This window comes from Cyprinodon tularosa, unplaced genomic scaffold, assembly GCF_016077235.1.
Source record: "Cyprinodon tularosa strain WSP-4 unplaced genomic scaffold, ASM1607723v1 ctg2, whole genome shotgun sequence".
NCBI lineage: Eukaryota > Metazoa > Chordata > Actinopteri > Cyprinodontiformes > Cyprinodontidae > Cyprinodon > Cyprinodon tularosa.
Genome location: NW_024038733.1, coordinates 251487 through 360904, shown reverse-complemented (window position 1 = coordinate 360904; position 109418 = coordinate 251487). Strand labels below are relative to the sequence as shown.

At 36.1% G+C, this 109418-nt stretch overlaps 4 protein-coding genes, 1 long non-coding RNA gene and 1 pseudogene across 5 annotated transcripts; all 6 read right to left on the bottom strand.

Annotated features, from left to right (window-relative positions):
- Positions 1 to 3289: 3289 nt before the first annotated feature.
- On the bottom strand, positions 3290 to 12844 carry LOC119782998 (myelin protein zero-like protein 3). The gene is made up of 7 exons (XM_038284232.1): positions 12586 to 12844; positions 12442 to 12511; positions 11925 to 12263; positions 11671 to 11794; positions 6114 to 6148; positions 5962 to 6017; positions 3290 to 5825 (listed from the first exon to the last, which is right to left on the bottom strand). Exons 1-7 carry the CDS (start codon positions 12589 to 12591, stop codon positions 5664 to 5666), a joined length of 792 nt encoding a protein of 263 aa, XP_038140160.1. The 5' UTR covers positions 12592 to 12844; the 3' UTR covers positions 3290 to 5663.
- A 2220-nt stretch (positions 12845 to 15064) lies between these two features.
- LOC119782978 (carcinoembryonic antigen-related cell adhesion molecule 20-like) lies at positions 15065 to 19492 on the bottom strand. The gene is made up of 6 exons (XM_038284208.1): positions 19359 to 19492; positions 18935 to 19255; positions 17298 to 17570; positions 16947 to 17195; positions 16152 to 16852; positions 15065 to 16048 (listed from the first exon to the last, which is right to left on the bottom strand). Exons 1-5 carry the CDS (start codon positions 19402 to 19404, stop codon positions 16779 to 16781), a joined length of 963 nt encoding a protein of 320 aa, XP_038140136.1. The 5' UTR covers positions 19405 to 19492; the 3' UTR covers positions 15065 to 16048; positions 16152 to 16778.
- A 7523-nt stretch (positions 19493 to 27015) lies between these two features.
- Positions 27016 to 51762, bottom strand: LOC119783152 (annotated as a pseudogene).
- Positions 51763 to 52645: 883 nt separating this feature from the next.
- On the bottom strand, positions 52646 to 72974 carry LOC119783151 (carcinoembryonic antigen-related cell adhesion molecule 5-like). The gene is made up of 14 exons (XM_038284513.1): positions 72895 to 72974; positions 72689 to 72769; positions 68209 to 68487; positions 67789 to 68055; positions 67259 to 67543; positions 66129 to 66395; positions 61053 to 61331; positions 60633 to 60899; positions 59895 to 60179; positions 57587 to 57675; positions 55946 to 56123; positions 54177 to 54455; positions 53793 to 54059; positions 52646 to 52837 (listed from the first exon to the last, which is right to left on the bottom strand). The coding sequence occupies exons 1-14, from the start codon at positions 72938 to 72940 to the stop codon at positions 52725 to 52727; spliced, it is 2982 nt and encodes a 993-aa protein (XP_038140441.1). The 5' UTR covers positions 72941 to 72974; the 3' UTR covers positions 52646 to 52724.
- Positions 72975 to 83176: 10202 nt separating this feature from the next.
- LOC119782983 lies at positions 83177 to 84766 on the bottom strand. Its single transcript, XR_005280737.1, has 3 exons — positions 84629 to 84766; positions 83383 to 83488; positions 83177 to 83207 (listed from the first exon to the last, which is right to left on the bottom strand). It is a non-coding gene; the product is annotated as an uncharacterized LOC119782983 (long non-coding RNA).
- Positions 84767 to 97038: 12272 nt separating this feature from the next.
- LOC119783150 (carcinoembryonic antigen-related cell adhesion molecule 5-like) lies at positions 97039 to 99291 on the bottom strand. The gene is made up of 4 exons (XM_038284512.1): positions 99276 to 99291; positions 98617 to 98898; positions 97901 to 98130; positions 97039 to 97122 (listed from the first exon to the last, which is right to left on the bottom strand). The coding sequence occupies exons 1-4, from the start codon at positions 99289 to 99291 to the stop codon at positions 97039 to 97041; spliced, it is 612 nt and encodes a 203-aa protein (XP_038140440.1).
- Positions 99292 to 109418: the final 10127 nt, after the last annotated feature.

The window sequence follows — 109418 nt, the reverse complement described above, 5'->3', positions numbered from 1 at the left end:
ATTGCTTTGCTATGATCTTGAGTCATTAATGAGGCATTTTTGATTAAAGATTCACAATCAAGTAAATTTTTCCTAATGCATTAGTGTAGATCTCAATGCTGATCAGACAACACTGTCACATTTACAGACATTTTCTTTTTCAATCTGTTGCCTGGTTTGAAATTTACTTCAGCAGGTCTTGATACCTTATGTATTTAGCTATTGCAATGTGATTGGCTTTTTCAGTTTCTGTCAACAAGCATTACAGTGTCTAATAAATGCACGTGTATAGTAAAAGGTGTATGCAATATTGTAGCTATTCATAGGCAGAAAACTAACCCTTTTTACCTTAAAATAGCTCAGTTGTAGGCAAATAAAAACAGTTATGTTACTTTAAGAGGTGATATGGAATAGGCCTTTTTGGATGGACCTGAACCTATATACAAAATGTTTATGAAGTCTTGCTCAAGGGTATTTACTTTTTTCAGAATTACAGCACAAACTTTATGTAGAGGCTTAGCTTTTATCATCAATTGAGACTTTTCTAATTTACTCCATTCAAAGAGCGTTTTTCTTATCTTCCCCATCTACTTCCTGTCACGCCAAAACCCTTTATGTAAGAAAAAAAAAAACAAAACCAAAAGGAGTTTGCAGAACTAAAGAATAGTTCCTTTTTTATAAGTTAAACAGATATACTGAAGTTACAGCAACATTCCTCTTTCAAACAAAGGTGAGGATAAAGAAAAGTACATGTTTTGACATTTAAGACAAAGACAAAAAAAAAAAAAAGATTTTTGTTCCAACACCTCAGAGCGAGGGTTTGGGCAGAGGACATCAAACATGTGTATGTTGGCTCCTACTTAAACGTTCACACCCACAGATTCACACAGTCAGGAAATGCTGACTGTAAAGAGCAGGTGATGGTGACTACTGGTGCACATAGTCAGCGAACAGAACTTCAGATCTACTGCAGGCCTGTAAACCAAACTTTGTCACCTTAGTTTAACATGATATAAGGCATAGTTTAACATAAGGCATTCTCAGGCTGAGACACCTGCATTCTGAATGAATGTCAAGATAAAGCAGCAGCTGCAGTGAAATAAAGCACTATCCATTGCTATAGGCTATGACTAACATTTAAATCTTACTAAATGATACTGAGATATTAATTTTAGGTCAGATTTACAATTTTTAGCTTTGGCCTAGTTTACGATTTATTTATTATTATTCTTTTACTTTCTGTTACTGGTCATGTGTGTGCATGGTGGCAAGTCAGCCAAAGGGACATTCCAATGCTTGACCTATGATGACCTGAGAGTGTCTAACATCACCTTATATAATAATGATGTGGTCTGGGGGAGAATGTATGATGCTGCAGCTTTAGAGTTTGGATGAGGCACCTTCTAGCTGGGTGTGGCATTTTTATGATAAATTGGAAAAACATTTATTAGATCTTGACTATTTTCTGTTCTGAGCTATGGCCAAGAGGGTAGGCCCAAGATAAAGAAGATAAAGACTTCCTCTGTAATCTGTACTTATATCAATGATATTGTGCAACATCATATGAGTAAATTCTGTTAAAACTTAAAGAAGTTTCTTTTTGTACACTTTTTGCGAAACATTTCTCCTCGGATTAGAACAGGGTGATCAAACAGCCTACAGCCAGTGTGGTTTTTATGAAGCTGTTCACTTCTCCATTTATGGCATAATTTTATTCTTTTTTTGCATCCTATTTTACCTTCTTCCTCTTACACTTGGTGAATGCGGAACAACAACTTCCTGAAAATTGTCTGAATGTCATACTAAAAAAAAAAACAACTACTTGCAGCATAAATCTGTGTAAATATTAAGAATAATTATGAAATACTTCATTATAAAGTATTTTTTTTTAACATAGAAAGCATATTGGATCAATTCAATTCAATTCAATTCAATTCAGTTTATTTATATAGCGCCAAATTCACAACACATGTCATCTCAAGGCACTTTACAGTTCAACCAGATCATACAGTCAAATTGATACAAAGTTTTCTATCTAAGGAAAACCAGTTGATTGCATTGACTCATTGACTCAAATACAATCCCCCACACTAAGCATGCTTGTAGCGACAGTGGAGAGGAAAAACTCCCTTTTAACAGGAAGAAACCTCCAGCAGAACCAGGCTCAGTGTGAGCGGCCATCTGCCGAGGCCGACTGGGGTTCAAGGAGACAGAAGCAGAGATACAAAAAGCAGCTGTAAAAGGCGGCCCCGTCCAGGAAACACACAGCCAGGCAGACGAGCTCCAAGGCAGCTCCCATGCCAGAGGACGAAGAGAGCACATCCACTCAGTCACGGTCAGAGAAACAGGACCACACTGGAAAACAGGCCGATCTCCAACATCTATTAACAAGGGTGTTGATAGAAGCAGCACAGCTGATGTTTTTTTCCAGGATGACGTCACAGCCAAACAGGAACAGACGAGGCAAAGCTACTCTGAGGAAAAGCAGAGAGAGCAGAAGGTTAGAGATTGAACTAACAGATTCTGCAGAATAGGAGAACAGAGAGAGAATGAAGCAGAATGATGAAATGGGGGTCCCTATGTCCTCCAAAAGTCTAAGCCTATAGCAGCATAACTATAGAGATAGCTCAGGATAACCTGAGCCACCCTAACTATAAGCTTTATCAAAAATGAAAGTTTTAAGCCTAGCCTTAAAAGTAGACAGGGTGTCTGCCTCACGGACTAAAACTGGTAGTTGGTTCCACAGGAGAGGAGCCTGATAACTAAAAGATCTGCCTCCCATTCTACTTTTAGAAATTCTAGGAACCACTAGTAAACCTGCAGATTGAGAGCGAAGTGCTCTGTTAGGAACATAAGGAACAATCAGATCTCTGATATAAGATGGAGCTTGGCCATTTAAGGCTTTATATGTGAGAAGGAGGATTTTAAATTCTATTCTTGATTTAACAGGAAGCCAATGAAGAGAAGCCAGGATAGGAGAGATATGATCTCTCTTTTTCATTTTCATTAGAACCAGGATCAGGACCTCAATGTTCACTTTGTGTGTTCAAGTGACTCAAATATCATATCAGTTGTGGACACCGAGTGTAGGTCTGGTGGAAGTTTCTTCCTGTTTAAGATCAACATTAATTTTTTTCTGTCACATGTTCATCCAGAAGTGAATGCTGCACGTCAATGGCTTGATGCAATCAGCCGGGTTTCCTTGAATAGAAAACTTTTTTAACACATATGAATTATAGATTCCATTTGACTCAAATTCTAAAATAAAACCAGGGTTGTCAGGGTTAGATTGAAAGGCTATGAGGATATGTGCAGATCTCAGAGGATTTAATTGAAACAACGTGGCAAAATGTGGAATTTCTATAGCACTGTAAATGTTACTGGATAACAATAAGTGATCTGTAGTTATGTGGAAACATTTCAAACAATCAAAATTTCAAAACAATCCTTTATATGAACTTTTTTTTTAACTGGAAAATGTGATGTTATTAACAATCCACCTGTTTGAATGAATGTTCCAGTTGTTAAGAACAGAAATACTGTTGTGCAAACATCAATTCCAACTTACTGCACTTCTTTAGGGTAACTTTAATTAACTTTTACAGAGTGGATCTATCAATGTTTCGCTCCTTCTACACGGCTATAATAGATTTTCCGTCCTTTATATCAGAGATGCATTTTCCTATCTCTTTCAAGAAGTTTGAGCCCAAATTTTTACTACTACAACACATTCCTGAGATGATGTAACTGACAATTACATGTATATTGGATTAGGTAGAGGTAAGTTAAACCAATGATTCAGTGTAGCTAAGAACACGAATGTTCGCAATAGTGTTTAGGTGGTTTTATACTGTGAAAGACAATACATGAAAATATATGTAACATTCATTACACATCAAATGCAACAAAATAAAAATCCCTTTGACAAGAAATAAAGGTAAAAATGAAACATCTAAGCACTTTTCACATGTACTATCTCCCTTTTCAGTCTGGCTGAAACAGGAATTTCCACCTGAAGATAAGGTTGCATGATCACAAAAGGGCATGGTTTATATGATATAGCTGGGAGCTAAACTTTTCACCAAACCTCGGAGTGAGATGTTGAAATAGTTTGGAAAGATACATAGATGCAGCTATAGGTTGTAGGTTTTCAAAAGATTTAACTGAAACAAAGTGTCAACATGGGGAATTTTTGATAGGACAGTAAATGTAACCGAGTAACAATAAGTGATCTGTAGTAATGTGGAACATTTTTCTCACAATATACATTATTTTCTATATTCTGGTGATTTTCAGAGAACTGAAGTAGACTGAAGAAGAGTGGACCCTACTAAAATAGTTGCATCTTAATTATACTGTAAACTAAGGATTTTACAACTTGTTTATTAATTATATTGAACAGTTCAAGTAAAATAAACAATGGGAAACTAATAAGTTATTACTGGATTGATTGTCCCTAATACAGAAACCACTGAAATCAAATCCTGTGCAAACTACACTGTGTATGAATATTTGTCAATATGCGAAGGATAAAAAAGCTTCACTCATTATGTTATTAGTTTTTTTTTATTGGAAAATGTGATGGAAATTATGTTTTTAAGCATGTTCAATGGACCAAAATAAGGCAAAATGAATAAGATAAGTAATAATAAAATGAGAGCATCCCTGTGGTTCCTCCTCTGTGAATCCTGGAAAACTGAGTTGTTCTGACCATCCTCTCTGTATGAGGCAGGTCTTTTCTTGGATGGCTGATCTTTTGAAAAATAAAATGCAATGGTTCTTTCTCTTTTTGTGAACCTCATATGGATTGTTGACGCAAACCTGAAAGCTTTAAGTATTTAGATATTTGCGTTGGTTTAATTAGTCCTAAATTCCAATGGGAGATTATTACACTAGACTGAGCAATAATTATTTTACTTGTGAGAAAAACATGGACTAAAACTGGGAATTAAAAAAAAGCACTAGGTAAAGAGCAAATAAACCATTTAATGTGATCCTACATATCTAAACATTGATTGCGAACTGCTTTATATTTAACTCATATTTACTTAAGTACTAGATTGCTTGAAATCTCCAATAATTTAATAAGAAAATTAACTTAGTCCAGGTGAGATAAGATAAAAATTAAAATGACATACCTCAAAATAACTTCTCAGAAATCCCAGTCTAAGCTGCTTTCAGTGAATAGGTGGATTAGTGCAAAAATAAGGACTGGATTACACTTGGCATGTCCTTGTGTGTTAACACTAAGGGTGTATTAAAAATGCGGACTGGATTCTCATAACCATGCTATTTTTATGTATAAATAAGTGGAATGAAGTTGATTTTAAATGTCTGTAATTTTAAAGCGTAAAAAATTGGGAATATGGAGTGAGAGTGTGTGAAGACACTGAGATGCATGAGTCTCATACCCAACAGGTGAAGGTTGACATTCCTGTATAGGGGTGAGTCTTCTTACCCACAGGTTCATTTCAATATATACGTAACTATAGTACGGTATGTTTGCAGGAAGCAACAACAAGCTTGGTAAATGCAGACATGATGATATTATCATTTAGCTAGAGATAAGGTGCAGAAAGACTGCAGAACAGCTACAGGATGTGGACAGTTAATAAAGGTGGAGATAAGATATTTTTATGAAAGTATTACTGGTACAGTATTTATTTTTCTCTTTTTGCAAAAAATCAAAGACTAAACATTGTTTCTAAGTTAGGTCTTTGATGATAAACCTTGACCTCAGAATAAGTGACCTCTTCAGCCTGAGCAGCGGTGTGGGATTTCTTATTAAGTGAGGATTCTGATTCTCTCATTCGTTTAGGCGTCACATCCGCATACACCACTTCATCCTACAGCAAGAGTTAAAAAATAGAGTTCATTTAACACCATGTTTCCCCCATCACAACCGTAATAAAAATAACCAGAATGCAAATCATTTGCGTATCACCAATCCAAAGTAATGCTTTAAATTCAGATTGACCTTACCTGCTCCTTAAAAATATAAGATGGTCTGGTCACACTGGCTAAACGCCTCGATGTATCTAGAAAACATATAAGCCTCATTAGAGGGACATTTAGGAGGCTAAAGAGGATTAACACATTATTTTTTAGAAACAGTTATGACAGACTGGTTTTACCAATGTGGACTTGAAGCCTGCGTGCCGCATTTTGTCTGTGGGAAGGAACATAACAAACTTAGATTAGCTGTCAGGAAACATTGGGTTTCACATTTGTAGGAGAAAAGAAAGACATTGTTGGTTTATTCAACTTTATCACTATTAGCACTTTATATAAAACAGAGTATAGTCAGTTATAGTTCCTAAAATACTACTTTGTTGCAGTAGCATAATTTCAATTTTCATTTTTTATTCACACCTTATCACACCGGCTGTCAGTACTTTGAACAATCCCCTTTTGCTGGTAAGACAGTACTTATTCTTCTCCTATAAAGCCAATCACACCATGGCGATTTAGCCAGCATTGCCCTGAGTCTTCTAAAACGCTGCCATACTCTGAAGTTCATCTGTATTTTTTCAATTTTGGGCGTATACAGAGAGTATTTATAACGAGTCCACAACTTATGTCCAACAACAGCCTAACTTATGCATAACACATGGCAGCGTAATGCCCATGAAATGTCACCAGCCAGTGTCCTGAGAGGGGCAGCCGGAGGTTCCTGGTCTGCATAAAAAGATAGCTTTGATCGCAGTATTAACCTAGCTGCTGTTTACCACCCATCAAAGAAAAAATAAATAAAAAGAAAAAAGAAAGAAGGAAGGATTGCAATCTCAGCAGATTCAGTGTCATGTCTGTTAGGAAGTTTTTTGGTCATGGCAATGAACTTAGGGAGGATCCATCACACTCACCTTCTGGCTCATCCTATGATTGGGATGAAGTCTGGAGGATAATTGACAGTTTGCTCCTGTGAACCCCCTTTTATACCAAAATGCTGCCAATACGGCATTATACGGTAATTGTACATTAGAAACATGTACAGCGGTCGTCTGAAACATGTCAAATACATTGATATGCATTGGAGATAAGTTCTTGATAAGTTAGGCATATTGTAAGTTATGCACAAGTTTTCATAGGTTTTGGTGAGCTAGATATCATGACTTATGAGTAACTTACACTTAAATTATGTCAACTATCAGATAATTTACCTGTAACTTATATCCCATGTATTAGCATATGCTGGCATACAGTATGCTGGGAAATTTTGAGCATGCTACTTGCTGTACGTCGACATGTGCCAGTGAGCTTCAACATGCTCATACTTTATACAAACCTGAACGTATGCCAGCGTTTTTGCCAAATTTTGTGTACATCAGGCATATGCTGTCTAAATTGTCAAGGCATATGCTGTCTAAATTTCTCAAGCCTTAAAGGAGAATTCCGGTTTTTAACACTTTTAGCCCATTTTCTGTAGTGTCCAGGATGAAATCGAATGATCGACACCAAAATTTTGACAATTGGTCCTGTCTCTGCTTTTTGGCTCATTTAGAATCACCCCCTGGCTGCTTTAGAATGGCTAGCATAGAGCATGTCCGATAATGTCCTTAAAACAACCTTAAACGTTCTTTTTTTAAAATATGCTACTCACCGGGTCGTCAGCGCTGTTCAATGACGTTCCAAAAAACGTTTCGTAAAGAAAAAACGTTCCTGTAGTGTTTTATTTAGCATTTTGTAAATCCCATTGAGTTCTGTTGGAATAGTCAATATTCCCCTGCCACCGGAAACGGAAATGGGGCCTGTTTACACTTAGTTGTAGTCTTTTCGCTTCACTCTGTGTACTCCGACGTCGAGAATCAAGAATCCACCTTTCGTATTCCATTTTCAGAGTTTTTTAAAGTGTTTAACAGAGACGTTAGCACCTCGACGTCGGAGTACACAGAGTGAAGCGAAAAGACTACAACTGTGTAAACAGGCCCCATTTCCGTTTCCGGTGGCAGGGGAATATTGACTATTCCAACAGAACTCAATGGGATTTACAAAATGCTAAATAAAACACTACAGGAACGTTTTTTCTTTACGAAACTTTTTTTGGAACGTCATTGAACAGCGCTGACGACCCGGTGAGTAGCATATTTTAAAAAAAGAACGTTTAAGGTTGTTTTAAGGACATTATCGGACATGCACTATGAAAGCCATTCTGAAGCAGCCAGGGGGTGATCCTGCATGAGCCAAAAAGCAGAGACAGGACCAATTGTCAAAATTTTGGAGTCGATCATTCGATTTCATCCTGGACACTACAGAAAATGGGCTAAAAGTGTTAAAAACCGGAATTCTCCTTTAACAAACAGAGAGAGGGACCTTTGAACATTCCTATTTGGACAGGGTAAAGATTCAGTAGCATGAACTATTGACAAGCCATTTACTTTTTACAGGCAAAAGCCTTCAGCTTTTATTTTAATTCATATAATACTTTTCTAAATGCATTAATCCATCTTCATTAACAAGGTTTGCTGCACCTTTTTTTAAATTGATACACCTTTGATGTACTCTTCAGTTTTCTCAGAGCTGTCTGATCTTTAAATAAAAACATCCCACGGCTTAATCACAACAATTTTTGATCAAAGCTGTCATCTTGGTTTAAATGTATAGTTTAGCCTTGTGTGATTCCTTGTCTTATCCATTTTTCATCAGGAGCTGAGGAACATGAATCTCAGCATTTACCAAAGGAAAACTAAAGACAAACCACATAAAAGAAATTTCAGTTTAAAAAAAGAAAGCATATATTAGATTCAATTTAAGAGTTGTTAGGAGTCAAAGAATAAAATTGCTTTTTTTTGTTTTTAATTTTTTTAAAAATTTTTTTTAATTTTTTTACATTTTTTTAATTTGATTTTTTTCTTCAAATTAGCACAGGTAAGTGAACTATATTTGGGATTATCAATGGTGGAGTTGGAGACCTCAGTCTTGGTCTCATTTCGTCCAACTCCTACAAATTGTAAAGGCAGGTTTGAGACTATAGATTTGTAATAATGTTAACTCAAAAACAAAGATCCATTTGATCTTCAGCTGCAGAAGCACATCACATTGAATGTGAACTAAAAGAAGCATCTATGATCAGAGCATTGCTGGATTATGCCAGGTCAGACAAAATATAAAGTTGTTATGCCTAATGATGACCATGAAATCTTGCTGAGAGAATGTCTTTTTTGATCCATTGCTTTAAAAAGCAAACAATCCCTTAGCGGTGCTAGTCTGATACTATCCCATTAACAACACAAGCAACCTTTAAAATAAAAACCGAAACTTTGGACTTCCAATTCATAACAGAATTAGTGTTGCACCGATACCGATACCAGTATCAGGTGGGGCCCCAATACTGCACTAAAATGGTGGTATCGGTATCGGCGTGTACCAACAATTAGGGCAGCAATACAATTTTGAGAGCCAAAACTTTATTCAACTATTGTCACCCATTCCAGGTTGGCAATAAAAAGTTCTACTGGATTCACTTTGTATGAGTCTTTTTCCTGCTTAACAAAGGTAGGCAGCACCTTGACAAAGCTATGATGGCAATTATTTTACATCCAAGTATGCAGTTCTTCATATACTATATACACACACATCAATTTAAAATAGATAGTATCGTTATCGGCCAATACTGCACAGCCAGGTATCGGGTATCGGTATTGGAGCCAAAAAATGGCATTGGCGCAACACTAAACAGAATCACTGTGCATAAAACAAAAAACGTGCCAACAATGAGAAAAAAAATTGGCTAGTTTTAATGAAGCCAAAAACCACAAATCCAGTTTCACCTTAGTTGCTTTTTTTCTCCACCTTAGCTGTTTTAAAGTCATAATCCATATAAGATAAAATATTTCTATATGGCTCTGAGAATCCATTTTCCCAGCATTATATTAGCCTGGGTGCCATTCCGAACTTAGTCCCGCCCACAAGGTTTGACGTTGGGAAGTTCGGTCTGGCATTGTTCAATATTAGCGCGAGTATGATCGCCCACTGTCAGGCGATCCAATCAAATTGTCAGGGCGGGCTTATACGATGATGGACAGATGATCAACAGTAACGTAATCAACCACGTGACCAAAGCGCGCTTGGGTGACAACAACAATGGCTGCCGCCGGAGAGCTGAGGTGAGTAGATTCTGCTATTAGGTCTGTTCTAGAAGATATCGACAGCAAATTAATTTTAAAAGAGGAACAGAGAAACGCAATCAAGGCTCATCTTCTTATTCTAGGCGTGAAACTGCACGCTTTGATTTTTGTTGACAACAACTATGCGTCGCTTAACATACATCACGCACTCCGTTGCTCTTATTGGTTGTAGGTCTATCCAATTGAGTGCAGAGGCATTTTTTTTCCTGGTTCGTTCGAAACACGCCCCATAATCACAGCTCTATGGAGCAGTATCAGACTCATATTCTGACTAGAATTGAGTAGGACTACGTCAGGCTAGCATTATATGTGACTTTTTTGTCTTCTTACGTCTCCTATTGGCTTTGTGATTTTTAAAAATGGACACGGATTGTATTAGCTCTGATGGTTCGTTGGACGCGTCAAAATGTATAAATATTTTGAGCAGCCTGACTTCATATGATCTGAAACAATTGAAAACTCTACCTAATTATTATAAATATATATGTATATTAATACATACATATGTATTTTTAAGAGCAGTAACCTTTGTGGTGTCCATGCTTTTTAGGGTAAAAATTAAAATACTAGTTGGTACTTTTATTTGTGTAAGGCTTATTAAAAGGATAGAAGAGGACGAAAAAAAATCCAGAAATAAGTTTGAACTCTCACAGCTGGCTCTAGGTCATCATTAACTGGTTGAAACAATCTTTAAGGGTTTGTAATCGTATAAAAAAAAAAAAAAAAACACTTCTTTTAACAGCCAATTTTAACAGTCTCTTACACAAAGTGTCTATTTTTAAATATGACAACTTATATGACTCTTACTGTTTTCCAAAACTGAGCAACAACTATTTCACAACGCAGGCTTATGAATAAAGTTTAGACAATACGTGTCAACATTTGGCTGCATTTATCAATTTAAATATTAGTTTATTAGGATAATTATTAATTTAGTAGTAAGAGGTAATTTCAATTAATATTGCTAAAATAAATTTGCTTTTTGACCTAAAATGTTTGTCTAAATCCCTTACATTCAGCCTTGGCCTCGGAATGTCTGATCTAGGCCTTTTTTTTCCCTTTTTATTATACCTTTATTTAACTGTTTGAGAACCACTTTCCTTTTGCAAACAGTCTTGACTTCCTCCCTGCCAGCAACTAACAACTCTTTTTGCTAATCTAGTGCTTAGTGATTATTTTTAGAATGAAACAATTAATAATCAGAAAAATAACTTAAAGAAAAATAAAACTGATTTTAAATCAGGTGAAGCTAAATGTATGCCGCTTTAGAAATTTAGGATAGAGCATATGTGAGGACAAAAAAGAGTTTTCATCATAAATGCAAATGACTTACTTCTTATATATTGATACTATTTCTGCATAATAACTGCTCCGAGTAGGTTGCTCTTTTAGCTAATGTAATGTATTAGAGTCTCCATACTCCAGTTAGCAATTAATCAATGACGAAATTGTTTGTTTTAATAATTGATTCATACAATCATCTGTTTCAAAAGTATATTTAATGTAAAAGCATGTCTTTAAGGTTATATAAACCACCACAATATGAATACTAATAAAAAAGGCCTACCTTTTGATATAGGTAAGGTAAGCTGCGGCGGTGAGGATCACTAGAAGAAGTAAGACTGAGATAATGATTGCAGAGAGTATCCCTGGGGATGTCTGCACCTGCTTTTGTTCAGGGACAGGCTCATCTGAAAGAAGACACAAGATATTAATCTGTGCTGAAATGTTGGTATTAGAGCACAGAAAGGCAATAAAATGAAGAAGTTGTTAAAGCTGATCGGTAAAATGTACGCATCTCAGAGTGTAATGTTTACTTACCATAAACAATAAGTGTAGTGGATTTTTTGAATGATCCACTGGGATAAACAGAAATGCTGCAGGTGTAGGAGCCTGTATCAGTCAATTTCAAATCTGTTATTTTCAGTGAGTGTTCTGTAAGATTCACTCTGTCCTTCAGGGAAGATTCTCGAATAGTCATTCCATGATCTGAGTTGAAAACCAGAATTGTGGAGTTTTCGCTCTCTGACTTTATATCCCACTGAACCTGTGAAACTATGGAATCTTTAGAGCTTGTGATGAACCTGCATCTTAAAACGACTTCATGGCCCAGGTATCCTGGAACTTCTGGCAGTACCTCCAGTTTTTGTGCCTGCAGATCTGAGGGACAATAAATGTTTAAATAGGAGAGACAGATGGAGGATAATTTAACTGAGGCTGCATTTCTAAGCTGGTAATTAAGCTATAATTTTGTTTTACCAAATAAATCCCTCCCTGCCTCAAAAACAAAGCATTAGGAAACAAACTTTAATATAATAAGATAAGGCAAATATCTCACCTGGAAATGATGTGATGAATATAATGTTCACAATAAGGAGATATAGTCTGTAGGTTCTCATTTCTTTAAACTGCATTTAATTTGAAGAAAAATAGTTATTAATCATCTGACTGTCATCTTTAAATCAACTTCAGACAAACTTACCGTCATTCCGTGGAAAAGCTGAAAGTCAGTTAAAAAATGCAAATCATTTGAAGGCGAGGCGGTGTATAGAGTAAGAAAGCGGAACAAGAGCTAAACGACGCAACCAAACCAATTTTTATTCCAACAATAACTGCAGAACCTGCTGAACCGCTGCCTCAGAGTGACACATTTAAATCTGAATACATACGTGCGATGGAGAGGCGCTGCTCAAAAATAGTATTTACCTAAAAAAGTTAAGTAAAAAAAAGTGCTAATACGCCAGTAAGGATATTATCATACAAGTTCCAAAGGTTTAAAGTAAAAAAACCTTTCAATAAATATTGAAAAGATCCCTCACAAACTTTACTGGTTGCCTCCTGATTGCCGATGTCAGGTGTGACTTCTACCCTGCTCAGCACTGACCTCTAGTGGTAGATCTAATATCAAAACTTTTTATTTCTTTTAAAAATGGTATACATGCTGCAAACTTTTTATAGACGTTTAAACCACATGTACTAAAAGGAGAATTTTTGTTAGAAAGAGACTCCTTACAATACAGTATATATGTCTATGAATGTATCTTAAAAGTGATAGATTTGGTCAAAGCATGGCAGAGTTGATTTTCTGACTTTTTGTCCAGTCTCACAATATAGAGAAGGGAGAAATACAGTTCAGTAGGGATATTAGACTTAGTGATTGTGAAAGACATGGCATAATTCTCTCAGATGTTTATTGGAGAAAATGTTGCTGAATGAAAAAAACAAACAAGTAAAATAGGAGATAAACAAAAGTAGTTTAAAATGCACTACATGTAACATGTTTTTTTCTTGACATTCAAATCTTTTACCACTGTTTTTCTTTCTTCACACTGATTATCATGTACTTCACACTGGTTTCATGCACAGCTGAGGTGAACTTAACACTTTTTGGTGGTCTTAGTGGTTGCCACACTCTGTGTTTTTTTTTCTCTGCTCTTTTTTTCTGTTCTGAATGACTTTAGTCCTAACGCTTGAGTAATTAAAGTCATTTATCATTTGAAAAAAACAATAAAACATTCTCAGTCCCTAAACTATCCATTACTATGAACCCTGATATTTGAAAACAAAACCAACCAACCATGTATTTCTTGTTATTCACAAGAGCGTTCATTATGCAACACGTACTGTATCTCACCTCTACAATTGTCACCGAATAGAAGACACTTTTTTTTTTGTCAATAAAAAAAACATAAAACCATGCATCATCCCATGATATCTCGAGGAAAAAAATAGGTATGAGGAATTCTCTGGTACAGCATAAAGTGACTGCATATCTATAGGTGAGGGCACAGATTTTACTGTACTTTTAAAGAGATATAAGGAAATCAGTACTTTTTACTTAATGTTGAGAGGCGACACATTGATATGTGTATCAAAGTGCATCCAAAAAGGAAGAAATTCACATTCTTTTGTTTTTCTTGGTAAATATACTTATATATCAATGAGCTTTTTACGAAAATGACCTGACTGCTGTACTTAGTGATTAAGGAGTCATTTTTGTAAACAACAGATACACTGACTTCAGATGTTCTAACAGGAGACACAAAGAAATGCAAAAGAAGAATTTGCTACAAAACATGAGATAGATTTTAGTTCGATGTGTATTGACTGTCAGGAGGTTAATGATCATTTTGTGTTTTTTTATTTAGTTTGTATCCTGCATTTTAGAAGAAGGTATAAAAAATATAAAGAAATAAAGCTATTGCAGTCAAAGCTCTGCATTCTTTTTCTGTTGAACAAAGCATTAGACCTTGTCAAGTAATCTCAGACTGGCACATCTTGATACACTTTTAAAATTAATGTGTGATTTTATTTTTTACACTGTCATTTTTGAAATGACAGTGTAAGAAATAACATTGAAGAAAAAACAAACAAACCCTTTATCTGAAAATAAAGTGGAGAAAGTAGAAAAAAAACAGAGAGACTGCGCACCTTTACATAATCAGAAAGGAAACATAAACACAGTGGTGACGACAAAAAATGGAAAGAAAATCAAACAATAGCCCTGCTAAACCGCTTCCCTCGAGTGACCCAGATAAACGTGAATATAAATAAATACAAATCTAAAAAAACTCAGCTAAACAACTATGTTGTGGCAGTTATGGTAGCCAAACTGTAATGCAATGTTCTGAATAAAAATGATATAACGACATTTAAATATTTTACATATTCTAAGCATTTTGTAGCACTTCATGAATCTGTGGGAATATTTATTATTAACAAAGAAACTAATCTTTCCATCAGTGACGATCATTGGAATATTTACACCCACAGTGAATCATGAAGGTAAGAGTGGAAACAGGGTAGGCAGGATTTTAATCTAATCAAGTTAAACGATTTTACAGAGTTAGAACAGTGCTTACAGTGATTTTCAGCACATTTAGTAATAAACCAGGTATTAACAGCTGGTGCATCAATATATTACATCTGTGTGCAAACAGAAAACAATGTTTTGGAGCTCATTTCTTAAGGATCATTTTTATTTATGCCAAGTTTTCATCAATGAAGCAGTTTGGGACATATGCCACCAGGGCAAAAATGGAAAATACTTCTAATAAGTATAATACGCTTTAGAAATGTGACCATTATAATATTATAGATAACATCATACCAAATAGAACTCAACTCAAATGTCTTCTACTGTATTTTTGCAGCATATCTATTTGATCGCTGCTGGGCTTAATAAACGGAAATGTTATTTTCCACTGCTAAGCTGCTCGTTTACTGTCGGAAAGCTGTATAAACAGATTTTTGTAAATACAAAATTACAATAAAGTTTGTCTAAGTCTAGGTCATTATGATCTTTGCTTCTCTGGGTTACAGTCTAACATATATTTAATGCAGGCAGTTTCATAGGACATTCAAAGTTGGTATAAACAGCTTAAACCTGAAAAAGAGTAGAGAGTTAATGAGATCTCATTTGATCTCTTCATACAAACTTTAGCCAAAATGTTTCATACTGCTTGCAGATACAGTTTTAAAGTTTTTATTCAACTTAGAAGTTTGTTTTAAATAAGACATGTCATGTAAATCTTCTTTGCATTGCAGCAGTCAGAACATTTCTATGCTTCCACTGGTATTGAGGTGAGCTTCAGGTCTTAAAGGTTCCTAGCTGGAGTCTAACAGAGCTACACCAAAACATTTAAAAAACATCCAATAAGAAATAAAACATGTTGGCAAATTGAATGATTAGAGTAAACATACATTTCCCATTATATGAATATTCTGTGATTACCTGCTAAACTATAATTATACTATGGCAATGCTATAGCTGTAATGGAAATATAATATCAAGTGTCTGTCTATTCAATAACTTTCACAATATTTCTTGGCAGTGCAAATATTTCTCTTTTACTTCAGGTTGTTTTTAGTTTCCTGCAGGATACAAAGTTTCTTGAAATGCACATTCTTGCCAGCTTTTCATTGGGGATGTTCTTCAGTAGTTGCTGAGGGTTGAATATGAAGAAAACAGATAAATCAATGTACAATCATTATTGATTAGAGATATAACAATAGCTCTTTTAGGCTGTTGACTAATGACTCACTCACCAGTTTTTTTTAGATCCGTGGTCTCCAACTCAAATCCTTGAAGGATGGTGTTCTGCATCATTTAGATCTGTGCCTTACTCTACAAACCTTAATCAAATTATTAAACAGAGCTCCTCTTGAGAGCTCTGTTCTGAAGACCTGCTTTGACTGGTGTGGTATGTGGGAGCAACAAGAAGGTAATTTTATGAGAATTAGGAATTATGCCCTAGCATGCCCTTTAGATATTTTGTGTTGTGCTTTTGCTGTATAGTTTATTTGACTTTTAAATAATTTAAAAAAATATATAAAATGTAGTTGTTTGTGTACCTGGAAGCTAACTCCTAGATTCCTAGATGCTCTTTTTGACACTGAATCAGCCGAATTACCCCACTGTGGGAGAATAATGACATTTCTATTCTATTCTATTCTATTCTATTCTATTCTATTCTATTCTATTCTATTCTATTCTATTCTATTCTATTCTATTCTATTCTATTCTATTCTATTCTATTCTATTCTATTCTACTGATATGGGGTGAAGCTCCCCAGATATCTCCTAATGAACTAATATTTGAGTGTGTTATGCAGAGAGGGATCTAAAAGTTGCAGGACGCCGGCCCACAAGGACTGGAGTTCGAGACCGTTGTCTTACACAAACCCTTTCAGAAGAATTGCACAGATGAATAACGATGAGAAAGTCCAAAAAGGGGCAATACAGGATGCTGTAGGTAAAGAAGAGGAGCTTCAGTCAAATTGTCTGCATCCTTTTAATTCTTTAACAGAAACAACATGCATGCCCAATAAATATCATCTTACCTCTCAGGTCCAGGATGGTTGAATTTTCCTTCATTGTCACCATGTTTCTGGCAGTGCAGGTGTAGTTCCCAATGCTTTTAGGCCCTAACTTCTCTATAACAAACGTGGAGGTTTTGACATTTGTGTTGTTGCCGTTAAATGACCAGCTAAAGTTTGCTGGAGGGACAGAATCTGCAATGCACTGCATTGTCACTTTATGGCCAGGCCAGGCTGCTGATGGTCCGATGATTGAAACGTTATATGGTCCATCTGCACAGAAAGGTATTAGATGTCAAGTCTAAGCAATAAAAATCTGACCCGTGGTCAAACCTCTTAAAGAGGATAAATAAATCTTGACTTTACAGTACTTACAGTTGACAGTGAGATGAAGGGACGCAGTCTGGCTGCTGACTGGGTTGCTGACTCGACACTGGTAGGTGCCGTGGTTTGAACTGACAGGTTGTATGAACACAGTCCTGTTGTCCATCCCTAAGTTGAGGCTGTCAGTGAGATGAAGATGGTGGCCATCTTTTATCCATTCTCTGGTGATGATGGAGCCGGAGCCTTCACAGGTGAGGGTGGTGGAGCTTTGACCTTCTATGAGGACTGCTGCAGGGCTGCTGATGGTGGCTGCAGTTATCGGCACTGGTGGGCAGAAGGGGTCCAATGTGAAAACTTTAAACAAGAACTACTCAGTTTTTAATAAATAGATCTTGCTTTTTTTGTATATCAGGTTGATTCCTTCAAACCATTGTTATTGTAGTTATTATATGTATTCTATTTTAATGTTTTTGCTTTACTTGTCTGGCTAAAAACACTGATGTAACCTGATCACTCTTTAATTTTTTGTAGATCTTTAAGCCGGAAAAAGGATTTATCTAAATTTTATAGCACTATTAACTTATGCACGTAGACATAGCGTATCTGTACTTTCTGTTTCAAGACGAAGCTGAAAATATGAAGAAAAAATAAATAAATGTATATATATATATATATATATATATATATATATATATATATATATATATATATATATATATATATATATATATATATATATATATATATATATATATATATATATATATATATCAGTTGATGGAAAGTAGAGCTTTAGCAATCCATAAATGAATGATAATTCAGTGGGTAAAATGTTTACATGGCAATCAGTGGTTATATTAATGTGAGATTTATTTATAGCTTGATATCAGATAAGCGTTTGTTATTGATAGAAGCCTACAAATAAAAACGCTACTTCACAACAAAGTACCTCATTTACAATTCTGTTCATACTGGTATGTGGATGTTTAAAAGAGCAGTCAAACAGAAACAAAAATTCCGTTTTGCAGATCAACAGCATTTAAAGGTATAGTAGAGTATGCTTTTTTTCTGGGTGGATCATCGAAATAACTGGTCCTCCTAATTGTCAATCATTCTAGTGATATGTTTACGCAAGGCCCTCCTATGTGCTTCTCCCCATTTTCACTTACCGGCGATGAGTCTGACATAGTGGAAAAATGGAAAATGTTCTTTATGAAAGTAAGCTTGTATGAGCGATGCTAACAGCAACTTTTAAACAGAGTGTGCACGAGGAGAAATGGGCCTTTGCACCTTCATGCACATATCTAATAGGCGATCCCTCTCAGGAGCAGGTACAGGGTTGTGCAGGTGCATTTTTTTGATAAAAAAAAAAAAAAAACGGGTTTAAAAATAAAGCAATGAGGTTGAAGGCTTTGGCTTACCCTCTGGTGCTATTTTCCTTATTCTAGATAGAAACATTGAAATACAAAGCTATTGCAGCATCAGAGGAGAGTTTGTAATCTTAGGCTGATTTCATAAATCATTTTTTCAGATCGTAGGTTATGATTGTTTAAAAATAAATGTACTGTCAACGTTTTCCAGTTGGATTTGTCCTAGTGAATATGTCCCATTCTTCTTATTCTATATTAACCTGTGCTCAGTTTAATTGCAAAAACAAAAATTCTCTCAAAAGATGTTCACAGACGTACCATACACATTGAGGGTGATCCTCCCCATTCTCTGCAGCCCCCGATCTGGTATGATGGTTAGCCTGTACTCGCCACTGTCCTCCAGCACCAGGTTCCGGAGCTCCAGGGTTCCTGTGGCTCGATCTAATGAGATTCTGTTGGTGTGACCCGGTTCAGTGATGTTGGTGCTGGTGGAAGTGATAATGTTTACTCCTTTAAAGTCCCAGCTGACAGACAGAAATGGTCTCTCTGGTGGGCTGAGCGTGGTGGCAAACTTCACTCTGCCCCCTACGGCTCCACTCAGGGGTCCTGGAGGTAAAATATTCTCACCTGCACAAACAACTTTTTAAAAACAAAAGAACAGAAAAAGAATCAAACCTTTAACCAAAATCCTACTTCTGTAAGAGTAATCATCTATTTCTATGAGAAAACCTGTTAAATATACCTGATAACAGAAGGACTAATGCAGCTAATGCAGTGTTTCTGTCCATGCTTTGAATTGAGTTTTGGAATCTTGTTTCAGATTCGCCCAGAGTCTGAAATGCAGTGACAGTCAGGGATGCTCCTTGTCTTTTATTGTCCCGCACTCACAATAATGGGGCCAACTCCAGCCTCCCCATTCAGCAAGGCAAAGAGCAAATATTGTTTGCTCTGTTTGTGTACATACCTCTAACTGCTTTGAGCATGCCATCAAAACTTAGATGCTCTCTGGCTAAGGGGGATTTCACAGAAAAGTACTCCACTTACCTTTGGAAAGAAACATCTTAAAGGATCTCGGTCAGCTAGATTGTGATATTTGTCATTTTGTGCCCCTGCAAGTTTTCTAGTCATATCTCAAACTCAAAACATCAAAGAACAAGAACAAATAAGTTTGATTTAAAAAAGATTTTGAAAATGTTTAGAGACCGTTAATACACCTAAGTCTGGACTAAAAAGAATAAATATTTGTTCTATGCTGGTTTGAAACAAAAAGTAATCCAAAGTAAAACTAATATTGCAGATTTTCTTTTAAATATCCACTAGGTATTCAAACTTTTGGTTTAATGATGTATTTGTATGGACCAAATTGCTTTCATGCTGCATAAATAGATAACCTGAAGTGGAAAAAGCACTTCAGATGTTTGACATGTTGTTGATGGGGAGACCATCAGTTTTTATGAGCTACTGAAACGTTTTAAGTCTTATTGAAAGTCCCTGTTTAAGAAACTGCAGTGAACCGTGGCATTCCTTCAGAAGGAGATCAAAGACAACCAGGAGACACCAAGCCTCCATCAGACAACTTACCAAACATAGGGATCCTTTCAACAGCCTCAAGAAGACTTGAAAAGAGACGTATGCAGGTGAAGACTCTCAGTTATCCAGTTTGTAGTGATTCCAAAAAAGTTTAAAAAACAATCCAATTAACTTTGTTTTCCAAGTTTGAAGATGTTTCATTTCCCATTAAGGAAGCTTTTACAATTCAACAGAGAGACAGAGATGTGTATACAGTATGTATACATACTTACACAGTATACAGAATGAATATTAGATCAGTTTTCACTGATGTTTGTTAAGGTTTTTCTATTTAAAATAAGATGATGGAGCTCAGCAGACATCGGCTGAAACACAGAGGTTTTTACAACCATATTACTCATATAGAGTCCAACATAGATGCACAGAGCAGGAGAGGAGATGCCTGGAGTATATTCTTAGTCCTCTAGTAACACTTTGATATGTAATTACTGGTATACCGCATCAGGTCAGTCATACTGGAACTGTTTAAGTAAAAGTGGAGCTTCCACTTAAATTTGACTGTGACTAAAAAGAATTATGTTTGTGTTTAAGACAAATTAGTTAAAGATAAAGGAAAACAAAAGAATGTAACAGTATTAATGGTATACATTTTTTTTTTGCTAGACATACTGGATACTGGATACACTGAATTGAATTATCAAGTTAGGCAAAGACCAGTTAACAAGCCATTCATTTGATTCAGCTGTGAAGAAACAGGGATGTATATAAAACTTGCGAGACAGAAGATCTCAGGGACCAGGGTTAGAGTCCCTTGTTCTAAACCCTAAGTTGCCAGAATCAGGGTTTAGAGTTTTAAGTTTTCTTCTTTTATTTGAATCTTGCAAAAAAATAAAAAAGTCTACTCAACACCGTGTTTCTACAATATAAGCATTTATTTTTCACATGTGGGTATACCAGTGATACCAACAGGCAGTCAACATTTATTATTGTTTTATTTAATATATTTACACATATTTAGAAGCATAATTATTTACAATAATTTAACAAATTCATTTCCAAAATGTTCCCATTATTCTAAGCCACACTGGTTTTGTGGTTCATGAAGTTAAATTTTTTGAGTTTATTTTTTAAACCATGAGACAACTAAGTCAGACAAAATCCAAAAACACCACTTAAAAGGAAAGACTTACAAAAATACATATAAATTAATTAAACAATGTTTGGCCATTTATTTCTTCAACATCCTATTAAGGAAAGTGGCGTCTTCAAGAGGTTCTCCAGTTTAGAGTTTCTGTTGAAGAGAAAAGGTCAAACAATAATTAAGCTGATTCACAATTCCACGTAAATTTTTTTACTCTAAAAAATCCTAAACTCACAGTTTCATGTGGATAAAACAAATCTTTCTCCACAGTTTCACTGCAACTGCTATACGTCTCTTTATGGGTTTCTTTTCTGATCATCTTTTCTGAAGGGCAAAAAACAACACAAGGGACACATTTTAATTTATGTATTACTTTTATGATGGTAATTAGTCATTTCCATTGTAAAAAGATAAGCCAAGAACCAATCAATCCTTATTGACAAGGTTGATAGTTACTGCTGAATCTTGAAAAGTTATAAATCATTCTGAAAAATAGACAAACAAAAATGAATGAACACCCTCTATGGAAAGACTAAAAATATTCAATTTAATTGAAAAGTAAAAAGTCTCATTAAATATATAAAGAAAGATTGTGTCATTAGCTAGTTTTCTGTTTTCTACCAGAACTGATTTTTACCAAACCTTTAAAATCTTTACTGCTGAATATGAAAACTATATTGAACCAAATAGATTTTTTTTCCTGTAATATTTATTTTTAATCTTTTGACTTTTCCTTTATTTTAAAATATTTGAAGTGGTGCAAATCTGTAGTCCCTTTTCTGGCTGCATATTTTCACTGCTCAACCACAATTTTCTAAAAATAATTAATATTAATACATAAAGTTCATTGTTTTTAGTGATTGAGCATAAAAAGCAACAGAAAAAAATAGTTTTGCATGTATTTTGCAGAGAAAGCAGAGCTCGTACTGCATAGTGAATCATTATCAGGTAAGAGCAGCCTAGCTGGGACAAATTTTTATTCTCCAAACTATGTTTCTCTTGTTTTTCCAGGAAACACATTAAAAGGTAAAAGCAAACAGGTCTCCGCCTTCTTCTTTACAGGAATTTTAATTGGTTTGTAAAGTAATAGTGGTGTTTTTCCCCCCTAAGGTTTGTGAGTGTCAAAACAGCAGGTCATCGTCCTGCTTTCAAAGATTGCTACAGGGACAGATTACCTAATACTCTTTTTATTATATTATTTAATCATGACATTCCACAAACATATCTTAACCAAAATTTGCTTGCCTTTATAAACCCTATCCTATATTTTGTCATGTGGTAATATTCGTAAATTTCCATTATAAACTTACCTTTTCTTTCTAAAAACAAAAAAAACACCACAGTTCCACTCAGAGCTGCAATAATGACACAGCATCCAGCTGTAATGATGGACGTTATTCCAATAGCTTTTTGCAAGCACAGCCTTGGAAGTCAGAAGGAGAAAGATATTTTTATTATTCAAAGTTTTTCTTTTTTTTTCAAACCTACCTCTACAAAAGAGGCAATTTTAGGTTTTTCTCAGATGTTTCGGCCCCATATTGACTCTTTTCTGTAGCTACATTCATGGCAGTGCAGGAGTACGTCCTGCTGCGAGAGCTTTGGCTTGACTGGATGACATCCACTGCTTCCTGACAGTTGGTTGGTTCTCCATTAAAAAGACAGGTGAACCTTAAGGCACAGACATTGTGAAACAATAGAGCATTGTGACATCTCCACTGTGCACTGAGGCAGGTCCTTTAATGGATGAGTTATCGGGTCCAGATGATGTCAGAAGAATCAGTGGTGCAAATAATGTGGTTTGGCTTCAGTTTTTATAGAGGCTTTTCAGTTGTTTTGGAACTAACACCATTCAGTTTGGGGTGCATGGGTGATTAAAACAGGAGCCTTTACGACTGGTGCAGGAAGAAAAAAACCCAACCTGATTTGTTAAAAGAAACCAATTATATTTATTAAACAACTAGTTCCCAGGTATTATGTTCAGTAAAAAATCTGCTAATTTAGAGCATGCATAAACTAAAACCTATGTTCTCAAAATGTGGAATATGTTGTACATTTGAATTAACAACCATGGGGAAATAAACCACTGACTACGCTGCTTGTTTTTAACGGAAAAGACTTTATGACACAATACAAGTTGTATCTTTGTGCTTATTAAATTTTAAATAAGGATCCAACAAGGAAACCCTTGTGTTAATTGACTGATCTTACAGGTATAAAGTCTATGATTAAGGGACTTTATGCTGCAAAACTCAGTATTTTTTTTGCAACAGAAGTAAAGATAAATAGTTAGATAGTAGATCAAACCTATATTAAATCCCTCACGTATATTTGATATAGCAAAACAACAACAAGTAAGATTTGTACAACACATTGAATGAATCGATTCACTGGCTGGTTGATTTCGTCTCCAAGAACACTGGACACATAGCATTTGTACATTGAATATTGTCAGAGTGGATGCTACACCACCCTAAGTGATCTGAACTCTATCACTTCCTGTAACCTCTGAGCTGCTGCTGATCCAGAGGAAGCTGGGGGATGATCCAGAGGAGAAACAGGAGAGACTGACAGAACCCCTGAGCTCAACCAAGTCTTTGTTGTTTGAAACAACAATTACACTGGAGACAGAAGCTGCAAAGAAGAGTAAAAAACAGAATGTAATCCAAAGTTTTCATGTTACCAATAGTTAAAAATACTCAATCCAACTTGTTCTGAACAAATACAGGTGAAGCTCTAAATGTTTGGTATCTCAGGTTTTGTTATTAAAGGATTGCCAGCTGTAGTTTCCACGCTGACTAATCATAACAATAATCAGTCTGAGATCATCTCCAATATGAGAGAACCTGTCCCAGAAGCCACATAAATTCAGCCAAAGGTTGAGACGCAGCGAAACACATAAAGGTGATGTTAGATGCTTGCTCAAAAGTATTCCTGAGGTGGAGACACCTTCAAGTAAATTTTTTTCTGGGCCATCTGAAGACATAAGACACAACAGTTACATAAAAGCAGTTTTGGAAAAGCTCCAATTGAATCTGTCTCGGTGATTGGTGCTGGTGATTGATAGGTGGAGTGGCAGAAGTCCCTTAAAGCAAACTTACCAAGAGAAACTGGAGGTGAAACTGTTTGGACCCGATCAACAGAACATCAAAATTAATCAGCAGTCACTACACTACACTATACTACGCAATACACTGTTGCAAAACTAACTTTGAAACAAAACTGTCTTAAAAGTGTGCTCCTAAAAACTCACTGAAACTAGGTTTTTAACATAAATCAATGGCTATCCTCTAATAGCATAATATGAATAATCAGAATATCAAAAATCAATGAAATGTAAAATTTGATATATATATATATATATATATATATATATATATATATATATATATATATATATATATATATATATATATATATATATATATGGCCACTGTGCCTCAATCACTCCTAGGTAATGGAATAAGCTCAAAGCTTTCTGCCCTTTCTGAAAAGAAAATGAGTTTTGTATTTCTCATCTGTAATTTTAGTTTATTGATCTGAACAATTGATAACTGTGTTTTTGTCACTTTATGGTTAATATTCACAGAAAAAAATGTCTAAATTAGTTCAGACATTCAACTTGAAAGCATCATTGCTGCCACCCACTGGTTTAGAGGGGCCACTGCTTTATCTAAAAGTGGTGAATTGTGTCTACACGAAAAAATTTTATACAAATTGTTATGTTATAATTTGGATACAAGTTATAACAATCTTTTTTATACTGCTCTTTATTAACAAATTTATTTGGTTTGGACCAGTTAATGCAGTTTGGTGCCTAAATCTGCCTGTATGGAATTTGTATTATGTTATTTTTATGTTATTATAATCCAGTTTGATCATTTCAACAAGACTCAATGCTAGGCTCTTTTTGAGCCAGCCTAGGCACACAAAAAAAAAAAAAAAAAAAAAAAACATTCAATAGCTGCAACATTGGATATTTGGGATTTTTTATTATTTTTCATCTTTAAAAAAAATAGTGTAAGGGTCTTAGTGTTTTCATCTTTCAAGAATTGTTAATTTTGAATTTCTACTGCAAAGGCATACACAGACATTGTGAGATGTGGCTAATTTGACATTTTGTATGTGCTTAAATCTTGAGTGAATAAACTTTTTGAATAACTCAAGCCCCGGCAGAACACTTTGATGCTGTGAATTGACATAAAAGCTTGTCTGGCGTGCAAGAGGGAAGCTTTTCTAGAAGCTAAATGAAGGGGCTCCTTAGCTCAGAGGAGGTGTGGTCTGATGTTGACTGGCTAAAGCTTGAATGTGGGACATCAGCAGGTGCTCCAGGTGATGCTGATAAGTGTCTTCCAGATTTAATTTTAGCTTAACCTTCATGTCATATTTCTTACCCACCAAAAAAACCCCAAAACACAATTGGGGCCCAAATTGAGTGAAAAAATATTTTTGATTACTCTGCCATTTTTACGGCAAATCATTGGGCTTAACACTGAAATTAATCATTTTTTTAATAACGTGAAAAGATTGTTTTCAACAAGACATTGAGATTGGAGTAGTTTATTCAATACAAGTTGCATCATGAAACGTGCATGTTAAAATATGAATACCTAAAAGGTTAGGCAACAAATATAATGAATCTGGCCTTGTCGTTAAAATAATGTTGAATATTTACAGTAACATTAAATAAACTAGAATATTATTAAATTGTTCATTTATTTCACTGTTTTTCCCTATGTGAATCAAAACATATAGAATATAGACTCTTTATGCCTGTTAAATATGATGATTTTACTACCTATAGTTAATGGAAATTGAAAGATTAGATAGTTTATAAGCCAGTAAAAACATGTTTAATACAAAAATGGGGGTTTAAAAACAAGTGCAATTTATTGAATGTAATCATATTATTCTTTGTAGTAAATATAACTTATATTATATGATAAAAAAAATTATATATATAAAAAATATATATATATATGTTTATATAAAATCATTTAATGAATTTAATGATTTAATCTAGTGTGGTGAATATGGCCTTGTCTTTAAAAGCAACTCAATTTCTTCTCAGTATTCTAGTCCAAAGTGGTCTGCTATTAGATTCCACTATATAGGGAGACTGTTCAATTCTGGAACAGTGCAGTGTTGCTAGTGGCCTCCAGGGACATAAAATACTAACCAGAATATAACAATGGGGCTTAATTCCTAGTGGCTAATTTTTACACAGTGCTGCTTTATTATAAATATTAAGTAATACATTTTTTTTTTTCAAAATCAAATATATGTTGACAAGACATTGAGATTACAGATGATGCAAATCACAGCAATGTGTTAACTGTGTTATTTCTTGAAAATATATAAATTATATTTGGTTTTCTTGCTTATCAATATGACATCCTTTAAGAAAACATTTATCTGGGCAGTCTTTTTAAATTTGGAAACCAAACAAAAATAAGAAAGAAAAAAATGACTTTGTTTTGCAAAAAGAAAACAATAAAACAGACCCTTGTAAATTTAGCTTCAACACCAAAATTGCATTCTTCTTTTCCGTGATTATGGAGCTTGTTAAAGAATTGCTCTATGTAATAACACTTCACAACTTATATGTATTAAATAACCATGAGACCTGACAACAGATTTTAATAGAAATTGTAATCTTACTTAGATCAGAGAAATTGCTTAGAGTTTACAGAAGGCAGCTGCTACCCTCACCTCTCAGGAAGTTGCGCCAGATTAAAAGTTAAAAAGGCATTTTATACATCTCCAGTCTGCCACAACATCACATCATTACATCATACACGTTAGCAGATAGACATGAGTGGACACAATATTACACCTTGTTCTTAGCTAAAGAACACCACTCTAGTTTCATTCCCAAATATTTGCCACCTACAGAATGAAGATTATAAGTGTATATCCGGACAAAGGATCTGTCTTAATTAGATTAACTATTGTGGAAAACATCAGTTCTGACACGCAACAGGCAGCTACTATTAAGGTGTAATAAACTCACACATAATCAATGATAATTATCCTGAAAAGCTCCGTAGTTCTTCTTCTCTGATCATCTGCAGATTAAGGACAGATCAACAACTGATTACAATAAAGAATAACTTTATAATGTATTTAGAATTAAAGTTCAAACTCACCTTGAAGGTACAGGAAGGTGCTGGTTTTGTGTTCTGCCATTATGATCTACTATTTCATACTCATTTTCATGTCCTAGTAAAAAATATAAAAAAAATATATACTTTAAACAGCTTTTAATTTCTTTTGTTTATGAAGACAGATAGTGTAAAAAGAAATATTTTAAAGGCAATTAATTCTGATCATGTAAAACATTTCATTTTAAATTATGAATCATATGGACTGACAAATTAACACTGAAATATCACTCCTAATAACTAGGAGGATATGATTTTGAAAGTTATAGAATTAATAGTGGTTTTATTTCAATCTTCTAGGAAATGGTGAATAAAAATAATTACTGTTACTGCTCTTCAATCAAGTGATAGACAACATATTTATACTCACTTGTATTCACCGAATCTTGCTTTGGTTGGACCTTTTTCCTAAAAATTGGAAACAAATAAAACAACAGTTAAAAAAGTCAGACACCAAGCTTGATAGTTTTAATGGCCTTTTGCTAAAATATGGTCTAACAATATTAGAAAATGTATACATTATATTGTCAAGAGGCTCACATTCGTTGAGCAATCAGAAAAGCTCCAGTTGCTACAACAGCAACAAATATTACACAACCCAATACTATCCCAGTAATGGCTCCACTTGAGAGACCTCTATAGGGATTCTCTGAAATCAAATAAAGAAAATAAAGACAGTTTACAAAAAAATATTAGTTTTTTCTGTAAAATCTACATTTTGAAAGGAAATGCATCTCTACACATCTAAGATTCCTGTGAAAGCATGGTCAAAGAAAACAAAATAATAAAAACTTTGAGTTAAAGTTCGTTAAACTTTATATCCAAATGAAAAACACATTTTAATGTCTAATGGTACTTTTCATTCTTACCTTCTACATTTATATACATGGGTGGAGATGTTTGATATCTTGAAGTTTTGTTATTAAAGGCCCTGCAACTGTATTCTCCTTCATCATTCATCCCAGCATTTACAATGTTCAGTTCTGATCCAAAATGAAGGATCTGGTTTTCATTAAAAAACCACTCAAAGCTGGCAGCAGGTCTAGAGTCTGCTGAGCAGGACAACAGAATATCTGAACCTTCAATTACATTCCCATACGATGGTGATGTCTTCACTAATACTTCTTCTGGGCCATCTGTATTGTGCAGAATTTAAAACATAAATCTTTCTGTTTCAAATGTGCATAAGCTAAAGGAGAATTTTTTCCAATCAAAATTGACAGAACTTACAATTAATGGCGATATTCACTCGCTCACTAAAGGCTTCACTGAAGTAATTGTAAACATAGCACCTCAGAAGGTCCAGATCGGAACGAGATACATTGAGGATAGTCAGAGTAGATCCTCCATCAGTGATCTCAACTCTGTCACCGACTGTGACCTCAGAGCTGCTGTTCATCCAGAGGAAATAAGGAGAAAACCCAGATGCAGAGCAGAAGAGACTGATGGAGCTGGTGAATTCAACACAGTCTTCACAGTTTGATTCCACAGAAACATTTGAAACACCTGCTGTGGGTTAAAAAAATGAGGCAAATGTACATGTCAGTAAAAAACAAAAAACAAAACAATAGTGTCTGTCTACCTGTCGATATCTATAAATAAATGTGTGCATGTATGTATGTATGTATGTATGTATGTATGTATGTATGTATGTATGTATGTATGTATGTATGTATGTATGTATGTATGTATGTATGTATGTATGTATGTATGTATGTATGTATGTATGTATGTATGTATGTATGTATGTATGTATGTATGTATGGATAGAGATAGAGATATATTAAATGAAAATATTAACATTTTGATACCATGTTTCAGTCTTCTGTCCTTATTTAATTGTTAACTAAGTCGATATATTGTTTTAAATACACAAACATCTTTAGGTTGTCAATCAAATATCCATGTTCAAATTCGGTGTAAACTTTTCATTAATTTTTTATTTAAATTAAAACATTTCTATAATCTGTTTTATTTGATGAAGCATAAATCTTTTTGCCATGTTGCCGATTTACTCAAGCAGATTGTTATTACATGTAGTTCATTAGAAATAAGTCCTTTGTTATTAATCTTTTTTACAGCTTTCAAATGCTTTAGAGAAATTGTAATTGCAAGTTGGTTTAAGCTTATCTGCACTAACAGTATTACCTTTAAATGATAAGATGGGCAGGAAGCAAACCAGAAAATTACATAGATTTAATACATCCCAACATTCACGTTGACTTCATAACAGCATCAGTTTTCCTTTTACACCCGATTGGCCCTGATTTTCTGTATGTATCTGTTTATTTAGGGGTTTATTCTTATAAATAACACAGTCAGTAAACTAAAAAAATCTTAAAAATGTTTTTTACACCAAGTTATTTTCTAGACTTACCAAGTACTGGCACAGCCAAAGCGCATGTTTGAATTTTCAAAGTGTTGCTGTTAAAGACATGACAGCTGTAGTTTCCACTCTGATTCACCTGAATGTTCATCAGTCTGAGCTCTGATCCAGTTTCATTCAGTGGATCTCCATTCAGAAACCACTGGATTTTGGCCAAAGGTCTCGACTCAGCCAAACAGGTCAGATGGACATTTAAACCTTCTTCATAGTATTCTCTCGATGGAGAAGCCTTCAGTTGAAGGTTTTCTGGGCCATCTGTCATGACAGCAGACCACACATTAAAAAATGTTTTTCAATCTCTTTATTTCAAGCCATTCTTCAGTTTTAGCATGTCTCTTTGGAGGTTTTCAAAGCTGCACTTGTAAATGTAATTCCATTTGCAACTCTTTTAGTATATTTGTCTATGCAACTTTGCACTTTAAAAATTGATGCATATTTCTTTTTTAAGTTCTCAAGTCTTTGTTTCGCATTTGGATTTAGATCTGACCATCAACTCTATTTTTAATGTAAAGTTAAAAACAAAAACAAAAACTTTTTTTGTAAGTTGTCCAAGTTTGAAGACTTTTTGCTTCAAAACTTCATCAAACGTCATCAAACTTGGAATAAAAGAATAGTGGTTTTTGTTTTTCACTTTTTGTTAGAATGACTGACAATCGTCATCAGCATTTTGAATGTATTTCGTGTGTATTTGTTAATCGTTATACTCACAGCTGATGAAGACACTGACTGGATCACTGATCTCTTCCGACACTGGATTAGAAACATGGCACCAATATGTTCCATGGTCATAGCGGGACACATTGAGAAAAGTCAGAGTACAGTAGATCCTCCATCAGTGATAAGAACGCTGTCACTGGCTGTAACCTCAGAGGTCCCATTCATCCAGACAAAGGACAGAGAGGATCCAGAGGAGGAGCAAGACAGATTGACAGGACTGTTGAACTCAATTAAATTCAAACTCTCTGGCACCACTGTTACCCTCGATATTGGCTCTGTGGGTGAAAAGACGTAGAATTACTGTAAATATTCTATAAAATTCTGCATTAAGCTAACAGTATAGAATATTTACTTTAAACTGGATTATTTCAATATTAAAATTTTAAGGGATTCTAAACATTAGTATTTTTAGCTATCTGTTTCAAATTAAATGTTATAAAACCTATAGTGAGACATTAAAGGTACACATCTGATACTTTGAAAATAATCACTTTGATGAGGTTGTTACCTCATGTTTTTTGTTATCCCATTGTAGGGTCTATTTACCAGACAAGGAAACTGAAAAAAAAGTTTGCAAGTAAAACAACCAGCTTACATTTCCATGGTTCTGAAATTGTTTGTCCTTACAAACATTCCTAAGTTTGCAAAGACTGTACCACAGCATGGTATCGATATGATAGTTTGTAACAAATTTGGCAAACATGATGACAGTGGCAAAGCAGACAAAAAATGGTTAAAGTTTGATGAGCAAAGCTTTCAAAAACTGAAACATTATAATTCATTTATAATGAAGTTATTAATAAGATACCTACCATATATGTCCAGTTTGGTAGATCCTTGTAGTTGTTCTCCAGCTATAGAAATGGTAACTCTGTACTCTCCACTGTCGCTGTGTTCCAGGTTCCTTAGCTCCAGAGATCCAGTATTTCTGAAGAGTGAGATCCTGCCTTCATATTCTGGTCCAGTAATGTTTGCCGTAGGTAGGGAGGATATTATTTGCCTTATACCATTAAAATTCTAGACCACAGAAAGAAATGGTTCTTCTGTTGTAATCAGATTTGTTTTGAACATCACAGTCCCTCCAACTGATGCATTAAGAGGGCCATCTACAAGCAAACCAGCTCCTTCAGATAAACCTTGAGGAGACAGTTTTAAAACTGTTTAGTTAAAGCACAGAAAATGATCTCCTAGGTTACATGACCACTGAAAGCCACTTTGAATTATCACATATTGCACATGTAACTTTTAGTTCATGATAAACTGTGACAATAGTCAGTAAACTGTGAGAATGTTTGGAACATTTGATAATTGCTTAATGTTTTCTCTTTAGAGATGCTATCAAAGAACTTCATGCTATTTGTTTTTTTTTAACAATTACAGTAAAACATTTTTCACAAATTCAATTCAATTCAATTTAATTCAGTTTATTTATATAGCGCCAATTCACAACACAAGTCATCTCAAGGCACTTTACAATTCAACCAGATCATACAGTCAAATTGATTCAAATTTTTCAATCTAATAACCACTGAATAACACTGAAATATATATAATGTAGTCTTAAAAGTCTTATTTTTTATAAGCCATAATCCCCAAACTCTTGACAAAATAAATAGATCATTGTAACCAATCTATAGATTACTTTTTTCATATACTTAGATCTTAGATTTTTAAGAACATACACAAGAACGGATTTCCTTCATCCAAAAAAGTAAAGAAATATGCCTGCTTCTGTTTAGCATCATACATGCTCTGGAAATAGGTTAAAGAGGTAAAATCTCACCTGCAATGGTTCCAACTAGAACTAAGACTTTAAAGACTGTCTTCATTTTTGTCCTTCTCTCAATGACTGCCGTTGGCCTAAATGAGGTCGTAAAGAACAGAAGTATAAGGAAGATGAATGTCATATCTCAAACAGGTTCAGTGATATTCATATAGTAATCATTAACATTTGCTTGCTTTGTGGGATTTTAAGATGCTTCAGGAATCAGGTATCATAAATGTCATTAATCTACCCATATCTAAATATTCATATGTAATAAAATATATTAGCTAAAGCTGAAATTAGCAGACAAAGATCATAATTAGCTCAAAATTTACATGGAAAGCTTGCATCAGTCTAGACATCATCTGTTAGTTTTCTATTCTATTTGTGAATAATCAAAGTTATTTAATCATTCATTTAAATGCAGAACTTAAAAGTTACAGTCACTAAAGAGAAAATTATCTAACATATCTACAGCACAGTAGCTGTTTCCCAGTTTGAATGAAATTTGAAACTTTAGTGTGAGTCATGAGCTCTTCCAGTACTAAGACACAATAAAGTCATAAACAGTCGGCCAGGAAGCCATAATAGCTGAATTATTATAAGACTGAATAATGTGTTCCTGTAATTTATACATAAGGAAGTGCAGAAAAAAATAAATAAATCCATAGTTATTTCTAGTTTTAATTTCTAGTTTTTATTTATAGTTATAAAAAAAGAGTGAAATTAACATAACCATTCAAAGTGCAGCAGCACTTTATTTATATTGGTGCAAAATGGCATTTATATGGAAAGGTTCAGGGCAGTGAAAAATAAATATGGTGCCAAATGCATTATAACATTGAGGTGTGTCTTATTTAAAAGGATTATAAATCTTAAAAATCTGTCTATGTTTAACAAATATGATTTTTGTGCACATATAAATGATAAATTAACTATTTTCTTGACAGTGATTTACACCTTGTTACCAGGTTAGGCAGCCTTTTGTCTCCAGGGCACAGATTTAACAGTATGTTTACATTATTCCTTACACATTTTGATCCATATTGACATTATCATGATAACTATGATGGCAATCTTTTGTTGTCCCAAATCCTATTGTGTCTCTCTTGTCTTGTTAATAAATAGGCCACTGGAATCTATGTTTTAATATAAAAGAAACCAATTTAAGATGATCTAAACCCTGAAATATGATTAACCTGTTTGGAAGTGCTATCAGAGGGAATTTAAGCTGTTGTCATAAAGGAAAGAGCTTTGTCAGCAGCTACACTCAACACATGTCATGTTTGGTGTTTTTAGTGTGGAAAGAAAATATCCCACAGTTTTTTCCATCAGTATAGGTCTGAATCATCACTAGCAGTAAAACAGAACACTGATGTTAAATTGCCATGCAAGCTATCAACATATCATCAGAATGTCACAAACAAAATAAACACTTATCAGACCAGGAAAGGATTTTTAAAATGTTTTATCATTTACTGTAACTGTGCAGAACCTGTTTGAATCATACCTTGTTATTATGGTAGACGTTCTCTTTAAAGTGATACCGTGATACCGAAGTTCAGCTGCTTTATGATTTGATGTGTTGTTTCTGATTAGACTGATTAGACTTTTTATATCAGAGATCTGATTGTTCCTTATGTTCCAAACAGAGCACTTCGCTCTCAATCTGCAGGTTTACTAGTGGTTCCTAGAATTTCTAAAAGTAGAATGGGAGGCAGATCTTTTAGTTATCAGGCTCCTCTCCTGTGAAACCAACTACCAGTTTTAGTCCGTGAGGCAGACACCCTGTCTACTTTTAAGGCTAGGCTTAAAACTTTCCTTTTTGATAAAGCTTATAGTTAGAGTGGCTCAGGTTATCCTGAGCTATCTCTATAGTTATGCTGCTATAGGCTTAGACTTCTGGAGGACATAGGGACCCCCATTTCATCATTCTGCTTCATTCTCTCTCTATTCTCCTATTCTGCAGAATCTGTTAGTTCAATCTCTAACGTTGTGCTCTATCTGCTTTTCCTCAGAGTAGCTTTGCATCGTCTGTTCCTGTTTGGCTGTGACGCCATCCTGGAAAGAAACATCAGCTGTGCTGCTTCCATCAACACCCTTGTTTATAGATGCTGGAGATCGGCCTGTTTTCCAGTGTGGTCCTGTTTCTCTGACCGTGACTGAGTGGATGTGCTCTCTTCGTCCTCTGGCATGGGAGCTGCCTTGGAGCTCGTCTGCCTGGCTGTGTGTTTCCTGGACAGGCCGCCTTTTACAGCTGCTTTTTGTATCTCTGCTTCTGTCTCCTTGGACCCCAGTCGGCCTCGGCAGATGGCCGCTCACACTGAGCCTGGTTCTGCTGGAGGTTTCTTCCTGTTAAAAGGGAGTTTTTCCTCTCCACTGTCGCTACAAGCATGCTTAGTGTGAGGGATTGTATTTGAGTCAATGAGTCGATGCAATCAACTGGTTTTCCTTAGATAGAAAACTTTGAATCAATTTGACTGTATGATCTGGTTGAACTGTAAAGTGCCTTGAGATGACATGTGTTGTGAATTTGGTGCTATATAAATAAACTGAATGAATTTAATTGAAATACCTTGTTACAATCACAGTCTCTGACCTAACTGGTAAGGTTCATCTTCCCTTTAATTGTGACCTTTTTATCATCTCAAAACAGTTCCTTATTCTGCTGCTCAGCATGACTGGATGTCTTCTCTTTTTTCTTGCAGACATCTCATCTTATATGCAAAATTATTCTGCTATGATTGATTAGATAAAGGTTTATTATTACTATTGCTACTTAATACTACAAAACGTAACTCAACACAAACTATGACAAACAACAATTCATTATATCTCTTAGTCAGGAAGACTTCTATTAAAGCTGAGTTTAACCAAATCATGGACTTGAATACAACTAATGTTTTAGAAAACATATCTTCTACAATAGATGGCAGTGCAGACTAAAGTTAAACACTGCAAAGAGGTCAGCTGGCAGCTTTGCATAGATGAGTTATAGATGAGTCATTGATGACACATAACTGTGGTTAGACTTTGTCTCCAAATGCCACACGGTGGACTTTTTTGTGGTAAAGTCATTTATGATGTCTTTAAAGGGGTTATAAAATGCAAAACCCAGTTTACCTTGTCATTGTCAAGGTTTGGTTGTGGTATGGAGGACCCAAATGCAGAAGCAGAGAGGCTGAAGTGATTTCTTGAAGTTTAATTAATAAACACAAACAATTGAGGCAAAAATCCAACTTAAAATGTAACACAAACCGGAACCAAGGAGACATGAGGGGAAAATAATCACGAGGAGCCAAGGTGAGACGAGGTAGGACAGAGTAAGACGAGGAACCAGCACTGAGGAACTGCACGTGTGTATTTATGGGAGACTGAACAAAGAGAGGAGAGCAGATTGGGGGAAAGTGTGAACAATGTAGTCTGGGAAGGAGCTAGGGAAAAGAAGGCCAAGACAAGAGGGCAACAGAGGGCAAAAATATAAAAACCTTAGAACTCAAATATATCCAGAAAATACAACAAAATAGGAATTAAACCAATAAAACTAGAAAACATAGAGCAAAGTAAAACTTAACAGAACCAGACCGTGATGGTGATAGATGAATAATGATAGTTCTGTGGATGAAATGGACGTACAGAAAAGTTTGGGGCGGGGGGTGGGGGGATATGAAGTGTTGACTGCTGGGCCGCTAACTGGACCCGTCCTCAGCATACGTAGTGCCATGAGCCGCCCGTCCTCTGCCGGAGGAGGGGTGCTGAGGGCCGGTAAGGCAGGTGGGGGGAAGCACAGCGCCGCCTGTGTCCAGGTTACCATCAGCGGGTCAGGTTCAGTCGGTCTGAGATTACAGTCAGAATTGTGAGAAAAAAAGTCAGAATTCTGAAATTAAAGTGGGATTTTAGCACTTCTAAATAGTGAAAATTCAAACAATATGTTGTGAAAGCAAATAGTCAAATATGCTTTAACTATTGTCCTTTGTAATTACAATGTGGTCTAGAGAATATGTTAAATTCAATAATATTTTAGGACTGATTCCAACTAGTAAATTATTTTACAAAATATTTTGTGTATGAGACCAAAAGAGTAAACAGTGCTTCAAATCCTTCACTATTATTCCTGTTCCCAAGAAGCAAAGGTCCACAGGACTCAAAGCCCATCGCCCTGACCTCTGTGGTTATGAAAACTTTTGAATGCATTATGCTTTCACACCTGCAAGAGATCACTGACCCCCTCCTGGAACTTCTACAGTTTACCTACAGAGCCAACAGGTCTGCAGATGACACTGTCCACTTATCCGTCTGTTACATCCATCAGCACCATGATTCTGCAGGTATCTACTCCAGGATCCTGTTTTTGGATTTCAGCTCTGCTTTCAACACCTCATCCCAGCTCTGCTTCAGGAGAAACTCTCCAAGCTAAGTGTGTGTGACTCCACCTGCAGGTGGATTACACACTTCCTGTCTGACAGGAAACTGCATGTGAAGCTGGGATAACATGTTTCCAACTCACAGCTCATCAGCAATGGTTCCCTCCTGGGCTGTGTTCTTTCTCCTCTGCTTTTCTCTCCCTTTACAACAACAGCTGCATCCAGTCAGGCTTCTGAAGTTCCAGGTCAACACCACTGTCATCGGACTTATCTCTGATGGTGACGAGTCCGCCTAGAACTTGGAGGTTTACCATCCGGTGACCTGGTGCAGGGAGAACAACCTGGAGCTCAACGTTCTAAAAACACTGGAGATTGTTATGGACTTCAGGAAGTACTCAACCCCAGCTATCGCCATCACCCTCTGTGAATCCGTAGTTGACATTGTTGAGTCTTCCCGCTTCCTGGGAACTATCATCTAACCGGACATAAAATGGGAGCTGAACATCAACTCTCTCACCAAGAAACCCAGCAGAGGATGTTCTTCCTGCGGCAGCTGAAAATTTTCAACCTGCCAAGGACAATTATGGTGCACTTCTACTCTTCCTTTATTGAGTCAATCCTCACCTCCTCCATCAGCAACTGGTGCCACAGCCAAGGACAAGGGCAGACTGCAGCTTGTCATCCAGTCTGCAGAGAAGGTGATTGGCAGCAATCTTCCATATCTCCAGGATCTGTATGCCTCCAGGACTCTGAGGCCTACAGGGAAGATGGCGGCTGATCCCTCTCACCTTTCCCTCTCATCTATGCTGTTCGCAGCTAGTGTGACTGGTTCTGTGGATGTTTAAAAGTAAATCAATAACAAAAGCTTTGCCAATACAAACACTGCTTCCTTAAACTATTGGTATGTTGGTTTATGTAGGCAAATTGTGTTTCTGCACTCTCATATTTTGTAAAAATATGAGTCCAGAAATAGTCAAATCCTGGCTCATACCTGTTTGTAGTTTGCATTTCTCAGTTGAACATGCAAACTTTTCACATGGTTCGTGGCAAAAGCAGTGGATTTGCATAGTATCCACTATTGACACTGCGTTAGCAAGAGCAGTGAAGCAGCCAGTTGTGAATTCCATTCGATAAACCAATCACATCAATATACTAATATTAAAGATAATAAATAAATAGAGAGTTCATCCTCTTTCAGAACTAGTCTTTGTGTTTTGTGGGGTAGAAGAGAAAGTTATTTGTATCATGCTGAAACCATATATTTCATTTAGAGAGCATGGATGTGTGAATATATGCATTTATTTAACAGAAAGGGCTTTAGGAGAATCACATTTTTTTGTATTTGAAAATTAAGACAATAAATCCTCTTAAAACCCACATAATTTTCCGTAACCCTCACCTATTTTGCATACCCAAATGGAAAAGCAAATAACCAAGGAACTGTAAGCCCAAATTATGTGTACGATACATAATTTGAAAGCTAACACCTTCTTTTTTCTGAAAATATAAATGAAATAGTGTGACTAAAACACAGCCTACACTTCAACAGTGCAAACATGACTCAAAGTGTTTTTTTCTTCTTGAAAATAATAGGTCTTTTTGAACAGCAGTAATAAAGAGATGCTTGAGAATATACATGTCTCATTGTATTACATTTGTTATTTCTAAGGATGTCTAACATGTCTATATTAATAAAAAATTTACCATTATAATTTTAATGCATCTGAGTTGTTAGTTGTAAACCATTGGCGACCAGGTGGGTTTTAAGAGTTAAGAGTAACACTTTTGGCTTGAAATTTCACATTATTTAACTGAGTGCCCTATAAAGTTTGACACAGTGCCATAAATTTGAAGAAAGAAGCATGGTTACTATATGGCAAACCAGTAGGAGTACTTCAAGTCACAGAAAAATAAAAATGAACCTGTGCTTGCCTATGGTTGGTTTTTAGCATTACCATCACAGGTACAGATACATTTAGATAACCAATTGTAACACATAAGCTCTGTCAAATAAACCAGAAAGGCAGATTAAAATTTGATTGATTGACTTTATTGATCTCACAGTGGAGAAATTTACTTGTTACATCAGATCAAATAGTCAAAGAAGAGGAATGTGCCAAAGGAAGTAAAAGGTGCATGGGATATATACAGTATATACAGTGCGTCCACATATGAAAGCTTTTTTTTTTTCTTTTAAAGTAGGATCATCATACAGGGTTATTGAACAGGGTGTTTACATGGGTATTTATATATATATATATATATATATAGCAATTGAAAGTTATACATTGCTCAAGTTATTGCTGTTGTAGTGTTGCATTACAGAGTCTAGTTGCAGCAGGGATGAATGATCTGCGGTAGCGCTCCTTTTTTACAAACAGGGTGTAAAAGTCTTTCACTAAGAGAAACTGCTCAGCTCCTCTAAAGTCTGGTGCAGAGGGTGGTAGGTGTTGTCCATGATGGATGTAAGCTTACACAGCACCCTCCTCTCAGCCACTTCCTCCACTGAGTCCAGAGTGCAGCCTATCTCACCAGCTTGTTCAGTCTCATTCTGTCCTGCTTTGCGATGCCAGGGGCCCAGCAGACAAAAGCGTAAAGGAGGGCTGATGCCACCACAGAGTTATAGAAGGTTTTAAGCAGGGGCCTGCTCACTCCAAAGAACCTCAGCCTCCTCAGGAGGTGGAGGTCAGTTATATTATTTGGGTTATTTTCTGTACATCAAAAAGGGCCTGATGACCACTGATCAAACCTGAAACTAAGACTTTCTAAAAGTGCCACACATCTTTTTGTTCACTGATTTTATTTCTGAGCTTTTTATATTTATATATGCAACTCAATCAAAATGGAGAAATAAATGACATGTGCAATATCACAGAGCCATAACAAGAAGCCTCATACCTCCTACATGTGACTTCATCTTTTTTAAACATAAAACATTCATTTACATCCACATCACTGAGGTATGGGTTCAGTCAGATTAGATTATTTTTCATAATTATGGCACCAGTCATTTAGTTTAGTAAACTTTGGACTCAGCATTTGGTTTCTACAGTGCTTAAATACCATCAAGTCATAAAGAACCAGACATTAAAGTTATTAAAGTTATAATGACTGTATATGGAATACTCTGATAAACAGGTTGATATGATTGATGATTCAGATGTCAAATCATCAGCTTTGTTTTTACCTAGGTGACAACGACAGTAAAATGTCAGTTTTAAGCTGCTGTAACAGCATTTCACCACTGAAAGGGGATATTTGACAGATAATGAACACAGGCTCCCTGTTTGTTCTGTTTGTTGTTTTAATTATTGAATAATTAGCAAAGGCGTAGTTCAGTCATAAGTTACATGAGCTAGAAAAAAGGAGGAAAAAGACTTAATCCTCATAAATAGTTGTAATAATAAAGATTTTTGTTTATTTTGTAAAAGAAAAGCAAAAAAATGATCTTACAACTGCAGTGACACACTGTCTTTACCAAGAAATGGTTTAACTGGAGTACAATACTGTGAACAGGAAATATTCTTATCAAAAGTGATTGTTCGAACTAATATATCATGTATTCAGTTCAGTAAGACTTTACAAAATATTAATGTTTTCAAATTTGGACTGAGAGGTAATTTTCTCTAACACGGAAGGTCAATCATATCACGAAGAGCAACAAAATAATAAAACTTAATATATGAGGCACCAGGGAGAAGTTCAGTGGAGCAATAAGGAAACTGTTTTGCATTTACTGTAGGGCAAAAAGTCACATGATAAAAATAAACCAACAGGTCATGTACATTTGTTGTAGGATAGAATTAGAAATAAAAATTATTTGATCACGCAATTATTTTGATTACGCAGTCAAATCAAATATCTTAAAAACAATTTTAGTCAGATATGTTAAACCAATTTATAAGAGTGTAAACATGCTTAACCAAAATACAACAGATAGTTTTACAGCTTTGGCAAAAATATTTACGACACAATATTTATGTTCTTTTCCAGAAGGTAGCTTCCTCTGTGGTGTAGTGGTTTACTGTAAGTCTTTGACCTTAAAGAGCAGGCTGAGTCAGGATGGGTTTGTATTAGTAAACTGCCTTGGCTTGTTAATTTCTGATAACCTGAAAGATAATAAGAAAAAAGGAAAAAAATAATAATAATGAAAATAGCATCGGAGGAATGATCAGGGTGTAACTATTCTACTAATAATTTGGACCAAGACATTGGAACTGACCTTTTTAGGTAAAGAAAACTTGAAGATTTCATATCATCTTACAGTTGTGGTAGATCCTTATCATAAATTTGCTCTGGTTCTGGAAAACAGTGCAGACACTTTTCATACAGCGATGATTGAAAGTATAAATTGAGCTGAAACTTTTAAAGAGCTTTCAAGCTACAGCCACAAACATTTTTTATTTAAAGTTTTTGTTTTGAGCAAAATGGTATATTGCATCCTTGTGAATTTAAAGGAAGAAAAGGAAAGGTTATCAAATATTGCTTGATAAAAGTCGGAAAAGTGTTGATTGTACCTTTGATGAAGGGTTTTGTCGAAGGGTTAAAGAGTACAACATACTGCTTATGTTATGCATTTTTTAATCATTACTATTATTTATTATTATTTGTAAATTTATTCTGAACTGTGTTGCCCATAAGTATGAACTATGTTGACTTTTCTAAAACAACAAAAGTCCCAATACAATAATTCAAACTTGGGGATGCTGCTTCGTCTAATATAAAAATGATATACCATGATATTTTTTGTCAATTACACAATACATTTTAATAAAGACTTTAGCAAAGTAGAAAAAGTAGCCTGGATTTTACTTGAGGCTATTACTCAAGACTACTTAACATTCTATTAGGGGTGAAACGGTTCACAAAATCCACGGTTCGGTTCGGTTCACGGTTTCGTGGTCACGGTTTTCGGTTTGGTTCGGTATATGTTTATTGTTACACCAAAAAATAAAAAGTTAATAAAATTATAAAAATTAATGAAATTAATGAAAAAAAAAAAAATAATGAATTGTAATTATTTTTAATGATCCGCGGAAACCCTAGATCATTTCCGCATGTTTTGCTGCTTTGAATTTAATCATCTCACGCATGCCCTCTACGATCTACAAGGAACTCAGAGCGGAGTGGGGCAGAGCGCAGCGGAGCGGAGCGCTGACGGAGTATGTGGGATTTCGGGGTTAGGATGACATGTTCGTCATGTTGCTGTTAGCATAAACAAAACGTGTTGCACAATGCTCGCACACTGTTGTACTTTTATCCACAACTTTCTTTCCGCCGTCATTGTAGGTCACTCTAAATGCAAAGTGGTCCCATACAGCAGAACTATAAAGTGCTGCTGGTGCGTCTTCCAACTCCTGTTCTTTCCCACTCGCCATTCCGACACAATTCTCCACAACAACTGATTTTTTTCTGCTACACTGAGTCAGACACTGTCCTATGTCAAAATTAAACTGTGTCATAGTTACTTGTAAAAACAAGGCCACATGCATGCCTGACCTGAACAATCGTCTCATATCTCGCAAGTCAGACTAATACTTTGGTTAAAACACTGGTATATTTCCAAAATTTAGACAAATTTTAACTTACTGGAATAAGTCTTAATTGTATATCCATCCTGTAAATAACTGCTTATTTTATCTCGTCATGTTGCATTAAACCCTAAAACTGAAAGAAAGTATACTTTTCTTATATACATTAGGATCTTGAAATTAAAAACAACTTTTTGGCTGCAGAAAATGCTGGAGAGGCGTTAGAGCAGCATTTCTATAGATATATGATACAAAAGGACAGACAACAGGAATATCAAATCCGAGCAAGACGTTCTCTTTAGTAGACAGTAAATATATACGTACCTGAATGAGTGCTGATTTGGAAATATAGAAAAAGAAAAATTTAAGTTAATATACAATGAATCAGTAGATATACTTTGTAAGAGATAAAAAATATTTGAACAAGTAAAAACTAAAAGGTATGTTCACATTTACTAGAAGAAAAACAAACTAAGGGAGGAGAGTAAATTCCCAAAACATTTTTTTTTTTTTTTTGTTGAAGACAAAATTTTGGACACCTATGCAGTAAATTTATTCCAAATCAATTGAAAACCAGGCATATCACATGAGAGGTCATGTGATATGTCTGGTTTCATTATCGAGATATCCTCAAGCTAAACACGAGATATCATTATCAATATCTTGTGTTTAGCTTGAGGTAGCTTTTACCCCATTTAAACCTTAATTATGGTGTATTTCTGACTATTAAGAATGAAAACCATGTTAAGATTAGAACAGCCAACAAACCCAGACTTTAAGCATCTGTCTGGTAAGGGATTTAAAGAGCTCATAAAGATATTAGACGTCAGACTTTCCAGTAAACAAAAATAGTCTCTAAATACTGCACATTAGAAAATAGCTACTATATTATCATAGGCTGACCATAAGCAGCAGATCAAAAGAATAGCAAACAGTGAGATGCCAGTAGAAGACACTAAAAATAATCTTTGGTATGATTGCTGGACCTTAAACTGGTTCCTGATATTGATATAAATGTGCATTGCAGAACCTGATTGCAAAAGTTAAACTTTCACATGATGCATACATGGAGGAAATCTTTGACCTCTAAGAAAAACATAAAGTTTGACAGAGAAAGGATAAAGACAAAGACTTTTGAAATAATGATCTTTGGGCAGATTAGTCTATTTATCCATAAACTTGTCCCATGTGTTACTCGTGTTGATTGAAAAAAAATGTCTAAATCTTATTTAACAAGAATTTGAGATCTGGTGTTTCTCATTCATGCCAGTATTTATTTCATATCTGCCCTTGCAAAGGAGAAAATAGACAGTGGCCAATATTCATGCATAGTCTGGTCACACAGGATTTCACTACTTAAGAATTACAGGGACAAAACAGACAGTGTCTCACAAACTGAAGCATTTGATGAAATAACCTTGAGTTCAAAAGAGTCTGGCCTCTTACCAAATATTTAAAACTGGAAAATAGCTTCTGAGGCATCAGTAAGATAAGAGGAAGTTCTCTGCTAGAAAGAACATTTTTAAAGGTAAATAATTAAAAATCGGCACTAATAATTAACTAGAAAGGGGATGTGATAGTAAATTGATTTTTTTTACCACACAAGTAACAGTCTAGGTTTTGGGACATTAATTTTTTTTCAGAGGATCATGGAAGAATTTAACAACAGTGCTGTATTATTTAACTGCTGTCCATAACATTAAAAAATAGGGACACATATTTGGTTTATTTGGTTTTAAAAAGAATATGAAAAAATAAAGAAAATAAGGACAAGTTGAAATTCAACGCCTTTTACACATATGCATAAATTGGTTGCTGTTGGTGAAAAACAAAAACACATATTTTAGGGTAAATGTAAAAACCCATAAAAAAAGTAAATGTTTTTCGTCTTCCATCCCCTTCTACATATTTTTTATTACTGAAAAGAAAAAAAATGTAACCTGACAAAAAAAGTGTCCCCCTGTTAAACCTAATGGGTAGCACTGCACCTGCTTATGTTTAGTGCAAAAGTGCTCAGTGAACTCATGATAAAAATAATAGAAAAAAAGGGGTAAAAAGATGCAAGAAATGGAAAAAAACACTGCCTCCAGATTATAACATGTATTGATATCCTAATTAGCTAACTTGACCTTGTCTTCTACTAAAAGACAATATGAAACTTACATTTTCTTGTGAAGGAAGAACCCTCCAGCAGTTCCAAGAACAACACTTATCAAGCATGCAAGTACTATTCCAGCAATTGCACCATTTGACAGACCTCCAGCATCTTAAGAAAAACAATGAGACAGAAAACCAAAATAAGAAATGTGTTTAAAATATTTCTTATCCTCAAAATTAAATAGCAAAAGGTTGCTCTGAGGGTACTTGTCAGCAAGCATTGAAGAGAAAACAGAGCTATAATAAAATGAATAATAACCAAGAAAACATAATTTATTGTCAAGAATATTTAGATATAAATACACAAATTTAAAATGTAGCCCCTAGAAACCAATATTCTGATTGGGATTTAATTTACAATAAGTGCAAACCAACAATGTATGCATATAGTAAATACAAAATGAGGGTACACCTAAAATGGGCACCAGAAGAAATAAGTGGCATAAACATTGCTTTAAGATGAGTGCTTTTAATTTGGAAAACAAACAAATGATTCACCATTTAGACTGCAGTTCCTAATATTTTCCTTCTCAAGTCAGAAATTTGATAATACTATTTATCCTATTAATCTAATTTAAGTATGCTTTCTTTAACGATACAGTAATGCTACTGCTGTGTAGAACATTTTACTTTTGGTGATCAAATCAACTGGAATAACAAAAACATCCAGATAACTGTAATCTTTATATTCCATTTTCGTATCTCTTTTCTCAGCTTTCTTTGTCTTGTTATGATGTGATTGGAATATTTTTGGCTCCCAATTTTTAAAAACTGGTAATAACACAGAGATGCCAGCGTCTGTTATGAGCTGCTTAAACAGTGCACTGCTGTCTGACATCCACTCTGTCCTTCTGATCATTGTCACATTGGGGCTTTGAAATGTTAAGACTGAAATCTGATGGTACCCCATATAAGTATTCGGAACTATCACTCAGAAAATATGTATTACAGCAAAAAATCTAAATTGGGCATCAATACTTGCAGTGTGAAAACAACCTAAGGTAACCTATGGTACAAGTTTTTTTTTTCTTTTTGACATTTTTTGTTGTCATTACACTGTCACAAGTACAGAGCAACGAAATTCACTCTCTGCATTTAACCCATCCCCTTGGGGAGCAGTGGGCTGCCATTTACATCGCCAGGGGAGCAGTGTGGGGTTAAGGGTCCTGCTCAGACACCCAGAGTGGCAGTATGTGGGAGTGGGTTTCAAACTCACAACCTCATGGTTCCCTATTACCCAACCATTAGGTCGCCACTCCTGACTTCAAGTAGGGATGTACTTAAAGGCAATACCTAAAAAATGTGGCTTTTTTGTGTGACGTCAGAAAAAAATCAACAGAAATGAGCTCAGATATCAAACGTCAACATCTTTAAAAATCCTAAAGTCTGGTTGAAGGACTTCTTTCATATCCAACAATCACTGTTCAGGAACAAGTGTCTCTGTGTCCTAGAGATAAATGTGTTTTGAATAACTGCTTTGGTTAACAACAGAACTTAAATAAGAGCATTAATGGTTCAAGGGGCAGATGTGTTTATATGTATATTTTTTAATATTTAAGATGACATGAAAGCTCCTGTGTTTTGTGTTTTTAGTGTGGACAACCAAACACAAATAAATCATTAAATTTCATTGATTTATTGATTTATACACCTATTTTGCTGTCAGTTTTTTTTATCTTCTTTTTGTCAATAGACCAACAGAAACCCATAATTAGCTAGCCATATTTTACCAGCTCAAAATCTTAAATGTATCTAAACTTGTTAAAGATAGAATCATTTTAAAGACTTCTGTTCCTTTGTATGTTATGTTTTGATGTTACATCTTTTTTTTTTTTTTTACTTACCCACTATAGAGATAATAGAAAGTTGAGATGTCTGATATACTGAAGTTCTGCTGTTAAAAGCCTGACAGCTATAGTTTCCACTCTGATTCTTCTGAACATTGATGAATTTGAGCTCAGAACCAGAATCAGGCAGAAAGTTTCCATTCAGAAGCCAATAAAACGTTGCAGGAGGTCTGGAGTCAGCCGAACAGGACAAGGAGATGTCGGAACCTTCCTCATAATGTTTTTGAGATGCTGGATCAACCTTTAATGTTACGTTTTCTGGTCCATCTGCAATTACAGAGAACGTTTAGCTTTATGTATATTACACATAACCTCATAAGTAGTTGCCTCAAAGTCAAGCAAAACTTTAAAGGATCACAGTGTAAACTTTGACATAAGTATTACATTAAGTTCAGATGTGTGAAATAATCTTTCAGGTCAATAAACAGCACTTGGTGCATGTTAATGCTCTGTGTGGGCTGGTCTTGAGGGGATAGGATTAATTATTGAATAAGTCATTATTATTGAATAAGTGACCAAGAGTTTACGATAGTCTGAGTTCCTTATAAGCAGGAGAGGTAACTTAGCTTAAAGTTATTAGGCAGCAAAACGGATAGGAAACTCACCTGATCAGACATATATTAGGTTCTCAGATTTAACCTAAGAGAGGTAAAATGTAGTCTTGTCTTATGTCATTATGCCTTATGTCTTATGTATTTTGCCACAGTGCCTTGTTGCCAGTTGCTTTCAGGGGAAATAAACCTTGATCCAGTGCCTCTAGAGGCTTAAAGTCCCATTGTTGTTTTAACAGTAACTTCATCCGTTAAAGCTAAAGCTCTGAAGTATCATGGATGCAGTAGTAGATGATTTTTTTTAAACATACAGGATAGAAGTATATATTCAGTGGAGAACTTAATAAGTATAATCAGATATGGTTGACAGCAGAGCCAAATAGTTACACACTAACTGCAATGTATACATAATACATTTATTACCAAGAAAATATAAACTTTTTGTAGCATATATTTTTTAAAACTAGGTAGAAATAGCATCAAAAGTTTATTTTGCCAAATCATTATGTGTATAAAAAACTTACAACTGACAGAGAGGTATGCTGGATCACTGCTGGCATTACTGACAGGATTGAACACATGACAGCGATATGATCCCTCATCATATCTGGTCACATTGACTATAGTCAGAGTGGATCCTCCATCAGTAATCTGAACTCTGTTATTGGCTGTAACCTGAGAGCTGTCTTTCTTCCAGAGGAAGGAGAGGGATGATCCAGATGATGAGCAGAAGAAGCTGACAGAGTCATTGTACTCAATCAGGTGGGCATTCTCTTGAGTAACTTTGACATTAAAGACAGGCTCTGTGGGTAGAAAAAGAATGACGTCTTCCTAAATCACATAACACATCGCAAAACTGAAGAATCCCCAAAGACATACATCATGTATATCTATAAAAATGCTAGTTTAAAAAATTTTTTTAAGATTAGTGGTTCAAACTATCTTATCACATTTTTTCTCCTTAAAAGCAAGTTAAAAGTGATAGGGCTCATTTATATCCATTTGCAATTCATACTGTTTTCTACCGATTCTAAAAATATCACAAACATTGCAGTAATTAAACTAAAGCATACAATTGGTTGTTCTGTCATGCTTATACTTTTTAAAGAGCATATACTCAGATTGAAGCAATTGTTCTGACATATGAAATAGGAAAGGATTTAAAACATAAAGCTTCTAAATGAATGTTTAAACCTACCATGCACAAAAATAGGGAAAGGTATTGATTTTTGAGACCTCCCAGTTTTGCTGTTAAAGGCTTCGCAGCTATAGTTCCCGCTCTGACTCATCTGAATGTTTATGAATTGGAGAAATTGATCACTACTGGGCAGCTGCTTCCCATCCAGAAACCACAAAACATCAGGAGGGGGTTGAGACTCAGTGAGGCAGATCAGACTGATGTCTGACCCTTGTTTATGATGTTGCTTTGATGGATACACTTTTGTTTGTACATTGTCTGGTCCATCTGAGGGTAAACATAAACAAACAAACATAATGTGTGGTTATTAAGAAACTATGCAACAATATACTCATGTTATTCATATGCATTCATGCAGTGTTTATTTACAAAATCTACAAAGGACTACTGGATAACGTATGTAAAGTAACTAAAAGAACCAATAGAGAACTTACTGGAAAAAAGCTGACAAAATGGTGACATGATGTAATTATAATGTTGTTATAGTGTTGTTATTATATACTTCACTCTGGGATAAAGTGAACAAATGTCTGGTGTTCTTATGCATATTTCATTAGCCCGGCTCTCTGGAGCTGCATTTCACCCCCTGTTATTAATAGTCTCTAGATAATAGATTACTTTTTTCATTATTGGGGGAATAATAATTAACACAGTCAGATAAACACAAATCAAGTGAACATTTTGCTAAATGAAACAAAAAATTGGCATTAGAGTCAGCTGTACTTCACAGGAAGGTTCGAGTTTGGGGATGCCTGCTTTAAAGTATAATATTCTCAAATGATCTTAAAATGTACTTTTATTGGAAAACAGCAACAGAAAAGAGAACTTTTAACTTTCAACGGAGCGCTCCATTGAAAGCTGCTGCTGCCGCAGTGCATGCCGGGACAGCTGTCAATTTTGAGAAAAAACAGCCTGTCGATAAAATGGCGAATACGTCCTTCTTAAAAATGAATGAGCGTAGAGCCTCTTCCTCCTCATATTTCAACCAAAACCCCAAGTCTAAACCTTCCAAAACTGATTCTAAAGCTGAGTCAAACAAGAACTGTTCAATATCTGTTGCCATCTTCCTTGTTGTGCTTTCTCCAGCGTCGCGCAGCTTTGTCATCACGCCCTCAAAACCCTGCCCACTTTGCATCCAGAGTTCAAAACACATCTCTGCGTTGTGATTGGCCCGCCTGTTCTAGGGCATGGGGCATTGATCGAGGCTAGACCAAACTGTCGGGCAGGGCTAGTTTACTAGGCTACTAGGCTATATTTTCATAGATAGCAAGCAAAAATAATAACTTACAGCTGACAAACACATTTATTGGATCACTGATGTTAGAACTGGCAGGATTAAACACAAAACAAGTGTATGGTCCTTCTTCATATCGAGTCACATTGATTATAGTCAGTGTTGATCCTTCGTTAGTAATCTGTACTCTGTCACTCGGGGTAAACTCAGTGCTGCTGTTCATCCAGACAAAGGAGAGTGAAGTTCCAGAGGACAAGCAGGATAGATGGACTGAGTTTTTGAATTCAATCAAGTCTGTACTTAGTGGAAGTACTCTGACATCAGAGACTGGTTCTGCAGGTAGAAACAGAAAAACATTCCAATTTAAAGTGACCATCAAAGTGAAAATAATCACCAAAATCTATCAACAGGACTGATGACAACATAGAACACAGGATTTAAGCTATTTATATGCTATTATTATTATGCACCAGACCTACCTGTACCTAACATCATAGTGAGAAGGGTCTGGCTGGAGACCTACACTGTCGGGACGCTTTGTTGCAGACATTTATAATTGGCGTCTCCTGTATTGTCAGGACCTTAAGTTTATTCCGGATGTTGTATCCAGAGCTCTTAGGAATAGCACGTAGCGTATATGTGCTGCCTGATTTTATTAGTAGAAGAAGTCCTATTTTTTCACCTTTTCCATACATTTACAAGGTCTTGATAAAGACCAAGAAAACTGTGTTTTATCATATAATATTTGGGTGGTTTTCTTTTACTTATTACAACATTATCTGTCTCTCATAGACCCATGTTTCAATTGTGACTACCGCTGACACTTCGCAGAAAGTTAAATGCTGCAGGTGATGATGTGAAATCTGCTGTTTAGACAATAAAAACACTTTCACTAAAGTATAATAAACAGATTTTTAAAAGTTAATTTTGTGTCTACTGGTGTTGTAGGAAAAAAGACCAGAAGTTATTGGGTATTTTGGCCATGTATCTAGGTATTCAGAAATTCCCTGGGAGAAAATAAACATATGAATAGACAAATATATTTTTTATTACGAAGAGCCAGAGAATAAACGCAGGAATGTAAAATATTTACAGTATACTAGCTTTCATTTTACTTCACTTCGAAAGGCTTTGAATATGCTTCCGGTTCTAACAGCACAGAAGACCTCACTGGCAGGTCTGCAATGATGGGTCCTGACAGTGCAGGTCTGCAGCTAGGCTCTTGATCTTGGTGCAAACAGAAGACACAAGGACATTTAAAAATATAGATGTAAATATTCAGTTAATATTTACACACCATACATTTCCAGTGTGGTCTCTCCCATCTTTGAGAGCCCTTCAGCAGGTTGAATGGTGACTCTGTATTTTCCACTGTCACTAAGCATGAGGTTCCTAAGCTGCAGAGATCCAGTAGATCTGAAAATGGTGATCCTTCCATCGTATTCTGGCGCAGTTATGTTTGCATCAAGCAGTGAGGTTATTATGGGCTTAGATGCTGGATTACCAACAAATTCCCAGCTGACCGCAAGAAAAGGTGTTTCAGTTGGATTCAAGCTTGTTGTGAACATTACTGTCCCTCCAACAGAGCCGTTCAGAGGACCATCTGGTAGTACACCAATTCCCTCTGTTGAGCCTGCAGGAAATTTTTTTTAAATTTATATAAAGATATTCAGCATAGGGTCAATGCTAATTTCTCTACACCTCCAAAATACACACAGAATTGAAAAGAAAAAGAAAATCCATTCTATTTAGCATGACTCTATTGGTGCATTGATAGTTTTATAGGCTTTTGCTTATTTACAACATGTTGTCCTGTCCTTACCCTACAATATTCGGTTTCATTATTCTACTCTTTTTTTTCCCAGCATTTTCTAATATTAATATCTGATAATTATAGTTGTCTATCTGTTTCCCCCTTCTGATTAGTGTCTGTTTTTTTTCATACCCACCACCCACCCGCCCAGTTTTGATTATTTTGTTTTGGGATTTTGTTTTTGTTTAAGGCTTTAAGAGTCCAGGAGAGCATCTGGAATCTGTATATAATATATGTATATAATACAATATAATAAAGTTACACAGCATTCTTTGGTTTTACAAATTATCTGGGTTATCTTTGTTAAGTTCCCATCATGGTTTTCTTAATCTGTTACATTGCCTCTAGTATATTTGCTTAATTCCAGTCATGCTTGTGTTTCACTAGCCCCATTCTAAGGAAGACAAAGTTTTAACTTTAGTTTTTTTATGTATATATTGTTGCAGTTAATATGATGCTATGAAATTGTTTTACAATTACTTTCTTTCCCTAAAAAATTATGAAATATCTCAAGTAGTGCCTGTGTCAATATATCATTAAAAAGTTAGAAAAAAAACAAAAAAACATTTCATAGATGAAAAAATCTCACCTGAGATGGCTCCAATGATGATGAAGTATAAAAAAATCATTTTCTTCTAGTTTCATCAGACATAAAGAAGGAAAAACTGGACCACTTTTCCTTCGTGTATACTGTTTAATCATATGACATCAATTGCTGTACAGGAAGTTAGGCTTTATATTCTGAAATCTGTTTTGGCAGTATGTTGTTCTGATATAGAGATAAGAAAATCAGAATGTCCAAAGGGCAGCGTGAGGACTGTCCTATGTTTAGTGTGACCTAAGTAGGAAAAATATGCAAGACAAACACTTGGGCTGAACTTTGACACAGAAAGCACCTCTTCGATTATTTCCAAATAAAAAAATAAAAAAAACAATCCTAAACACCTTTACCTTTTTGAAATAAACATGAATGAGAAACTGTTCCTTAAAAGCTGCAGTAAAAAATACAGATGTTTAAAAATGCTAGCAAATCCAAAATGTCCAGGTTTTTTAAGAGTTTAAATGTTTACAGTCTCTAATATTACAGTATAATCACAATAATTTGTATCTATGTATTTAAACAGTCCTGTCCAATTTTATCTGTAAAGTTTGTACAATCCTGCTTTGTCAGCTGAGCAGAGACTTTTTTCACATCTAATACCTACCTTTTCATTGTTGTTTTTATATCTCACCTCAAAACACTTTTTCTTCAAGCTCTTCATCCTACAGTTTTTTTTCTATAGTTGCATTTTTTATAGTTGCATTCTATAGTTGCATTTGTTTTATTTCTTTTTTCATATCACGCTTTCATTTTTTTTTAAAACCTTTTGTTCATCTCCTTAATTACAATTAATTGTAACACATTGAACCAGTTTGACCTTGAGCTCATCCACTAGCTGTTCTACTTTTCTGCATTATGGTGGTTAACTAGTACCGTATGGTGCATTAATGCCAACAACAGAAATTTACTGTTGAATTGCTGTATTGAATGTCTGATATCCGTCACCAAATACATCACACTTTTTAGTGATCAAGCAACACAGGAAGTGAGTTTTTACATTTTAATTTTTTTAATCAACATTATAATGGTTGTACAATGTTTTCAGTGCAATTTTACAAGTTAAAAATATTTGTATTTAAATCATGTTAGCTTAAAAACACTTCATCTCACACTTACAGGCTATTAATAATAAAGATGCTTCCAGCCACTCCTGAAACAAAAACTATTCGACAAGACATTCCTATTCCAGCAATGGCGCTCCCTGAGAGACCTTCATGTTCATATTCTGAAAATAAAAGATGTTCAACAAAAAATATTAGTTTTCTGGAAAATAATCCTTGTCAAAATACTTAAGAGTATTACAACAAAACACAACTTGTTTTTTTGCCAGATGAGAGTTAAAGATCAGAGTTAAACTTTAAATAATGGGCAAGAATATTTGATATGCAAATATGAAAGAAAACCTTGGGTCATTTAAAGATGGCAAACTTAATGCAGTTTTACCCAAATGTTTAATTGCCCTGTTTGAATTGTAGAGTTTGGGGGGCATGTTTCATAAAATATAACAAACATTTTTATTGTATATTGATTAATTGTTTCTTAAAGCTCATTATTTTCAAAATAATGTTTAAGTAATAATGACAAATGAAATTCAAATTATCCTGATCAAACGTTGAAATACACCACTTCTCCATATTGTGTATTGTCCCCTTCAGTGTTAATGGCAGCTTGTATTATTGTTAATTGTAGATGAGGCTTATTGTTATTCCTTTTCACGGTAAAGCTGCATATTCTTTTTCACAAGAAGTCTATAAATTCTGTGAATTCCTTTGTTGTCTTGCATGGACTGCATGGTAGAGATCTCCCAAGACAGAAATGGCCATTCCAGAACATTCATTTCAGCCAGTCAGACGCATCCGTATCAACTTATGTGCATGTAATGTTAAAATCACCAAGGTACCATATGTTAATGTAATACTTCTAATCAGAGTATTTTTTTTAAATTTCCATAATCTTTATGGTTCTAAAGAGTATACACAGTTGTATTAGAGTAAATTCATTTAATCACTAATCATGTCATCAGTAAAAAAATGTTTTGAAAAATAGCCCAAAAACTGTATTTAATTTTGAGAGCAACTGTATATGAAATACCTCCTTTGCTGTTTTCACTCCACAAGTTAAATGCATACAACATTTTTTAACATACTCATAACAGTACCAATCCTATTATCCAGACTTACCTACTACAGAGATGGCAACAGGCTGAGATTTTTGATATCTCAAAGTTTTACTGTTAAAGACCTGGCAGCTGTAGCTTCCACTATCACTCATTTTAACATCTGTAAGTCTGAGTTCTGATCCAAAATGAGACAAGAGATTTGTATTCAGAAACCACTGAAACTCGGCAGCAGGTCTGGAGTCTGCTGAGCAGGACAAGTGTATATCAGAACCCTCCTTGAAATATTTTTCAGTTGGTGAAATCGTCAGTGACACTTTTTCTGGGCCATCTGTAATTTGTAGAGTGAAAAAAAATAGTCCAACATAGTAAATAAATATATATTGATTTCTTATATAAATATTTACTAGATGACAATATGCATTAAATCAAATTACAAAAAACTCACAATACATTGAGAGGTTTACTGGATCACTAAAGACTTCACTGAAGTAATTGAACACGTGACACCTCAGTAGCTCTAAATCAAAGCGGGTCACATTCAGGATGGTCAGAGTGGATCCTCCTTCAGTGATCTCAACTCTGTCATCAGCTATGACCTTAGAGCTGCTGTTCATCCACTGGAAATTAGGAGAATATCCAGATGCAGAGCAGAACACACTGACAGTACTGTTGAATTCAATGCAGTCTTTGCTGTTTGATTTCACCATAACATTGGAAACACGTGCTGTTGGTAAGAACATGGATTCAGGTTTACTTAGCAAATCTCAATTAAATCATATTTGGATTAAATCACTTACAAAAAGCAGTTCAGACATCATTCACAATGCGTTCACTGCTTATTAACAGTTTATTATAGTAAGTTTTAAAAGCTTTAACAGGGTTTTAAAATCAAATTCTTGAGGGCCATTCTCATACAGCTTTTACATATGTCAATTCCCTACCCTTCCTGAATCAAACTATCTCACTAACATTAAGTTAAGGTCTGAAAGCTCTCTTAGTGAGCTCACATTAGAATCAGGTCTGTTTTAGCAGGGACAAATCTATAAGGTGCCGAACATTTGCCCTTAAGCAATGGAGTTTGAAACCATTGGTTAAAAAAAAATATTTCTGAACTGTTCAAAACAACATCAAACTAGTCTGTGTTGAAGAAAAATGATTATTTTTAGTTTTTAATACAGTTAATCTTATACCATGTGTAAAAGGTATGTTGAACACTCTCATTTTGACCATATTTCTTAATTTTGAACAAGGTTGTTTTAATGATTTAAAACTAAACTATTGATGGGTAAGTATTTAAAGCACCAGGCCATAAATGAGTATCTCCTGGGGGCGAACATTATTTGAGCCTGGAGGAGAGATTTCTCCCTGGTTTACAGAAGGTCAAAAGTCTTCCAGAATAAACATCTGGGATGGTGTGAAACTGAATCAGGAAAGAGGCCCCCCGCATTCCACACCGATTCTGTGAAAGCTTATCTTGTGTTTTATGACTTTAAGAATTCTAGATGCCAAGACAGGCTTTCCGCTTTTTCTTGTTAAAACAAAGAAGCAAATGACCCCAGATGTTTGCAGTAAATTAGGTGAAGCTCCAAATTTTTCTGAGTGTCAGAGAGAGCTCCCGGTTGGAGGAGCAAAGGTACGCCTTATGTGAATAAATTAAATACAAGAGGATAAAGCTTTCTACACAGAAGTAACAAATCAGATTTGCTCTTGCAACTCTCCAAAGATGTCTTTGTACGTCTTTGCTTTCTTTCTTCTCTCCATTTATGTCAGGTAATTGAATGTATGTCTCTGTTGTTCTGCAGTTTCTGGTGTAAGTTTGTGCATTGTCTTATTTCTAAGTTTATGCATTGTCTTATATTGGATTAAACTCTGTAATTCTGTGACGTCCACACGCCTTGCTGGTTTTCCTTGGGGGCCACACGCAGCTCGCCGAGCAGACCTGGGAAAGGAAGAGAGAAAGCCAACCTTTTTCCAAAGTTAACTATTTTAGAATAATTTCTTCCTTAACATCTGTTTCATATACTGTATATACTGATACGGGTGACATTTTGTTACAAGATAAACCCTTGAAATATCTTTTCGTAGGTAAAGAGGCCTTCCGTCCTGAGGTGTTATCATTTCACATATGATTAAAAATAACTTTATTTTACAAATAAGAGACCTGAAGACTTGAGGAAACCCACCTTTATATGTAAAAATGTTATCTAGACTTACCGAGTACAGACACAGCTGAGGGCTCAGAAGTTTGATATCTCAAAGTTTTGCTGTTAAATGCCTGACAGCTGTAGTTTCCACTCTGACTTGCCTGAATGTCCATCAATCTGAGCTCTGATCCAGTATTAGGCAGCAAAGCTCCATTCAGAAACCAGTGAAACTGAGCAGAAGGTCTAGACTCCGATGAACAGTGTTGGGCAAGCTACTTGTCCATTGTAGTGAGCTAAGCTATCAGTTACTCAACAATAAATTAAGCTTCACTACGCCAAAGCTACCACCTAAAGAATAATAGCAAGCTAAGTTACACTAATGTGTTAAAAGTAGCTTAACTACATCAGAAGCTACTTAACGTTGTACCAACCTAATATTAATTCAAAATGAGTCTGATACACTGGTTAAAATATTTATTAAAGATCAGCCAATGGCATAACACAGTGTAAACATTGCTTTATGATCAGCATATTAAAATAAAAACTGAATTAATTACTAGTAGACAAACTAGTAAACAATCTGCTGTTATTAGAACCAAATTAAAGGTACCGTGTAGTGTTCTACACATCGAGACATGGCTATGAGTTTGCATTCAATGGACATCTCTAGGGAAAACAAAACCCTACAAAAGACCTCAATTAAACAGTTGATTCAAGTAACAAACAAAACTGTTTACAAAAGAAGGTGAAAAAATAAAGAAGCTAATTAAGAGATACATATATATATGACTCACCATATAATTTAATTTCTACCTACATATTTATTCATTGTATTTTTGGAGGCAATTAATTGAATGCTTATTTATTTATTTATTGAGCATTTATTTATTTATTTTATATACGGTAGAGCTGTTCCTCCATAAAAAATGTTATCTGTGCACAGCCTAAAAACAGATTTATGTAAACATCCTGTCAGGTAAACTAGGCCATGAAAATACAATATCGAAGTTTCATTACTGCTCTCTAATTAGAGTATCTTAGTGGCACATAGATATGGGAGAATTATCCTGCCATAATGCAAGAGCACATAACTTCAATTAGAGAAAAGAATTTCATCTTCTTGCACTCAAAACTTATAATGCTCACACTCAAAACATGCGCTCTCTCTCAAATATTTTCTCTTCTCTCAAAAATCTTTGTTTCTTCTCTCAGATTTAAACAGATATTTTCTATATTATCACAGATATTTTTTCCTCTCGCTTGCCTCCATCTCTTCGCGCACAAACCGCGCTCTGCACGGGTCTCAGTTACGCTCTGCTTGCGGATTTGTTTTGCTCTCTCAGACTGCAGTTGGATCGTTGCCTAGCAACCTTTCCAGCCAATAGAACGACAGCCTCGGAAAAGGTGCGCTTGTTTAACCCTACGGAGTGTGCCTGTGCTACTACGCCACTTATAAAGCGTCAGCTGAAACTGCTATTTACAGTAGTTTTGTGGCTGATTGTTGTTTAGAAATAGAAAACCTGGTTTCATTTCTTAGTTTTGCCCTGGATTTTGTAGCGTTTGTGGACGCTACGTCGCTACTTGATCAAAACAATAACGTCGCTACAGGAAAGTTACTTGATAAATAAAGCAGCGACGCTACGGTCAAGCTACTTGAAAATGTAGTTAAACTAATAGCTTCGCTACATGTAGCGGCGCTACTGCCCATCACTGCCGATGAACAGACAAGCTGAATGTTTACACCTTCTTCATGGTGTTCATTTGATGGAGAGATCTCCAACTGTGTGTTTTCTGGGCCATCTGAGAGGACAAAATCCACAAAGTACTTTTATTTATGTGAGAACTAAAGGGTAAAATATCTTCTCTCATGTGCTGCTATCCTTAAAGCAAAGTCTCATCAACAGGTGATAAACATTGTCTTCCACCCTTGCAGCCTATCTGTTCATTCAGGTTTAGAAAAAAAAAAATCGAACAATTTTAGTTTGTAGAAAAACAATGTTGTCTTCTACATTTTTCAACCTTTGATCTTTGATCCAATTAATCTCAAACTTTTATATCCAAATACAATTTAGATAAAGATCATTTTTAATAGCAGCGAGATAAAATTATGTTAAAAAAAGTCTATATAAAATGGCATAAAACAAGACGAAAAACAAATAAATATAAAGAGGGTATTGACTTAAACAGGGCCAAGTGCTATTGAATATGACAGTTTTAAAAGAGTAACAGGAATCTATGATCTCTAATTTAAAAATGAAATTCAGGAGATTTCCCAGTTTGGAAGTCACAATGGAATAGCAATATATTTTCAAATTGTTTCCAATTTCAGGGATCTTGGCCTCACTTCTTATCATATACAGTGGGGCAAAAAAGTATTTAGTCAGCCACCAATAGTGCAAGTTCTCCCACTCAAAAAGATGAGAGAGGCCGGTAATTTTCATCATGGATATACCTCAACTATGAGAGACAAAATGAGAAAAAAAAAAATCCACAAAATCACATTGTCTGATTTTTAATGAATTTATTTGCAAAATATGGTGGAAAATAAGTATTTGGTCAGTTACAAACAAGCAAGATTTCTGGCTCTCACAGACCTGTAACTTCTTCTGTAAGAGGCTCCTCTGTCCTCCACTCGTTACCTTCATTAATGGCACCTGTTTGAACCCGTTATCAGTATAAAAGACACCTGTCCACAACCTCAAACAGTCACACTCTAAACTCCACCATGGCCAAAACTAGAGAGCTGTCAAAGGACACCCGAAACAAAATTATATACCTGCACCAGGCTGGGAAGTCTGAATCTGCAATAGGTAAACAGCTTGGTGTGAAGAAATCAACTGTGGGATCAATTATTAGAAAATGGAAAATATACAAGACCACTGATAATCTTCCTCGACTTGGGGCTCCACGCAAGATCTCACCCCGTGGGGTCAAAATGATCACAAGAACGGTGAGTAAAAATCCCAGAACCACACGGACGGACCTAGTGAATGACCTGCAGAGAGCTGGGACCAAAGTAACAAAGGCTACCATCAGTACCACACTACGCCGCCAGGGACTCAAATCCTGCAGTGCCAGACATGTCCCCCTGCTTAAGCCAGTACATGTCAAGGCCCGTCTCAAGTTTGCTAGAGAGCATTTGGATGATCCAGACGATGACTGGGAGAATATCATATGGTCAGATGAAACCAAAATAGAACTTTTTGGTAAAAACTCTACTCATCGTGTTTGGAGGAGAGAGAATGCTGAGTTGCATCCAAAGAACACCATACCTACAGTGAAGCATGGGGGTGGAAACATCATGCTTTGGGGCTGTTTTTCTGCTAAGGGACCAGGACGACTGATCTGTGTGAAGGAAAGAATGAATGGGGCCATGCATCGTCAAATTTTGAGTGAAAACCTCCTTCCATCAGCAAGGGCATTGAAGATGAAACATGGCTGGGTTTTTCAGCATGACAATAATCCCAAACACACCACCCGGGTAACGAAGGAGTGGCTTCGTAAGAAGCATTTCAAGGTCCTGGAGTGGCCTAGCCAGTCTCCAGATCTCAACCCCATAGAAAATCTTTGGAGGGAGTTGAAAGTCCGTGTTGCCCAGCGACAGCCCCAGAACATCACTGCTCTAGAGGAGATCTGCATGGAGGAATGGGCCAAAATACCAGCAACAGTGTGTGAAAACCTTGTGAAGACTTACAGAAAATGTTTGATCTCTGTCATTGCCAAAAAAGGGTATATAACAAAGTATTGAGATGAACTTTTGTTATTGACCAAATACTTATTTTCCACCATATTTTGCAAATAAATTCTTTAAAAATCAGACAATGTGATTTTCTGGATTTTTTTTCTCATTTTGTCTCTCATAGTTGAGGTAAATCTATAAGAAAATTACCGGCCTCTCTCATCTTTTTAAGTGAGAGAACTTGCACTATTGGTGGCTGACTAAATACTTTTTTGCCCCACTGTATCTGATTTAAAATGTTAATTTTCACTGAAGAAAAGCATTTCGATTAATTACTCACAGCTGATGAAGACATTCACAGGCTCACTTCTGTCATCACTGATGTAATTAATCACTTTACACCAGTATGATCCATGGTCATAGCGGCTCACATTTGCCATAGTCAGAGTGGATACCCCATCAGATATGCTGATCTGAACTCTGTCGTTCCTTGTAACCTCAGAGCTGCCATTCATCCAGTATATCGCCTTATGAAATCCAGCAAAAGAGCAGGAAAGGTGAACAGAACTGCTAAACTCAACCAAGTCCACACTCTCTGGGCTTACTGTGACATTAGAGATTCGCTCTGTGGGTGAAACATTAGAATAGACAGAATGGTAAGTACAAATAAGAGCAAAGTTGTAATAAAATTATCAAAATAATTTCTAACAGTTTGAATATTGCTGTCGGTTTGAGAAATAGCGATAGATAACTTGATTTATACCAATAACAAAAAAAAAAGGAAAAGAAGCCATAAAACATGACATCTTCCAAAACATCTGCTTTTATCTTGGCTTTTAAAAACCTGCCTGCATTTTCAGTCAATAATAAATGGTCGATGGTCTTGAACCTTATAAAATCATTTATTTATTTCTCTCTTTTGTTTTTTAAGCCAGTTTTAACCATAATTTTCTGGCTTCAGAAAGAAGCTATACCAAGAAGTTATAAAATCCTCATCTTAAACAAATTTAACCCTTTTTTTGATTATTGATTTATTATTTTAAAAAATCTATATTAAAGGACACTTTTTCAGACTTACCATACACAAAAATAGGCAATCGAAAAGAGTTTATAAAGTTGGAGGTTTTGCTGTTTCTGGCCTGGCAGATGTAGATCCCACTCTGATTTGTCTGAATGTTTGTCAGGTTAAGCTTCGGTTCACGATGGGACGGGGGAACCCCAAGCCCATACCACGTATATTCTGGGGGAGGCTGAGACTCAGCCGAGCAGGAGAGGTAAATATCTGTTCCTTTTTCATAGAATTCTTCTTCAGGTGAAAATTTCAGTCTCATCTTCTCTGGACCATCTAATTGTATAGGAAACAGAAAGTAAGGTTAGTTTGTTGAGTTATTGCAATATGTTTATCTCTAAATCAAAGCAAACAGTAAACTGTTATTTACTATAGAACTATTTTTGTAGTATTTTGAATTGATCATGTGTCCATTTTTCAACTACTCACAGCTCACAAAGACGCTAACTGGATCGCTGATACCAGAACTCACAGGATTGGAAACACGGCACCTATATGTACCATGGTGATAGCGGGAGATACCGGAGAAAGTCAGAGTGGATCCTCCATCAGTGATCTGAAGTCCACCACCCGCTGTAATCTGAGAGCTGCCATTCATCCAGGCGAAGGTGAGAGATGATCCAGAGGAGGAGCAAGACAGACTACCAGGTCTGTGGAATTCAATCAACTCCAAACTCTGTGGAGTTACTACTACATTGGAGACTGGTTCTGTTGGTTTAAGAAAATGTTCATGTTGTTTGTTTTAAGCTCCCAAAGAGGACAACAAAGACGAGAAAAAAATAATTCAGCTCCATTTATATGCATGCTTACAACTGAATTTTAAAAAGATTCTAAAAGTTCCTGAGCTATGATTTCAAAGGTCTCAAATTATGGCAGTGAATGAAATTATAAAAATAAACCACCAGGTATTTACAACATTGATGGCAAGCTAATACAAATGGTAGAATATAATGTGTCTTGCATCCGTCATATTATAAATATGTGATTTTCAAACTGTCTATATACAAGACAATGGAAGTGATTATTGCAGTGAGCCAGTCACTCTTTGCCGAAGTCTTACACACATGGCAACTCTCAGCCTCTTTGAGCAGTTGGAAATACTTCATGTCTCTATTAATCTTTGTGTTATTTTCTGTTCCCTGTTCTGAGAACCCCTCTGCAGAACTACTCTCCTGATTCAACCCAAAGAAGTTAACTGGATTCATCTACTGAACTGGAACTGCTCCATCTTCATGGCCTGCCTGCCCAGGTATCTTGATCTGCTCTGATAGCTGGCCCTAATTGCTCATTTTACTCACCTGCCTAGTTCTGTCCAGCTCCTAATCACTCCTTTCATCCACCTGCCAGTTTCCCTTATATTGGCGTCAGTTACAGCTTGTTGGGATCCTCAGGCTTGCCCACCAGAGGGCGCCGAGGATCCCCTTCTGCTCTTTGCTATTTTCCCTTAGGGCTGGAGTTACTGTGGGGATCTGGAGATTACCCCCTGTCTCCAGCAGAGTGCGCCGTGGGTCTTCTGGAGCTGGGACCTTCCTGCACACCTGTTGCTAATCCTCTCATCAGAAGACCTCTCCTTTATAAGCTCCTGCCTGACCTTGCTTCCATGCCGCAGTGTTGATCTTAGTTGGTTAGCTTCCTAAGCCTTCTGTTAAAGACTGAACCTTGGATGTCCCTAGTGTGAGATCTTATTCTAATCTCTTCTTTGTCTGTGCCTCACAGGAAACCTGTTCCTGGTCTGAAGCTCTGGAGGAGCTGCCTCACTGGAAACCTGTCTCTGGTCTGAAGCTCAGGAGGAGCTGCCTCACTGGAACCCAGTCTCTGGTCTGAAGCTCTGGGAGAGCTGCATCACAGGAACCAGTCTCAGGCCTGAAGCTCTACGAGAGCTTAACCTGCCAATCTGCCCTGGTGAGCCAACCTGAAGGTTCCTATGTGGATTCACCCTGAAGGATCCTATGTGGATGTTCCCTGTTGTTCTCTGCTAAGAGCTGGAAGCTCAACCTTGATGAATCCTATGTGGATATTCCCTGTTGTTCTCTGCAGTGAGCTGGAAGCTCAGATCAAGGCCTGCTATGCTAAGCCTGAAGCTAGATGCTTAGCTTCACATGAACTCTGCTAACCAACAGTCTCAGTCCCTGTCAAGACTTCAGTTAACCAGTCCAACCCTGTTTCAGAACTCATTTATTATCCTTGTGTTTGTGTTTCAATAAACTCTTTTGGACTTTTACCCAGTTCCCTGTGTGTGTTCTGCATTTTGGGCTTACTCTAAGAAACCCATCATGACACAGCTATCATGTCCAGATCATTGTTTGCTTTCTGTTTGTTCCCCGTTTGAATCCTGTTTGTGTCCTGTCTGTCAGTTTTGTGTTGGGAGCTGGAGAAGTACCACCTTCCTCCAGCAGAGTCCGCCGTGGATCCTCCTGAGTCGAGCCTCCTGCACAGCTGGAGCTCATTCCATCATCAGAGGATCCACAGTATTTAAGCTGTCTTCAGACCTTGCCTCAACGCCGCAGTGTTGATCCAGTTGGTTAGCACCTAAGCCTAGTATCTCTGAGAACCTTTGCTGACTTTTGAATCCAGACTGGATTCTAACCTTTGTCTCTGTCTTCCAGGAAACCTGTTTTTCTCCTGTGAAGCTCAGGAAGAGCTTAACCTGCCGAGCCTGCCCTCTTAGCCAAACCTGAAGCCTCTCTCTGGATTTCCATGCAGCTCTGGACCAAGAGCTGGAAACTCAAAGCCAAGGTCAGCTCACTCTCAAGAAGTAAGACGCTGAAGCAGTTAACGGACTCTGCTGAACAAACTATCTCTGGACCCAACAGTTTCCCTCTCAAGGCTTTAACCAAGAACCCTCAAGGTACAAATCTGAAACTGTCAGAATTAAACTCCTCTGCGCAAACGCTAACTGAACTGTCTCCCACGCAGACTCCAGTGAACCAGTTTCCCCAGGCCTGAACCAGAACCTGTGATTAACTCTGTGCTTGTGACAATAAAAATTTGTTAAACCTTTTACTTCAGTTTCCGTCTCCGTGGTGTTCTGCATAATTGGGTCTCACTAGTGAACCCATCATAACATTTTGTTAGTTTCAGGTTTATTTCCAAGGTTCATGTGCAAGTGAGATTATTTTTGGGCACCTTGATTTTACGTTATTACATCATGTTCTACTCAGCCATGTGAGTATTGTGTCATTTGGAGCCGTTCTGAAGATATTCCGTTAGTTTATATCCAAGTAACGTCTTCCTATGGGCAAACGACTTGATGGCAAAAACTAAGCTGTTCATAATTTATCATTTATGGTACACCAGCATTTATAACATCTAGGCGAATCACTGTCCCCCAGACATCTGCGGTTATATTTTTTATATTTATATGTTTTAAAAATGAAGTGGCGCGTGTGTGTTTGCCCAGGCCATATTAATAACTTTTCAGAATCTGCCCAAGTCAAATGTTGGACATTGTGGTAATTCCTGTGGCACAGGGAAGTTAAAAAATCTGCACAGATCTACTAACCCTGCCTAGTCGGAGCCTCTTTACACACGGACAGTGTGACATGGAAAAAATTGGATCTGGGATTAAAAAAAGTCATATGCAACCGGTGTGTTCATAAAGGCACATGCACAACTCTGTACCTGCTGAAAAGAAACGCCTATTAAACACATGCAAGAGCATGCACAAGCCAATTTCTCGTTGTGCACAATCTGTTTAAAATTTGCTGTTTGCATTGCTCATACAAGCTTACGGTACTTTCCAAAAGAAAATTTTGGAATTTCCCCCCTATGTCAGACTCATCACTAGTAAGTGAAAATGGACGAGCAAATACGACGGCCTTGCGTAAACATATCAGCAGAATGACTGGCAATTAAGAGGACCACTTATCTTGATGATCCACCCCAAAAAAGAACATCCTCCACTATACCTTAAAGTCTCCAGACCTTAGGCAGAAGCCAAAATGTCCAGACTTATGGCCGAGAACAATCTTTTGGAACTCAATCTAGAGCCTCTCAAGCTCCCAGACCTCTGCCTCTACCAAGGAACTTTCAAACTCCAAGCCAGCCTCCAAGACCTCTCACTCTGCCATGGCCATCCTTCTGGGTTTCCAACTGCAACCCCCAGGATTCCAATGAACCTGCAAGACTTTTTTTGCCAGCTTCGACCCCCAAGACTACTAGAGTGACGTTGACCTCCAAGACTCCTTTCTAAATGTCGCTTCCCAAAGTATCCACAACCTTGCTGTATCCTGTCACTTAGTCCCTGCCTTCCTCACTGCCAGTTGCCAGGTCTTTGTGTTTGCCTCCTGCATATAGGTCATGGTTCCTTAATTCCAGTCCATGATGTCTCAACTCAGCCAGGCTCCATGATTGTCTTTAAGAACTCTGCTTAACCAGGTTTCAGACCTAAAAGTCTGCCTATGTCCAGGGCCCCTTTTTTCTCCTGATTGGCTAAAGCCCAACTCTGATAAGCAGGCACATTGCTTCGCCAAAGTTATCAATCTTGCTTGCTAAGTTACTTAGATATGGCGTTCAGTATCCCCTTTGGGTAAGTGGGAGATGAGAGATGATCCACTAAATTTCATTTGATGGTCCTGTCCCCTTAGTTAGTTAGTTCTTTCATCATGTTTATTACATTTGGTTTTTTTTTAATCCAGATATTATATTGGTTTCTCCATTTCTGACCTGTTTATTGTTTCCCCCTCAGCCTGTGTCACCAGTTTATTGGTTTCACCTGAAACTCTTCATTACATCCATTATCTGCACGTGTCAATTTATGACTCATGCCTTCAGTTTGCTTTTGTTTTCACTGGGTGCTTTATTTTGCTTACTATCTCTTAGCTAATGTATGCCCCTTATCTGATTTTGTAAGTTTATAATTGTTTCTTAAGCCCCTTATCCTACATGCACCTACAAATGTGATGCTACAATGGCAATAATTTGTGCAATTTATAATGTGCAATTACTGTTTGATACCCTGTGCAATAACCGGTTTCTCTATATTTGACACCCAGTCCAAAATAGATAGATATAAATATCTCCCTATATAATACCAGAAACCCTGTGCAATAACTCTATGTAATGATCCTATTGAAGAATGCAATCAGGATAAGCAAATATTTTTATGATTTAATAGAAATATTGTGAAATGGGAAGGTTTTCAGGATGTAACTAATGTTTTTGCCTATGATAGTGAAATACTTTCAAAAGTTAAGAGTTAGATCATATTTTTATCAGTTTTTTCAATCTGTTTTTAAATAATAAAATGAAAGAAAAAAAAATAAATTTAACAGCACATTAGTGCGTGTTTTAAAATCACTTCTATGTTATTATGTATTAATGTGGATAATACACTGATATAAGTTAATATACATAAATAAGTTTTTAGTCAGCTTCATACAAAAATATCTTAGACATATAACACAGTGGATCACAACAATGTAGGCTTTTGAAGCCTATCTGTCCAGCATGCCCCCCCCCCAACAGTTACATATTTTTTATATATAAAAATGTTACCTGACTTACCAAGTACAGACAAGGCTGTCGGTCGAGAAGTTTGATATCTCAGAGTTTTGCTGTTAAATGCCTGACAGCTGTAGTTTCCACTCTGACTTGCCTGAATGTTCATCAGTCTGAGCTCTGATCCAGTATTAGGCAGCAAAGCTCCATTCAGAAACCAGTGAAACTGAGCAGAAGGTCTAGACTCCGCTGAACAGATAAGCTGGATGTTTACACCTTCTTCATGGTTTTCATTTAATGGAGAGATCTCCAACTGTGTGCTTTCTGGGCCATCTGAGACAATAAAAGTAGTTTAATTTATATGAGAAAGGGTAAGATATCTCCTATAATGTGTTTCCATCCTTAACACAATGTTGCATTACAGCTCTCATTAACAAGACAATGCTTTGATTCCACCCTTGCAGCCTATGTGTTAATTCAGGTTTAAAAACAAAAAATCTATCAATTTCAGTTTATAGAAAAACAATGTTGTCATCTACTATTTTCTACCTTTGACCTTTATATCTAATTAATGTCAAACTTATATATATAAATACAATTTATTTATAAAGATCATTTTTAAAAACAGCAAGTCTAGATAAAATTATGTTGAAAAAAAATCTAGATAAGCATTGCTTAAAACAAGACGTAAAACAAAATTAATATAAGGAGGGTATTGACTTAAACTGGGCTCAGTGCTATTGCTATGTTTTTAAAAGAGAAACATGAAACCATGATCTCCAATTCAAAAATGAAATTCAGGAGGTTATCCAGTTTGGAAGTCACAACTGAATAGCAATATATTTTCTAAGTTTCTAATTATAGATCTTGGGTCAGCTAAAAGATAAGCAAGGAATAAAAGACAGGGGACAAGATCGATGAAATGTGCTCTGGCCTGTGTGTAAGAGAAAAACAATCAACAAACTTTTATAATAAGGGGCAAGGGTTGCTTGACCAACACCGTTATAATGTCCTCTTCAGCAGTCAAGTGGAGTTGAGATAAAGAAATGTGTTATTAAAGGTTGTCCCCCACCCTTGCAAACACAACATCATAGAGCAAATTGTTTCCAACTCCTGGGATCTTGGCCTTATTTATTATATATCTGATTTAAAATGTTAATTTTCACTGAAGGAAAGCATTTCGATTAATTACTCACAGCTGATGAAGACATTTACAGGCTCACTTCTGTCATCACTGATGTAATTAATCACTTTACACCAGTATGATCCATGGTCATAGCGGCTCACATTTGCCATAGTCAGAGTGGATACCCCATCAGATATGCTGATCTGAACTCTGTCACTCCTTGTAACCTCAGAGCTGCCATTCATCCAGTATATCAATTTATGAAATCCAGCAAAAGAGCAGGAAAGGTGAACAGAACTGCTAAACTCAACCAAGTCCACACTGTCTGGGGTTACTGTGACATTAGAGATTCGCTCTGTGGGTGAAACATTAGAATACGGTAGATAGAGTGATAAGTACAAATAAGAGCAAAGTTGTAATAAAATTATCAAAATAATTTCTAAGATATTGAATATTGTTGTCAGTTTGAGAAATAGCTATAGATAGATAGATAGATAGATAGATAGATAGATAGATAGATAGATAGATAGATAACTTGATTGATTAATAATTTATTATATAAAAAAATAAGTATTTTAAAGGACACTTTTTCAGACTTACCATACACAAAAATAGGCAATCGAAAAGAATTTATAAAGTTGGAAGTTTTGCTGTTTCTGGCCTGGCAGATGTAGATCCCACTCTGATTTGTCTGAATGTTTGTCAGGTTAAGCACCGGTTCACGATGGGACAGGGGAACCCCACGCCAATACCACGTATATTCTGGGGGAGGCTGAGACTCAGCCGAGCAGGAGAGGTAAATATCTGTTCCTTTTTCATAGAATTCTTCTTCAGGTGAAAATTTCAGTCTCATCTTCTCTGGACCATCTAATTGTATAGGAAACAGAAAGTAAGGTTAGTTTTTGAGTTATTGCAATACGTGCATCTCAATCAAAGCAAACAGTAAACTGTTATTAATTCACTAAAAACATTTTTTTTTGTATTTTGAATTGATCATGTGTCCATTTTTCAACTACTCACAGCTCACAAAGACGCTAACTGGATCGCTGATGCCAGAACTCACAGGATTGGAAACACGGCACCTATATGTACCATGGTGATAGCGGGAGATACCGGAGAAAGTCAGAGTGGATCCTCCATCAGTAATCTGAAGTCCACCACCCGCTGTAATCTGAGAGCTGCCATTCATCCAGACGAAGGTGAGAGATGATCCAGAGGAGGAGCAAGACAGACTACCAGGTCTGTGGAATTCAATCAACTCCAAACTCTGTGGAGTTACTACTACATTGGAGACTGGTTCTGTTGGTTTAAAAAAATGTTCATGTTGTTTGTTTTAAGCTCCCAAAGAGGACAACAAAGATGAGAAAAAAATAATTCAGCTCCATTTATATGCACGCTTACAACTCATTTGGCAGTGAATGAAATTATAAAATCAACTAGGTATTGACAACCTTGATGGCAAGCTAATACAGGATAGCGGATAATGTGTCTTCCATCCATTATATTATAAATATGTGATTTTCAAACTGTCTATATACATGACAATGGCAGTGAGTATTGCAGTGAGCCAGTCACTCTTTGCCGAAGTGTTATACAAATGGTAGCTCTCTGCCTCTTTGAGCAGTTGGAAATACTTCATGTCCCTATTAATCCCTGTGTTATTTTCAGTTCCCTATTCTGAGAACTACTCTGCAATCTACTCTCCAAAGAAGTTAACTGGAACCACTCCATCTTGACGGCCTGCCCGCCAAGGAGATACAATCATGCCCTCAAGTTTATGATTCATCTGAACCGTATTGTTTTCGTCAACGTTGAAGATGGCAAAATTATTTGATGCTCCTTTTTTTTTTTTTTGACCATAATGAAAACTGACGAGATAAACGTGGATTTTTAACAGACATCCCAAGTCTCCCAGAAGAAGGAGTCTCCCTGATATAGATAGACTATGCAAGGTGATGTTTTATTATGCGAATGAGAGCGGGCAGGCAATACAATTACTCGTGCACTATGTGCGGATTAGAACTACTGAGATTGCACAAACAACAAGAGAGCGCGGGGAGGAGGTTACTTGTGAAACCTGTGCATCGTATCTGTCCAAAGCGATTCACAGAGAATTCCAGGTGATTGGTTGTCAGAGAGCTGATTGGATCAGTCCGATAATTTTTGCGTTACTCTCCGGCAGTTACCTAGTTACCACTCAAAGCTGTGCATCCTGTAAAATGGCAGAAGTTCAATCTTCGAGGAAATAACGAAAATATAAGACAAATTTTACAGCAGAATATACTAAAGTATCTCCACGTCTAGTGAAGGTGAGGAACAGTGGTGGACCTAGACCAAATTTACCAGGGGGCCAGGAGGGGCCCAGCGTGTTTTCATTGTTGTGAAAAAAAAAAACATTTAGCAGATGAAAACTGGGATCCTATCTCAATAGCACTGAAGCTATCACCTTATTGGTTTTGAATAATTAGTAAAGCAGCAGTTGTAAAAAAAAAAAAAAAAAGAATGAAATAGATCCAAAGGACCTATTGGTAACCATGTCGGTTCCAGCGCAGGTCATCGTTTGAATTTCTTTTAAGTATTCTGTCAAACCAAGCTGAAACTTTAACAGTTGACTCTCCAAAAACACACAGAGAAAAGAAAAACACCCAGCAAGATGCAAATAAATTGAGAAACTTGGCATTCTTATAAAACAAACTAAATATGAAAAAAAACATGTTATGGTGGATTTATACTAGGATAGAACATGTTTTGAAATGCCAGAGGATGTTAACAAGGTAACGGGAAATTCTGAGTTCTAATATGATTTGATATGATGACAGATTATTAGTTATTAGTGTTTTTGAGGTATAGTTGGCTTACAATTGAGTTGATGGTTGATGGTGATTTAAAGGAATGGTCCAGTCACATTCAGAATACAAACTTCTGAAAGTACTTTAAGTATGAAATTATTACATACTTTTCAATAAATGATAAGTCTTTTTAATTAAGAGTAATTTCATTTGAATGCGCTTTACCGGAGACATCCACTTTTGTCAAAGAGTACTACTGCCATCTACCGGTTTATGACGTCACACTGCGGTATCGGCTGTTGATCAAGTCCTAGTGCTGTGCCTGTGTTTTTCATAACACGCTATTATCCATGACGGTGACAACCAGTTCACTATGCGAAGCAGAGAGTAACAGATGAATGACGTGTTTTTTCTCTGGCCAGAGGTTTGACAGCAAATCCTCCCTGTTCAAGTTGGCAATCCAACAACGAACTTATGGTGGATCATGAATTGGAAAGGTGAAATGTTAATTTTTTTTCCCACTTTTACTCGATGCATTACAACATCCAAATCCCATGCAATCGGGCATTGTCAATTTATCTATAGCTCTCGCGGATTTAAATGGTGAAGTCCTCTCAAAATCTTAAATAATTGTTGTTAATTGGAGGGGTGTCTATTAGTTCCCATTGATTTTGCTTCTAAAGCAGGGAGAATGGCCTTTGGCTTACTGCACCGCAACATCCCTGCTGGAAGATATCAGGAGTGAGGGTTTACTATATCTGGGCAAAAATGTCTGGAACCCATACTCAGTACTCAGATCGCAACGAAAAATATTGTTTTGATCTTTACTGATTAACTAAATTTATTAAATTACTGTGAACGTATTTGTTTTAGGTATAAACAATGACCCTTTGGTTATTCCTTGCTGACCGGACTTTTCCTTGAAGATAGCCAGATTCTAAGCAGGACCAACATATTGGGTTCTGTTAACAAAAAAAGTTGCTGTTCGATGCAGAATAAAATATGATCTCAAGACAACCTTGCTGCATCCTATTACTAGGTCATTGCCTTCACTACTGCCAGTTGCCAAATTTTTTTTGTTTGCCTCCAACATATAGGTCATGGTTCCTAAATTCCGGTCCATGATGTCTCATCTCAGCCAGCCTCCAGGTTTGTCTTTGTCTCCGACCTACGAGAACTCTGCTCAACCAGGCTTCAGGACTAAGAGTCTGTCTAGGGCCTTTTTTTTTTACTCCTGATTGGCTAAAGCCCAACTTTGATAAGTGGGCACATTCACAAATTATCAATCTGGCTTGTCAGGCTACATAGGTCTGGCGTCCTTTGGGTAAATGGGAGGTCTTGAGATGATCTATTTGTTTTTTTTTAGTTTAATTTGATGGTTCTGTGCCCTTAGTTTGTCAGTTCTTTAATCTTGATTATTGCATTTTTTTAATCTATATATTATATTGGTTTATTCCTTGTTTCTCCCTTTCTGCCGTGGTAATTTTTTCCTCTTCAGCCTTGGTCACCAGTTTAGTGGTTTCATCTGAAACTCTTCATTATGTCCATTGTCTGCACATTTCGATTTACAGTAATAGCCATTCAAAATTTCCCCACTTTCCTTGATGTGCCCTTAGGTTGTCCTTGGCTGGTCCCTTACAATTCCATTTTAAACATTAATCTTTGTACTAAAATATTCTTTCTGTCGTGATTTATGGACATTAAGATCTAAAGATAAGCATCATCTCCTGTTCAGACCCTGTAATTCAGCGAAAGGGTGAAGTCAGATAAAAAAAAAAAAATGCACCTCGAGGAGAAGGAGGGGGTTACTGCAGAGGCTGGAAGTTGGAGAGGATTTTGCTGGGAGTTGCAAAGAAGTGGGCTGCCATTCGGCTGGCGTTTGGCTGGGAAGGGCCATTTTGAAAGGCTGCTACTGTGTTACTCATGCCTCCAGTTTGATTTTGTTTTCTACTGGGTCCTTTATTTTGCTTACTGTCTCTTTGCTGATGTGGGCTCCTGATCTGATTTGTAAGTTTTGAGTTGTTTCTTAAACTTCTTATCCATGCACCTACTAATGCGACACTACAACGGCAATAACTTGTGCAATGAAAATAGATATATGAAATATACATGTTTTCCCACATTTTTACTGCATGTTTTTTACAGCACTTTTACAGCATATTTCTAATGGTCATACATTTTGAAACCTTTTCTTTAAACTTTATTGAAATTTTAAACCTACAATGCGATCCTAAAATCTGATACAATTTTTACTTGTTTGGTGAAATAAAGAGACGTACATTCCACTAAGCCTATTAAAAATGCTATCATGATAAGCAAATATTTTTATGATTTAATAGAAATATTGTGAAATTGGAAGGTTTTCGGGATGTAACTCATTTTTTTGCTTATGATAGTGAAAGATTTTAAAAAGTTAAGAGTTTATTTTTTTCAGTTTTTTCAATCTGTTTTTAAATAATAGACTAAAAGAAAAATAAATGTAACAGCTCCTTAATGTGTGTGTTAAAATCACTTCTATGTTAATATGTATTAATGTAGATAATACACTAATAAGAGTTAATACAAATACAGAAGTTTTTAGTCAGCTTCATACAAAAATATCTTAGACATTTTACACAGATTAAAAGAGAAATTAATAGATAATGTAAAAAAGTTGGTTATAAATGATGTAGGCTTTAGAAGTAAAGCATTGTGTTGAATCTATTACTCACCATATGTGTCCAGCATGCTCACTTCCCCAACAGATACATTCAGTGGGTTTTGTAGTAGCACACCAGCTCCCTCAGATAAACCTGGAGGATACAGTTACTTAAAAATAATTCATTGCACCTCTGCAGCCTGTGATGGACTGGGTGATAAAATATTTTTCTAAAGCATAATAATGTTTTTATTTTGCTTATCATTTAGTAAAACTCACCTGCAATGGTTGCAAGGAGAATAAGAAATGTAGCTTCTGCTTTCATATTTCTTCTATGAAGTATAAGATAGAAGTGTAGATATCTCTTTCCCCTTTTTGACTGTTGTTGGCTTTTATGAGGTATTTAAGTACAGTAGCACAAGGAAGTCCAAGTGTTTGTCCTTAAGAGGTCTAGTCAAACTAATTTATTAATGATTAACACTGGACAGCTTCGATTGTCTCATTGTCCTTCAGCTAAACTATTGTGCAAAAAGGTTTAATTCGTAGGTAACTGTCAATGTGTGATTGTGGAATAATCTGCAGAAATTTAGAGTGGAGCAGTATAATTAGGATACTGGAGATTTTATTAACAAAGGGAACTTATGGGGGATGGATGGAGTGGAGCAGGCATGCAAAAAGTCATGACCTAATTGAAAATGCGCTTTGTAATGTTCTCCAGTGATACAGTGCTCTTTTAGCTAGATCTTAATTAAAACAGCGAAGACAAGAGGGAGAACCTATCCAAAAATATAAGAATAATCTAACTTAAGTTAAGAGAAAATAAGTGGAAATGCTACAAGGTAAACCAGAGAAATAGACAACTAACAAAAATGTTAACACAGGTTAACACTAACATAAAAAAAAAAATAAAAAAAAAAAGAAGCCCAAACCATGACAATAACTTCGATTTGTAAGGAACATTTATGTATGCCTTTCTTGTTTTAATAAAATGTAGAGGCACCTAAAAATGTACAATATAAAATATGTTCATGTTTAAAAGAAATTAAAAGAATCAGTGAAATGATATGTCCAAAATATGTATATTTCTTATTGTAAATTAAGGTCACATGAAATATAAAAAAAAAGTGTCCTCTCATAATTGTTTGGTAGACCAAAAGTACGACAGAGTATTAGGGCCACACATGAAGAGAAAAAATATTTTTGCCATGACGAGATGAAACTCGACATGTCGACTTTAAAGTCGACATGTCGACATTAAACTCGCCATTTCGAGAATAAAGTTGAAATGTCATGTTGAGTTTAATCTCGACGTGTCGACTTTAAACTCGCCCTGTCAACTTTAAACTCGCCATTTCGAGAATAAAGTTGAAATGTCATGTTGAGTTTAATCTCGACGTGTCGACAATAAAGTTGAAATTAGTTCAAGAGAGCCAACCGCTGCACAGGATACATGCACAGAATCCAGAATCAGACATGCCTTGTGTAGATGATTTGGTGAAATTGTACTTTCTGTGATGATTATACAGTTGCAGCACGTCAAAGACTACCTTCACTCTTAAAACGCAGACTGCAGCTGTGGAGCCCGGTTGCTCTTTTCTCCAAACTTTGGAATGTCGAGATTAAAGTCGCCACGATATTTCAACTTTATTCTCGAAATGGCGAGTTTAAAGTCGACACGTCGAGATTAAACTCAACATGACATTTCAACTTTATTTTTGAAATGTTGAGTTTAATGTTGACATGTCGACTTTAACGTTGACATGTCGAGATTAATCTCGTCATGGCAAAAATATTTTTTCTTTTCATGTGTGGCCCTAATACTCCGTCGTACAAAAGTCATAGATTTTGTTCAACACATGAAAAAAAATCCTCTAATCAGAAACAGTTTTATATAGGCTGTATATAAAAGTTCTAAAAACAATCTAGTAGATGAATAACTACAACATCATAAAACAAAGGAGAATGACCTACATTTACTTTAAACTAGGTCAGGATGACTGTAGGAAAAAAAAAAACTTGGTGCACAGACTTTGCATGATAAATATACTTGATGGGTATAAAATTCTGGCAAGTATGGTCTGCAATCTTTTCACAATAACAATCATATATACTTACAAATGCAAATGGTAACATACCTTCTTGTAAATAATGACATAGAATATCAAGTTAATTTATTTAAGTGACTCAAATACATTATGTGAACAGAATAGAAATAGAACAAAGTAGTGGTAGTAGTTAATATACTTACATATACTTTATGCAGATACCGGTATATGAATGTCTGTCTTAGAAATGTTATTTATTTACTGGGCATAAAATGTGCTTTCACAAGAAGGTTTTCCTATAAAACCAACAGCTCTAAAGTTACAGCAAGAAGATCTGCTCTTCAGGTTTAATCACTTTTTATCTAAATCCAGAATTAACCCTTAGGTACTGGATTACCAATTTGCCAGCTAACCAACAGAAAAGGCATTTTAGTTGGATTAAAGTTCGTTTTTAACAACACTTTTCCTCCAACAGCAGCATTGAGTGGACCATCTGGTAACATACCACTTCCAGTAGATAAACCTGCAGGGAAAATGTATGTTATTACTAAGTAATTTAGTATAAATCCACCATAACTTCTCCACATTCTAAAATCACATCACAGATCTTACTAATATTCCTCTAATTTTAATGATAAAAAACACCTATTTTAGGTTATAATTTGCAATATGAATCCCACAATTGTTAATAAATTAAGTAAAACTAAACGCAAGGTTCATTATTAAATTTATAGAGTTTTCTTACCAATAACCTGAAATTTAAACAGAAAAGACTGTAACATCTCTCTGATGTTGTCATTAAAACATCTAAAATCCATAGACCTATTGTTGAAAGGGCAACAACAAACTCACCCACCCAGCAAATACAGTGAACAAGCTTAGCAGTATGTGTTTCCATTATTGCTTAACTGGATTTCCCTTATAACAACAGATTTATGATTGTATCTGGATCATTTAAATCCTCATATGTATCTGACAGAAACCGTATATAAACCAATATTAAAAATATGATTTAAAAAAAAGATTTCCTTAGATATGCTGTTCCTGAAATATTGTCAAAATTAAAAACTTCTACTCCCTTTGGTCACTTGTGAACTGCAGTGATCAAACTTTTTTTAAACAGCTTACAGTAATAGGAATGCATTAGAAATAAAAAAAAAACTACAGGCCCAGAACAAACTGTCTCTTCAAACCTTATTTTCTTTCTTTTCTTTTCTTTATTTTGATGTGTTGGATGGTAGTGCAAATATGATACAAAAAGTGCAAGTATGATAGAAAATATTTTCCTTTAATGTACTTAAACAGTGTAGAAAATTGTTATTAACAAGAACATTGTGGTGTTTAACCCTTAAAAGGGGTCATAGAATGATTATATAGGGTATTTGTTGCTGGTCCTTAAAGGAATAGTACACCCAAAACATGATTAGCTTTCATTTTCTACTCACCCCCATGCTGAACAACACTCTGGAGTACTTTTTTGATATCTCAAATGCATCTGGAGATCTGGGAGGCTTCTTGCTGTCTGCTGACATTCAAATAATGGAGGTCTATGGTGACCGAGACAGAAAGGTCCATAAAAGTCCACAAAAAACGTGTCAATATTCCTCCATACTGCTCGTCCAATGTAATCCAAGTGTCCTGAGTGGGTAGCATCCAGAATTTACTCGAAACGAAGTCATTTAGAATGTTTTTAGAGCATAAACAGTAGTGTATAGGATTTCCTGAAAGCGCGCACATGCGCGCTCACGGCGCTACGGAAGCCGGCAGACCAAACCAGCGCATTCAGCTCGGCAAAGAACACATGCTCTTCCTCAACACTGAAGTCCTCAGACATTTTTCTTTCGTTGTTTCTTTCTTTGCACAGGTAAACAGCACATTTCTTCTTCTATGCTTGCATTATTGGCAGAGCAGACGCTGAATGCGCACTTTCATCTGGTTTAGTCTCCCGGCTTCCGTAGCGTCGTGAGCGCGCATGTGCGCACTTTCAGGAAATCCTATACACTACTGTTTATGCTCTAAAAACATTCTAAATGACTTTGTTTCGAGTAAATTATGGACGCTACCCACTCAGGACACTTGGAATACATTGGACGAGCAGTATGGAGGAATTATGGAGGAATTCAGGATTAATCCGGGATTGAATTGTGAAAGAGTGGTTTAGGGAGCACAAGACATCACTATCAAACATGGATCGGCCACCACAGAAGCCAGATCTTAATCCCGTTAAAAGTCTTTGGGATGTGTTGAAGGTTTTGTGCAGTGGTCAGAGTCTTTAGTTTTAATTTGTCTGGATTTAAGAGTTAAAGAGTTTAACTCTTAAATCAACCAAATCCATGACACCATAATTGAATGTTTCTTTGACACGTTTCTTTACATTAGCTTTTACTATAATTATGAAAAAAATATTAATCTTATTCTATTTTTTTGTTTATACTAACATGTGAATATACACATAGTGACCTGTTTCACCTTTACATGTGGTTTGAGCTTTAGATGTGCTCTAAATATTGGAGAAGCTGGAAAAGTACTTAAAGGTACACTATGCAACCGGTGTTGATTTTCCAGTGAGGCTCCCTCCAGAGGGCGAAAGTAAAAGTGCACTGTCGTAAATATGCTCAGCTGTTCTCCTGGTTTCTCCGTCAAGCCAGGCGCGGTTGTTTTGAGCTTAGCAGCGAATGACTAACGCTGCGTTCACACTGGATGTAGCTGGCGCGACAGAAGCAGCGAGTTTACATGCAAAGTCAATGGTTGACGCGCGCGTTTTGACCTGCAGGCGCAGCACGTCTGAGCGGCTGCAGCAGCGCGTCGGGTGCGTTTAACGCAGGGAGAGAGACACAGCGCTGATGATCACTGCTCTTAAACAGTTTATTGACGCCTAAATTAACTTAAAATGCAGAAATCTGCCGGCAGAATATGCAGTTTGGATTATTTAGATGAAAAACACCTACCAGCTGCCGCGGTTAACCGCTGCTGATGAAGGGATCCATACTGTCGGCGCATCCCTGGTATGTGGGGGTCTGAGCGGCTCCGACAGAAAAAATATTGAAGGCAGGATAATAATCTGAATGAACTGACTGCACTGATTACGTTTTCAGGTGTATTTTCTCACTTAAAAACATATTAAAACTACTTTATTCCCACTGATCACAGCAAATATAGCTGCAAGGCAGAGAAAGGATAGTGAAGCTCCGCCCAACGCGCCTCAGACACACTTTTGCAGCCAGAGCAGCAAAGCTGCTTCAGCGGCGCGTCAGAACTAACTGGTACAAGCAGCAAAAATGAAGCAGCAGATGCGATTTTGCTGCTTTTGCTGCGTGAACGTAGCATAACTGCACAAAGATTGCCACTGTGCTAGCAACGAGCATGCTTTTAACTGGGGGTGTGTAGCAGTTCTCGCCGTAAAGCAAGACTGACTCTCACAAGACTTCTGAGCCTGTGGGTGCGGGTCGGTGCTCCTGCAATTGCAAGTGCAGTATTTCCCCCACAGACCACCAGGGCGGCCGAGAATACCTTTGTTCAACCTGAAATGACTCATTTAGTCATCCATAACGTTATGGAACACATTAATTAACTGAAAAATGTTGCATAGTGTCCCTTTAATAGACAAGGGAACAAAAAAGTTTTGACAGATCAAAAATTTTTTTAATGAATAAAGTCTTTCAGATCCAGGTTCTCTATGTTAGAAATCAAAGCAGTCCATGTGAAGTCAAAGAGGGAGATATGTCATAAAAATAATTTACTTGGTCACCTAGTAATATGTATGTAAAAAGTATATGTAAACATGATTACAGACTAAATCTAAGGCAATTTTAACCCCTTCCTCTAACGTTCCAACAAAAGTAGATCAGGTAAACACGTTAAGTGCTTTCTTATCTCTTTTGACATTTTTGCCTGACTAATTTGCCATTTATGAGTCAAATTTCAAAATACCTTTTTGATTAATAACAAATTTAAACCAATTCTGTTTTCTACGAAAGAAGCCCCCCAAAAAACTAATGTCAAAGAAAATATGTAGGTAAGTTCTTCTTTAATCCAGATCTACTGTGTTACATGGACCCTTTTGCTCAGGTCAGTTTCATAAAGGAACACAAGAAAATTAAGATATTTGGTTGAGTTTATTTTGTGATTTAAATCTCTAGAAACACTATCAGAAAGTATGATATGCACATGATGTTTAATTTCTGTTATAACATGATACACTTTTTAAAGATTTTTTTTACTCTTTATTGTTTTTTTTAACCATTCCGGAAAACAAAAATGAAAGCATAAATAAAGATACATCTGAATAACAGATGGTTATATCCATAATGACGGAGATTTTTAATTGAAATTTATGATTTCATACAAACCTGGATGACTGTAAAATTTCTGCTTCTGAATACAGACAAAACAAAGGTTTTCTTCAAATCTTTGAAAAATAAGCTGATTAGTCAGTCAATGATCTCTGTAAAAATGCATAAACAATCTAGGTGTTTATTTTTGGACTTTTATTTAAATCCCATATTAAAGAGGTTTCTAGCATCAGCACAATATTACAAAATGGGAAATATCCTGTCCAGGGTTGATGCTGAGAAACTAGTCCATGCATTTGTCTTTGCTTCTTTTTCTAATTCTGCTTCTGTGTATTTGAACCCCAGTCAGCCTCAGCAGATGGCCGCTCACACTGAGCCTGGTTCTGCTAGAAGTTTCTTCCTGTTTTCCTCACCACTGTCGTTACAAGCATGCTTGTTGTGAGTCAACGAGTTGATGCAATCAGCTCATTCTCTTTAGATAGAAAACTTTGAACCATCTGACTGTATGTTCTTGTTGAATTGTCTCTGTAATGTGGCATGAGATGATATTTGTTGTGAATTGGTGCTATATATACTCTGATAAGACGCTTATAAGTACATGGGTATTCACCTGAACAATAAACTGGAATGGATTAACAATACTAAGACTCTCTAGAAGAAGGGTCAGGGGCCCGCTAGGAAGGCTCCTGAAGACCTTCTTTGACTCTGTTGTAGTATCTGCCATCTTCTATGAAGCTGTCTGTTGAAGAAGTGCCTTATCTGTGGCTGAGATGAAGCAACTAAAAAAGCTAATCAGGAAGGCCAGCTCTGTGATTGTCCCCGTGATGTCCCCTGGTCTAAGTACAGAAGGTGGGAAACAAAATGACCCTAACTAAAATACCATGTCTCTTAATGTATCTCCCATCCTATGCATGAAGAACTGGAGAACTCCTTCAGTGACTTATTGCTGCACCGTAAATGCACCAGGAAGCGTGATCACCGATCCTTCCTACCAGCAGCTAAGACTTTATAACCATTACTGTTCCCAACAACATCAACAAGTTGTTACATTCATGCTGTTTTTTGCACAGTTTCTGTCTTAGTCCCTTAAATAACACACTGCTGTTATGTACATCTCTGCTGTTGCTATTTTCCCATATCCACTACTATAAAAATGTCAACAGCTGTTTATTGATTATTTATTCTTCGGATGACTGCACAGTATTTATAATTGTAAAAAAAAAAACTTATACAGCACAATATTTTATTTTGTTAATTTTTTTTTTTACTTTTTTGTAACCTTATCACTTATTTTGTTTTATATATACAGTATATATATATATATATATATATATATACAAATTTAAAGTCTACATTGTGTGACCACTTATGCTGTGATGCTTTGATGCTGTAACATCACATTTTCCCTCTTGTGGGACAATAAAAGGGTTTTCTGTTCTATTCAATTTTATATAAATAAACTGAAATAAGTTGAATTGGCCTGACTGGTTTAACCATTAAAAATGAGTAAAAGATGATTACTCACAACACTTGCAGATATTTTGAAATTATGTGTAATTCAAAAATCTATTTTCCATTAAAAAATAGAAGGAGGTGTCTGGCAGTTTTTTGTAGACAGGACACAGTTAAACCCAGTTGCAGATCCCTTTCAGTAAAAGTTGGAAGTCTTCTGAAAAAGGTCTTGTTTTCCCCTCCAGGCCGAGGACAATTCAATATATGTTAATCCTGCATTCAGTTCCTGTTTTCAACAAAAAAAGAGTATAAATCTTGTTCCTTTTTTTTTTTTACATTTCCCCTTTTCAGCACAATGGCATCTTTATGATGTACACATTACAGTAAGAATTATAGTTACGCTTCTTTTAGAACAATAGCACATTAGGGAACATGATTAACAATTTAAAGAATTCAAAACCAAAAGCACAACAGCAAAACCATGCTGAAAATGTCTTCCTCTCGTCTCATTTATCCATAGTTACTTTCGCATGTGATCACCTGCATAAAAAAAAAACATTAAGTCAGTGCTCAAGTACTTACCATAATTCTAAAAAAAAAAAGACACTGCTTACAAAATAAAGAAAAATATAATCAAGTAATTCACACTTTTTCTTTTTTTATCAGGATTCTAATGAGACCAAAACTTACCTTTTAACAGAAAACTTTTAATTTGTTTTTTTCCCTTTTATTGTGTGACATCTCCTCATACACATGTTCTTCTTCTTTATTGGTCTTAATCCCGGCAACATTCTCATAGACCTGGTTTTCTGTCATGATGGGTTCTCAAATGGAGACCCAGTTATGCAGAACACCACAAGGCGGACACGAGGATAAAAGTTCAACAGTTTATTAAGCACAACACAATATGAACTGGGATCTGGTTCGGGCCTGGGTCCTGGTTTCACTGGAGTCTGCGTGAGAGACAGAGCTGTTATGAACTGCTGGCAGGGTTTGGTTTACAAGTGAGCTCAGATAGTACCTTGAGGGTTCTTGAGTAATTCTCCTTGGGGGAGTCTCTGTTGGCTCTGGAGAAGAGTTTATCAGCAGAGTCCGTAGCTGCTTCAGCGTCTCACGTCTAGCTTGGACAGACCTTAGTTTGGTTCTTCCAGCTCTAGTCCTGAGCTGCTTGGGATTTCTCAGAAAGTCTTCAGGGTTTGGCTCAGAGGGTCGGCTCGGCAGGTTAGCTCTCCAAGAGCTTTCACGGAAGAGACTCGGGTTTCCTGGGAACACAGAGAGAGAAGTTAGAATCCTATCTGGATTCAAGGTCATGGAGATTCACAAGGAGCAAGGCTTTAGCGCTGACCAACTGGAACAACACTGCGGCGTTGAGGTAAGGTCTGAAGGCAGCTTATGTAGTGGATCCTCTGATGGTCTTGATGAGCTACACCTGTGCAGGAGGCTCCCTCAGAGGATCCACGGCGGACTCTGCTGGAGAAAGATGGGATTTTCTCCAGCTCCCAACATTTTCTTTCTTATTTCCTTTTATTCCTGGCATGTTAACATAACTGTTATCTGGTTCTAAAAAGAAAAATGTTTTAGATGATTGTTTTTTCAAAATTACAATGATAGGTCCAAGAGGATAATTTACAAATTAAGCTATTTTCTTAAGCTCTGTTGTAAACGATACATTAAAGCCAATTTCAGCCTTCCTTTTTAGGGCTGGGAGATGCCTGCCAGGGAGACTGAGCTACAGTTAAGCCTTTAGCTAGACTCTAGACTAACTGTGGGGATCAGCGCAGCCTGCCGGGCACACAGTCCCGGAGTGCAGAAGAAAAGGCTTGTCGGTGTCTGTGCTGGAGGTAGGAGATGAAACAGTCCTTCTAGGGCTAAATTAAAACAGCTTTTTTTAAAGCCACCAAAAATATCTAAAGAGCCTTCCCCACTTCATCCTTTGTAAGCGTTATTATTTTCTCTGTCTTCAATTTTACATTTTTAAAAATGGCATAGCACTGTGTAATCCTGTCCTATGATCTTGTGATTAGCCTATTTATCACACTGGAAATTGAAGTAATCACACTTACAGAATAATGACACCTGATAAGGGAAAAGGATAGTAAACCAAGCTCAACTTAATCCCCTTTCTACAATTTCCAGTGTTAGATACGCTTTGTCTCCTCTCTTATGGTGTCACGTATTTTTGTATGCACTGTTAAAGCAAAATGATTATTCTTAGTTTTTAATACAGTTAATCTTATGGCATGTGTAAAAGGTATGTTGAACACTCTCATTTTGAACATATTTCTTAATTTTGAACAAGTTTGTGTTAATGATTTAAAACTAAACTATTGATGGGTAAGTATTCAAAGTACAGGAGGCCATAAAATGAGTATCTCCTGGGGGGGGAACATCATTTGAGCCTCAAGGGGAGAGGTCTGCTTGGTTTACAGAAGATCAAAAGTCTTCCAGAATTAAAATCTGGGATGGTGTGAAACTGAATACAATGTAGAATGTTAAAACACTAACATTTAGTTTTTTAATTCATTTTTTAAATGAAAATTGTATTATCTAATTTTAGAATTAACTAGTTTAGTAGATGATGAATGTATTTGAAAATTGTACTATCTGTGACAATATCAGAATCAAATGGAAATTGTTTGATGGAAAATGTTTTGTTTAGTATTAGAAAATTGCTTTGAGTTGGGTTTTGGCCTAAGTGTCCTAAAATAAATTATACTTACATGTGAACTAGTTACTTGGAAAGTAAAGTGAATAGAGTTACTCATACAAACCTTCTGTAGCTGATGGTGGATTCGCTTTTTTTCTAAAGATTGGAGGAAAACATACAAATCATGACTTCAACTATCCTCATCAGTTATTTAAAAAATATAACTGCCTTTAACTTTAACTAATTTTAAACAATCAAGAAAACAACTTTGTGATAACTCATCACAAAAAGTTGTATGATAATGTATTTTTTCCAACATGTAAAAACTTACTTTTTTTTATAGATGAAGAAGCCTCCAGTAGCTCCAGCAGCAGCAACTAACAAACATGCTATTACTATTCCAGCAATGGCACCTCCAGAGAGACTTGGTTGGTTTTCTAAAACAAAACAGAAGATAAAAGAAAGTAATTTATCAAAATTTAATATTTTAAACTAATATATGGATATAATAGTTAGTTAGTAACTGTAGTTAGTATATACAACACATGTACAGTGTACTTGTTTATTGTTAAGTGTGTTAATTATTGCAGCTGCCATTAGTATCACACATTTTTAGGTTTTCTTACTTAAATCTGAATAGATGGCACTAAGCACCATTTCTATGTCTTTTAGAGCCATTTTCCATTTTCTTTTAATTTCTTCATTAAAATCTCTAGTTCCAGTGGTGTGAAATAGGCACTTCCTGTTGCCCGTTGTCACATTGAATCGGGGCTCCATTGATAAAGGCTTTTCTTAATTGTTATGCATGCATTAACCTCTGACCAGACCTACTTACAGTTGATTAAAGTAATTCATAGCAGCCGCTGTTAAACTGAAAACTACTTTAGGCTAGATCGATTTAGAGTTGCAGATTTGAATCTTTGTTAAACCTGCTTTGTGAAATGAAGCCTATCACACCAAAACCAAAGCTGAGGCATTTTTCATGATGTCCAGTGTAATATGGAGTGTTTGGGCTCTTATACTGGAGAAACCAGACAATAACTACACAAATACATGGCACAACACAGAAGAGCCAGTAACTCTGTCCAAGATTTAGCTGAACACCCAGACATCAAGACCAAAGCACACCTTTGAAGATCAGAATGCTCAGATTTTAGACGGAGAGGATAGGTGGTTTGAAAGAGGTGTAAAAAAGGCCATCTTTGTTAAAAGGGAAAATCCATCACTGAACAGAGATCTTAAATCAAGTCATATACTTATTCCTATGAAATGACATAAGCACTCTCATCATGATTCGAAATTTGTTACGCATACCCCATATAGAACAAAACCCAATTATGCAAGCAGATTGATCATTAATTTGTATCTTGGAATGTGCTTAAGAGGATGGACTATGCTGCATAAATAATCAGCAATGCAACAACAGATTGCTCTGGTGTGAGCCGTCAGAATTGACAAAGAATCCTGGATAGCCTGTTCTGTGGTTGCCAGGACCCAGATGACATACTGTATTGATGCAGGGATGTCCCATGAAATAAAAGCAATTCATAGACGTTTGTGAATGTACTGTGACTTACCCACTATAGAGATGGATGCAAGTTGAGATGTTTGATATACTTTGGTTTTACTGTTAAAGGCCTGACAGCTGTAGTTTCCACTCTGATTCCTCTGAACACTGATTAGCTTGAGCTCATGTTCAGAATCAGACAAAAGTTTTTTTATTCAGGAACCAACTAAACACGGCAGCAGGTTTACAGGTTTATTAAATAGAAAACAAAAACTTTCCATTTTTTTTCTGTTAAAATCCGTTTATTGTCCAACAATGGGTAACGCTCTGCATTTTGACCCATTCCCTTGGGGAGCAGTGAGCTGCCATTGTGTGGCGCCCGAAGAGCAGTGGGGGGTTAAGGATTTTTGCTCAGGAACCCAGAGTGCAGGATGTGGGGATTGAACCGGGTACTTGCAACCTTCTCAGAGAACAAGTGCACTACTCTAAACACCATTTTACCACTGTAAGGGTAAAATATATCAGATTTGAAACCGTTTCATTATCTTCTTAACTAATTCACAGTGTAGACCAAAAATCAAACCAAAAATAATTAATAATCCTGGTTTATCTACACTTTCTGTCTTATACAAACCATTATTAATGTCTTTCAGTGGCCCAGCCAGACTTCTGACTACTTCAAAGTCCCAGAGTAAATCACCAAAGGCAAATTGTCGAAATCAAGTAAAGACATACAAAACAAAAATCAAAGGCACAGCAGGATTGATGTGACACACAAAATACTGCGTTCAGACTTAAAACGTCTTGAGTTTACATGCAGGACCAGTTTACATGCAAATTCTAAAGTGGACGTGCATCAAGGGGTGTTGAGAGGTCCAGGGGCCCATTTTGACCTGGCGGTATGTGTCTTAAAACTGTCTGAGGATCAGATGTGTTATGAGCTTTCAACTGCTGACCAGCATAACAAACATCCAAATTGTCAGATGCATGAGTTGTAACAATTAAACCTTTGTAGTTTGATTAGGTGCATCAACCAATGAGAGAAGCTAATCTGATTTACTTAATCACATTTACTGCATTCAAGCCATATCTCTTCTCCTGCTCCTCTGTCAGCATAAAATCATCAAAAATGAACAAGAACAGATGTATATAGAGTGAGTACACAGGTTTGCGTAAAAAAACAACAACAACAAAAAAACAGATGAATGTTGTCACGGTTGAGTGGAGGTTTTTGAGGACTCAAATGCAAAGATGAAGAGGCAGAGATAAATCTTGTAGATTTAATGAGATAACTGATTTAAAATTCAAAAACACAAAGGACCAAAAGCCAGAAAACATCAGGGAAAACTCATGTTAAGAGCCAGAGATGAGGAAGCAACTAAACAACAACAAATCAGCACTGAGTGACTGCAGAGGTGGTGTATATAAGGGGAACAGAACAAAGGATGGACTAATGAGCTGAATATGGAGCAGGTGTGAGTGGAACTAAACAGAAGGAAGCCAAAGGGAAAGGAAACAAGCACAAGGGGGTGACAGAGAGTAACTAAAGAACTAAACAGTGACAGAAAACAGCTACAAATAAACTTAATCAGAGGGCAGAACCCTGACAAATGTATACTTTGATCTAAAAGAAAATAGCACAGAATATAAGAACAGCTAATAATCAATACCTAGATCAACTTATAAAATCAAAACTTGCTGGCATAAGATGTTTGATTTTGTATTCTGGTATATACAGTTTTTATCAGAGATGGCAAAAGTACTCACTTTCCGTACTTGAGTAAAAGTACAGATACTTGTGTTAAAAAATACTCTGGTAAAAGTGGAAGTACTGATTAAACTTCTTTACTCAAGTGAAAGTAACAAAGTACAGGCTTGTAAATTTACTTAAAGTATAAAAGTAAAAGTTGAAACCACTTTTTTCATGCCGTTGCTTACATTTTAAATGGATGTCTGCCAATAGGACTAGATCTCCGTTGTGTTCATTTTCAATCATCTCGTCGTCCATGCTACTATGCTAACGCCACCAAGCTGCAATGATTTGCCGCCAATGAATCCCGCCGAATCTGTCAATTCATCTTGTAGTGGTGCGTCAAATGCAACGTAGATTCCCATCCAATTAGATTGAATTTGGTATTGATGATGTGAAAAATAGTAACTCCATTGAAATGATTCAAAACTAAAGTAACGAGCCAATTTTTTAAAATGTAAGGAGTAGAAAGTACAGATATTTGTGTAAAAATGTAAGGAGTAGAAGTAAAAAGTCGCCATAAAAATAAGTAGTAAAGTAAAGTAAAAATATCAGAAAAATCTACTTGAGTACAGTAACGAAGTATTTGTACTTCGTTACTTCCCGTATCTGTTTTTTATCATATACCTAAAAATGCTTACATTGACCAACAGCTGCTACAAACAGCAGTGAACATCTTAAAGAATCTGGCTGACTTGAAGCAGCTAATTCTGGACATTTCCAGTAAAAGCTCCTCCACCAATATATGAGGATCAGCTGCTCAGAACTGTTGTGGCATATTTAAAGGTTTGATCATAATTTTAATGACCTGATGGCAGTGAGAGTGTTTTATAGTGTACTTTCTAGGTTAAACAGTTTGCAAGACTATTGTTTCCCCACTTATTACAGCAAATAACAACCCAGTCTCATGGGAAAATGTACCCCCACTACGTTGGTCCACACTGCAAAACGTAGTGGAGGTACATTAATGGCCATTTTTTTGTGGTACTGTTACGTTTCTTCTGCCTATACGCTTTCTATTGTTTTACGTCCTAGTCACGTGACTTTCAAGATTCCAGCTGGGAGAAGAAAAAAATATACCGTAAATTCTCTAATATTGGCCTGTATTCCAATAGCGGCCGGGTCTCTAATAATGGCCGGTCTCGCTGTCAGAGGAGGTAAATAATGGCCGGTCTCTAATACAGGCCGGGGCTATAAACGTTTTTTCTGGGCATACCTCAACATTATACTTGTGGTAGTAAGTAACATACAAGTACCACAGCCCTGCGCAGCTGGACGACAAGCCCTGCTGCTGCCCGTCTGCGCGAGGAAGAGAACAGACACGCAGCAGAACAGGAGGAGCAGCGCGAGTGATGAGGAGAATAAAGGGAGAGATGAAGAGGAGGAGGAAACTGAGGAGGAGAATTAAACAGAATTGGAGGATTTTTATTTTTTTTTTTTACTTCAAACCAAGCGAGACATGGTAACTGTACTTTTTCAATAAATGAACCTAGTGTTTTATAGGTTCAAATAGACACAAAATCTCATTTTTATTCATTCCACTGGTAGTCTGTTTTGCTCAAATAGCAATAGAGGCCTGTCTCTAATACTGGCCTGTATCCAATAAAGGCCTGGACCGCGATGCACTTGAGTGAAATAAAGGCCCGGGCCTATATTAGAGAATTTACGGTATATAGATGGCCGACATTCGCTCATTTTTTTGTGGAAAGATTAATAACTTGAGTTTGTTTTTGCATTAAAATGAGTTTTGATTACATTTCTAGTGAGAAATGTATAGTTTGTTGCCAGAATATTTACTCAGGGAATGTACATATTCACTTGCTTGTTCGTTTCTTGCAAAGATTTTTCAAGATAATGTGAAACTGTAACGTTTTGGTATAAACATGGCTGAGATTTCTCTAACTTTTAGTGGGAAAATCAATAATTTCAATCAGTTTCTGCATTTAAATGGGTTTTGATTACATTTATAGCGAGAAGTGTAGGGTTTATTTACATAATATTTACTTAGTGAACATACATAATCACCCGCTTGCTAGTTTTTGCTACGTTTTTTCGGATCTCGTCAGGATTATGTGAAATTGCAACGTTTTGGCTGCTACCCAATCGCCTAGCATTTAGCTGCCGCCCCGATTCAACATTGAATTCTTTGTGATTTAACTCCATCTGACGGATCAAACCCTCGCCACTGCGTGCGTTGCGTCTGAGGTTGATTTTCAGATCAATGCATTACGTCGTGGCATACGGGAGAAACTAATTAAACTAGTTAAAAAAAGGATCATGGGTTAAGTGTTTTATTTGGAAATCTACCGGATCCTTTGTGCAATTAACTTCCTGTTTGGTGCGATCTCATTGATGGATTTTGACCAGATTTTGACCAAAGAGGAACTAAAAAAAACAAAAAACAATTTGAATACACAACCAGCATATCTGGAATCAGTGACAGAGAGCGACTGGGACCAGAAGTTTATTAATTTCTCCCCACTGATTTCCATTCAAAATGTTTTCGATCCCACCGAGCTCTAGGGAAGGGGCGGGCATACCGCCACCTACTGTTCATGAGTGTGTAGCAACATTGTTTTACATCTATTAAATTCTATTTTTTAATTTTGTATTCTGAAGATAAATAAATAATGCTTTCCTTAATCTATTAATATCTTTTATATTTCCTTTATTTCCCAATAATCCTTTAAGACTCCATTCTTGGCCTGTCCTTTCAACTCTTTTCAATTTCTTCCTTTCAGGTCCAGATGTTTTAAAGTTCATCAATACGTGTTCTATATTTTCTATCTCTCCACATCCTTCACATTTATCATTATTTTTCCTCCCTATTAAGTATAAATTGTCATTTAAATAAGTATGACCTACTCTTAATCTGGTCATTATTATTTCTTCCCTTCGGTTTCTCTCATTAATATTTCTATTTAATACTGACTTTTGTACTTTATATAACCTTCTTCCTTTTTTATCTTCATTCCACCTTTTTTTTTGCCATTTTTCAATTTCTTTCCTCTTAATAAATGATTTTCCTTCCCCTTTCCCTAAAGGAATTGTAATTGTTATTGCCTCCTCTAATTGCTAATTTGTCTACTACTACTACATTTTCCCACTTTTACCTTTTAAGGTTAGCATATTGACCAAAAGCTGACACCAAAAATAAAGCAATCGATTATGTACAACAATATGCTACATTTAATGAAGACTAATACAGATTTTACTCTCTTATAAGAATTAGTTTTAGGTTTTATAGGGGAGAGTTTGTATCGGCAGTCATCTGGGAATCTTTTATGTATTTACTGGTAAAGAACAACCTCTCAAGCCATTTAATGTAAATGTTGCGTCGAACCAGAAAGTTACTTGAAGAGCATAGATGCATAAATATATGCATAGCTTTAACAAGGGCCTCATGAAGGTCTGTTCTGTTATTCTCTTTTGGAGAATATAGACATTGTGGGCATTCATTTCCCTGATAAGCTGGTGAAGATTCTTAGACATCCAGGTCATAATCATTCCAAAAAAAAAAACAACAAAAAAAAAAAAAACAAACAAACTTTGGACTTTGTTTTTCAAGTTTGAAGACTTCCCATTCAGGACGTTTTTCAATTCAAAATTACAGTAGCCCAACAAATCCTTGTTTTGGCTAAGAAAATATGCAAATTGAACCTGATGCCTGATCCCAATAGCTTGACTCTGAACCGAATTTCATCCCTATTACTTTTTGGCCACATGCACATTATTGTGCTGCCTGGTCAACCCTATGAAAATGTTCTGGAACTGCCACTGAACTGACACCCAATGCATGGAGGGTAACCCAAAAAGGGCCATTGTTAGAGAAACTGGGTGCCTAAAAATTGCTGTTTTCAAGCTAATTAATGGAAAGTTAGGTGGAATGAAAAGTAGACAAATAACAATTACAATTCCTTTAGGGAAAGGGGAAGGAAAATCATTTATTAAGAGGAAAGAAATTGAAAAATGGCAAAAAAAAAAAAAAAGGTGGAATGAAGATAAAAAGGAAGAAGGTTATATAAAGTGCAAAAGTCAGTATTAAATAGAAATATTAATGAGAGAAACCGAAGGGAAGAAATAATAATGATCAGATTAAGAGTAGGTCATACTTATTTAAATGACAATTTATACTTAATAGGGAGGAAAAATAATGATAAATGTGAAGGATGTGGAGAGATAGAAAATATAGAACACGTATTGATGAACTTTAAAACATCTTGACCTGAAAGGAAGAAATTGAAAAGAGGACAGGCCAAGAATGGAGTCTTAAAGGATTATTGGGAAATAAAGGAAATATAAAAGATATTTATAGATTAAGGAAAGCATTATTTATTTATCTTCAGAATACAAAATTAAAAAATAGAATTTAATAGATGTAAAACAATGTTGCTACACACTCATGAACAGTAGGTGGCGGTATGCCCGCCCCTTCCCTAGAGCTCGGTGGGATCGAAAACATTTTGAATGGAAATCAGTGGGGAGAAATTAATAAACTTCTGGTCCCAGTCGCTCTCTGTCACTGATTCCAGATATGCTGGTTGTGTATTCAAATTGTTTTTTGTTTTTTTTAGTTCCTCTTTGGTCAAAACCCATCAATGAGATCGCACCAAACAGGAAGTGAAATGCACAAAGGATCCGGTAGATTTCCAAATAAAACACATCCGATCTTAACCCATGATCCTTTTTTTAAACTAGTTTAATTAGTTTCTCCCGTATGCCACGACGTAATGCATTGATCTGAAAATCAACCTCAGGCGCAACGCAAGCAGTGGCGAGGGTTTGATCCGTCAGATGGAGTTAAATCACAAAGAATTCAATGTTGAATCTGGGCGGCAGCTAAATGCTAGGCGATGGGTAGCAGCCTAAACGTTGCAATTTCACATAATCCTGACGAGATCCGAAAAACCGTAGCAAAAACTAGCAAGCGGGTGATTATGTATGCTCTCTGTCATTGATTCCAGATATGCTGGTTGTGTATTTAAATTGTTTTTTTGTTTTTTTGTTTTTTAGTTCCTCTTTGGTCAAAATCTGGTCAAAACCCATCAATGAGATCGCACCAAACAGGAAGTTAATTGCACAAAGGATCCGGTAGATTTCCAAATAAAACACATCCGATCTTAACCCATGATCCTTTTTTTAACTAGTTTAATTAGTTTCTCCCGTATGCCACGACGTAATGCATTGATCTGAAAATCAACCTCAGACGCAACGCACGCAGTGGCGAGGGTTTGATCCGTCAGATGGAGTTAAATCACAAAGAATTCAATGTTGAATCGGGGCGGCTATGGCAAGCCGTTTTAACATAAATTCGGTTTCGTCTGACTATCCATAATTACGTTCCAGATATCTTAAAATACTTTTTGACTAGACAAAACCACATTTTGACTATCCGGAACAGTAATTTAAGATATCTCTATTTACAATCTGATTAGGAAGAATAATAATTCAAGATATCTTCAATCACATTTTGACTAGTCAAAATTCCTTTCAAGATATCTCAAATTACGTCACCGGATTCCTCATTTAAAGCGTCACACATCGGTAATTATAATTTAAGATATCTCGAACGTAATTATGCCTAGTCAGTATTACAATTTTAGATATCTGAAGTAAGAGATTGCGTGTAAGCCTCTTATTGGCTGTACTAAGCTGTTCAAACAATTGCCTGAAGATTCAATGGTGCTGGCAGTTTTGGACAAAATTGTGAGAAAATGCCACAATATCGAAAGAGTTTTTCATTCTGGGTTATGTGGAGAGCGAGAAAAAAAGCATTCTTGAAGAATGCTTGCGGAATTTGCAAAGAATTTCTGATCAACTTTCTGCCGACACACACAACGCACTTAAAAACGGCATAGAGGAGCTGAAAGTGTTAATATCGACCCATGTCCGATCTGAAACAATGAATATTCGGCAGCCCGGGCCGGTTCAGGTAATAACCAGATGCAGTTTTTAATACTGTGGTAAAGCTTTCTGCCTCTTCGGAAATTATAGTAAAGCCAACTAGCTTTTGATTTTGACTTGCTAGACAGCACAAAGCATTACAGCACCCTCCTTCAGCTCCTCTGAAAATAAAAGCGCACCTCTGCTTCATGTCTGATTCACACTTAGATTTTCTTTTTATTTTATTTTGTTGAAAAACAAATTCAAAATACTATTTCAAACAGTAGAAAGGTACAATTGAACAGATGCAATCCATAATGGTTTTTATAAGATAAAAAACTATAAACTTAAACAGACAAAAAATTTTAAAGAATCAAAAGGAAAAAATAGAAAAAAAGAAAAACAAAATAAAACAAGTAACACAGGGGTTTAGCTAAAGTATACTGCTATAAAATCTGAAGACCTGAAGGATTCTTTATTTTACAGTAACTTAAGTCATGAAAACGTTTTGCTTGGAAACTGGGAGACATTTTAAAGAATCTTCACTTGAGAATAAATCATTTTCCAATAATGAATATAATATTACATTAAAACACTTTTAGTAAGCTTGAAAAAATTCCTCTCCAGGTTATCATTCCAAAGTAGTCTTTTTCTGTAGAATTTCATCAATCCATCCAGTTCATGAAACACTCCTATAGCTTTAAAGAAACACTACAGAAAAAAGCATCTGTTGACACAAATTGTTTTCCTCCACTTTAGGAATGCAAAGATCCAGAGACAGAGCAGGGGGTCAGTGGGAATTCTACTGCTGCCACCTGGCCCTGGTTTGTCCTCATGGATGAGGTATTAGGACAGAGGCCCTCTGTTAAACCCACCTGTCCTAATTGCCTCCATCCCTGAGGACACAACAGGGCCAGGTGCTGCAGAGGCTGAGCAGCATCAGGGTGAAGATGAGGAAGAGAATGAGGATGAGAGAGGAGGGAAAGGAGAAAGAGAAGAAGGAGTGACGAGTTGGTTGATTTAATGAGGGAGGATATGAGATGGCAGAGGGAGGCGGGAAAGGATGGACAGATTATTTCATTTATTGGAGAGGATGGTGGACAGATGTTGATTTTTTTGTTTTGTTTTGTCTTTTACAAGTGGAGGTTCTGTGTTGCTGTTATTGTTAAATTAAATTATTAAATTGTTTATAAAAGTTATTGTTATCGGTGTGTCTTTTAACCTTTTTACATTATCTGTTTCATCACTTCTTTACAATTTAACCCCTTGAACCCTACGGACCCACCGGCGGGTCCAGCTGCTACGTGACCTCGTAATTTTACCAAACCCCCAGTATTGATGTAAAAAACACATTTGGCACAGTTTGGTGTCATTTATGGATAAATGTGCCAAAATGGCCTCTCCGCCTAAGAAATTTCTCACTAATACCATTCTAAAATAAATATGATTCATCTGATTGAGTCCAAATTTGGTATATTTTTACACAACATTTAGATTTAAAAGTCTGTACTACTTTTTTGTGCTATAAATAATATTTTGGTAGTGTTTTGCAATGTTTATTTCAAAGAAAATTTTGGCGAGGTTCAAAAAATGCAAAATATTTTGTCCCTAATATTTCAGGCAGGGTCAAAGCTACAATGGTGCTGACACCAGAAAACCATTCTATGACATCTTACCTTTACAGACGTACCAAAAGTTTCTTCTTAAATCTAATAGCTGTGAGGCTATAAGTGATTTACTTTTGTGTGTTTTTGTCAGGCGGAAATTTATTTATTCCCCCCGAGGGTGTAAGAAGTTAAGTAAACTTAGAACAACTTCTCAGTGACAACATCAGTTTATTTTTTAGAGAAGCAAGTATTTACAATAAACTATTAAAAACATTTTTAACTACATTAGATTTTAAAATTAACTACTACTATTTACGGAAGATATACAATAATTATTACTTGAGAACATATATATATATACACAATTGTCACTGAGCAGGAGTCCCTGGTGGTGCTGCTGGACTGGATGGGATGGGATGCCACACAGATGAGCTTGGAGTCTTCTGACTGCGAGTCGGACATCATCTGGGGGGTCACGGGCTCCCAGGCAGATGTTGTGCAGGACAGCACATGCCATTATGACCTGTAGAAAAAAGGAGACAAAAATTTTTATTTTTATTCAGTCATCTATCTTTTTTCATTATCTTTGCTACATGAATTATTAGAAATTTTATTTTACCTAATCTAGATCCACTATTTAACTTTTTTTTTTCTTTCGTTTTTAGATTTAGAATTTTTTTTTCTGTTTTTGTTATATAATTGCAAATAAAATCAGGCAGTAAGGGGATAATTTAGACAAATAATGATTTATTTCTCAATCTAACACCGTTTGGGTTCTCAACACAACATTAGTAATGGTGAAAGTAGTGATTTAAGTCAGTTATTTACAGGGTTTGTACACATTTAACTATGCAATTCAAATTACTAAAGTTACAAACAAGCTTATATCAAGTCTTACAAATGAATCTAAAATTTGATAAACATATTCGTCAATCTGCTGACAAACGTTTGTTTAATAGCTGGTATATTCTGATCATTAGCAGGCCCCTGTGGGGGAAAATAATAACATGTAGCCTAGATCTTACCTCTCCACTGCGCTCTCCCAGCCTGAGAAAAATCCGTCGACGGTTTTGCTGCCGCCGAAGCCATCAAAGCCGACTCTCCTCCTCCAATAATAAGTAAATAAAAAATAAAATAAAAATTTCCATATCACAGCCATCGGAGCCTTCGGAGCATCCTCCTGGGTCCTCCTAAGGCTGGGTAGGCTGGGTCCTTCGAAGAACGCAGCCTGCAAATTGAGACGCAGCTATCGTGGACCACTGAATAGCACAATCAATTAGCTAGCAAGGCTAACACCTGTCCGCCAAAACGCTACGCAAATCTCTGACGTTTTTGATTTATGGCAAGATATCACTGATGTCATTTTGACTAGTCAGAATGTCAATTTAAGATATCTTTAATGGAAAAGCTGAATAATTCAAGATATCTTTAATTCATTTAGAGATATCTTAAAAGGAATTTCGAATAGTCGAAATTACAATTCAAGATATCTTTAAATTTGTTTTGTCTAGTCATTATTTGCTTTTAAGATATCTATAATTGAGTTTTCACTAGTCAAAACTGCATATCTCCTATCCTAAAATACATTTAAGATATCTTGAAATATGGTGGCATTTGAGATATCTTTAATTAGAATTATGACTAGTCAAAACTAAAATCGAGATATCTTCAATTTCCTTTATGACTAGTCGTAATTTAATTGTAGATATCTGAAATGTGTATTTCAGATAGTCAGTAATTAATTCTAGATATCTTAAATTGACGTCTCCATACAAGTTAATGGTAAATCTGACGTCATTTCGACTAGTCAGAATGTAATTAGAGATATCCCGAATAGGAATTTTGACTAGTCAAAATATATTTAGAGATATCTTAAATTACTAAAACGTCTAGTCATAAAACAATTTGAGATATCTTGAATGTAAAGGTGGAGCAGCCGAATTTATGTTAAAACGGCTTGCCATAGGGCGGCAGGCGATGGGTAGCAGAAAAACGTTGCAATTTCACATAATCCTGACGAGATCCGAAAAACGTAGCAAAAACTAGCAAGCGGGTGATTATGTATGTTCACTAAGTAAATATTATGTAAATAAACCCTACACTTCTCCCTATAAATGTAATCAAAACCCATTTAAATGCAGAAACTGATTGAAATTATTGATTTTCCCACTAAAAGTTAGAGAAATCTCAGCCATGTTTATACCAAAATGTTACAGTTTCACATTATCTTGAAAAATCTTTGCAAGAAACGAACAAGCAAGTGAATATGTACATTCCCTGAGTAAATATTCTGCCAACAAACTATACATTTCTCACTAGAAATGTAATCAAAACTCATTTTAATGCAAAAACAAACTCAAGTTATTAATCTTTCCACAAAACAATGAGCGAATGTCGGCCATATATATTTTTTTTTTCTTCTCCCAGCTGGAATCTTGAAAGTCACGTGACTAGGACGTAAAACAATAGAAAGCGTATAGGCAGAAGAAACGTAACAGTACCACAAAAAAATGGCCATTAATGTACCTCCACTACGTTTTGCAGTGTGGACCAACGTAGTGGGGGTACAAAAAAAAAAACACAATCTCAAAATTAACATCAAACAATAAAGTAAAATAGATTAACTTAACTAGATTATCCAAAAAAAAAAAAAAAAAAAAAAAAAAATCACTTCATTATTAAAAATATATCATTGGCTCCTACACTTGTACAATGTGTTTTTGTCTTTTGGGAAATTCTTGAGCAGTTTTTTGTCATATTAAAAAAAAGTGTTTTCCAGCTGTATGAATCATTTCAATCTAATTGTGTATTGTTGTATTTATACTGTATGCCTATGTATGAATTCTTAATGACATTCTTTATGTACACACCACTTTTCTGACCAATAGTGCCAAATACACTAAAAAGACAAACACTCCTGCCACTCATATGAGGTTTCAGGCAAAGTCCAGATAGTGCAGGCACTAAAGGACTGACTAGCCCAGGGGTCGGAAACCCGCGGCTCCAGAGCCGAATGCGACTCTTTAGTGCACCCCTTGCGGCTCCCTTGAGCTTTTTCAAAAATGTATGAAAAATTAATTTTTTGGGGTTTGTTTATTTTAATATGCTGTGCAAGAGGTATTCATTATGTTTTCCAATGCTGTAAACATTTGTATAACAAATAAATTGAAATAATATGTTAACATTTATTTTTACGAAAATGTGCGTAGATGTGCCATAGACATAAATGTGCCATAGAGATCAGTGGTCAAAGCCTGCAACACATGTCTCAGCGCGGTGTGGCGCCAGGCAAAGAAAGCGGCGGGTGTGTCTTGGGTCATGGATCTCAAAGGGAAAAAAAGGAAGATAGCTGATGAGAACAGGGGATTCAAAGAAGAATGGACCCAATGATTTGTTTTCATTATCAATGCGGAATGATTGCCTGCATTTTTGCTTTGGCAAGAGAATTTGTCAAGTAATAAAAAGAGTAATTTGAAAAGGCATTTCCAGGAAAGGCTAAATATGCAGCCAAGCTCAGGTTCTCCCAGAAAGACCACAGGACGGGAATCAAACCCAGAACCTTCCTGCTGCAAAGCAGCAGTGCTACCCAATGCGCCACTGAGCAGCCCCTGATTGTAGAACTTCGGGATAAATTAGAGGAGAGCAAAGATAGATTTAAGTAATGAATTGCATCTCCAAACTCCACTACTGCTGCTAGTTTTGTTTCAAGCATTAAAAAAAACGCCCACAGATCAAACATGTAGCGCTCTGATGCAGGTATATGAATTTTTTTCCCATTTTTCACCCCAAATCCTCAAAATGAAAATAAAACCAAGGGACGCTGGTGACAGAGGATGTGGGATTTCCGGGTTAGGGAGCTCTGCTCTGATGGATTTCAGTTCCTGCTTGGTTCCTCATGACTCAATCAACTCCTCTTCCCAACTCATTCCTCACATTACATTCAAGAGTTGGGAAATTGGTCAGATGTATTTTTTTAAAGGTTTTAGTTTAATGATCATAACTGTTAATCAATGAGACTGATAAATCTTAATACATATAAATGATCTAATGATTACGTTACAGCTAACTGATATTTTATTTTACAAAAATATTTCATGCCTACCATGAACATAAACAGCTGAAGGCAGAGACAGCTGTAGTTTCCACTTTGACTCATCTTAATGTCCATCAGTCTGACTTCTGATCCAGCTGTAGGCAGAGCGTCTCCATTCAGAAACCACTGATATTCAGCAGAAGGTTTTGAATCAACAGAGCAGATCAGTCTGATGTCTGACCCAGTCTTATGATGTTCTCCTGGTGGATTCACCTCTAACCTTACATTGTCTGGACCATCTGATTGTAGAAAAGAAAAACAGAAATTGTACAAAAAGGTCATCCACTGGAAAAGTACTGATAAGGCATTATACAGATACTATTTGTCAAAATCAAGTAAGAATATACAATACAAAACATTAGTCAAAAATCAAAAGCAGAGTAGCTTTGATGTGAACACAATAATACCACATTCAGTCTAAATAAGACATTGTTCACATGTTATTTGTTCAGATTCAAATTTCTCAAAATTACTGCTATAGACTAATAAATAAGGTATGATGTAATCCAGCAAATAAAAATGTTTTATTTATTAAAAAATAGAGGAATTTGTAATGCTTTGAATGGGTGTATTAACTTAGTTTTTCACAGATACATATATATTGTAGATTTTGCTGATAATAAAAATCATGAAAGCATTTTTAACAAGTTATATTATCTTGATATAATTTCTTATGGTTGTAAGAATATCTAAGCAGATAGAGAATATGCAGATTATCAACTTACAGCTGATGCTTATTTCTATTGGAGCGCTGCTGTTAGAAGAGATAAGATTAGACACATTACAACTGTATGATCCCTGGTCATAGCGGGTCACATTAACTATAGTCAGAGTTGATCCTCCATCAGTGATCTGAACCCTGTCACTGGGAGTAACCTCAGAGCTGCTGTTCAACCAGCGGAAGGAGAGACAAGATCCAGAGGAGGAGGAGCAGGATAGACGGACTGAGCTATTGAATTCAACTAAGTCTGCACTTGGTGGGAAGACGGTTACATCAGAGACTGGTTCTGTTGGTAGAAAAAAGAAACTCTCAAAATAAAGCCGTCTTCTAAAAAAAGGAGAAATAATCAGCAAAATAACATTTTTTGATTTGTCTTCTTTATTCCAGCCTATGCATTATTTAGAATTCTGTGTTTGTTCTTTAATAATAATATTAATAATATTAAAATTAATATTTACATTCATTTAAAATAGCAGAATATCATATTTTCTCTTCAAATAGAGAAGATAGTTTATATGTATTTTACCAAATGTATTATTGGAAGTTTTGTATTGTTTTTTCATATATAATATTTAAATACATCAAATCTAACAGATTGTCTGACAGGTATGCCTAGGTTGGAACAAATGGTTTGTTATTTACATACTATTTTTGATTATTCACCATAATTATGTGACATTATAATTGGAGGGCATTAGAGCCCTTTCAGTGATGAATACATTAGATGGATGAAAGCAGGAGTCTAAGATAAGAATACAGCAAAATGTCAGTTTAAAATGTTGAAATTGAATTGTATTAATTTGGTTTACCATTTACTCACCATATACATGTAGAGTCGTCACTCCTATCTTTTGTTGCTCTCCATCAGGAATAATGGTGACTCTATATTCTCCACTGTCACTGAGTTTCAGATCCCTGAGCTCCAGAGATCCAGTAGATATGAAGAGGGTGATCCTACCTTCATATTCTGGTTCACTATTGTTTGAAGTAGTCTGTGAGGATATTATGGGCGTCTCACCAATTTGCCAGCTAACCACCAGAAAAGGTGTTTCAGTTGGATTCAGGTTTGTTTTTAACAATACTTTCCCTCTAATAGAAGCAATGAATGGACCATCTGGTAAAACACCACTTCCATCAGATAAACCTGGAGAATAATAAGAAAAAATGATTTAAAAAGTTTCAAAATAAAACCTGATACAACAACAAATAAATATAGCTTGATACTGAAGAACTGAAGTTAAAATCGATAAACCACGTGATCAAATTGAGCCCTTTAAAAAAAGTTTTCAAGTAATAACATAATTTTTGGGATTTATCAAACATTAACACTCACCTGCAATAACTCCAAGGATGATTAAACACCTTATAGTAATTTTCATCTTATTCCAAGCTTTACAAAAATGTTTGTTACTCCAACTTTCCTGATTCTATGTTGCTGAAGCTATCTGATAACGGATGTACAAGGAAGTTAAAATGCTTAATGTCTGAGCCGTACCTTTACCAACACTAATAAATCATTTACAGGTTCCTGTTCTGCTTTTTCCCCTTCTCTCAGCATGTTGCACTTTAAACCTGACCTAATAATCCATATTTAATAGAGTATATCAACACAGTGTTTTAAAATGTAATATCTTAAACATAATAAAAAAAACATAAATTATAATATAGTTACAAAAAATAATTTTTATATGTAGGCTACTTGGAAAACAGCAGATAAATCCATTCCAACCACATAAGCTGAAAATGTTACAGCTGTATCTTTCACACCACCAAAATACATTAGGTGGAACATACTATTAGAAAAGGGTATGAAATTAAAAATACAAAATAAAATACATGAGCTTTTTACTTTAGTTACATTTACAATAGGCTACTTCGGCATTTATGTATAGATAGCACACCATTATTTTATTTAACTTGTGTTTTATAATGCCTCCAGATTCTCTTAGGGAAGGCAGAAATGTATGTCCTTTCCTCCTTGAAAGGACTAAATAATTAAATTTCAAACCTTTGCGGAACATTAATAAACATTTCCTGTTTACAGTAGACTATAACTTTTTGATAACTTCTCATCAGCCGATCTTCTATATATATGTATTTATTCTTCTATAGCCTGCAGCACTCAGATCAGCTTGAGTTGTTTTAAGTAGTGCTAAACAAATTAAATTGGTTTGTACTGGAATTTACCAAAAGTATTTAGTCACACTAACATTGCTTGGAAGCTGAATTCTTATGGTATCTTATAAATCTAGGGTCAAACTACTGAATTAAGGAATCAGGAGGTTCTAATACCTTCTATGGCTGAATGTGTAAAAAGTTTAGTGCGTGGATAATCTACTTGGCTTCATTGCCCTCACTGTCATCACCCTTTTGGAAAAGTTAGAGCAGATGCTGCTGGTTTCTCAGCTAATTATGAACATAACCCTAGAACTTGTAAAGATATTTACAGAAAAGTTACATTTCCTGTTGTTGGCAATGTTTCGATCATCAAACTGGATTAGGAATGAGATGTCATTAAAGATCCTGTTCATATAAAAGCTAACAAATACTTTTGGCAATATAGTTAATTTACTTTAAAAACGTTTTAATATTTTATACACTGCAAAACTTTTATAAAGATAAACTACTTAGATACCATGAACTTATGGAGGAATTTTGTGGACGTTTATAAGTATCAAGTTTTTCAGTATGAAGCTCTATTTATTTGTTGTTGCATCAAGTTTTATTTTTCAACTTTTAAAACATTTTTTTCTAATTATTCTTTTTGGTTCCTCCAGGTTTATCTAAAAGTGATGGTATTTTACCAGACGGTCCACTCATTGCTGCTGTTTGAGGGAAAGTATTGATAAAAACAAACTTGAATCCAACTGAAACACCTTTTCTGATGGTTAACTGGCAATGTGATAGTTCACCATCTAAGCCCATAATATCATCACTGACTACTTCAAACATAACTGAACCAGAATATGAAGGTAGGATCACCCTCTTCAGATCTACTGCATCTCTGGAGCTCAGGGATCTGAAACTCAGTGACAGTGGAGAGTCAACATTACTCCTGATGGAGAGCAACAAAAGATAGGAGTGACCACTCCTGGGTTTATTTGTTGAGTTAATGGTAAACCAAATGAATACAATTAAATTTAAACATTTTAAAGAAAAATAATCAAAAAATTTCACTTTACCTGAAAACTTTTACTAATCTGCATCTGGCCAAAGTTAATAATTTCTACCTATAAGACTCTTTTGCAGTAACTACTAAAAAAACGTAGCTTTTGTTATTATAAGATACGTTTATATCAGATATCTTAAACAAAATGTTTTAGTTAAAAATTATTTCATCATACAGGTTACTGAGACCTTGATTGTCTTTTCATTTACATATGTTATTATGTTGTATATAAAAACAAAAGTAGGTGAAGAAACAGTGGAGTATACTACTGTATAGCGGGTCATTGGGATGAATGGGAACACTGAGAGCTTAGGGGAAACTGCATCCAAACTGCAACCTGTTGCTACTGAATTAGGTTTCCATGAAAAGGGAAATGTTTTTATTCTATGTATCAGGAGAAGTTATTGTGCTTTTTTTTTATCATTAAGAGGTAGGCTATTGTTGTTGTTTTTTTTATTTGGATGCCAAATTAAGGCAAGACTATGAATGTAAGTATTGCAAATAATGCAAAGAAACAAACTGTTGTGACAGAGTTTATAGAATAACTTCTCTAACTTTAACTAATTCAACAGCTCGGTCTGTCTATCCTGCTCCTCCTCCTCGGGATCTTTTCTCTCCTTCCTGGTTGAACAGCAGCTCTGAGGTTACTCACAGTGACAGGGTTCAGATCACTGATCTACTCTGACTATAGTTAATGTGACCTAATCCTAATCTTAACGTGATCTAATCTTGTCTCTTCTAAAAGCAGTGCTCCAATGGAAATCAAAATTAACCGCGAGTTGCTATTCTGCATGTTCACTATCTGCTTTCATGATTTTCATTAACAGGAAAATCAACAATACACATCAATCCTACTCTGCTTTTGATTGTTGAACAACTTTCTTTGTGTCCTTAATAGATTTTGATCAATAGTATCTGTATAATGTCTTATCATAACTTTTTCAGTGGATAACATTTTCTTTACATTTTCTGTTTTTTTCTTTCCAACAATCAGATGTACCAGACAGTGTAAAATTAAAAAGGAATCCAACAGATGAACACTTTAAGAATGAGTCAAACATCAGTCCGAACTTGTGGAAGCTCATTGGTAGAATTCCTTTATGACAGAAAGAAGGACACTTACGATTCACATCATTTTATCCTCCGGAGGGGGGAAACATTTATTCAAATTCCGACTGCTGTCTTCAACACTTCATAAGTTCAGGGCTACATCGTCAAACATCTCAGTTTCCTCCATCTCTCATTTAATCTCAGGCTGTTTTATAGTCTCAACATTGCATTAAGTAAATGCACATGCACAGGAATATCATGTCGAAAGCTTACTGGAATTCACGTGTGCTGGTCAAGCCAGTTGTTCTGACATCGGGAAAGATGTTTGTACAGACGTTCTCTGTTTATGCCAAAACCTCTTAATCTAATATCATCTAATTGCGTACGAATCAAGCATTAGAGACCTTATTATTGCTAAGACTCATACATGACCTTCAGCATATACTGCTAGGATTATAAGGCCATGAATAAGGATATATAAGGCAGTATAGCTGCTTATATATTTGGCAAGCCAGCCAGATATCTACATTGTACAAACTGTTCTGCTCTTCTTCATGCAGAAATACATTAGGCCAGGTATTGAACCCAGTGCTATCTGCTGCAAGGTATCAGCTCCCCAGGAAGGCAACTCACTGCTTTGGTCATCTAATATATAATGACCTATTTAACATAAATCTAAGTTAAAGGATGGTTGGTATGGATCAAGGGATCTCTCTTCGCCCACTGATGAATTTTCTGCCCCTGATGCCCAAAACACATTCAGCCTAAATGCAGTATTTTATGTGTACCATCAGTCCTAGTCTGCTTTCGAGTATCAATTAACTTTTTGCATGTTTTTACTTAATACTGACAATTTGTCTTTGGTAATGTACTCTTGGACTTTGAGGTTTGGGAGGCTTCCAGTCAGAAGTCTGGCTAGGTTAATCAAAGACAATAATAGTTCATTATACACATTAATAATGCTGAAAAATACCAGGATGATTAATTATTTTTCGCTTAACTTTTGCTCAATACTGTGGATTAGTTAAGAAAATAATGAAATGGGTACTTTGAAACCAGATTAATTTTACCCTGACAGTATATTATTTGAAGAAAATAAGTGTGTTAGAGCATGATGCTAAATGATGTTTTCATAACATGGGATCCAGCACAACTTCTCAACTTCAAGGTTTTGTCCATTTTCATCTGTGAAGTTTTTGTTTTCTCTTTGATAAACCAGTTTGTTTTTCCTAGTAACTGTCTACATGATTTAGCACTTTATACAAATCATTAGGGGTAAACATAAGTTCTTAAATAAAATGTAGATTTTTTTGTTATTTCTTTTTGTTATTATTATTATGCTTGATTTTATTATTTCTTTTCCACCTGCAGAGCCTGTCTTTAATGTAAAAGTCACACAAGAATCCTCCCACTTGATTAAGTTTAACAAATCTGCCATTCTTCTGCTCCTCATCTGGATCATCTCTCTCCTTCCGTTGGATAAAAGACTTCTCTGAGATTACAGCCAGTGACAGAGTTCAGATTACTGATGGAGGATCCAATCTGACTATTGTCAATGTGACCAGAAATGACGAGGGATCATACAGATGTGAAGTGTTTAATCCAGTGATCCTGTAAAGCTCTCTGTCAGCTGTAAGTTATTCCCATATGATAATATCTTTTTAAAAGAAATATGCAACTTAAAGGAATAGTACATTCAGCTCGGCAAAGAACTCATGCTCTTCCTCAACACTGAAGTCCTCAGACATTTTTCTTTCGTTGTTTCTTTCTTTGCACAGGTAAACAGCACATTTCTTCTTCTACGCTTGCATTATCGGTAGAGCAGACGCTGAGTGCGCACTTTCATCTGGTTTGGTCTGCCGCGGTTTCCGTAGGCTCGTGAACGCGCTTTTAGGAAATCCTATACACTACTGTTTATGCTCTAAAAACATTCTAAATGACTTCGTTTCGAGTAAATTATGGACGCTACCCACTCAGGACACTTGGAATACATTGGACGAGCAGTATGGAGGAATATTGACACGTTTTTTGTGGACTTTTATGGACCTTTCTGCCTCGGGCGCCATAGACCTCCATTATTTGAATGTCAGCAGACAGCAAGAAGCCTCCCAGATCTCCAGATGCATTTGAGATATCAAAAAAGTACTCCAGAGTGTTGTTCAGCATGGGGGTGAGTAGAAAATGAAGGCTAATCATGTTTTGGGTGTACTATTCCTTTAAGCAAAGGTATCATGGCTAAAACGAAGGTTGTAAAAATAACAATCCAATAAGAATACTGATCATGATGTTAGTGTGTAGAATTAGTTTACCATCAATAACTATTAACTAATTATTTTCTATAATTACAGATGGCCCAAAAAAAGTCACATTAAAAGGTTATTCATGAATCTCATAAACCATATGTGGAAGGTTCAGACATCACCTTTTCTTGTTCAGCTGACTCCAGACCTGCTGCCGTGTATAATTGGTTTCCAAATAAAACACTACTGTCTGCTTCTGAACATGAGCTCAAGCTAATCAATGTTCAGAGGAATCAGAGTGGAAACTACAGCCTTTAAGGATAGAACCTCAATATATCAAAAATCTCAACTTGCATCTAGCTCTATAGTGGGTAAGTCACAGTACAGCCACAAACCGTACCATGTTTTCGTTGGATTTTATCTCACAGATTCATAAAAAGCAGCACATAACTGTGAAGGAAAAAAAAAAGATTTTTTTAAATAGTTAAAAATACAAATCTAAAAAGAGCATTTGTATTCAGCACCTCAACACCCTGTGAGAGTCCGTGCTTATTGCCATTACGACTACAATGGGGAAATGGCAGCTTTATATATTTGTTCATTATTGAACATTGTTTTAGGCAAACTGTTTTCAACTCAATCAACTTGGATATTGTGCGTCTGTGGAAATCAGTCTTCATGTCTATGGACTGATCTCTGTTTCCGTTCTGGGCTTTGCTATTCTAATACATAAGCGTATATTTTCAACTAAAATTTGTTTCAATGTTCAATGAGCAATTTCAATATTTGTCTCTGCCTCTGTGCTTAGGTTTGTTCTTCTGGTGGAGAGTTAACCTCCACTAGAGAACCTACTCTTTTGTAGAGTTGAGATTTTTTTTATGTCTGGATTACCCTTTCCTAGATTAACCCTTATTGAGACTTTCAACCTTACTATGAATTGTAAAGGATTTGAAAGTACATTTTTGAAGAAAAGTACTCAGGCAGCATAATTCCATACCACTATGTGTCACTGTTAGAATAGTGCGGAATCATAGTGAAAAAAGATAGAAACATAGTGTTTTGCATGTTGACAAGATGTTTTTTTTTTCTCCCCCAATTCATTCATTAAATTGTGTTCAAGTTCGATTCTAGAATAGGACATCCCTGTTTCAGGGTTGTAGGACTGGGGGCTGTTGCTTTTTCATATGCATCTCTTACTAACCTGATCTCCTATAATTGTGCTTCTATTTTTAGTTCAGAATTGTACACCTGCTCTGCTATTTGACCGCCCCTCTTACAGTATAGTGAATATTTATGTATGTTAGGACTCCTGTCTGTGTGGTTTGTGTTTTGTGTGTTTGTCTTCCTTCCTCCACCAGGCGTCGCCTGATCCTGGTTCACCTCCTCACACACCTTCAAAGGGTTACCTCATTAACGGAGTGCTCTTAAGCTGCTGACTGCCACTACCTCAACGCCAGAGTGTTTGCCAGTTTTGGGTACTCTAGCTAAGCTGAGTTTTGCTGAGTCAAACTGAGTCTTTGTCAACCTGAGTTTTAATCTTGCTATTTTTGTCTTTGACTCTCGGCAGGTATTCATCCTGCAAACTGGACGTTTCGGACCTTCTTTTCCTGGAAGGATCAACTGAGCCTCAAACTGAGCTGGGGATTCAAACAGGAGGTTTTGATCCCCTTTTCTCCAGGGGATCGTTTGAGTTTCACACTGAGCAAGGGATTTATCTGCACCACAGTCCGTTCAAGTACCGCAGGAAATCTGAGTGGCAGTCAGTTTCTCCATTCTCCTACAAACAACCGCATTCTGGGTAAGCCCTGCCTGCCCTCCACCGAATGAGACAAACACTGGAACATCCCACACTGACTGGAGTCAAAGAGTCAACCACTTTTCTGGAAACGTGAGTCTGCAAACCTCTTCAAGTTCGAGAATCAATTTTCCCACTGAACCTGAGCTAACCGCAGTGTCTTCCCCTCACCTTTCAGTTCCGATTGAGCAGTGTTCAGAGCAAAACTTTAATCTCCACAAGCTTCTCAATAAACCTGTTAAACTTTTTCCCTGGTCTCTCTGTAATGGTTTCTCTGCATGTGGGTCCAGGCTCTTGATAAAATCATGACAACGTGTATTTAAAATCTAATATCATGATTTAGTTTGAACACAGTGAAAAGAATAATGTGACACAATATCCCATACACTTCTTCCCCTTTCCACATCTATTCCAATCACGCAAGGTTGGGTTGCAAGTGTTGCGGCTTGGCCTGCTGGTGCAACTGCCATCAGAGGCGCGTGGACGGGCTCCTCACTCCGGCTGCCCTCTGTTGTCATGGTTGGTGTACTAGTGTTCTTCACTGGTTTTGGTTTTCCAAAGAAATCCTAAATGCATTTCTTAGGCTTTGTAAATTTCCTTGTCTGCTGCCCCGAGCGGGATACCTCCCCGACCCCTAGCTTGCTTGATGTGGCCATGACAATGTATACTACCGTTCAAAGGTTTGGGGTCACATTGAAATGTCCTTATTTTTGAAGGAAAAGCACTGTACTTTTCAATGAAGATGACTTTAAACTAGTCTTAACTTGAAAGAAATACACTCTATACATTGCTAATGAGGTAAATGACTATTCTAGCTGCAAATGTCTGTTTTTTGGTGCAATATCTACATAGGTGCATAGAGGTCCATTTCCAACAACTATCACTCCAGTGTTCTAATGGTACAATGTGTTTGCTGATGATGATTAGAAAACCCTTGTGCAATCATGCTCACACATCTGAAAACAGTTTAGCTTGTTACAGAAGCTACAAAACTTACCTTTCTTTGAGCAGATTGAGTTTCAGGAGCATCACATTTGTGGGGTCAATTAAACGCTAAAATGGCCAGAAAAAGAGAACTTTAATCTGAAACTCGACAGTCTATTCTTGTTCTTAGAAATGAAGGCTATTCCATGTGAGAAATTGCTAAGAAATTTAAGATTTCCTACAACGGTGTGTACTACTCCCTTCAGAGGACAGCACAAACAGGCCTTAACCAGAGTAGGAAAAAAAAGTGAGAGGCTGCGTTACACAACTGAGCAAGAAGATAAGTACATTAGTGTCTCTAGTGTGAGAAACCGACACCTCACAGGTCCCCAACTGGCATCTTCATTAAATAGTACCCGCAAACACCACTGTCAACATCTACAGTGAAGAGGCGGCTGTGGGATTCTGGGCTTCAGGGCAGAGTGGCAAAGAAAAAGCCATATCTGAGACTGGCCAATAAAAGAAAAAGATAAAGATGGGCAAAAGAACACAGACATTGGACAGAGGAAGACTGGAAAAAAGTGTTGTGGACACAGATTGCTCTGGATTTAAGAGTTATCTTTTAAAATTTAACTCTTGAATCAACCAAAACCATGACAGAATAATAGACTGAATGTTTCTTTGACATGTTTCTTTACATTAGCTTTTACTATAATTGTGAAAAAAATGAGCATGTTACAATTATAAAAATTGCATAAGCTTTTTTTTTTTTAAACACTTCTGCTTAGCCAATTGGCTAGTGCCTTTACATCACACACTGCTTGTTGGTAGGTGGGTAGCTTTCGTTTGACTAATTTACATACAGCATTTGGCTAAAGTGAGTTGGGATTTACACTGACGCTAGATATTATATTTTTACTTGCATACAGCAGGAAGGAAATCAGTGATTCACCTGAATGTGAGTTCTCAGGTTGGTGTTGGATGGCCTGGACTTTGACAACAGTTTGTTGTTGTTGTTTTTTTTCATTGCAAAGCAGATATCTGTACACTTATTTTTTTTATCTGAGGATTCAACAAGTTTCATAATCTCTGAAGATAAGGCCACGGTGTGGTAGGGACAGTTGGCTGCTCTTCTCGCTCTGCTCCTGTCTCCTCCTCCATCCTGTGTGTGTGGCTCTGTGTGTGTGCGTGTGTTTGTGTGTATCATTCTTTGAGTTCCACTGCTGTGCGCATGCGCATGTTTCGGTAGATACAGACAGGTGAGGCAGAATAGAGGCTCATGCGTGAATGTCCAACGAATAACTCTGATTGTTGTTTCAAAATAGAAAACCTGGTTTCATTTCTTAGTTATGCCCTGGATTTTGTTGCGTTTGTGGACGCTACGTCGCTACTTGATCAAAACAATAACGTCGCTACAGGAAAGTTACTTGATAAATAAAGTAGCGACGCTACGGTCAAGCTACTGGAACATGTAGTTAAACTAATAGCTTCGCTACATGTAGCGGCGCTACTGCCCATCACTGGTAAGAATATAGATTTATAAACGGTTGTTGTGCAGCATCTCAGGTAAGTATGGTGTAGCTGACAGTTAACCCAGCTATAGTAATGACTTAAAATGTTAATATTTT

What these genes read in the sequence shown, in the direction of transcription:
- LOC119782998 (XM_038284232.1), bottom strand. An exon ending in CACTACACTTATTGTTTATG is followed by an intron (nt 11,795 to 11,924) that starts GTAAGTAAACAT and finishes GTCTTCTTTCAG; the next exon opens with ATGAGCCTGTCCCTGAACAA. An exon ending in CTTATATTTTTAAGGAGCAG is followed by an intron (nt 5,826 to 5,961) that starts GTAAGGTCAATC and finishes CTCTTGCTGTAG; the next exon opens with GATGAAGTGGTGTATGCGGA.
- LOC119782978 (XM_038284208.1), bottom strand. Translation starts at nt 19,404, where the DNA reads ATGGACAGAAACACTGCATTAGCTGCATTAGTCCTTCTGTTATCAG. An exon ending in ATTAGTCCTTCTGTTATCAG is followed by an intron (nt 19,256 to 19,358) that starts GTATATTTAACA and finishes GTTTTTAAAAAG; the next exon opens with TTGTTTGTGCAGGTGAGAAT. An exon ending in CCTTCATCTCACTGTCAACT is followed by an intron (nt 17,196 to 17,297) that starts GTAAGTACTGTA and finishes CTTTCTGTGCAG; the next exon opens with ATGGACCATATAACGTTTCA.
- LOC119783151 (XM_038284513.1), bottom strand. Translation starts at nt 72,940, where the DNA reads ATGAAAGCAGAAGCTACATTTCTTATTCTCCTTGCAACCATTGCAG. An exon ending in TGTAAATGTCTTCATCAGCT is followed by an intron (nt 66,396 to 67,258) that starts GTGAGTAATTAA and finishes TTATTGTCTCAG; the next exon opens with ATGGCCCAGAAAGCACACAG. An exon ending in TGTGAATGTCTTCATCAGCT is followed by an intron (nt 57,676 to 59,894) that starts GTGAGTAATTAA and finishes TTGTCCTCTCAG; the next exon opens with ATGGCCCAGAAAACACACAG.
- LOC119783150 (XM_038284512.1), bottom strand. An exon ending in AATAGAAATAAGCATCAGCT is followed by an intron (nt 98,131 to 98,616) that starts GTAAGTTGATAA and finishes TTCTACAATCAG; the next exon opens with ATGGTCCAGACAATGTAAGG. An exon ending in TTCAGCTGTTTATGTTCATG is followed by an intron (nt 97,123 to 97,900) that starts GTAGGCATGAAA and finishes TTTCCCTTTGAG; the next exon opens with ATCCATGACCCAAGACACAC.